The sequence below is a fragment of the Lotus japonicus genome, chromosome 5, assembly GCF_012489685.1.
Source record: "Lotus japonicus ecotype B-129 chromosome 5, LjGifu_v1.2".
In the NCBI taxonomy this organism is placed as follows: Eukaryota; Viridiplantae; Streptophyta; class Magnoliopsida; order Fabales; family Fabaceae; genus Lotus; species Lotus japonicus.
Genome location: NC_080045.1, coordinates 37,074,488 through 37,218,666, shown reverse-complemented (window position 1 = coordinate 37,218,666; position 144,179 = coordinate 37,074,488). Strand labels below are relative to the sequence as shown.

At 39.0% G+C, this 144,179-nt stretch overlaps 4 protein-coding genes, 3 long non-coding RNA genes and 1 pseudogene across 12 annotated transcripts; 5 read left to right on the top strand and 3 right to left on the bottom strand.

Moving 5' to 3' along the window:
* Positions 1-67,800: 67,800 nt before the first annotated feature.
* On the bottom strand, positions 67,801-70,563 carry LOC130718382 (uncharacterized). Of its 2 annotated transcripts, none has more exons than XR_009012616.1 (3): positions 70,315-70,563; positions 69,168-70,145; positions 67,801-68,336 (listed from the first exon to the last, which is right to left on the bottom strand). It is a non-coding gene; the product is annotated as an uncharacterized LOC130718382 (long non-coding RNA). The 2 variants fall into 2 exon arrangements; XR_009012615.1 differs by having other exon boundaries at positions 67,806-68,336; positions 69,168-69,262; positions 70,315-70,560.
* Positions 70,564-73,317: 2,754 nt separating this feature from the next.
* On the top strand, positions 73,318-75,751 carry LOC130717481 (pentatricopeptide repeat-containing protein At1g11290, chloroplastic-like). Of its 2 annotated transcripts, XM_057567717.1 has the most exons (2): positions 73,318-73,940; positions 74,022-75,751. In XM_057567717.1, exons 1-2 carry the CDS (start codon positions 73,566-73,568, stop codon positions 75,456-75,458), a joined length of 1,812 nt encoding a protein of 603 aa, XP_057423700.1. In that variant the 5' UTR covers positions 73,318-73,565; the 3' UTR covers positions 75,459-75,751. The 2 variants fall into 2 exon arrangements, with proteins under 2 accessions (XP_057423700.1, XP_057423699.1); XM_057567716.1 differs by having other exon boundaries at positions 73,318-75,751.
* Positions 75,752-82,847: 7,096 nt separating this feature from the next.
* LOC130717480 (putative pentatricopeptide repeat-containing protein At3g13770, mitochondrial) lies at positions 82,848-85,925 on the top strand. 2 transcript variants are annotated; one of them, XM_057567715.1, is made up of 3 exons: positions 82,848-83,422; positions 83,905-84,326; positions 84,411-85,925. In XM_057567715.1, the coding sequence occupies exons 1-3, from the start codon at positions 82,855-82,857 to the stop codon at positions 85,347-85,349; spliced, it is 1,929 nt and encodes a 642-aa protein (XP_057423698.1). In that variant the 5' UTR covers positions 82,848-82,854; the 3' UTR covers positions 85,350-85,925. The 2 variants fall into 2 exon arrangements, with proteins under 2 accessions (XP_057423698.1, XP_057423697.1); XM_057567714.1 differs by having other exon boundaries at positions 83,905-85,925.
* A 4,152-nt stretch (positions 85,926-90,077) lies between these two features.
* LOC130716593 (uncharacterized) lies at positions 90,078-99,146 on the bottom strand. The gene is made up of 3 exons (XR_009012089.1): positions 98,760-99,146; positions 98,499-98,651; positions 90,078-90,342 (listed from the first exon to the last, which is right to left on the bottom strand). It is a non-coding gene; the product is annotated as an uncharacterized LOC130716593 (long non-coding RNA).
* An 883-nt stretch (positions 99,147-100,029) lies between these two features.
* LOC130719504 (general transcription and DNA repair factor IIH subunit TFB1-1-like) lies at positions 100,030-107,278 on the top strand (annotated as a pseudogene).
* A 6,458-nt stretch (positions 107,279-113,736) lies between these two features.
* Positions 113,737-115,264, top strand: LOC130720238 (uncharacterized). Its single transcript, XR_009012991.1, has 3 exons — positions 113,737-114,053; positions 114,338-114,436; positions 115,107-115,264. It is a non-coding gene; the product is annotated as an uncharacterized LOC130720238 (long non-coding RNA).
* A 2,495-nt stretch (positions 115,265-117,759) lies between these two features.
* Positions 117,760-120,791, top strand: LOC130719503 (uncharacterized). The gene is made up of 11 exons (XM_057570126.1): positions 117,760-117,783; positions 117,934-118,524; positions 118,645-118,779; positions 118,883-119,349; positions 119,437-119,518; positions 119,630-119,719; positions 119,796-119,918; positions 119,998-120,135; positions 120,270-120,373; positions 120,469-120,559; positions 120,681-120,791. The coding sequence occupies exons 1-11, from the start codon at positions 117,760-117,762 to the stop codon at positions 120,789-120,791; spliced, it is 1,956 nt and encodes a 651-aa protein (XP_057426109.1).
* A 4,170-nt stretch (positions 120,792-124,961) lies between these two features.
* On the bottom strand, positions 124,962-129,888 carry LOC130721162 (uncharacterized). Of its 3 annotated transcripts, XM_057571905.1 has the most exons (8): positions 129,598-129,888; positions 129,215-129,313; positions 128,493-128,544; positions 126,919-127,007; positions 126,066-126,689; positions 125,821-125,955; positions 125,450-125,748; positions 124,962-125,359 (listed from the first exon to the last, which is right to left on the bottom strand). In XM_057571905.1, the coding sequence occupies exons 4-7, from the start codon at positions 126,937-126,939 to the stop codon at positions 125,662-125,664; spliced, it is 867 nt and encodes a 288-aa protein (XP_057427888.1). In that variant the 5' UTR covers positions 126,940-127,007; positions 128,493-128,544; positions 129,215-129,313; positions 129,598-129,888; the 3' UTR covers positions 124,962-125,359; positions 125,450-125,661. The 3 variants fall into 3 exon arrangements, with proteins under 3 accessions (XP_057427888.1, XP_057427887.1, XP_057427886.1); XM_057571904.1 differs by lacking the exon at positions 129,598-129,888 and having other exon boundaries at positions 129,215-129,438; XM_057571903.1 differs by lacking the exons at positions 128,493-128,544; positions 129,215-129,313; positions 129,598-129,888 and having other exon boundaries at positions 126,919-127,367.
* Positions 129,889-144,179: the final 14,291 nt, after the last annotated feature.

Here is a 144,179-nt window from a genome sequence, read left to right as displayed (position 1 = left end):
TCTCTGACGCGACGTCACTCACCTTCGCTGCACGCCGACCTCTCGTGCCACTCGCCATCTCTGACGCGGTGTTTCTCTGCCTCGCCTTTGGTCTCAGAACTCTCCTCCTGGGTTTACGGTTTACCCTTCCTCTCAGCCCTTGTCTCTCAGGTCAGAATCTAAACATGAACTGCAATTTGAAAACACTTTGCTATGTCAATGAACCACTTAAACTGTGTTCAAGGCCAATTAAGATTTGTTTTCTGGTAACTGTGATTAATTTCTTTTTAGGGTCTGAATTTTGTGACCTTGTGTTCTGCCCATGATTGTCATCAGTTCCATTTTGTTTCCACGATGCGAAATTCTGCTTCTAAATAATTGATTCTCAATCTTCCTTCTTATCCAATTGCATTCAAATGCTGTTATATAATTACTAATTGAAACCTACCTGACATGGGATAAGGAATGGATTCAATTTTCTTTCTTTTCGCTAGTCCTGCCACTGAACTTGTGACACATTGGTGAATTATAGGGGTAGCTAGTAATCCCTCTCCGGTCATTTTTATAAGAAATGCCTTGGAAAAATCACACAAATCAAGGAAACTAATATTTTTTATAAAAAATACTTAATTTCATCGATGTCTTTTCTTTTGACAAGAAGAAGAACAATCATAATCATGTTAATTACCATAAATTTTGACAATACCCATTGGGTGCTTGCAATTTCTCTCCAATTTTTTGCATGGAGAATATGTCTTAATGTATTTGAATGAATTATTTGACTTAATTTAATAAGAGTGTTTCTTATAAAAATGACTGGAGGGAGTATGTTAGAAGTCTCACATTTGCTAGAGATATGATCAATCAAGTGCTTATAAATGGTAGAGCAACCCTAAATTCTTGGTTTGTATGTTGGGTTGAGTTAGGTCTCCGTAATTCTGATATAGTGGATGTCTCATATGCTATGCTCCCCCATTTAAATAGGGGGATAATTTTTCTTTTTGCTAAATGTTAATTCTGTTGTTGCAAGAAATGAGTGAACTAGGAAGTAGTAATATTTTTACCGATTTCTATCTACTTCGGGGCTAACTCTATCTTTGACTCCAATTTTTGTGTTAGGATTTCAAGTTGCTAAAGCTCTCAATTCTATGTTTATCCTATGACATTATAGCTGGTTTCTATCTATTTCTAAATTTTGACAGTACTTTCACATAATAGAGATGCAAGAAATTGTCTAATCTAAGTAGCTTATAATGTAGTTTTTACCTTTTACAATAGTAAATTAGTGCATGCTCTGCAAATCTTCTGCAAATTTTGATTTACTAAATTAGTGTCATTTTACATGATGTGTATCAGATTATGGTTTTCAATAAAAGTATTCATACATTGTTCTTTTTTTTAAAGCATACATTTACTATGTTGTTACATTTTATTTGTTGTGACATTGATCTTTTTCTTTGTTTTGTATCTCACCCTATCCTTGAATTTTCTTTTTTTAGGCCATGGCACTTCCTCCCATAGACGTAATTCTTGAGGGAGTTGGGGTAGCTCCGGATTTGAATACCAATCCAACTTCGGATTCGAATACTAGTCCCATGGTTGTTTATGCACATATTTTATCCAATATTTTTGGTTGGTACCGACATATGAATGTTGATCCTGGCACGGAATTAACTAATGCTATTGTTGCTGCATTAGCTGCAGAGGCACCCCCACCAGCTCCACCTACCTCCCCCCCTCCAGTTCTCCATGTTGTCCATCCTGAGCCTGATCCACCTGTCCTTAGGAGGGGACTCCGCACTAGAGGTCAGGCACGAAGAGGTGCGTTTCACACAGCAAGGGATTATCGTGCGATGTAGACTCGACCTAGGAGAGATTTAGACTAGGAGGGATTCAGACTAGACTAGCTGTGAGGTGGGAGAGAATTGGTGGTAGGAAATATACCTATTAGCAAGAAAATTTACATATATGCCAATACTACTTATGGGAAGACCAATGTGAGAGGTTGAGGGTAGCCATGTAATAGCCCACCTATTTTGTTTATATTTTGACTTTTTTAATTCAGATTATTTAATGACTACTTAAAATTTGTGTCCCACTACTAATTTACTGACCAATCCTATTTTTTTTTGAAAAACAAATTCAACTATGATTTTACCTATAATAAAAATCACCTCAATCATGTCCAATCAGATTTAAATATCCTTAATTCCCATTTGAAAACATCTTTAATTCCTTTCAGTTTTCATGGAATTTCTTTATCTTTTGTCACTCTCTGCCTCCTAATTTCGTAATGTGAAAATAAATAAAAAATGGAAGCCTCCCAATCTAACTAGTAACAAATAGAGAATTGGAAATCTGGTCAAGAATATTCAATCACATGCTAAATATTTCCTTTTTTACTTGGGTGTATAAAGTTCTTCTCTTTTGTTGTTGTTTATATGTTTTTGCTTGAAATGAAAAAAATGATGCAGCAGCTCCGTTTTGAGAAGGGGAACACTCTTTCCTCACGTATGAGCTTTTTACTATATAATTAATTAGTATAGACTAAATATGTTTATTTTTCTCTAATTCCCGTGCGAGATAATAACAAGGTGATTAATGAAAACAGTAAGAAGAAATAAAGTTGCAGAAAAAACAAAAGATTGAATCCAACAAAAACTAACTACTGATTCCAGAACCCTTCCCTCACGGGAATGATAATAACAAGGTGATTAATGAAAACAGTAAGAAGAAATAAAGTTGCAGAAAAAACAAAAGATTGAATCCAACAAAAACTAACTACTGATTCCAGAACCCTTCCCTCACGGGAATAGGCTCTGATACCAGAGAGTGCGGAAGCTAAAAAACATGATGAAAAAGTACTTACAGAAAAGCTTTTATTCAAAGAACTGCAGGGATTACACACATAGAGAGAGAGAGAGGTAGGTAAGAGAGAGAGAGAGGTAGGTCAAAAAACCCGATGCCCCTTACTCTTACTAAGCTACCTATTTATACAAGTTTTGACCATGGTTAAGCCCTATATTCACAATCAAATTATAATGCTTATGTATATCTACCCTTAAATTATTTTAAAAGTATGGAAAGATTACTAAAATTATATTAAAACATATTCTGTTAGTTTCAACTTGAGAGTATTTTCATGCAAACTGTTCTTCATGTAGGAGTTTCTTACTATATAATTTATAAATATAGACTAAATATGTTTATTCTTCTCTAATTCCCCGTGTACTTTCAAGTTGAAACTAATAAAAAATGTTTTAGAGATTAATTTCAATGCACTACTATACTTATAACCCCTTCTAGTATCATAACCCCTACTAGCAGTATAACACCGGAGGGCCTGATAAATTTGTAATACTATACAACATTTGGTCAAACACGTATAATTTGGTGGCGACAGTGGTGGTGGTGGTAGTTCTGGTATTGGAAGGTGATGATGGTGGCAGTGGTGGTGGCAGAGGTTGGTATTCTTAGGCTTTGTGCCGGAGATATATTTTTGTTAAACATAAGCCTGGGCTAAACAAAAAATTTTGCATTTGAAATTAAATATTAAAAATTGGGGGATATCATCATCACTTTTCCCCGGGGAAATTAGGGTCTTTGAAAACTTTGCAAATGTTTACCTGATCATTTTTAGAAGTTCATATCTTTCTTGCCCTACAAAGAATACACGCATCCTGTAAGTGGTTCTCTTAACCTTGCAGTGATTGATGGTTCCTGATGGTTGTCTGAAGCCAGACATGGGGCCAAAAGCATACATTGCTTATGGATTTGCCCAGCTTGGGTGTGGTGATTCTGTGACTAAGCTCCATTGTGACATGTCTAATGCAGTATGCTTCAATTCTTGTTGTCTTTCATGAACTTTTTTTTTCTAGATTTTATTTGCAATTATTGTAAAAAAAAATGTTATTTTTTAATCAAATGATGTATTCTTATTTTTTTGTTGCAATCTAGTATTTTAAGGTAAATGTGTCGACTCATGTTGCTGAAGTGAAATGGGTTCTGAGGATGTTACTGCCATTGAGAAATTGATGCCAAAGAACCTTGAGCAAGACAAGAGGGAACTACAAGATATTCATCAGGATGGGGAGGCTAATGACATTATTTCTTCAGACACCGGCGCTAATGATAATGGCGCGTCTTCTGGGTCAAAGCTCAAAGAAGTTGAAAAAGGTATAGTGGAGCAAGGAGAGGGTTTTTCCACGTTAAAAATCTTGGTGTCTCTTTAATTGTGATTTTTAGTTGTTGCATTATTTGTTATTGCTCCTCACAGATTCAACAAGTTGGGGAAATTGATTATCCGCTGCGTGATCCACGGTGTTCTATGGTTAACTAAATTTTTGAGTAATCCACTTGGTTCTATGAAGTTCCACTTGGTTCTATGGTTTAAGGATTTATTCTTTTAAGTTAGCTGAATAGAGTTGGTGCCCTCTGCTGTAAAACTTCGGAGAAACCACTTCCTAAGATGTGAAGAAAAGCATTCAGGAACAAAACATGGATCTGGCCAAACATGATCTTCATCATCATGAATTAAATCAAAGACAACAATTTGAAGCTTAGGGCAATGATTGAGCATATCAAGCAGATCTGATTAATGGAAAGTTTTGGGAAGAGTTGACATGTGTCGCTCTACGGGAATTTCCACTACAATACAACAATTCGACATTACATGAACAGTACACAAACTATTCAAATTCAACAAAAATTCATCAAAGACCTAAAAATCCAAATCTTACAACACATTAGCCTCACCATCTATATATTGTTTGAAACAGAAATGCCTAGGAAACGAAAAGTTTCACGTGAACCTAAAGATGAACCAACGCGAGCAGGTCGTTACCCTCCTACAGCCTCAAATCGTTGTAGGGAAGGGAAACAACGTCGAGTTGTGCAACAAGTGAAAGCTGTAGTTTTGCAAATAGAGGAACCTTAAGTTGTGCCACCAGAGGAACCTGGAGTTATGCAATCAGAGGAACCTGAAGTTGTGCAACAAGAGAAAGCTGTAGCTGTGCAACTAGAGGAATCTAAAGTTGTGGAACCAGAGGAAGCTAGTTGTGGCCAAAATCACTCTATAGGGGTAAATAAAATTTTTTCTGCCTCATTTTAGTAATTCTTTTTTTTATTTGCATTATTAAGTCAAGCGAATCCTACTTGACTTTTTTTTATTTGCATTATTGGCTTAAATACTCTTAAGGTCCCGGAAATTGTAAAGGGAATCAAACCTGATCCCTGAAAAAATTTCGCATCAAATTGGATCCCTAAAAATATTTTTTTAATCAAATTGGATCTGAAGTGTGTGTGAGTCTGATGTGTCAAGATTTTGACACGGTCAGCTTTTCCACGTGGCTTATTTAATTTTTTTGTAAATTTAAGTAATGCCACTTGTTATGATTAATTGTACATTAATATTAAACCCTAATTAATCATCTCAGCCCCAATTAATCCCTAAATAATCCTAATTAATCATCTTCTACCATCTTATGTTCAAACTCACAAATCACAAACTCACCATAAATCCAGAAAAACTGCAATCTCAATCACTATCTTCCTCCCTCCACAACTCATTCCTCTCCAAAACCCCCAAATCTCATAAAAGAATCCCCTTTCTTCACCCCAGAACCCATAAAACCCACCAATTTTGCATCTCAATCAGCTTCTGTTGTTCCTCGTCTTTTTATTGTGCATTTGCTTGTTTTGCAGCTTTTGATTTGCTAGTGGATTGATGATACATATCCCCACCTAGCATACAAATCAAAAGCCCCACTGTACCCACCCATGTTGAATGCTTGTCCCATATTACCAAATTAATCACCACTGTCAACAACTTGTTCACGATACCAAGAATAGTAAACCCAGTAGCAGATTTTGTCCACCCCCATCTCCACCCTCACCTGCAACCCACCCCTACCCAGAACCCATCGTAACCCACCCCACCCCCACCCCCACCCCCACCCGCAACCCACTACAGAAACCCACCCCCGCTCAGAAACTGAAACCCACAAACCCCATCTAGAGCCAAGGAGAAGATGAAGAAGCAGAAAACAGGGGTGCGAGAAGGAGAGCAATTGAGCGAGAGAAGAAGATTCTGGGAAAAGGGAAGAGGACCATGGCTTTGGGGATTTGCTGGTTGTGGAGGCTGGTTTGAAGCTTGGTGAACCACTAAACCCATATCCCACCTCTTCTTTTTCCTGCCCTTCAAGATCCAGAAAACCCACCAATTTTGGAACACCAACACAGTTACTTTTTCTCGTGTGGGGGTGCGGTTAGGGATCGAGAGAGGAAACGACAGCTTGCTGGTGGTGTTGAATCGTTGTGGGGTGGGGAGTATGGCAGCGGTGCGTGCAGAACGGTGGTGAAGTAAAGATTAGGATTGGGTATAGGAAATGATTTGGAATAAATAAAAAAATCTATTAATTATATGACATGGAAAAATAAAAAAGCCATGTGGAAAAGCTGACCGGATAAAAAATATTACACATCAGACTCAAACACACTTCGGATCCAATTTGATTAAAAAAACAAATTCTAGGGACCCAATTTGATGCGAAATTTTTTTAAGGACCAGACTTGATTCCCTTTACAATTTCAGGGACCTAAAGGGTATTTAAGCCGTTTGCACATTTGGTAATCGAAACTTACATAATTTAAAATTTATATCTCAATCTCGGCCCGGGCGAAACCGAAAATTATAATTTAAATGTCAATCTCAGCCACGGGCGAAACTTAACCCATGCTTATGTTTAACAAAAATATATCTCCGGCACAAAGCCTAAGAATACCAACCCAAATTTTTCATAGGACCCTAATTTCCCTGAGGACAGTGAGGTACCAGAAAAAACAAGGCTCGATTTCCCCAAAAAATTGTTTATTTGGGTCAGAGGCTTATGTTTAACAAAAATATATTCACGACTCAAACCCTAACAATACCAACCCAAATTTTTCAAAGCCAAATTTTTCAAAAACCCTAATTTCTCCAGGGAAAGTGAGGTACCAGAAAAAACAAGGGTTTTCCCCTGACGAAATTGATATACCCGAATTTTTAATTTCAAATGGAAAAATGTTTTTTTAGCCCAGGCTTATGTTTAACAAAAATATATCTGCGGCCCAAACCCTAAGAATACCCAAATTTTTCAAAGGACACCCTAAGTTCCCCGGGGAAAGTGAGGTACCAGAATCTATATATTGTTTGAAACAGAAATGCCTAGGAAGAATCTTAAACGAAAAGTTTCACGTGAACCTAAAGATGAACCAACGCGAGCAGGTCGTTACCCTCCTACAGCCTCAAATCGTTGTAGGGAAGGGAAACAACGTCGAGTTGTGCAACAACTGAAAGCTGTAGTTTTGCAAATAGAGGAACCTTAAGTTGTGCCACCAGAGGAACCTGGAGTTATGCAATCAGAGGAACCTGAAGTTGTGCAACAAGAGAAAGCTGTAGCTGTGCAACTAGAGGAATCTAAAGTTGTGGAACCAGAGGAAGCTAGTTGTGGCCAAAATCACTCTATAGGGGTAAATAAAATTTTTTCTGCCTCATTTTAGTAATTCTTTTTTTTATTTGCATTATTAAGTCAAGCGAATCCTACTTGACTTTCTTTTATTTGCATTATTTGCACATTTGGTAATCGAAACTTACATAATTTAAAATTTATATCTCAATCTCGGCCCGGGCGAAACCGAAAATTATAATTTAAATGTCAATCTCAGCCACGGGCGAAACTTAACCCATGCTTATGTTTAACAAAAATATATCTCCGGCACAAAGCCTAAGAATACCAACCCAAATTTTTCATAGGACCCTAATTTCCCTGAGGACAGTGAGGTACCAGAAAAAACAAGGCTCGATTTCCCCAAAAAATTGTTTATTTGGGTCAGAGGCTTATGTTTAACAAAAATATATTCACGACTCAAACCCTAATAATACCAACCCAAATTTTTCAAAGCCAAATTTTTCAAAAACCCTAATTTCTCCAGGGAAAGTGAGGTACCAGAAAAAACAAGGGTTTTCCCCTGACGAAATTGATATACCCGAATTTTTAATTTCAAATGGAAAAATGTTTTTTTAGCCCAGGCTTATGTTTAACAAAAATATATCTGCGGCCCAAACCCTAAGAATACCCAAATTTTTCAAAGGACACCCTAAGTTCCCCGGGGAAAGTGAGGTACCAGAATCTATATATTGTTTGAAACAGAAATGCCTAGGAAGAATCTTAAACGAAAATTTCCACGTGAACCTAAAGATGAACCAACGCGAGCAGGTCGTTACCCTCCTACAGCCTCAAATCGTTGTAGGGAAGGGAAACAACGTCGAGTTGTGCAACAAGTGAAAGCTGTAGTTTTGCAAATAGAGGAACCTTAAGTTGTGCCACCAGAGGAACCTGGAGTTATGCAATCAGAGGAACCTGAAGTTGTGCAACAAGAGAAAGCTGTAGCTGTGCAACTAGAGGAATCTAAAGTTGTGGAACTAGAGGAAGCTAGTTGTGGCCAAAATCACTCTATAGGGGTAAATAAAATTTTTTCTGCCTCATTTTAGTAATTCTTTTTTTTATTTGCATTATTAAGTCAAGCGAATCCTACTTGACTTTTTTTTATTTGCATTATTTGCACATTTGGTAATCGAAACTTACATAATTTAAAATTTATATCTCAATCTCGGCCCGGGCGAAACCGAAAATTATAATTTAAATGTCAATCTCAGCCACGGGCGAAACTTAACCCATGCTTATGTTTAACAAAAATATATCTCCGGCATAAAGCCTAAGAATACCAACCCAAATTTTTCATAGGACCCTAATTTCCCTGAGGACAGTGAGGTACCAGAAAAAACAAGGCTCGATTTCCCCAAAAAATTGTTTATTTGGGTCAGAGGCTTATGTTTAACAAAAATATATTCACGACTCAAACCCTAATAATACCAACCCAAATTTTTCAAAGCCAAATTTTTCAAAAACCCTAATTTCTCCAGGGAAAGTGAGGTACCAGAAAAAACAAGGGTTTTCCCCTGACGAAATTGATATACCCGAATTTTTAATATTTAATTTCAAATGGAAAAATGTTTTTTTAGCCCATGCTTATGTTTAACAAAAATATATCTGCGGCCCAAACCCTAAGAATACCCAAATTTTTCAAAGGACACCCTAAGTTCCCCGGGGAAAGTGAGGTACCAGAATCTATATATTGTTTGAAACAGAAATGCCTAGGAAGAATCTTAAACGAAAAGTTTCACGTGAACCTAAAGATGAACCAACGCGAGCAGGTCGTTACCCTCCTACAGCCTCAAATCGTTGTAGGGAAGGGAAACCACGTCGAGTTGTGCAACAAGTGAAAGCTGTAGTTTTGCAAATAGAGAAACCTGAAGTTGTGCCACCAGAGGAACCTGGAGTTATGCAATCAGAGGAACATGAAGTTGTGCAACAAGAGAAAGCTGTAGCTGTGCAACTAGAGGAACCTAAAGTTGTGGAACCAGAGGAAGCTAGTTGTGGCCAAAATCACTCTATTGGGGTAAATAAATTTTTTTCTGCCTCATTTTAGTAATTCTTTTTTTATTTGCATTATTAAGTCAAGCGAATCCTACTTGACTCTTTTTTATTTGCATTATTTGCACATTTGGTAATCGAAACTTATATAATTTAAAATTTATATCTCAATCTTGGCCACGGGCGAAACCGAAAATTATAATTTAAATTTAAAAGTTTATATGTCAATCTCAGCCACGGGCGAAACTGAAGCTGCTATTGGTCGTGCATTCCAACCACAACCTGGTGAAACTAATTTCAGGCAGCATTAATAGAAAGGGCTTTGGTTGTGAAAATCAACAGCTATCAACCGATACACATAGAAATGTCAATCATTTATATATAAATGCAGTTGATATATTGCAATCATTTTCCATTCAAAACTCTTGTGCTTCAAAATTTGTACACTCATTAGTGTTTCATTTACTTGAGAAAGAAAAACAACTAAAATGCTACGATGGAGATGCTAAAATGCTCAACAACTAATTGCGGATGAACCGCTCCATGTGTGCATGAGGATCTTCCTAGCAGTATTTTGCAATCATTTTCCATTCAAACTCTTGTGCTTCAATATATTGGTTTTAGGGTCATTTACTTGAGTGTTTTTGAGTCTTTTTCTTTGTCTCATGTAGTGTTTCATGCATTCCCATGCATTTTTGTGTTTATTTGAGTTTGAGTTTAGTTTTCGTAATTTATTAGTTTTATGAGCGTTGTTTTTGCATTTTTAGAAAGTTTGGGGCTTGCATTTGTTTTGCCATGTTTTTATGAGGACTAAGGTGGTTAAAAGCCCTTTGAATTTCTTGATTTTACTCTTGGTCTTTTTCCTTAAGTGCTTCAGCAGGTTACACATTGAAGAAGGAAGGCCAAGGTGCAAAGGAATTGAAGAAAGCATTCAAAGAGGGGCTGCAAAAAGCTGAAAAGCCACCAAGAGCGTGCAGCTGGCGCTCAAGCGCCCTCACCTAGCGCTCAAGCGCCAGCACTCCAGAAGCTGGAGTTTTGCTTCTGCCTCATGGAAGCTCAAGCACCCCAGGGCAGCGCTTGAGCGCCCCAGCTCGACCATTTTTGCTTATAAATAAGGCTTAGGCCATTTTGTCAAGGACTTCTGATTTTCTTTGAGATTTTTACCAAGTATTGAAGCTTAGGGATTGCTTTTGGGGCTTGTGAGAGGCTTCCACCTTGTAATTTCCAGGTTTCATTCACATTTCTTGTATGGATTCACTAGCCATGAGTGGCTAGTACTCTCTTTTGCTTTGGGTACAATGTGAGTTCATGAATTTCTAGTCTTAATTCCTATCCTTATGCCCTTGTTCTTCAATCTACCTTATTTTTCAATTCTTTTATGCATGATAAGCTTGGGTGCACCTTTGCTTAAGGCTAAATTGCAATCATATTGGAAGATTGTTGTAATTTGGGGACTTGGGTTGGAATTGACCTCTCTTTGCTTGCTTTTAGGAATAGAGTGAGGGATTGGTTTTGTTGGCCTGAAAATTGCATGCTTATAAACCTCATATAAATGACTAAGTACACAAGGAATTGGGCTTAGCTTTTAGTATGGGAGAATTGCTCATGTGAGGAATCAATGAGTGAATATCTAGGCTATAGCAATAAGGTAGTGATTCAAGGTTTCAATTGCATAGGGTAGGTTGACTAGGAAGGATTGGATGAACATTAACCCAGAGCATTCTTAATCAATTGATTTTTTTCATCTTTTTACTACTGCTTATTTTGCAAACTCTTGTTACAAACAACACAACACCAAAATCTGAATTTTATTTGCTTTCAAACTCACAAGCTTTGAGCTTAAACCACAATTCTCACTCACGGTCCCCGTGGATTCGATATTAAAACCCGGAGATATTTGCGCACTTGCAGATTGACCCAACAGAGGCCAACCTTGGAAATCTTCGATCTGACCTGGCGAAGAAAGATGAGCTTTTATCTTCAGCGAAGACTCAAGCTCAACTTGACGCGAAGGCCTTAGAAGAAAAATTGAGGTCAGAGGCTGCTGTTGCTGCCGTTTTTGAACGCGGCCGAGGATTTTTCCTCGCCAAAGCCCAAGTCAAACATCTCCATCCTCTGATTGATCTCAGCCAGATGGGGGCATTCAAGAGGGTTACACCCACGGGATTGGTCGGGCACGACGATCCTTCAGGCTTCGTCGTCGAGCGTTTCCTAACAGAAGAACACGTAGAGCCAACTAAAAATGTTAGGATTCCTTAGATTAACTTTGTACCAAGGGTCTCTCCCCCTTTTTTTTTAACGAGAACCCCAAGTTTTTACTGCTTTTGCTATCAGTTTTAATTGTACGCCTCCCGCCGGGAGATAAACTATGCGGGACGTTCGTTTTAGGGAATTCCAAACGTATGCCCAAGTGCTTCTTTTCCACACTCCAACGGTTTACTGTTGACCATCGGCCACGAACGCTCAAGCCTTCATTGCAAGTCGCGTTCCTTTCCAACGACAACTCCTCGTGAAACTGCTTCCCTAATAATTCTCGAAACCCGTTTTGAGGCTATAAATAAAAATTAAGACATGGCAATCCTCACCCTTCACCTGTTATCCAAACCAACAATTGTCATGGCATCCTACACAACTGTCCTCAAAGAACTAAGAACAAAGGCTTTTGATGAAGATCTTTTTATCAACGTTAGGCACCCTGAGGGTCCCAGCGTTCATGAACTGACAATCGAATTGTTAGGGATGGATCTGAGTCCAGAAATGGAAAGAATTCTCAGAGAATTCCTCTGCTTCGTGGAGGAGATACGAGAGCTTTGTCGGCGGGAGCTGGACCTGTTGGAAGAGAAGGAAGCGGTGAAGGACGCTCTGGAGACGATAGGAGAGGGTCCTGAGAAGCAGGAACTGAGCCGGAGACTCTGCAACTTAGAGTACCGACAGTACCGCCTGGAGCATGAGAGAACCGACCAGCGTAGAGAATGTAGGAGAATGAGGAGAGATCCTCCTTTTTAAGTGTATGAAATCAAATATTTGAATGCCAATAGTTTCTTTCGTGTTTCCTATCGTTCGAGTAAACAAATATCGAATTAGTGAATCGTTTAAGAGCCAATAATCATCTGGACAAATAAAGGAGTAAATAAATGAATAATTAAATGAGCGAAAGGTAGATAGGCGGGCGAGGCGGACGGCCCGCTACTTATCTTCGCCCTTCGTTGCTCGCCGTTCAGCACGTGTTTTCAGTGCTGTATTCCATATTTCGCGTGAGTAATTTTTTGAGAGTGTGTCGTGCTTCACTAGGACTTCGGCTCGGTATTTGACCGAGGCTTTTATTTACACGCATATTTCCCGTAAGAGCAGGTGTGGCCATTCTAGCCTTATTAGGTGGGGTCTTACAGTTGCTCAGAGCCCAATGGCCATATGAGTTTATCCGAGACTTTTAGCCTAGTTAAAAATGCTCCCCCGTTTTGGGAAGACTCGACTCGCCCATATTTCTGGGAGGTTCTTTGGATAAAGAGCTTATTCGCGCACACCGCCAACGGGCGGCGGCGGTAAGCTCATCCGCACACGTCGCCTGCAGGGGCTACGGTTAGCGCCGGACTTTCTGGAGCGATCCCCAGACATCAAGGTCGTGTTGGGATCGCCACCTTCAGGGAATTTTTCCCACCAGGCTGCCGTCTCAGTTCATTATTTGGGAGTATTGCTGGGAATATCCTTTTGTATTTGATTTGTTTGAATTTTTACATCGAGGGATGCCTCGTTAAAAAACTCTCGTGTTGGAGAAAAAGAGTGCATCTTTATTTTTGGTCCTTACTTTTTGGTCTCCTTTTCAATCAGAGTACTACACCGAACATCCTATCTTCCTCGCCCTCTTTACCTTCCCTGTCGTGGCGAGGGCTCTGTCCCTGTCCTCCCTCGCGATTGGCGGGCCGAGCTGACTTCGTTAGTCTCATATTCCCATCCCTTAGTCGCTCGCCCTTCCTCTTGTTACCCCTTCCTTCCGCTCTTTTCTTTCCTTCATTCCCGGTCTGACGATGAGTTTCTCCCTTTCCTGCCTTCCGAGGGGGCCAGGCAAATGCAGGCAGCTCCCCGTAAGCAGTTCCTCTTTTTCCCCAATTGAAGAGGTCAACGTTGTCCTCTACCAGTTCACTCAAGCGTTGTTCTTGTTCCTTGGTGAGTCTGGGCTCGATTGCCAGTATTCCTCTACTGGTAGCGTTCATGTCCCAGTTCCCGTCATACCACTCATTATCTTTGAGCATAGAGCTTGCCTTCCCCCATCCTACGAGACTCTTCACCCTGACTCCTCCCTTTCCTTTCATCACCGTCGCTCTGGCTCTGTGTTCCCAAACGCTCTTGTTCGCCTTCACCACCTTTAGATGTCCCAATCTCGTGGCACCTGTGCCCGTCGCCAGCTCCTTTTCTATCATACAGGTTGAGGCAATGGCTATGGAACTTCCTCGCCCCCTTTTGGTCTACTGTTATTTTCCATATCCTTCCGCAAAGTAGGGGATACTTTACCGCAAGGTGGGCCGTAGATATCACCGCATGGAGGCGATTTAAGGTACCTCGTCCTATGATGACGTTATAAGCTACCGCGACCTGTAGGACCAGATATTTTATCCTCAAGAGCTCAGCGTCCTCGCCCACTCTGAAAATTGTATCCAACTCCACGTAGCCACGTACCTGAACTTGCTTCCCAGAGAAACCTACCAAACTTCCCATGTATGGCTTTAAATCTTTGTCTGTTAGCCCCATCTGTCTGAATGCGTCCTCATAGATTATATCCGCTGAGCTGCCCTACGCGGGGCGGGCTTGTACGGGGCGGGTCTACGCGGGGCGGTCCACCCGCGTACCCAGCTCTAGCCTTGATTCCCTTGAAATCCGCGGTCGACATCACTATGTCTGGGTGCGGGCACCCTAATGGAACTGGATACCCCTGTACCGATGTTGTTGCCACTAATGTTCCTCGGCCCACCGTCGATACGTCGCCGCAAACTTCGAAACCTCCAGCGATCATGTTAGCTGCTTCAACCGTTCCTTCGCCCTCGCTGCTATCAGTTTCTTCAAACTCCTTCCCCTTCGCCGCTCGCGGCCATCTCGCTCTGATCAGCTGCCTGATTTGACCCTTCAGCATGAAACAGTCGGTGGTGTTATGGCCCTCTAAGTTGTGGTACTCACACCACCTCAGCGGATTCTTCGGGGTCCATTCTGCGCTCGCCGTCTCTGTTCATGTCCTCAATTTCCGCCTCGAGAAGTAACTTTGCTAGCTCCTTGTTTGAGCATCCCTGCGACCTCATTCGTTGGCTTACCTTCGCTTTTCGGCGAGTGCACCTGTGCTCTCTGTCCCTCGTTCTCGGGCGGAGTAGTTTTCCTTTATTCCCCTTTATGAATCGGCCAGCTTCCCCAAACCTCTGCTCGCGACTCGCTTCCTTGTCCTGTATCCTTTTCCTTGCCAACGACACCTTTGCCGCTCGCTCGCCCTTTCTCTTGTTCGCTTCAATTTCCTCTCTCAAGATGTAGTCCTATGCTCGGGCGCGGACTTCCATCATTGAGCATGCCAGCTCCTTACTCAATTCGCAATAAAATTTTCCCCGGGACAGACCACCTTTGAAAGCGCACACGCACACGCGTGGCTGCATTTCCTCGAACCTCGTGGATATGGCACTGTATCGTTTCACATATTGTTTCAAGGTTTCACATTCCCCCTGCCGAATATCAAACAGATCCTCGATTGTTCTCGCAGAGAAATGGTTAAGGAATTTTGATGAGAAATCGCGAAACTTAGCTATGGATCCCGGAGGCAGATTCGTGAACCATTCCTTTGTCGCGCCTCGAAACGTTGATGGAAGCATCCTGCATTTCACAGCGTCAGAAACCGCGTACATCGCCATCTTCGCATCAAAACGAGACAGGTGATCCTTTGGATTGGTTTGTCTGTCGTACGCCTCCAACATGAGGTTCGTCATGTCGTCTAGTACAGTCACCTCTCGTACTGCCGCCGAGAAAGGCTTGGTTCCGGCCGTAGCCGCAGCCTCCTCCTCCTCTTGATTCCACTTCCGGAGGTGATAGTACCTCAACTGCTCCTGTAGACACTCATTTTGCATCTTTAAGTCGCCACTTTGCGCTCGACGTGCCTCTGCACAGCGATTTCTATCGTTCCTTGCGGTGCGCGGGGAAGAAACGTCGTTGCCACGTCGTTGGCGAGGCGTCTTCATCAGGCTTCGCTAATGAAAACGAAAATTCAGCCAAAAATCTTCGAATTACGGAGAATCTCTTAGAGGATCGAACTTCTCGAAATCAAATCGCAATAACCTGGGAACCAAGTCCGGATGAGGAAAATCGTACAGAAAAAGCATGTTGCACTCCACTGAATCACGATCCACGTAGTCCGGGAATAGAAATCTACCGTTCCCCACAGACGGCGCCAATGTTCCGTGCTAGAACATAGAATGGGAAGGTAGTACCCAAAGTGTGAGGAAAGTGATATGAATGCTTAGAGAGAGAAACTCTAACCGCTTAGAGAGAGAACATGTAACTGAATTTCAATGCTATTATTTCTCAAATGAGCTCAAAAGTCCCTTACAATTGGTATTCCCCTCCTATTTATCGAGGTGGAGTTGGGCTTTTGCGCCTTTAATCTATCCAGTTGGACCTCAGGAAGGGAGGCCCAAGGTCATGACGCGTCCCACGCCCAAGGTTGAGTCTCCTGGGCGAGGGACCCTGGGGTCTCGCCCAGTCCACGCATTAAAAGCATGACAAACACAGAACAAAACTCATATGTCTCGTTCCGTTCCCTTCCCCCTGTCTACCAAACGCCACCTAAATGTTATAATCATAATGGCACAATATATAGCTGAAGATTAACTAGAGAGTTATGATATTGGGAAATATCTCATCACAATGTCACAATAATTTAGTAAGTTATTTTTTTTAGGAAATAAGAGGATTGTTGATCAACCAATAATATTTCAATTATAATTGAAAAAAAATATTCCAAGTGTAAAATCCTTAATGATTAGACATCAATTTAAGGAAGGCAATAAGTATCATTTTGTCACTAATAGAGCGATAAATATTATTTTTCAACATAAATATCATTAAGACTCTTTACGGCAAAGAACGAGAAGAAAGCAAAAGGAGAAAATTGTCCATTAATAATAAACGTCGAGCCATTGACTCTGCCATGTTCTCACAAATTAATTGACAGGAACTTATTTAAGGTATAATAATCTCAAAATCCGTTAGATTTGAAATAGAATTAAAGAATCGCCAAACTTCTGGCCATTTAAATAAATGACTGTAAATTTCCCTCAAAAATTAAATGACAGTAAATAGAATTGATAGGAAACGACTCAAACTTGCTAATGAAAATGTATATATAAAAAAAAATGGATATCAAAATTCTCAACTAAAATTTTGATATCATGTGACACAAAAATGTATTTTAAATGATCAATTAATATATGCAAATTAGGCATTTCCGAACTGTAACCACCAATTTATGATCTAATTAATTAAATGGTTGTCATGCACCACCAAATCAAATCAGCGGATAACTTTTGAACGACATTAGTCATGATGAATAAAATCTTAAATCAAAACGAATTTGGCAAAAACAATTATCAGACGAGTGTTTATTCTCTTGGTTACAATAAGGAGATACTAGTCATTTTCACTCGTGCGTTGCACGGCGATTAAGTTTATTGTGTAAATATATCTGTAGAATATCAAATAACAGAGAATAGGTTCAAACATGTATGTGAATAGACCAACTTAAAAATGTTAAATAGATTTCGTTGTATGGCCTATCGATGTCAACACATGAACAATATTATGAATCCAAGTTTTTACGGAATGCGTTGCAAAAACAAAAAAATTAAAAAATCACAAAAATGTCAACAGCATTATCGCTTAATAGAACTTGTTGTCTATGTTCAGTGATAATGACTTCAGACTTGAAGTTGAAGTTTGCTACCAATTCAATATTTGAGCAACATAACCTACAATGGAAAAAGTAGATATTAGAGTAATAATTAGTAAGCAATACAAAGATGAACTTGATATATCATTTGTAAATTAAAAACAAACCTTATAGCAACGGAATTATCCTTCAAGTTAGATGACCAATAAGCTGCTTGATATTTATTTATACTGTCAACAATTAAAACAAAGACATATCAGATTTGGTATTTAAAAAAGGCTTAATTACAACTTTAGTCCCTGACGTTTACTAAAACCACGATTTTAGTCCCTCACCTAATTTAATTACAAAAATAGTCTTTCACGTTCCCTCCTGTTTGCAACGTTAGTCCTTCCGTCCAATTTTTAACAGAGAAGGCTTATGTGGCAACGCACATGCCTCTCATGTGACCAAGAAAAATGATTTAACTGCACTTTTAGTCCCCTACTTATACACATTGTGTAGTTTTGGTCCTTAAAGTTCAAAAATTGCATATAAATTAATAAAAAAACAATAAAGAAATAGAAAATGATAACTATTCATCTTCTTCAAAAATTCTACTCAAATTAAAATTTATTTTACTATGCCTGATTATGATTTTATAAAATACTTATTTAAATTCTTATTCAGTAATGTTTTGATAACAATCATAATTTTTTCTCTTTCTATCCAACTTAATTAAAATTGAAAGTATTTATATATAATCCTCCATGTTTTTTTCTGATATCTTTTACATTAAGTTAAATGTATTGATTAAATATATTTTTATTATTCTATAAAGTATAAACAAATCAATACATATGTTTTTAATTATTTAAAATTAAAATTTATAATATGATGTCTGATTATGATTTACTAAATATGTAATTAAATTTGAAGAATATGAATACTTATCATTTTCTGGTTTTTTTTTGTTTTTATATAAATTTGAATGCAATTTTTCAACTTTAAGGACCAAAACTACATAATGTGTATAAGTTAGGGACCAAAAGTGCAAATAAATCGTTTTTCTTGGTCACATGAGAGGCATGTGCGTTGCCACATAAGCCTTCTCCGTTAACAATTAGACGGAAGGACTAACGTTGCAAACAGGAGGGAACGTGAGGGACTATTCTTGTAATTAAATTAGGTGAGGGACTAAAATCGAGGTTTTGATAAACGTCAGGGACTAAAGTTGCAATTAAGCCTTTAAAAAAATATAAACCCAAGAAAGTTGTAGTAAAAAACAACACTTACATATCAAATATTTTCAAAGACTTCTTGATAGACAACGTTGCGGGTAGTGTTAGAAACTACTCATTGGTCATCTAGGATTAGTATCTTCAAACCTTTTCTAGATTTAACTCTTGATAGTGCAACATATAATTGCCCATGAGTAAAGACATGCCTTGGCAAATACAGTCCAACATGAGATAAAGATTGTCCCTGACTTGTATTTATAGTCATTGCAAAACATAATTGACAATATACCTTCTTGCTACACTTGCACACATGGTAATGCAAGACCATACCCTCTGCAATATACTTAACAGTACCAAGTACAACACAAAATGACTTCTGAAAAAAAAAATGCAGTAATAAATAACTGTAATATATGTTATTTGAAGGAGACATAATTACTATTGTGGAATTATAAAGTGAACAATATACTTCAGCAAGATCTTTGAGTTGCTCAATAGTTTTCCAATCACTCTTTTTCAGAAAATCTTCTTCAAGGGATGATTTTTTTGGAGAGTCTTGAAGCAGACTAATAATTTGTGCTGCAGGATCATTTGACTCCAAGAACCTTGGGATTAGCCGTTATCACGATTAATTCAAATCATTGAATTAAAGATTTTTTTAAAAAAAATATACAATTTTTGAGAAAAATCCTTAAGAATATATTTTACAGACCACGGAGAGGGGCAGCTTCTTGAATTAGAGGATTAAAAAGAACCCTAATAGCACCATAAACATTTTTTATGCTAGTCTTACCTGTAAAACACGTTAAAATAATTTCAATGTCAGCTTAAAAAAAATTAATTAATACCTTTAAATGACTTGATCTTACAACACTGCACAACCACGACAGCATTGGTTGCATCAACAGATGAAAGATAACCAACGACTTCAGAAGCATATTTTCCGAAAAAAGCACATTCAACCCGAACCCTAATCACAAAAATAGTTATTAAAATTAATTTTCGTATTCATAAAATTAGGATCGATCAATTGAATAAGCAAAGAACATGAGGTGTACCCATCTTGGTCAAGTTCAATAGTTATCCTCTTCTGTTTAGTACCATCTTTTTCGAACTCTTGTTCTCCACTTGCTCCAGTGAGAATTCCAATTACATCTGGTGAAATACAGAAAAAAAAAATGTAAGGAAAATTATTAACAATTTTTTAAAAAATCAAGAGGCTACAGAAGAGTTAATATTTATAAGGAATGATGTATCAAGGTCCTTATACATTATGTCACCAAGTGGAACGAAAGAGTACGGCGTTATGTTGATAGCCTTGTTAGGAAGCAATCGTACAGAAGTCTGAATATCAAAGTTGATCTTGAATGGATGCTCGGTTGGGCGAAAATTACGTCCGCTTTCGCCAACACCAAAGAATGATATCTGGTATACTTTTCCTTCAGTTAGCAAAGCCTGAAATCAATTAATCAAAGTCTTCCTAACAGTAGCATGAATCTTACCGCCCTGAAATTTTAAAAGTTTACAAACTAAGCAATTTATGAATGCATTCACAAAATTACATTAAAACTGACTGATTCAAAAAAAAAGTGCTATACCTTGTCATCCATAAGTATCATCTCCATTGAAAAGGGTAGTTTTGAGCCATATAAGCACGTTTTAGCCATAGACGATTGACTTTCGCAACAATTGTCCAGGTTTCTTTGGAGACATCAATTTTGGTCAGATCATCGATTCTTGAAGCCATCAGAAGAAAGGTTTTTTTTCAAATTTTTCAAGTGCTGGAAAATGCAAGGAATGATGGAGGAGAAATGTCACATAAGGGGGCATATATAGTTGAAATTAGGGTTAATGATGTCTAAAGTTGTCAAGAATATTCCATTCCCAAATAGAATCTGTATTTTTTATTATAAAACTGTTTTATTTGGCAACCAAAAAATCACAGGGTATTAATCCCGCTCACCATATTTATATATATTTTCCTTCAAACATACCATCAACTTTATTTTGTGATATTCCACACACGTAAATATTGTGTATTTATTTTGACTTTTTTGAAAATTCAGCGGTTTTGTAAGGAATGAAAACCCAATAAATCAGCGTTTTCTATTCAAGTAAGAATGCATCTTTGGTATACATTCCATGTTTTTTTCTTATGAAACAACACATTTTACATTAGTTGATTGTATTTTATTTGAAAATTAATTCCATCATTTCTTTTGCAAAGCCACAAAAATAACTCCTTAATTTATGCGTTATGAATCAGAAAAAGTCATAATTTACAAATAATTATCAAGTTCAACTTTGTGATTTTTTAAATGATTAACACTGGAATGAATACCAAAGATAGCGATTATAACCACTCTAAAAAACAAAACAAAAAACCATATACATTATCATCGTTTGAAAGGGGCTGACGTGCTTTAGCCATGGGTTTTTTTGCACTGCTATTGATAACTTGTTGGGACTGATTTTTCGAAGAGCTCTTTGCAGAGTTGAGAATGATTTTCTTGAAATTGTAGCAGGTGTGTGTAGAGCTTGAGTATTGATATCTAAGGTAGAACAATTGGGGTTGGATGAACTTGATGAGGTACCGCAATTTCTGCTATTTGATAATATTGCCTTTCTCTTTGCCCTGACATCACCAGAACCTCCCTTCTTGCTTGGTTCCATGGAGTAGGTGAATGGAGACTGATGCTTACCACCGTGCATTATATATATTTTTTGGGATGAAATTTCTAGGTCCTTACGTAATTGATTCCAAACGTATTAGTTTTTATTTGTTTCCATAAAAAAAACTAATAAAACATTAATTATGGAGTAAATTATGTCACACTAATTGTGGCTGTAACTTTTAAGGGTTTAAAATCTGAACTTATTATTTCCAAATTAAAATTAATAAAACGTTAATTATGGAGTAAATTATGTCACACGAATTGTGGCTGTAACTTTTAAAATTGTTTCCAAATTAAAATTATTAATGAAAGATTTGAAACAACAATATTATTTCCTATAGGTATTAATTTTTCCTTAAATATTGACCTTGATTATTTCATTTTTAGTTTTTATTAAAATATACAATTAAGGGCATTTATAATTTCCTGAGAACATATCTATTTTTAAAACACTCTCCCGTTTTTTTTTAAAAATTTGAAACAAATCAAGCAGAGATCAGATTTTGACAAAAAAAATGCTTTACTTCAATTTTTATAATAGATATTAAAAAAAACGAAAATTTCTGCCAAATCAATTTATTAAAACATAGAAATAAACATTAAATGTGTTTAACGTGACATTTTGTACCAATTAATTTTTTTTAACTTTAACACATTGATTTTCCTGATTGAAGCTATACTTTTAAGAATTTTTCCGTTCTTTTTTTTAATTTGAAACAAATAAAGCAGGGATCAGATTTTGAAATAAAAAATGCTTTAATTCAAGTTTTTTTATAAAATAGTAAAAAAAAAAAATTATGTCCACTGAATTTATTAAAACATAGAACTAAACACTACCTACAAAACTCATTTACTCTAATTTGCTTAATTAATTCCTTTCGTCGTGCATTTATTTGTTTCCATAAAAAAAACTAATAAAACGTTAATTATGGAATCAATTTTGTTAAACTTATTGTGGCTAAACTTGTAATGGTTTAAAATTTGAACTTAATGACTTTTAAAATTGTTTCCAAATTAATATTATTAATGAAAGATTTGAAACAACAATATTATTTCCTGGTCGTATTAATTTTTCCTTAAATATTGACCTTGATTATTTCATTTTTTATTTTTATTAAAATATACAATTAAGAGCATTTATAATTTCCTGAGTGAATATCTATTTTTAAAACGCCCTCCTGGTTATTTTTTTTAAATTTGAAACAAATCAAGCAGAGATTAGATTTTGACAAAAAAATGCTTTAATTCAATTTTTATATTAAATATTAAAAAAAATGAAAATCGGAGAAAAATCAATTTATTAAAACATAGAAATAAACACTAAATGTGTTTAATGTGATATTTTGTACCAATTTATTATTTTTAACACTAAATGAATTCTATTTTGGAGAGGCTCATGGCTCCTTTATACCTTTTGCATTTAATAGAGGACAAAGAATCAAAATTATAGGGAAACCAATATGTATCATTAATTTGTGAAAGTCTCTCTGGATGTGACACTTGTCAGCCAGAGAGAGGGGTGGGAGGAATCTCAATCTTGGAATGTCATGTGTTAATTTCTTGTGAATAATGATTTTCTTTTAATAAGTATATAGATATTTCATCTAGTGTTTCAATTTTAGATTCTAAAGTCAGGAATTTTAACAATTTGTTTCAAGCAAAACCCTCTACGCACATAAAGAGACCTGGAAATATTTAAAAATATTGAAGTATTTATTATTGGTGATGTGAAATGAAGTTTGAGCAGATTGCAACAATGTCACTTTGTAGCAATAGGGTGGGAAATTATAGCATTTGATGATTCATCAAGAAGATAAAATCTAGAGTGATTAATATTAAAATCATTCACATTCCTGGCCTTATAAAACGTTGATTCCTAACTAAAAATTTGTGACTGTATAAGGATAGGAATAAGCCAGCCAACCCCTTCTTGCAAATGCACAGAACCACTAGGGAAACCATATCTATCTCTCTATCTATCTTCTATCTATCTTCTATAAACTATATAAAGGGAGAGTTTTTACAACCTTGAGGGTAAAATTGTAATTTAATATTTTAATGCATATGGGTGGAAAACTTTTCATGGTCAAATAGGTAAATTTGTGAGTAATTCAATATGAAATCAATCTTGACCATTCATTTCTTCTAATCCTAACCGTTGATCCTTTTCTAATGAAATTCTTTGTACAACCCTTTCATATTCTTGACCATTTTATTTGTTGCTTTTGTAACTCATGATCATGGATTATGGTTACAAAATCACCAAGAGTCTCTTCCTTCTTCTCTCATGTATAAAACATCTTTCCATTCCTCTTTTAATTTATTTTTATCTCTCTCATTTTGATATTCAACATCTCCATTCATGTGCAGGAAATCTCTATAATTTGGACTCTCTAACAACATCATTTCAGCACAAGAATATCTTCCATCAGGTTAGAAAATTTTCTTTTGCATCTCTTTCCTCTCCACCGGTCACTTCTTCTTAATCACTTTTCATTCTCAAGCATTGAGTTTTACTTCATGATCATCTTCCATCCGGTAAGTGCCCTTCTTTCTTCGCCTTATTTATCCCTTTTGATTTATTTGTTCTGATTTCGCCATCATTTCTTCTTCAGGTTTTATTCTCATGCTACAGTTCTTCCCAAACGGTCTTAATTTTTTCTCATTCTTCATCCCCCACTCCTGTAAGATTTAGTCTTTATTCGCAATATGCATTTTGTTATCACTTATTCAATAGATGAAAGTTACACATATTATTTTACTTTTGTAATTTATGCATGTTTTTGTTCTTTGCTATTGATCATCAATATTATTATGATATGTTCATAACTTCTATTTCGTTTCAAAAATATTTTTTCTACATAAACCGTTAAAGTCATCTTCTTGGTTATTTCTCTAATTGTGTTTCATTATTTTTCTTGAACAATTTTATGATGTTTGCTTCCATTTTTTTGATAATTTAAGCTTCAACCAATGTAAGTTTCTTGCTTCTTTTTTTTTAATTTTGATTAATTTATTATGAACTTAGTTGACCAAATGACAATATTTTCTTCTAATGTGGTACAATGAAGCTTTTTTTCTCCTTTTACATTTCATTGATTTAGTTTCAATTTGTTTTTTCTTTCAGATTTTTTCAATGTTGTTTTCCGTTCTTCCAATGTTACATCTTGAAAACATGTAAGTTTCTTGCATTTTTCGTAATCTTTATTGTTTCATTATGAACTTAATCGACTAATTGAGAGTCACCTTTATTTTATTTTACAACTTGGTGTGGTGTTGTCATCTTCATCGTCTACTTTAAGTTTAACTCAATTTATATCATTTTATTTATTTCATATGAGTTATGAAATTCGAAAAGTTGTTTATATTTATATTTATATTTATATATAATATAAAGGAGAAGTTTAGCAACCTTGAGGGTAAAATAGTCTATCAATAAACAATGTTTCATATATTTATTTTTATCCATGAGCTTTTAAGTAATTATACATATTATTTCATATGTGATTTTTAAGAACCGTTCGATATTCAGCAGAATTTTAATCTCAACCGTTTGATATTCCTCTTGAATTTCCACCATCAATGTAAGTATATAACTTTCTACTATTAAGCTCAAAATTATGTTAAATAAATTTATTATTATTTAATTTATATGAGTTATGGAATGTCATAGGTCAAAATTAATTTAAAATATGAAATAAGTTATGAATTTCATAAGACACAAATGATTAGTTTAAGTTTGTTGAAGTATTAATCAATTAATAATTAATATTAACAATAAATCTTGAAAGTTAAAGGTCACTCAATAAAAAAAACTCCTATCTCTTCCTCTTGAACTTCATTCATCAATGTCATTTTATAGCTTCTACTATTAATTTTTTTAGAAAATAACTTCTACTATTAATTGAAAATTACTTAAAAATATTTATTATTATTTATTTTATATGAGTTATGAAATTCAAAAATTTATGCTTAATAAATAAGATCTTACCAAAAGAAAAAAAGACTATCTCTAACCTTTTTTTCTACAACTATATAAAGTAATAAGTGTCAATACTCATTTAACATATGCACTTCACATAAGCTTTGTTGAGGTCTTTGCCTTTTTCTTTTCAAAGGCTCACGCTTTAAGACATTTTTTAAGGTACATATATCCAACAACTAACTATTGATGGACTAGCCTATAATGTTTAAGTGTTGTAACACCCCGATTTCGGTGGCGTCACTTTAGTAACCAAAAGAAAATAAAGGCGGAAAAACGTGAATATTTTTTTTCGATCGATAATTGTTTTAAATAAATAAAGACTTGCCGAATCAATGAAACATCGACAGAATATAACCAAGACTAATGTACAATATATATACACACCCCACAGTAATCAGCAGCCACGTCACGAGTAACCTCCAGTGACGGGAAAGTAGTGCCTAACGGCAAATATGTACAACACAAAATATAGAGTCAGTATCCTGATATACAGTCCTCCAACCAGAAAGTAGGTCATCTCAAAACAGTCCGAAGACCTCCTAATCCGACCAACTCCCTGTGACTCCCGTCAAGAGAACCACACAAAAAGCTATAGGTCGGGGACCTACCCTGCCCCAAAATGAGAAAAACTGATGATCAGAGCCACGACGCTACTCCTACCCTAATCCCGACTAGAGGAGTACTACACACCACTCCCAACTACGCATCACCATGATCGTCGTCTGAATCTGAATCCAAGATGATCACATCGATGACGGCATCGGTCCTCGCAGCGGGTTCCACGGGTACTGTACCCGAACCCAAGACAGCAGCAGCCGCGACGGTGGGTGAGCTAGACTCAGACGAAGCGCCTCCTACAGGCAACTCCTCTGAAGGGTCCTCCTCGTCCTCAGATGAAGGTGGCGGTACCACAACTCCAGGGCCACAATGCACACCTGGTGGTAGGTTGAAGCTAACCGTGTGGCGTCTCAAGACTCCTTGCTTCAGGTTCCCCATTCGGTCCACTTGGTCCTCCATAATACGCCCCGTGTAAATGGCTCAGTGACCTGCAGGGTCGACCACCCAAGAGCCCGGGGTGTCTGTATCAAGCAGCTCAAATCTGGTCCCCCCCGTAGGGACGACCATCTCGAACCAGTCGGACATCGACATCATCTGACAAAAAGGGCATACATAGCCCCCCATACACAGGTAGCACGCGCAAGGGTCAACTCAAAGAATTACATAATAGTACATCCAATAGGCAAAAATTAATTAGTAGCCACATAGGCTTAATTACGGATGTCAACAATATAGTTGCAAAACCTGTCAAATAGAAATATATAACATTTGCTGGCGTATAACATATCTCAAAACATTAACAGGTAACAAACACAAACAGCAACTATAATCAGCATGAATGGTGCATGAAATGCATATGCAAAGGAACAAGATGCATTCCGGAGGGATGGGCACCAACGAGTCAGCCCTAACACCAGCCACGGTGGGACCATTTCTGCTCGGGTGTCTCTTATACCAAACAAAGTGTAGTCAGATCAGCAGTAAACCCGCAGGCCTGCCATTTCCGTCTGCTACCAAGAATCACCGCAGTGTTCTTACATGGAAATCCGGGTCTTATGACCATTTTTGGAATCCAACGAGGTCCGGCATCCCACCGTGTATTAACCTCAATGAGTGCATGAATGCAAGTGGTTAGCCAAACAACGTCTCCGACCTCACTCGTCACGTCGTCACGTGTTCTAGCTAACTAATTGTCTCTAAAAAGAATACCCTAAGGTAAATGTCGATTCTGCGACAAAAGACAATTAATTATAAAAAGTAACTCATGATGATTTCTCGAATCATCCGACTCATCTCCATCCGATGGTCAAAAACTGCTCAGCGAGCAAAAAGTACCAATGTACTTGGAAACTACCCGTTTCCCGGCTTATCCTTCAGATAGCCCAACAACAAACAGCTCATCGAGCGAAAGAGTATCAACATACTCGAAAACTTATTAATTTCTCGGCTTATCCTTTAGATAGCCCAAATAACAAATCAGCTCATCGAGCGAAAGAGTATTAACATACTCGGAAACTCATTAGTTTCCCCAAACTTGGACTCGGTGACACTTCTCGTTTTCCAAAAACTAATATTCACATCTTAAGCTCTTACTTGGATTTGTAATCATTAATTAAAGGTTTTGAGGTTGTTTAATGTCTTATGAATTTTCCTTGTAAAATAATTTCCATTTAGTTTTATCTCAAGTCTTATAAGTTTCAAAAGATCCCGTGATCCCAAATGATTCCCAGAGAAGGTCTCGCTCCATCAAACAATATCAAGGGTCCGAACCTCGGTCCGTCCCGTCAAACTTCCTCAAATCTCACAATAAAAGTTGGCGTAACAGCCCGTTATCCTCACTCTGCCGAATAACAGGTATATGTGTACTTGCATATTCAAACAGTACAATCCAACAGTCATGGCACATATGACAGCACATTGAGGAATAACCATTTAGCACTTAGCATATAGGGCAAATATCACACATCCTAGATTAACCAGGTAGCATTTAGCATGTGATTCAACTTCAACAGCAATCAAGCAATAAAAGATTATCAATTGTCAGCCGTAGCCTTAGAAAACGTTATCCCAATCAAACACAAACAAGTGCATGAACAATAAATCAAGTCGAATTTGTCGACACCTAATTCATTATCTAGTATTCAGTGAGAAACCCTCACCGGTTGGTTTTCCAGCTTGCTTCTCAAAGCTTTCTTCACAATCTCCCTCTTGAACTTCACAAAGTTCTTCAAACGAACCTTAGGACAAATCACAGAAATCAAGCACAAAGAGTCAGAAACTCAGCAAACAATACGCACTAGGGTTACACGACACATCACAAACTCCTACGTACAACAATCTAACGCGTTAAGACAAGTTTTCAAAAAACCGAAATTCCCTCCCCCCTTGATGGAGCTCTCGGCCACTTTCCCTAATTAGGGGGTCGATTTTTCTTCGATCAAACTTGGTTCCTAGGTTATCATTAGCCTTAACTAAGACGGTTCTAAGCTCAGAAAAATTTTCGGATGAAAAACTGTCGCAGGGGTATTTTGGTCATTACTTTCAGCTCAGAATTTCAAAACTGGATTTTCGAAAAACAAATTGGATGGGTACGTCAACAACGACGTTTATGACAACTAATCCTACTAGCACTAAGCTAAGTCGTGAATTTTCAGCTTAAAGAACGGAACTTTACCCAAAAATGGGTTTTTCCAACAGAAATTGATCCCGGCGGCATTTCGTCGACATTCGGCAAAATGTAATCCGCTAAACACGCTCAGGAGCATGCAGAGAATATGTTTAGACACTGAAATCAGCTTATTTGGACAGTTTTACAAAAAGTTCAAAACTTTGAGCACAGAAAGACATAGAAGAAGTCAACAGAAACGACGATCAGAAGAGAGATATGGTAATCCTACCTCGAGGCCTTCGATTAGCAACGATCGGTGCAGCAAACGGGCAAGAAACGGCGAAAATCAGAATCCTCTCTTTCTCTCTTGGAGCTCGCAGGTTTGGGGAAGAAAATGGGGAGTTTTTGAACTTTTTTTCATTTTCCCGCTATTTATAGGTTTTGGAAAATTTGGAAAAATGACAATTTCGCGATTCCGATTTTTCCTGCGTATTCCTCGGAGAATTCTAAGATAGGTTCTGGCGACAGAATTCCAGAACTCAAAACAGGTTTCTTGGAATTTAATCAAATGATCAAAAGTCGGTGTAAATCGGTTTTACCCGAAAACTACTTTTTTGCAGTTGATGTCGGATGAGAAAACTTCGTTCTGAAGAAAGATTAGAAATAACAAGAGAAATAGGCAAACGCAGGTGGAATCTTCATTTGAAGCTCCGAATAGAAAAATTCTTCATCGTCCGTAGATTTTAGGGTTTCCGAACTATCAGGGTTTCGGTTTCGGCAAACTTCCGAGTATTGGAATTTGGCGTTCGTACATTCCAGGGTTTCGCATCGAAATGCTTGTTTAGAGACGATCAAGAGAAATTCTAACATTTCTCTGAAGATTTTTGGAATTAATTTCCGTCGTGTCTAAAAACGTAAATTAGTTATTCTCTAGCGTTCTTGACCTAGGTTTAAGCGAATACTAATTGTGTTATAACTTTTATCGACTTTGATACAATCCTTAGCTTTTTCCTGAACTTTCTCCTTCACAAATTTACTCCATTCAATAAACACTTGTTCAGGTTTTCCTTCACGTTACATCAAATTAATCGTGAAAAGGAATTTTATTCGATTTATTCCAAACTTAAAAACTTGGGTCTCACAAGTGTGTTCTAACATGGTTTTTATTTCATGATGATCTTCAACTGGATTTCATCATGTTAAATTGAAACACCTAAAATTTATTTTCTTTTTAATTTTCTCAACTTTTTATTTTGTAGGATGACTCAAACAGCTTGTGTACTTCATGTGTGGAAAACAAGAGATTTCAAAAAATATCAAATTGTTAATAGTATTAAACTGCTCTTAATCGTTAAAAATGTATTAAATTTCTTTGTTTTCCCCACTTTCATGGTACCTAAACCAAACTATTTATTGTTACTATAACTAAGTGAATTTTTAAAATTGTAGTTTTTCAAATGCTACAATTTAGTGACACACTTTATGTATGACAAGTTTATGCAATTCAACATTTTATGGTTCAAGCATCTGCTATAAAATATAGAGTCACGAAGCACAAATATAAGATTACTTGAATGAGCATCTAAAAAACTGAAGAGGTTACAAGTGACACTACTCCTACTACAAAATATGATTTTGTACAATTTAATATAGTTGACATCATTTTCATGTAATCGATCATCTCTGAAGAAATCAAGGTTTATAGTGATAATTTAATATGGACTTATACTGTTACCTTCAAATTATTTTAAATAAATTAATTATTATTTATTTCGTATGAGTTATGAACCTCAAAAAGACAAACTTAATATTAAATATAAGATCTTACAAAAAAATACTACTTCTATCTATAAAGTACAATTGTTCTGTGCTAGAACATAGAGAGGGAAGGTAGTACACAAAGTGTGAGGAAGGTGATGAGAATGCTTAGAGAGAGAAGCTCTAACCACTTAGAGAGAGAAAGTGTAACTGAATTTCAATGCTATTATTATTCAAATGAGCTAAGAGTCCGTTAAAATTGGTATTTCCCCCTATTTATAGAAGTGAAGTTGGGCTTTGGCGCCTTTATCCTGCATAAATGGGCCAGTTGGGCCTCGGGAAGGGTAGCCCAATGTCATGGCGCGTTCCCTGCCTAAGGTCAGGTCCCCTGGGCTAGGGACCCTGGGGTCTCGCCCAGTCCACAAGACACCGAGCTCGAAGCATGAGAGCTAAGTGTGTCTTTAAGTAAGAAATAAGGCGAAATCCCTAAGGATACTGACTAAGACCTAAAAAACCTTAAAAATCTAGAAGTGAAAAATAATGGCCAACATGGCCTGATAAATAAAGCCTTTGCAATCAACACTTTGGATCTCAAGTCGTGCCCCTCCTCTTCCGGGCGATCCAAGTCCACAAGCAGGCTTGTGGCGACGGTTTTTAGTTCGCCCGCTTCTACATAGGCACGCACGTGCCTCGAAGTGACACCGGGGTCAGTGAATCCACAAAATCTCAATCACTATCTTTGACATGTCCTTTCCAGCCATGTCACAACTTTGACAATTTGAATTTCAACCAATCAGCAGCAACCGTTGCGGCTTTCATTTAATGCGGCACCCCTGTTTCCCCAAAATTCGTGCCACGTCTCCTGAGGTAATCATTCCACCTTTGCCATGATGAGGCACGATTTCCCAACCGTTTCTTATCCTAACCTTTAAATTCAACTTCTTTCTCTCACTTGCCACTTTTGAAACCCTCCACAGCCTTGCAAAGTTAACCAAGCTATTACCTCAGCATCTTCTCCTCTTCCGTCTCAGTTCCTTTCTGCAAAAAGATGACTCCTCAACGCCGCACCAAAAGATCCTCACGACTCCAAAGCCCCGCTCAAACATCCCGCGCCCCGACCATTCCTCCTCCTGCCGGGGGGCATCCCCTTCATGAAAATGAAAAGAATGCCTTCTGGCACAAAATTCTTTCTACCCTCCCTTCGTCCGCTACCAGAGAAACCGTTCTGAAAGCCATCTGCCAACCCTCCGAGTTGTCCACCGAAAAATCCATCGCCAAGCTAGCCCACCGAGTCGGAGGGTTATGCCATGAAAAATCTCTCGAAGATGTCCTTATCACCAGCCGGGGCTTGAGCAGTCGTCGCCCCTGGAAGTGCCGCACACTCGAGCAAGGCGTGGAAGAGTGTAAGGCCCAAGTTTTAAGCTTTGGATAAGTGAATAAAATATAAGGGTTTATTTGATTAAAATAAATTTGTGAAGGAAAAGGTTCAGGAAAAGTCCAAGAATTTTATCCAAAAACCGATAAGAGTTATAGCACGACTAACATACGCCTAATCCTAGGTCAAAGGTTTTAGTGAATCGTTAATTTACACATTAGGACACGATGGAAACTAGTTCCTAAAATCTTCAGAGAAATGTTAGAACTTCTCTTTTTCGTCTATAAACAATTATTTCGATGCGAAACCCTGGAAAGTACGAACGTCAAATTCCAATTCTCGGAAGTTTGCCGAAACGGAATCCCTGATAGTTCAAGAAACCTAAGATCGACAGACGATGAAGAATTTTTCTATTCGGAGCTTCAAATGAAGATTCCACCCGCCTTCTCCTATTTCTCTCGTTATTCCTAATCTTTCTTCAGAAGGAAGTTTTCTCTTCCGACGATCACTGCAAAAAGTAGTTTTTCGGGATAAACCGACTTACACCGACTCATACCGAATTTGGATCGTTTGGTTTAATTCCAAGAATCCTGTTTTGAGTTCTGGAATTCTGTCGCCAGAACCTATCTTAGAATTCGCAGAGGAACGCGCATGAAAAATCGGAATCGCAAAAAAATCATTTTTCCGCATTTTCCAAAACCTATAAATAGCTGGAAAATTAGATTTTTTGCAAAAACTCACCCATTTCTTCCCCCAAAACCGCGAGCTCCAAGAGAGAAAGAGAGGATCCTGATTTCGCCGATTCTTGCCCGTTTGCTTCACCGATCGTTGCTAATCGAAGACCTTGAGGTAGGTAAATCATATCTCTCTTCTGATCGTCGTTTCTGTCGACTTCTTCTATGTCTTTCTGTGCTCAAAGTTTTGAGCTTTTTGTAAAACTGTTCAAATAAGCTGATTTAAGTGTCTAAACTTATTCCCTGCATGCTCCTGAGCGTGTTCTGCGGATTAGATTTTGTCAGATGTCGACGAAACGCCGCCGGGATCAATTTTTGCATCAAATACCCATTTTTAGGCAAAGTCGCAACCTTTAAGCTGAAAACTATCGACTTGGCTTAGTGCTAGTAGGATTTGTAACACCCCGATTTCCAGGTGTCACTTTAGTAACCAAAAATAAACTTCACGCGGAAAACAGGTAATTTTTTTTTCGTTTGATTCCTTTTAAATCAAGCAATAGAGAAATAAAGACATAACCCCAACACTAACTAACCAATATACAAATATATACACATGTACAGCCTCAGCTGCACTCTCCCGTCACGCGCACTCGCAGTGACTCCAAAGTAGTTGTTCCTGTAGGCAAATAGTTACAGATCCAGATGTGTGAGTGAGAAAATTATAATTACAAACCACTAGGAGAAAGTCGGCCTCAAAATGGCCTAAGCAAAGACCTCTATGGTCCGACTGACTCACTGTGATCCCTCAGTAAGAGAACCACACAAAAAGTCATGCGTCGGGAACCTACCCTATCCCCAAAAGCAAAACGAATCAGAGCTATTACAGTAACAACCAACTCAAAAGACTCTAACCACCCATATCCCACACTACTATCATCGACCCTCCCTCGATCAGTCATGAAGTCCGGGTCCTCGTCGAAAGCTTCAGTAATTGTCGTTCCGCTCCGGGTCTTTCCCGCACAACGAATCATCACGAACCGGCTGACGGACGCCTGGCAGCAGGCCGACCGCCCAAACACAAACATACAAACAAAGCCAAGGCGCTAGGGTCAACTTACAGAATACAATAGATATACAATCAACATGCGATAAAAGGGGTATATATATATGTTGTATATATACATATAAGTTATGCACTGCCTACCCTAAGGTTTATACGTAGCATGTTATCAAATCTCTTACACAATTCAATCATAATAAGATGCATTGTGTGCCAGTGCAGAATATGCTGACACAAACCCGAATAACGTCACTCTGCTTGGCGACGGGACAAATCAACAACGTCACTCTGCTTGGCGACGGAACAAATCAACAACGTCACTCTGCTTGGCGACGGAACAAATCAACAACGTCACTCTGCTTGGCGACGGAACAAATCAACAACGTCACTCTGCTTGGCGACGGAACAAATCAACGACGTCACTCTGCTTGGCGACGGGACAAACCAACGGTATTGCCACTTATAGGCTGGGCACCTCGAGACGGTCGTAACACTGGCCTCGTGTTTAACCATTTCTGCTCGGGCCTCGCTTATCACCTTTGGCTATAGTCAAGACGGTACAAACTCTACATGGTTTGACCATTTCTGCTTGCTATGCCGGACATCAACAGGCACGATACAACTCTACATGGATGATCGTTACCTCCTGTTGTGCCAGATATAGTCAGGGCCGATTCAACTCTGCATGGCTGATCGTTACATCCTGCTATACCGAAGTACTCTGCTTGGCACTTCATCTCGTATATGCATGTGTGCAATATGATTATCAAAACCAGAGTCAGTGTCGGTCAATACAACACGACTCGGAGTTAGTGTCGGTCAATACAACACAACTCCCACAACAAAACCCAAAATCAAAGCCAGAGTCAGTGTCGGTCAATACAACACGACTCGGAGTTAGTGTCGGTCAATACAACACAACTCCCACCACAAAATCCACAAACAAAACCCAGAGTCTGTGCCGGTCAAAACAGCACGACTCGAACAACACTCTCAAGAGTACTAAAGTACTCGGTGACTTTCAATCATCACCATAGCTCACCTTAGTGGCTTTCCCCAATTCCAAACTCTCCAAACCCACAACAAAAGTCGACGTTTCCCCGCCTTTCGTAAATATTTTTCCCCTTCAGTTCTCCTATGCTTAAACGTTAATAAAAATGATTTCAATTCAAATTAGTCAAATTATGAGTTTATTTCTCAAAGTCTAAGTTTCCCAAGTCTTTATTTTTCGAAAGCTCTATCATTCTAAGTTTCCAAAGATCAACCACCCAAAATACATTTCCCGGGGAAAGTCTAGGAATTCCAACGAATCCCAACAAATGGCTAAGTCTCAAATCCCACTTTTGGACTTGCCTAGGGTTGATCATCCAACCCGAAACATCAACTTTAACCAGTTCAGAGGTTCCCCACTCTGAAATCGCGTCAAAACGCACAGTCCAACAATATCACAATATCACAAGTTATGGAAAAGCATCATAGCATCAACTCATCATCATAATCAACATCAGATACAGCATAAGTCGAATTTATCGACGCCTATCATGCAATCATAGCTAATTATAGTAAGTTGCCCTAACCTCGAGCTGCTCCAGCCTCGCAATCAAAGGTTCCTTCACTCAAGTGCTTTGAAGCTCCTAAAGTACCTTCAACTGAACCTCGGAGAAAAACAAAGCAGAATCCACACAAAATCGATTAGTTCGATCGCAATACAATACATAAACGATAGACAAAGCATTAAAGCTTCAGAATACGACATCCGGGTACGAAAAGACAAGTTTTCGAAAACGAAAACTCCCTCCCCAACACTACAAGGTCACGGCCACAAAGGAAAAAGGGCTTCGGCTCTTTTTCTTCGACCAAATCAATTCACAAGGTAGTTTTAGGGTAAAACTAAGGCAAAGAAACTGTCGGAACAATTTTCGGACAATCGGGTCGAAATACGACTATCCAGGGGCATTTTGGTCCAAAATAAAGGCTCAAAACTTCAAAGTTATCAGTTCTGAAAACAAATTTGACAGCAATGATCCTAACGACATTCGTGACAACAATTCCTAAAGGCACGAAGTCAGATTATGACTTTTCGACAATAAAGTTTCGAAATGTGAGACAAAAAGGTTTTGAAACAGTTTTTCAGATCCTGGACAACTGAATCACAATCAGAGTTTACTGACAGAGGTTTTAGGCTCTTGGGAGCCCAGAGAACATAACCCAACCAAGAAATCAGAGAAATCGGACAATTTTAGAAAAAGCTCAAAACTGTGAGCACAGAAACGACTTCAGAAACGCAACAGAAACAGTAATCAGAGGTAAGAATCAAGCTAGTTACCTCGATACCTCGAAGTAGGGATGAACTGCACGAAGATCGATCAAGTTTTCGCGAGAAAATCTTCTCCTCCTCTCCCCCTAAACTCGCGGCCCTTGAATGGAAAGAAAATGGGATATTTTGCTTTTTCGAGCTATTTATAGGCAGGTGAAATCGCGGGAAAATGAAAATTTCGCGATTCCGATTTTTGCAGCACGTTCACCGAGGAATTCTAAGAGAGATTCTGGCGTCAGAATTCCAGAACTCAAAACAAGTATCTATGATTTGGGAAAAACGATATCTAAGATCCCAGAGGCGGTGTAAGTTAATCTGTCCCGAAAAACTACTTTTTGCTGTGATGCTCAGACGACAAAACTTCCTACTGAAGAAAGATTGGAAATGTCGAAACAAATCTGGCATCGCGGACGGAAACTTCGTTAGAAGTCCCGAATAGAAAAAGTCTTCATCCATCGCTCGAATCTAGGGTTTCGAAGCAAAGAAATTAGCGTCGGCAGACTTCCGGAAAGTGAATACTATCGTGCGTACAGTTCAGAGTTCCGAAATGAAACGCTGGTCGAAGGAAAAATAAAGAGAATCTTTAAATTTTCCAAGGATTCGAAATCTCACTTAAAACGTTGCTCTAAAGCGAAATTAGCCCATTCTGGACACGCTCACCATAAGGCAGGTGTGCAGACAACTCGCACTAATTCCTACAGCGACTACGCAACATTCTTCAAGCAATTCCTGAACTTTCTTCTTCATTAATCTTTCTCAAACAGCAAACTCCTGTCACGCTTACCCTGATTCTACGCGTGAGTCGGAAATTAACTTGTTCTGCAAATCCAGGTCTTACAATACTCCCCTCCAAAAAGAAAGTTTCGTCCTCGAAACTCAGAGTTCTGCGAAAAGTCCGGAATACAGTTCCTCGATCTTATCTTCCAATTCTCATGTAGTATTGCCTGTGTCATTGTTCCTCATAACCTTTACTTAAGCAATCTGTTCTCCCCTTAATTGTTTCACTCTTCTATCCCCACTGCTAACTGTCGGCGTCTCACAAGACAACCCATCATTCAACTTCCTGTCGTCTGGCTCGACCACTTGCGTTGGATCTCTGCTTGAAATGATACCGGTCGGCACTCCGTGCAGTCGCACAACCTTAGCCACTTGCTTCTTTACTTTTGGTCGTCCGAAATTCTTCTTAAACTCAGTGCCTCTCTGTCATTTCAAAGTAAATACTCAACTTGTCCTCGTGATCTTCATCTTCAGTCCAAAACTCCACTTGTCCGTTCGATAACTCCTAGACGAATCATCCCCTTGGAAACCGCTAGTCCATTAACATACCTCCAACTTCGTAACTATCTTTACAAACACCAAGAAATCAAACTTCTACTTAGTCACTACTCGGATTAAACCTCGACTTATGTCCTTACTTCTTGTCCTTCACTAATCTTATCCCCTTCAACATCAATCTATCAACAACTTATAAGATAATCCTCCTCTTAATATCTAACAATCCATTATTATCGTCTTCTTCCTCAAAACTTCCCTCACTCAAACCTACTTACACTTACTGAAATCCCTAACACTTCGTACAAATCGAGACTTATCCTCTAGAAGATTAAATCATAACTATACCTCAAGGGACTTAACTAGTCATTTCATCTTCCGATCCTTCAACATTCTGAGATTTAACTGTTATCGTAACCGCTAACACCACTAAATCTCTCAAATGTACATAAATCTCAGCTCACTAGGTCAACCTTAGCCCTAGGATTCTCATTCAACTTTAGTAAAATTCACTTGATAACCGTAATATGCATCATCAAAATCCATAACAAAGTTCCATGGACTCCTAAACTCTACTAAACTCGTCCAAATATAACAACCTCAGGTATTCATCTTAATACTAACACTTTCCTTTTTGTCACTCAATCACCATCTCTTCAATCATCTTCTTAATCTCTCAGTCAAATTCTGACAAACTTCGAGTCCTACACACCTTAGACAGACATTCATAGATTTAAAACCTAAACCTTCACCAAGTTTGTCCTCTAATGACCTTTAATCCTTCAATACTTCTTAAATGAATATCCGTTTCTTAAAACTATAACTCCTTCACTTACCCAAACGACCTGACCAGTGTCGTCATGCTTTCACATTCACAACTTATTATGCTAACATCATTCAAATCTTATCACATGGCTCATTATGTCCGCAACCTCATAATCAACATCAATCGATCACCAACTTATAACCAACCTTAACACTCTACACAACCCAGAATTCCTTTACTTCAAGATCACTCTTATATTATACCTCAAGTATTCAACTTATGCTAAAACTTTCTTTCTCCAACTTAATCATTAATCCAATACTTTTCAAGTGACAATTCATCTCTTAAGACTGTAATGTCTCCACATATTAATCAAACGCTTAGCAAAACTTATTCCTCGAACTCGACTATAACAATCTAGTTCAGAGTTAATTCTTCTCACTCTTGCTACCATCAAGCTATCATCTAAAACCTGATTAAATCCAACTTATTTAGTCTCTAACAATTCCACTCAGTAATCACATAACTTATGACTTCATAACTTCCGAGAAACTACTTAATACTTTTCCAGCATTAAATCTCTTGACTTAGTCTACCTCTACTTGGAGTGATCACACGAACTAACCAATCGATGTCTATACGACACTCATCGACTTCCAAAGATTTAAATCTTAATCTTTTACAATCAAATGCTTAACACAAACTTTCCTCCCAAATCCGACTAATCCTCAATCAACTCAAATTCATCTTACACATCCTTCTATCAAAGTCCATAACCAGTTGTGATTCCGAATATCACCCCCTCAATATTAGGTTGATCAGGCCCAATACATCGAAGGTGGAAATTTAGAAAAACCCACTGGAACAGTCAATGAGTTCCTATCCTCCAGTAGTCACAAGTATCCTGATACTAAATCCTTTAATGATCCCGCTACGGAACTACACACCCTCAGCATGACACGTATACTACCCATACAGAACCTCTCTAAGATTCGTTCTTCAGCTACTAGCTTCCCCATAATCGCATCGGTGGAAGACTACTTTCTAGACTTAGTGTGCTATTCCCAACCTCGTGTAACTTCTATAGTTAAACACGAGCAGCAGTCAAATAAATTCTTAGTAGGTGTAATAACTATAAGGTCAAAGCTTAGCGGTAAAAACAAGTTCAGGCGTGTTGCACACGCTACGGGGGTAACGAAGAGCATACTATACTAGAATGAGAAAGAATAGTTAGAAGGTTACCATCGTTCTTGCGCTCTCCTCTGGTTAAGCCCTCAGCTTCTTCACCGTCCATGATATAAACCCTTCCTTTAGCAGCAGGGCGCTTTCCCCTTACGGTGTTAACAAATGACTCAACCTTGGGTGTCTTGCAGTTGTTGGCCAGATGTCCTGGTAGATCACACTTGAAACACCTCAGCTTCCCCTTTGGGCATTTCGTGGAGTAGTGCCCAATCTCCCCGCATTTGAAACATGTTATCTCACGGCTCCCAGCTTGGCTTCCTGCTCCTCCCGCAGCAGCAATCGTAGGCCTGTACGGTCCTGGGGTAAACCCTTCCCCCGTAGGATGCTGATAAGGCTTCTTCATCTGTAACTTTCCTTTTCCTTGATAGCTCCGGGGACTCGACCTCATTGGTCCCCCAGTTCCAGCCCGGTCCATCCTCCTATTCTTCAACAGCTCCACCTCGGTGGCCTTCTCAACCAAAGCTTGAAACCTCATAATCCCCAACGGTCTCACTGAGTCCTCAATGTCAGCTTTCAGTCCCCTCACAACGCGCTTGCACATATAGGGTTCATCAACCTGATCACGGAAAAATCGGAAGTGTTTGGCCAAAGATTCCAACTTAGCAGCATATTCCGGAATAGTCATGCTCCCTTGACGAAGAGTCAGAAACTGCGACTCACGCTCGTCACGAGCACTATCAGGAAAATACTTCTCCAGAAAAGCGGCACGAAAAGAATTCCAATTCACCACAACATGGTTTGCCTCCATCATCCCTCTGGCCCCCCTCCACCAGTACTCAGCATCGCCCAGCAGTAGATAAGTTTCCAGGCCCACCTTAGCCCCTTCACTAGTCTGTAGTACTTCGAAAATCTTCTCTCTCTCTTGGATCCAGAGATCCGCCTCGTCCGGGTCAGTCCCACCTGTGAACTTGGGTGGATCCTGCCTTCTAAAATCATTCAATCCCCTGTTCTGGTCCAGGGCTGCTTCTCTCTGAAGCCGGTGTAGCTCACGTGCATCCTCAGCAGCACGCCTATGTGCATTGTCATTCGTTTGTACAGTCATTGCTTGGACCAAAGTGGCCACCATCTCAGCAAGTTGGTTCGCGTTCACCATGTTATGTATTCGTTTAGCAAGCAGTCAGTACCAATCATAAGATAGTATTATGCATAGCTATACAATATGATTAGGTAGCAACTTCAATCAATTAAAGCGAAAATCGCTTGGCAGACAATCAAGGTTTTACTCTTTGCAGAGTCACACAACCTAGCACAGAAGACCTATTCCCCAAAGACTCCCAAAAGACTCGACAAGCTCTGATACCACAATGTAACACCCCGATTTCCAGGTGTCACTTTAGTAACCAAAAATAAACTTCACGCGGAAAACAGGTAATTTTTTTTTCGTTTGATTCCTTTTAAATCAAGCAATAGAGAAATAAAGACATAACCCCAACACTAACTAACCAATATACAAATTGTAATTCAGGTTCCCTCTGATACGATTGTCCTGCACGATGCTAAGACAAGAGGTTCGACAATCGCTTAACAATAAAACAGAACTTAACAACAAAACAATAACACTCAGAAGTTGTTCACCCAGTTCAGTGAAAACTTTCACCTACGTCTGGAGGGTTTGCACCCAAAGAAAGGAAATCCACTATCTCAAGATTCAGGAATTACAGACACTCATGAACGACTCAGTTCATAGTTCACTTCCTAATCTACCCAGTGTATTTCTACTTAGAATCCCAACCTAAGTATGAGAGCCCCTCTCACTTTCTCTCAATCACTGCCACAGTGATTGGTGAACACAATGAACAAGTAAAGTTTGAACGCAATCAAACAACACAGAACCTCTCTTTGCTTTATAGAATCAGTGAGCAAAGACAGATTCACAACTAACACAGGACGAAGCACAATAACAAATCCTAAAACTCTTAATCTCTCTTTCAGCTTCGGTTGTCTTCACGTTTTAGGTCTTCATCCTTTTATAGACTTCAGCAGCGGTAGCATGGGCTTTAGGGTTAGCACGGGCTGAAGAAACAGATTCCAATAACAGCAATTTGAAAACGCAATCTTGATAGATTCGGTTTCTTATTGCACAAGTAAAGATAGAAATCAATCTTTTAACAAAGATTGTTTCAACAAATAACAACCCAACAACTAAAACCCTTTTGGAATAGTTACTTGCTCCTCAAGTAACTCAAAAACATATCTTCAGCAAATCTTCAGAAGGCCCATAACAGAAACACAAGCTGAGGACTGATGTCCTAGCTTCACGAGGTCAGATGCCACGGCATCTGCTTCGACAATCAGTTGTTTTGACAAAATGCAAGGCAACATGTTCCAACAATCTCCCCCTTTGTCAAATTTTGTCTAAAACAACTCACAATCAGAGAGGATAAAAACTAGAGAAAAAACTCTCCCCCTTAGTCAGAACTCCCCCTCAAACAAACGCATCTACACAACCCACTATCATACTTCAGAAGGCATAGTCGGAACAAAACACTTTAGCAGCACAAACACACAACCAGAGGTACAATCAGCCTTAGCACATGATAACATCAAAATGGATCAGTTTGAACATCATCGTATCAGAAATACTACCATCAGAAGTACTGCTCATCAGAGGCAACATTTCAGAAACAAACATAGCCATCGTCTTGAACTTGTCTTCAGACCAGAGCTAACACTATCAGAACACACATAGCACAGTAGAAACAGAAGCAACTTCTCACAACTTCTGAGAACATGAACATCTGAACCAAAACAAACTTCTGATCTGCGAACATCTGAACAAAAACAACTTCTGATCTGCGAACATCTGAACAAAACAAACTTCTGAACAAAAACAAACTTCTGATCTAAAACATCTTCTGATCTAAAACATCTTCTGAACTAAAACATCTTCTGCACTAAAACATCTTCTGATCTGCGAACATCTGAACAGAACAAACTTCTGAACAAAAACAAACTTCTGATCTAAAACATCTTCTGAACTAAAACATCTTCTGAACCACAAAACTGCTCAAAAACAAATAAAACAAATTTCTTCTGATCTGAAACCTTAAAACTACTCCCCCTTTTTAGCACAAATTTGCAAAGGGTGCATCCAAAACAAAAGACAAGATCAAAATCAAAGCAAACTATGCTTCAGAACCGGACTTTTCCTTGGAACCTTCGGCACTTCTCTCTGTACTTGCTTCAGATCCTTCCTCCTCGTCGCTTTGTTCAACATCTTGACGTTCTTCTTCTTGTAACTTGAGTAGCAATGCATCAACTTTGAGCTTCCTGGCAGTACTCACCCGGATTGTTTCTTGTAAAGCCTTGGAGACTTCCAGTAATTCAGCAATTATGGCCTTAGTGTCAGATGCAGTCACAGTAGGCGCAGATGTTTTGCTAGTTGGTAAGGCAATGTCGAGAACATGTGGGTCCATAAACAAACGTTGATCCAAAGTGATTGGAACACCACAAGACATAGCCACATCATCAGCTCTGGGAATCTGAGGATGTTGCTTCAGAATGATCTCAGTAAGAAGTGATGGAAACGAAACAGGCAGCTTCACAGCACAAGTATCAGCATGCTTCAATGTCTGCTCAAACACAAAAGTTCCAAAATCAAAATCAATAGACTTGCCTATCCGATAGATTAATTTGGCAAGCGTTGCAGAAACTCCAGAAGTATGCTGAGTAGGAACCCAATTCACAGCACCAATCCTGTTAAGAATAGCATACTTCACACTCAGATTTCCAGTAGAGAGCAGCTTCTTGCTAGGCCACTTCTTCACATAACCAGCGCTAAGTTCCTTGGCCACAACATCCATGGACACTTCTTCATCAACAAAGGCAATAGCACTTCTGCCAAGTGCTTGATTGATCACAGCAGGTGAGAACACAACACATTCAGCTCTCACATAGACTTTCCTGAATTCTGCACTATCAGGACGTCCCATATCAACAGAGAGATTTACCAAGAACTCTCTCACAAGCCTCTCATAGCACCTACCAACATTCTGAATAGTCTGCATCAGACCTGCTTTCTCAATAAGTGCAATAACATCTCTACATTCAAGAACATCAGAGCCAACTTCCCTTTCCTTGGCCATTCTCCTCTTGCAAACAAACTTCCACTTCTGAACATTCTCTTCTAAGTGAAAAGACACTCTATCAATAGGAACGGCAGGAACATTCTGAGGAATACGCTTACCAGAAAACTTCTTTTTCTCAGAAGATCGAATGTTCTGAACACCGACTTCAACATCTGATTCAGAGTCTTCAACGTCAACTGGAGTCTTCCTCTTCTTCTTCTCAGTGGGAGTCTTGTCTTCCTTTTGCTTTCCCTTACTCTTCACACTAGCCTGTCGGGACTTGTAGGTTATAGGTGAAGACTTGGATTTCTTTGATGGAGTAGGAGTGACTTCAGGAGAAGAAACCCTTCTTTTCTTCTTCATCCTCGCAGCAACACTATCAGCAAAGGACTCAGTCAGAGGAACATCATCAGAAGCATCATCAGAGATGTTCTGAACAGAGGCTGGAGCCTGGTTTGGCTCTTCAGAATTGGTACCCTCAGAGTTACCATTCTTTGGATCAGCATCCTTTGAAGAGGATGACACAGAGATGTCTGGCTGGGCAGCATTGCCTGAATCTTCATGAGAAGTGGAATCCTTTCCAGAATTTTCTTGAGCAGAACTTTCCTTAGACCTGGATGTCTCAACATTAGGTACAACATCAGGCACAGTAGAATCTTCATCATTGATCTCCTCTTCGTTAGGAACAATTGGGGCTTTGCTGTTCTTGACCTGTGATTCGTAGACCTTACACGTTGGGTTTTTTGATCGCATCTTCTTGAAGACTTTCTTGGACACAGAAGATGGTTGAGAAGTATCACTCTTCAAACCCATACACTTGACTCCTTTTGCAGTTCTCTCAATCTTAGCCTTGACAGATTCCTTCCTTCCTGAGCTTTGAGACATGATGAATCGAGAGTAAATACAAACAGAGTACAGAACAATGAGCACAACTTTCAGATGAACGATGATAAGTCTTGAAAAAGATAGATGCACAAGCGGTTGAGAGAACACAATTTGACCGTTGAAGGTAGTTATAGGATAAGCGAACCATGAAGTAACCTTCTCTCTGCTGATGTCACAACGGCAGTTAATGATGAACAAAAATAAACTAGCCGTTGACACATATGGACACGCTAATTGCTATGCATCAAAAAGGAAAATCCCTAGATTTCCTCTTAATTTTTCAAATGTAAGTGCATCAAGGGGTTTTGTGAAAATATCAGCCAATTGCTTGTCAGTTGTAACATGTTCCAAGTTGACAATTTTATCCTCCACCAAGTCTCTAATGAAATGATGTCTAATGTCAATATGCTTGGTCCTGCTATGCTGTATGGGATTCTTGGAAATATTGATTGCACTGAGATTGTCGCAGTACAATGTCATGACATCCTGCTCAACATCATACTCTTTCAACATTTGCTTCATCCACATGAGTTGAGTACAACTACTTCCGGCTGCAATATATTCTGCTTCAACTGTAGACAATGAGACACAATTCTGCTTCTTGCTAAACCATGAAATCAGATTATTCCCTAGAAAGAAACATCCACCAGATGTGCTTTTTCTATCATCTGCACTGCCTGCCCAATCGGCATCACAGAAACCAACTAACGAAGAATTTGTATCATGAGTATAGAGAATACCATATTCACTCGTGCCATTGATGTACTTGATAATTCTCTTGACTTGTAGCAGATGACTAGCCTTAGGAGCTGCTTGATATCTTGCACATACACCTACTGCAAAGGTGATATCTGGTCTGCTGGCAGTGAGATACAACAAGCTTCCAATCATGCTTCTATAGAGACTTTGATCAACATCTTCTCCTTGCTCATCTTTGGACATCTTGATGTGTGTAGCAGCAGGGGTTCTCTTGTGACCAGCCTTTTCAAGACCAAATTTCTTGACTAGGCCTTTAGCATACTTACTCTGAGATATGAACATGGAATCCTCCATTTGCTTGACTTGTAGTCCTAGAAAATAATTCAGTTCACCAACTAAGCTCATCTCAAATTCAGATTTCATTTGTTGAACGAAATGTGCCACCATTGAGTTAGACATTCCTCCAAAAACAATGTCATCCACATAAATCTGTGCTATCATGAGCTTTCCTTTGTCATTCTTTACAAACAGAGTTTTATCAATTCCTCCCTTGCAGTAACCATTGCTTACGAGAAACTCAGTTAATCTTTCATACCAAGCCCTAGGTGCTTGCTTCAAACCATACAAGGCCTTCCTCAACTTGTACACATGATCTGGATGATGTGGATCTGTAAATCCTTTAGGCTGTTCAACGTAAACTTCTTCATTCAAATAGCCATTCAGAAAAGCACTCTTCACATCCATCTGATAAAGTCTGAACTTCAAGAGACAAGCAACACCTAACAAGAGTCTTATAGATTCCAGTCTAGCTACTGGAGCAAAGGTCTCATCAAAATCTACTCCTTCTATCTGAGTATATCCTTGAGCAACAAGCCTTGCTTTATTCCTTGTGACTGTTCCAGCTTCATCTGATTTGTTCTTGAAGATCCACTTGGTGCCAATGATGTTTACTTCTTCAGGTCTGGGCACTAACTCCCACACTTCATTTCTTCTGAACTGCTCTAGCTCTTCTTGCATAGCATTTATCCAGTATTCATCAGTGAGAGCTTCATTAACATTCTTGGGTTCTATTTTAGAGATGAAACAACTGTGAGCAATAATACTTCTGGATCTGGTAGTCACCCCTTCTTGAAGATTACCAATAATGTTTTCTTGAGGATGATTCTTCTGAACCCTGATTGATGGAGCTTTGTTTGATGTGATATCTTTGTCTTCCTTTTCATCAGCACTTGTTTCTGACTCATTGTCTAGGGCGGTTGCTGGAGCATTGGCTGGAACATCAGTACCATCATCATCTTCATTCAGAACTGCTTCTTCCTTCTTGCTTGGTTCATCATCCACAGTCACATTCACAGATTCCATCATGGTCCTCGTGCGAGAGTTAAAAACTCTATAAGCTTTGCTGTTCATAGAATACCCCATGAAAATTCCTTCATCACTTCTAGGATCAAGCTTCCTCTTAGGATCACGATCTGCAAGAATATAACATTTACTTCCAAAGATGTGAAAGTATTTTACAGATGGCTTTCTACCTTTCCATAGCTCATATTGTGTAGAGGATGTCTCTGCCCTGATGGTGACTCTATTATGTATGTAACAAGCAGTACTCATAGCTTCAGCCCAGAACTGGTGTGGAATCTTCTTAGCATGTAACATTACTCTGGCTGATTCCTGGAGAGTTCTATTTTTCCGTTCAACAATTCCATTCTGCTGTGGAGTGATGGGGGCAGAAAATTCATGGCTAATACCTTCTGTTCCACAGAACTCCAAGAATTTTGAATTCTCAAACTCCCTTCCATGATCACTTCTGATTCTTACAATCACACAGTCCTTCTCATTCTGAAGTCTCAAACATAGGTTCTTGAATATTTCAAATGTCTCTGATTTTTCTCTCATAAATTCAACCCATGTATACCTTGAAAAGTCATCTACACAGACAAACACATACCTCTTTCCTCCCAAGCTTTCAACTTGCATGGGACCCATGAGATCCATGTGAAGCAATTCCAGAACCTTCGTTGTGGTCTGATGCTGGATCATCTTGTGAGACACCTTGGTTTGCTTACCAATCTGACATTCTCCACATAGCTTCCCTTCTCCCAAGCTCAGATTGGGCAATCCCCTTATTGCTTCATCAGCTATAACTTTTTGCATGCTCCTGTAGTTGAGATGCCCTAGTCTTTGATGCCATACATTCACCTCACCTTCTTTAGTTAACATACATCTGGAAACATGAACTTTTTCTTCTGATGTCCACATGTAACAGTTGTCTTTTGATCTGACTCCTCTCATCACAACTTTTTCATCATCAGTGGTCACAACACATTCTATCTTATTGAACTTCACATCATACCCTTGATCGCACAGTTGACTTATGCTGATTAGGTTGGCAGTTAAGCCATTTACAAGCAACACATTGTTCAAGTTAGGAGATTCTGTGCTAACAAGCTTTCCTACCCCCTTGATCTTTCCTTTAGCTCCATCTCCAAAAGTAACATAGTTAGTGGAGTGACTTCTGATATCTTGCAAGAAGCTCTTGTTTCCTGTCATGTGCTTTGAGCAGCCACTATCAAAATACCAATCTTCTTCTGATGATGCTCTGAAGGACGTGTAGGCTACCTGACATCTGACTTCACCCTTGGGCTTCCATTCCTTCTTCATCTTAACAGGCCTTTTATCGTGCATCTGAGGATAGCCATATAACCTGTAACAGTAAGGCTTTATGTGACCATTCTTACCACAGTAGTGACACTTCCAAAGTACAATTTTCTCAAGCTTGAGCTGGGATTTCCCATGTTGAGGTACATGTCGAGGCAATGGATCTGACAACTGATAATTTCTGGGCTTCTTGAATTCAGTTTGTTTTGCAGCAGACACAAACTTCTTTGATCCTTTTTGACCTTCTTTGTTCGTTGTTCTGTAGTCAAAACCAATTCCCTTCAGACTCCCTCCTTGCTTGCTAGTTTCTTTCAGAATCTCATCAAGCATGTCAGAACCACTGTTTAGCATTCTAACAGATTTATGAGTGGCTTCAAGTTTTCTTGTCAGAATTGTTACTTCCTCTTGAAGTCCTGCATTAATCAATATTAGGTTAGCTTTTTCCATAACATCAGCATTATTAAACTTACTTTGCCATTCCTCCAGATCCTCCTTCAGTTTTGTGCTGAGCTCTTTCAACCTTTCATTCTGAGACACAAGTTGCTCTATCTCACTTTGCTTTTCTCTCACAAGTTTACATGCTTCTTCCCACTTGTTGTGTAGCAGCTTGTAAGTTTCAGCCAATTCCTCATCAGAGATGTCTTCATCACTTGTCTCAGACTCACAGATAGTTCCAGAGAAAGCATTGACTTTGTTTGCAGATATCTCCTCCTCATCTTCAGTGTCTTCATCTGACCAAGTTACCATCATACCTTTCTTTTGCTTCTTCAGATAAGTGGCACATTCAGACCTGATGTGACCATATCCTTCACATTCATGACATTGAACTCCTTTGTTCTGAACAGGTCTTTCTTCTTCCTTGGTCTTCCTCTGAGAGTTTGAAAACTTGGGTTTGTTATCGAACTTCATGTCCTGGGCATTAGGTCTGGTTCTTTTGTCAATCTTCCTCAAAGCCCTGTTGAATTTTTTTGCTAGCATGGCCAGAGCCTCAGAAAAATTTTCACCCTCACAGTCTTCATCATCACCTTCATCAGTGTTAGACACAAAAGCAATACTCTTATTCTTCTTCTCAGATTTTCCACTCAGTTTCAACTCAAATGTCTGCAAGGAGCCAATAAGTTCATCAACCTTCATGTTCTCAATGTCTTGAGCCTCCTCAATTGCAGTGACTTTCATAGCAAACTTCTGAGGAAGAGATCTCAGAATTTTCCTTACAAGCTTCTCATCTGACATAGGTTCTCCCAAAGCAAATGAAGCATTAGACAAGTCACGGACACGCATGTGGAATTCTGAAATAGTCTCTTCTTCAGTCATCATCAGATTTTCAAATTGAGTAGTAAGCATCTGAAGTCTTGACATCCTTACTCGAGTAGTTCCTTCATGTGCAGTTTTCAGAATTTCCCAAGCATCCTTTGCCACAGTACATGTATTGATCAGCCTAAACATATTCTTGTCAACTCCATTAAAAATAGCATTTAGAGCCTTTGAATTTCCAAGTGCAGCTTCATCTTCAACACTGGTCCATTCTTCTTCAGGTTTTTCCACAACAGTAGTAGAGGTGCCTTCAACCTCAGCCTTAGTGGGGTGCTTCCAACCCTTGACAATAGCTTTCCAAGTCTTGTTGTCAATCGATTTGAGAAAGGCTGTCATGCGAACCTTCCAGTAGTCATAGTTAGTACCATCCAGAATGGGTGGCCTGTTGACTGATCCTCCCTCCTTGTTATCCATGAGAACTTGAATAAAACTCCCTGGAGCTCACCCAACCAGAACAGGGTGCCTGCTCTGATGCCAATTGTAATTCAGGTTCCCTCTGATACGATTGTCCTGCACGATGCTAAGACAAGAGGTTCGACAATCGCTTAACAATAAAACAGAACTTAACAACAAAACAATAACACTCAGAAGTTGTTCACCCAGTTCAGTGAAAACTTTCACCTACGTCTGGAGGGTTTGCACCCAAAGAAAGGAAATCCACTATCTCAAGATTCAGGAATTACAGACACTCATGAACGACTCAGTTCATAGTTCACTTCCTAATCTACCCAGTGTATTTCTACTTAGAATCCCAACCTAAGTATGAGAGCCCCTCTCACTTTCTCTCAATCACTGCCACAGTGATTGGTGAACACAATGAACAAGTAAAGTTTGAACGCAATCAAACAACACAGAACCTCTCTTTGCTTTATAGAATCAGTGAGCAAAGACAGATTCACAACTAACACAGGACGAAGCACAATAACAAATCCTAAAACTCTTAATCTCTCTTTCAGCTTCGGTTGTCTTCACGTTTTAGGTCTTCATCCTTTTATAGACTTCAGCAGCGGTAGCATGGGCTTTAGGGTTAGCACGGGCTGAAGAAACAGATTCCAATAACAGCAATTTGAAAACGCAATCTTGATAGATTCGGTTTCTTATTGCACAAGTAAAGATAGAAATCAATCTTTTAACAAAGATTGTTTCAACAAATAACAACCCAACAACTAAAACCCTTTTGGAATAGTTACTTGCTCCTCAAGTAACTCAAAAACATATCTTCAGCAAATCTTCAGAAGGCCCATAACAGAAACACAAGCTGAGGACTGATGTCCTAGCTTCACGAGGTCAGATGCCACGGCATCTGCTTCGACAATCAGTTGTTTTGACAAAATGCAAGGCAACATGTTCCAACACAAATATATACACATGTACAGCCTCAGCTGCACTCTCCCGTCACGCGCACTCGCAGTGACTCCAAAGTAGTGTGCCCGTAGGCAAATAGTTACAGATCCAGATGTGTGAGTGAGAAAATTATAATTACAAACCACTAGGAGAAAGTCGGCCTCAAAATGGCCTAAGCAAAGACCCCTATGGTCCGACTGACTCACTGTGATCCCTCAGTAAGAGAACCACACAAAAAGTCATGCGTCGGGAACCTACCCTATCCCCAAAAGCAAAACGAATCAGAGCTATTACAGTAACAACCAACTCAAAAGACTCTAACCACCCATATCCCACACTACTATCATCGACCCTCCCTCGATCAGTCATGAAGTCCGGGTCCTCGTCGAAAGCTTCAGTAATTGTCGTTCCGCTCCGGGTCTTTCCCGCACAACGAATCATCACGAACCGGCTGACGGACGCCTGGCAGCAGGCCGACCGCCCAAACACAAACATACAAACAAAGCCAAGGCGCTAGGGTCAACTTACAGAATACAATAGATATACAATCAACATGCGATAAAAGGGGTATATATATATGTTGTATATATACATATAAGTTATGCACTGCCTACCCTAAGGTTTATACGTAGCATGTTATCAAATCTCTTACACAATTCAATCATAATAAGATGCATTGTGTGCCAGTGCAGAATATGCTGACACAAACCCGAATAACGTCACTCTGCTTGGCGACGGGACAAATCAACAACGTCACTCTGCTTGGCGACGGAACAAATCAACAACGTCACTCTGCTTGGCGACGGAACAAATCAACAACGTCACTCTGCTTGGCGACGGAACAAATCAACGACGTCACTCTGCTTGGCGACGGGACAAACCAACGGTATTGCCACTTATAGGCTGGGCACCTCGAGACGGTCGTAACACTGGCCTCGTGTTTAACCATTTCTGCTCGGGCCTCGCTTATCACCTTTGGCTATAGTCAAGACGGTACAAACTCTACATGGTTTGACCATTTCTGCTTGCTATGCCGGACATCAACAGGCACGATACAACTCTACATGGATGATCGTTACCTCCTGTTGTGCCAGATATAGTCAGGGCCGATTCAACTCTGCATGGCTGATCGTTACATCCTGCTATACCGAAGTACTCTGCTTGGCACTTCATCTCGTATATGCATGTGTGCAATATGATTATCAAAACCAGAGTCAGTGTCGGTCAATACAACACGACTCGGAGTTAGTGTCGGTCAATACAACACAACTCCCACAACAAAACCCAAAATCAAAGCCAGAGTTAGTGTCGGTCAATACAAGACGACTCGGAGTTAGTGTCGGTCAATACAACACAACTCCCACCACAAAATCCACAAACAAAACCCAGAGTCTGTGCCGGTCAATACAGCACGACTCGAACAACACTCCCAAGAGTACTAAAGTACTCGGTGACTTTCAATCATCACCATAGCTCACCTTAGTGGCTTTCCCCAATTCCAAACTCTCCAAACCCACAACAAAAGTCGACGTTTCCCCGCCTTTCGTAAATATTTTTCCCCTTCAGTTCTCCTATGCTTAAACGTTAATAAAAATGATTTCAATTCAAATTAGTCAAATTATGAGTTTATTTCTCAAAGTCTAAGTTTCCCAAGTCTTTATTTTTCGAAAGCTCTATCATTCTAAGTTTCCAAAGATCAACCACCCAAAATACATTTCCCGGGGAAAGTCTAGGAATTCCAACGAATCCCAACAAATGGCTAAGTCTCAAATCCCACTTTTGGACTTGCCCTAGGGTTGATCATCCAACCCGAAACATCAACTTTAACCAGTTCAGAGGTTCCACACTCTGAAATCGCGTCAAAACGCACAGTCCAACAATATCACAAGTTATGGAAAAGCATCATAGCATCAACTCATCATCATAATCAACATCAGATAAAGCATAAGCCGAATTTATCGACGCCTATCATGCAATCATAGCTAATTATAGTAAGTTGCCCTAACCTCGAGCTGCTCCAGCCTCGCAATCAAAGGTTCCTTCACTCAAGTGCTTTGAAGCTCCTAAAGTTCCTTCAACTGAACCTCGGAGAAAAACAAAGCAGAATCCACACAAAATCGATTAGTTCGATCGCAATACAATACATAAACGATAGACAAAGCATTAAAGCTTCAGAATACGACATCCGGGTACGAAAAGACAAGTTTTCGAAAACGAAAACTCCCTCCCCAACACTACAAGGTCACGACCACAAAGGAAAAAGGGCTTTGGCTCTTTTTCTTCGACCAAATCAATTCACAAGGTAGTTTTAGAGTAAAACTACGGCAAAGAAACTGTCGGAACAATTTTCGGACAATCGGGTCGAAATACGACTATCCAGGGGCATTTTGGTCCAAAATAAAGGCTCAAAACTTCAAAGTTATCAGTTCTGAAAACAAATTTGACAGCAATGATCCTAACGACATTCGTGACAACAATTCCTAAAGGCACGAAGTCAGATTATGACTTTTCGACAATAAAGTTTCGAAATGTGAGACAAAAAGGTTTTGAAACAGTTTTTCAGATCCTGGACAACTGAATCACAATCAGAGTTTACTGACAGAGGTTTTAGGCTCTTGGGAGCCCAGAGAACATAACCCAACCAAGAAATCAGAGAAATCGGACAATTTTAGAAAAAGCTCAAAACTGTGAGCACAGAAACGACTTCAGAAACGCAACAGAAACAGTAATCATAGGTAAGAATCAAGCTAGTTACCTCGATACCTCGAAGTAGGGACGAACTGCACGAAGATCGGTCAAGTTTTCGCGAGAAAATCTTCTCCTCCTCTCCCCCTAAACTCGCGGCCCTTGAATGGAAAGAAAATGGGATATTTTGCTTTTTCGAGCTATTTATAGGCAGGTGAAATCGCGGGAAAATGAAAATTTCGCGATTCCGATTTTTGCAGCACGTTCACCGAGGAATTCTAAGAGAGATTCTGGCGTCAGAATTCCAGAACTCAAAACAAGTATCTATGATTTGGGAAAAACGATATCTAAGATCCCAGAGGCGGTGTAAGTTAATCTGTCCCGAAAAACTACTTTTTGCTGTGATGCTCAGACGACAAAACTTCCTACTGAAGAAAGATTGGAAATGTCGAAACAAATCTGGCATTGCGGACAGAAACTTTGTTAGAAGTCCCGAATAGAAAAAGTCTTCATCCATCGCTCGAATCTAGGGTTTCGAAGCAAAGAAATTAGCGTCGGAAGACTTCCGGAAAGTGAATACTATCGCGCGTACAGTCCAGAGTTCCGAAATGAAACGCTGGTCGAAGGAAAAATAAAGAGAATCTTTAAATTTTCCAAGGATTCGAAATCTCACTTAAAACGTTGCTCTAAAGCGAAATTAGCCCATTCTGGACACGCTCACCATAAGGCAGGTGTGCAGACAACTCGCACTAATTCCTACAGCGACTACGCAACATTCTTCAAGCAATTCCTGAACTTTCTTCTTCATTAATCTTTCTCAAACAGCAAACTCCTGTCACGCTTACCCTGATTCTACGTGTGAGTCGGAAATTAACTTGTTCTGCAAATCCAGGTCTTACAGGATTAGTCGTCATAAACGTCGTTGTTGACGTCCCCATCCAATTTGTTTTTCAAAAATCCAGTTTTGAAATTCTGAGCTGAAAATAATGACCAAACTACCCTTATATCAGTTTTCGATCCGAAAATTTTTCCGAGCTTAGAACCGTCTTAGTTACGGCTTATGTTAACCTAGGAACCAAGTTTGATCGAAGAAAAATCGACCCTCCCAATTAAGGAAAGTGGCCGAGAGCTATATCAAGGGGGGAGGAAAATCCGACTTTTTCGAAAACTTGTCTTAACGCGTTAGATTGCCGTACCACAGAGTTTGTAATGTACCGTGTGACCCTAGGACTTATTGTTTGCTGAGTTTTTGACTGATTGTGTTGATTTCTGTGATTTTTGCTAATGGTTCTTTTGAGGAGTTTCCTGGAAATCAAGGAGAGGAGCGTGAAGGAACTTGCGAGGAGGAAGCTGGAAGACCCACCGGTGAGGGCTACTCTCTGAATTACTAGATAATGCTTTAGGTGTCGACGAATTCGACTTGATTTATGTGTTATGCACTTAATTGCTAAATGTCTGAAATGATTTCTGAGGCTTCGGCCGATCTTGTTGAGTACTTGATGCCATGATATTGTGTGCTAAATGATTCACATGTTATGTGCTAAATGGTTAATCTAGGATGTGTTGGAATATGCTGTTTATGGTTATTGATTGAGATGTTTTATGTTATTCCACTCATAACTGTGATTCTGAGGAGTGAGGATTGCGGGCAAGTCATGCCGAATTTTTATGAGATTTTGAGAGAGTTTGAAAGGACGAACGGAGTTTGGACCTTGTTATGTTTTGATGGACCGAGACCTTCTCATAAATTATTTGGGATTATGGGATCCCTGAAACTCATAGGAACGTTATAAGACTAAAAGAAACCTATTTTCTCAAGGAAAATTCATAAGACATTAATTAATCTCTAAAACCCTTGAACAATGATAACAACCTTAGATAAGAGCGTAGAGCTTGAGTATTAGTTTTGAAAATGTGAGAAGTGTCGTCGAGTCCAAGCTTTGAGGAATTTACAAGTTTCTGAGTATGTTGATACTCTTTTGCTCGATGAGCAGGTTATTGTTTGGCTATCTAAAGTTTAGCCGGAGACTATAAGTTTCCAAGTACATTCGTACTCTTTTGCTCGATGAGCAGTTTAAAGTTTGGCTATCTAAAGTTTAACCGGAGACTATAAGTTTCCAAGTACTTCGGTACCTTTTCGCTCGATGAGCAGTTTATTGATTGGCTATCTAAAGTTTAGCCGGGAACCATGAGTTCCAAGGTACATTCTTTCTTCTCTTGATTAATTCATTTTGTCGCAGAATCGACATTTACCTTAGGGTATTCTTTTAGAGACCTTAAGTTATTTAGAACACGTGGCGACGTGTCGAGTGAGGTCGGAGACGTTGTTTGGCTAATCACTTGCATTCATGCACTCATTTTGAGGTTAATACACGGTGGGATGCCGGACCTCGGTGGATTCCAAAATGGTCATAAGACCCGGATTTCCATATTTAGAACACTACGGTGGTTCTTAGTAGCAGATGGAATGGCAGACCTACGGGTTCACTGCTGATCTGACTACTTTTGTGTGGTGTAAGAGACACGCGAGCAGGAAGGTACCCACCGTGGCTGGTGTTAGGGCCGTCTCGTTGATGTCCATCCTTTCTTCCGGAATGCATCTTGTCAACCAGCATTGCATTTCATGCAACATACATTCTGACTTAGTTGCTGAGTGTGATTGGTACCTGTTTATCCTATTTGAGGCATGCTAATTGTTATTATGATTCTTTATATTCCTTGTGATACATGCAACCCTAGGATGTTATCCCTAAACTTCTAGGCCTGAGAGGCTAATAATTATTATCCTATATATATCTGGTTTTATTATTTATATAATTCTTTGGAGTTGACCCTCGCGTCTTCTGTGTGTGTTTGGGCGGACTACGCCATTGTCAGATGAGTATGGCGGATTGGTTTACGATGGTCAGCCCTTCGGGGGGGACCAGGTTCGAGATGCTTGACCAGGTCGACCCAGGTGCATGGGTGGTCGACCCCATAGGCCACCGTGCGACCTACACCGGTCGGGTCATGGAGGACCGTGTTGACCGATTCGGACGCTTGACGGAGGGGGTATTGAGGAGACATATATTGAGCTTCAACTTGTCGCCCGGCGTGCATTGTGGACCCGGCTTGGGAGGACCACCACCACCACCATCATCTTCGGATGATGAGGACCCCTCTGAGGAGGTGCTAGTCGGTGGGACTTCGACGGAGTCCAGTTCGTCTACTGCTTCTGTCATCGAGGATCATGGTCCGGGCCCCGAGCCCGAGAGACCAGTGCAGGAGCGCATCCGGGTGGATAGAGAGGGTAGTGTTGTGTATGTCGACTTAGTCGTCCTGGATGTAGATTCGGACGACGACTGCGCTAGCGTGTAGGATCGAGTGCTAGTGTAGGCTCCTCAAGTTGGGATTAGTGTAGGAGTAGTGTCGTTGCTCTGACCGTCATGCTTTCAGATTTGGGACAGGGTAGTTTCCTGCCGGTAGCTTTTTGTGTGGTTTTCTTATGGAGATCACAGAGAGCTGGTTGGACTTAGGAGGTCTTTTCTTAGGCCGCTGGGCCAATTTGTTCTCAGTTTTTGAGGTAGGGTGTTGCGGACACAGGTTTTACCTTGGTTTGTACATATTGCCTTCGGGCGTTACTTTCTTTCTGTCACCCGTTGCTGGAGGTTACTCGCGGTGTGGTTGGTATTAGCTGGGCATGTATATATATATATATGTATATTAGTTTCTTCTATCCTTCGTTGAGATGTTTAATGTTTCTGTCTTTATTTATATTAACAAAAAAAAAATATTCACGTCTTTCCGCTTAAGTATTTCTTTTTGGTTACTAAAGTGACACCACCGAAATCGGGGTGTTACATTGTGGTATCAGAGCTTAGTCGAGTCTTTCGGGAGTCTTTGGGGAATAGGTCTTCTGTGCTAGATTGTGTGACTCTGCAAAGAGTGAAAAATTGATTGTCTGCCAAGCGATTGCTCGCTTAGAATTGCTTGAAGTTATTGCTTAATCATATTGTATAGTTATATTAGATGCTATCTTATGATGAGTACTAACTGGTTGTTTGACTTAGCAGAACATGGTGAACGCTAACCAATTAGCTGAGATGATGGCCACTATGGCCCAAACTGTGACTGCACAGGCAAACGATAATGCTATGAGGCGTGCTGCTGAGGAGGCACGTGATCAGCATCAACGCCAGAGGGAAGTGACACTGGACCAGAACAAAGGCCTGAATGACTTCAGGAGACAGGATCCACCTAAGTTCTCGGGGGGTACTGACCCGGACAAAGCGGATCTCTGGATCCAGGAGATTGAGAAGATCTTCGGTGTATTGCAAACTGCTGAGGGAGCCAAGGTGGGAATGGAAACCTTTCTACTGTTGGGTGATGCTGAGTACTGGTGGAGAGGCGCCAGAGGAATGATGGAAGCAAACAATTTGGAAGTGAACTGGGCTTCGTTTCGTGCTGCTTTCCTGGAAAAGTATTTTCCAGATAGTGCTCGTGACGAACGTGAGTCACAATTTTTGACTCTTCGTCAGGGTAGCATGACCATTCCGGAATATGCTGCGAAGCTGGAATCGTTGGCCAAGCACTTTCGATTCTTCCGCAACGGGGTTGATGAACCCTACATGTGCAAACGCTTTGTGCATGGGCTGAGGCCCGATATTGAAGACTCGGTGAAACCGTTGGGAATCACTCGTTTCAAGACTTTGGTTGAGAAAGCCACGGAAGTGGAGATAATGAAGAACAAGAGACTGAACCGTGTTGGAACAAGAGGGCCGATGAGGTCGGGCTCTCAAAATTTTCAAGGCAGAGGGAGATTTCAGAGCAGGAGGCCGTATCAACGTCCTGCTGGTAGAGGAATTGCTTCAGGATCTTATAGGCCCATGGTGGGTACTGCTGGTGGTTCTGGAGGTCAGACTGTGAACAGGGAGATGACCTGTTACAGATGTGGGCAGCCTGGGCACTACGCCAATGCCTGTACTGACATGAGGCCCAAATGCTTTAACTGTAACAAGTTGGGGCATACTGCCGGTCAATGCAGAGCACCCAAAACAGAACCAGCTGTCAACACTGCTCGTGGGAAGCGTCCTGCTGCTAAGGCAAGAGTTTACACCATGGATGGTGAAGAAGCTGAAGGAGTTGATGGTCTGATCAGGGGAGACTGCGAGATTGACGGTAATCTCCTAACCGTACTTTTTGATTCCGGAGCAACGCACTCTTTTATCTCTAGGGATTGTGCTACTAGATTAAAACTTCCTGTTACTGCTTTGAGCTTCGATCTTATAGTTACCACACCTACCAAAACTTTGCTTGCTAATACTGCATGCATGTATTGTCCAGTAACCTATAGAGATAAAGTTTACCATGCTAACCTAGTGTGCCTAACTCTCAAGAACCTAGATGTTATCCTAGGAATGGACTGGTTGTCCCACTATCATTGTCTACTGGACTGCAACCGAAAGAGAGTGGTATTTCTTGACTCGGATCTTTCCGAGTATCTATCCGCCAATCACATTAGCGTCTCTTTGAATGAAGGATCTCAAGAGTATTCCGTATTGCTAAGCTTGGAGAGTAAAGGGAATCCTGAAGTGAGCAACATTCCAGTTGTGAGAGACTTCGCGGATGTTTTTCCTGGCGATGTACCGGGATTGCCGCTTGTACGCGATATTGAGTTTGCTATTGACATCGTACCGGGAACAGGACCGATTTCGATTGCACCATATCGGATGGCACCTGCAGAATTAGTGGAGTTGAAGTCGCAACTAGAGGATCTTCTGTCGAAGGGATTTATCCGACCAAGCGTTTCACCTTGGGGAGCACCTGTCCTATTGGTAAAGAAGAAGGATGGGAAATCTAGACTTTGTGTCGACTATCGACAACTAAACAAAGTGACCGTCAAGAATAGGTATCCGTTAACTAGAATTGATGATTTGATGGATCAACTACGAGGAGCTGCGATATTCTCAAAGATAGACCTGAAGTCGGGTTACCATCAGATCAGAGTAAAGACTGAGGATATCCAGAAGACGGCATTCAGAACTCGTTATGGACACTATGAGTATCTAGTGATGCCATTTGGGGTGACAAACGCACCTGCCATTTTCATGGATTACATGAACAGGACCTTCCATCCGTTCTTAGACCGATTCGTCGTGGTGTTTATCGACGACATTCTGATTTACTCAAAGAATGCTGAGGATCATGAAGGGCACTTGCGTCAGGTTTTACAAGTGTTGAGAGAGACAAAGTTGTATGCCAACCCTTCCAAGTGCGAATTTTGGCTCGAAGAGGTAAAATTCTTGGGCCATGTGATCTCTAAAGAAGGTATAGTTGTGGACCCAGCAAAGGTAGAGACTGTGTTGTCATGGGAACGGCCAAGGACTGTGACTGAGATCAGGAGTTTTGTCGGTTTGGCGGGATATTATCGTCGCTTCATCGAGAATTTCGCCAAGATTGTTGGACCTTTGACTCAACTTACGAGGAAGGATCAACCTTTTGCATGGACCGAAGCGTGCGAAACTAGCCTTCAAACGATGAAGGAGCGTTTGACGACGTCACCTGTACTCGTCTTACCGCAACCAGAGGAACCGTATGAAGTGTATTGTGACGCTTCGCATCAAGGTTTGGGATGTGTGCTGATGCAACATCGGAAGGTAGTTGCTTATGCTTCAAGACAACTGAAGGTTCATGAGAAGAACTATCCAACTCATGACTTAGAGTTAGCTGCCATCGTATTTGCGCTGAAGATCTGGAGACATCACTTATATGGATGCAATTTCACCATATTCAGTGATCACAAGAGCTTGAAGTACTTGTTCGATCAGAAGGAGTTGAACATGAGACAACGACGCTGGATGGAATTTCTTAAGGATTACGATTTCACCCTACAATACCATCCTGGAAAGGCTAATGTTGTTGCTGATGCATTGAGCAGGAAGATGCATATCTCGTCAATGATGGTTAAGGAGCTGCAACTGCTGGAACAATTTCGGGATTTGAGTTTAGATGTGAGAGTATCCGAGGGAGAACTGAGGTTTGGAATGATCAGGATTACCAATGGATTGATGGAAGAAATCCGAGACCAACAGTTACAAGATGAATTTTTACTCGGAAAAAGGAATTTGGTAATTCAGGGTAAGGACCCGGAATTCAAGGTAGGAAGTGACAATATCCTACGGTGTAAGGATAGAGTTTGCGTACCTAACAACCCCGACTTAAGGAGGTTGATTATGGACGAAGGTCACAAAAGCAAGTTGAGCATTCACCCGGGGATGAAAAAGATGTATCAGGACTTGAAGGTGAATTTTTGGTGGCCAGGAATGAAGAGACAAGTAGCGTAGTATGTAGCTGCTTGTTTGACATGTCAGAAGGCGAAGGTGGAACATCAGAAATCTTCAGGTATGCTACAAAGCTTGGATGTACCTCAATGGAAATGGGATAGCATATCGATGGATTTTGTCGTGACGTTGCCAAGGACTCAGAAAGGACATGATTCGATTTGGGTAATCGTGGATCGATTAACTAAGTCGGCTCATTTCATACCTGTGAGAACTACGTACAACGTGGAGAAACTATCAGAGATATATATAGCTGAGATTGTGCGATTTCATGGAGTGCCAACAAGTATTGTTTCCGATAGAGACCCGAAGTTTACTTCACATTTGTGGAGAGCTCATCATGAGGCTTTGGGAACGAGGCTGAGATTAAGTTCTGCTTATCATCCACAGACTGATGGACAGACTGAGAGAACTATCCAATCATTGGAGGATTTGCTACGAGCTTGCGTGTTAGACAACAAGGGCAATTGGGATACCCTATTGCCACTGATTGAGTTCACATACAACAACAGTTTTCATACGACCATAGGCATGGCACCGTATGAGGCTTTGTATGGCCGCAAGTGTAGAACACCTTTGTGTTGGCATCAAGATGGAGAAAATTTGTTAGTAGGACCAGAACTTCTCCAACAGACGACTGAGAAGATCAAACAGATCAGAGAGAAGATGAAGGCTTCTCAGAGTAGACAGAAGAGCTATGCAGATCAAAGGCGCAGAACCCTAGAATTCGAAGAAGGAGATCATGTGTTTCTGCGAGTTACCCAGACTACAGGAGTTGGTCGAGCAATCAAGTCAAGAAAACTTACGCCAAAGTTCATTGGACCTTATCAGATTACTCGTCGTGTAGGACCGGTAGCTTATCAGATCGCACTACCGCCTTTTCTATCAAACATTCATGATGTATTCCATGTGTCACAACTGAGGAAGTATATTGCTGATCCGACACATGTTATCGAGCTGGATGACATTGAGTTGAAGGATAACTTGTCTATCGAGACACCGCCAATCAGCATTGGTGACACAAGGATAAAGCAGTTGAGGGGGAAAGAGATCGAGTTAGTGAAGGTCATTTGGGACAAAAACACCGGTGATGCGACGTGGGAGCTGAAGGAAAAGATCAAGGAACAATATCCAGAACTTTTTACTGAACTTTAAGTTTCGAGGTCGAAACTTTCTTTTTGGAGGGTAGTAATGTAAGACCCAAGTTTTAAGCTTTGGATAAGTGAATAAAATATAAGGGTTTATTTGATTAAAATAAATTTGTGAAGGAAAAGGTTCAGGAAAAGTCCAAGAATTTTATCGAAAAACCGATAAGAGTTATAGCACGACTAACATACGCCTAATCCTAGGTCAAAGGTTTTAGTGAATCGTTAATTTACACATTAGGACACGATGGAAACTAGTTCCTAAAATCTTCAGAGAAATGTTAGAACTTCTATTTTTCGTCTATAAACAATTATTTCGATGCGAAACCCTGGAAAGTACGAACGTCAAATTCCAATTCTCGGAAGTTTGCCGAAACGGAATCCCTGATAGTTCAAGAAACCTAAGATCGACAGACGATGAAGACTTTTTCTATTCAGAGCTTCAAATGAAGATTCCACCCGCGTTCTCCTATTTCTCTCGTTATTCCTAATCTTTCTTCAGAAGGAAGTTTTCTCTTCCGACGATCACTGCAAAAAGTAGTTTTTCGGGATAAACCGACTTACACCGACTCATACCGACTTTGGATCGTTTGGTTTAATTCCAAGAATCCTGTTTTGAGTTTTGGAATTCTGTCGCCAGAACCTATCTTAGAATTCGCAGAGGAACGCGCAAGAAAAATCGGAATCGCAAAAAAATCATTTTTCCGCATTTTCCAAAACCTATAAATAGCTGGAAAATTAGATTTTTTGCAAAAACTCACCCATTTCTTCCCCCAAAACCGCGAGCTCCAAGAGAGAAAGAGAGGGTCCTGATTTCGCCGATTCTTGCCCGTTTGCTTCACCGATCGTTGCTAATCGAAGACCTTGAGGTAGGTAAATCATATCTCTCTTCTGATCGTCGTTTCTGTCGACTTCTTCTATGTCTTTCTGTGCTCAAAGTTTTGAGCTTTTTGTAAAACTGTTCAAATAAGCTGATTTCAGTGTCTAAACTTATTCCCTGCATGCTCCTGAGCGTGTTCTGCGGATTAGATTTTGTCAGATGTCGACGAAACGCCGCCGGGATCAATTTTTGCATCAAATACCCATTTTTAGGCAAAGTCGCAACCTTTAAGCTGAAAACTATCGACTTGGCTTAGTGCTAGTAGGATTAGTCTTCATAAACGTCGTTGTTGACGTCCCCATCCAATTTGTTTTTCAAAAATCCAGTTTTGAAATTCTGAGCTGAAAATAATGACCAAACTACCCTTATATCAGTTTTCGATCCGAAAATTTTTCCGAGCTTAGAACCGTCTTAGTTACGGCTTATGTTAACCTAGGAACCAAGTTTGGTCGAAGAAAAATCGACCCTCCCAATTAAGGAAAGTGGCCGAGAGCTATATCAAGGGGGGAGGAAAATCCGACTTTTTCGAAAACTTGTCTTAACGCGTTAGATTGCCGTACCACAGAGTTTGTAATGTACCGTGTGACCCTAGGACTTATTGTTTGCTGAGTTTTTGACTCATTGTGTTGATTTCTGTGATTTTTGCTTAAGGTTCTTTTGAGGAGTTTCCTGGAAATCAAGGAGAGGAGCGTGAAGGAACATGCGAGGAGGAAGCTGGAAGACCCACCGGTGAGGGCTACTAATGCTTTAGGTGTCGACGAATTCGACTTGATTTATGTGTTATGCACTTAATTGCTAAATGTCTGAAATGATTTCTGAGGCTTCGGCCGATCTTGTTGAGTACTTGATGCCATGATATTGTGTGCTAAATGATTCACATGTTATGTGCTAAATGGTTAATCTAGGATGTGTTGGAATATGCTGTTTATGGTTATTGATTGAGATGTTTTATGTTATTCCACTCATAACTGTGATTCTGAGGAGTGAGGATTGCGGGCAAGTCATGCCGAATTTTTATGAGATTTTGAGAGAGTTTGAAAGGACGAACGGAGTTCGGACCTTGTTATGTATTGATGGACCGAGACCTTCTCAGAAATTATTTGGGATTATGGGATCCCTGAAACTCATAGGAACGTTATAAGACTAAAAGAAACCTATTTTCTCAAGGAAAATTCATAAGACATTAATTAATCTCTAAAACCCTTGAACAATGATAACAACCTTAGATAAGAACGTAGAGCTTGAGTATTAGTTTTGAAAATGTGAGAAGTGTCGTCGAGTCCAAGCTTTGAGGAATTTACAAGTTTCTGAGTATGTTGATACTCTTTTGCTCGATGAGCAGGTTATTGTTTGGCTATCTAAAGTTTAGCCGGAGACTATAAGTTTCCAAGTACATTCGTACTCTTTTGCTCGATGAGCAGTTTAAAGTTTGGCTATCTAAAGTTTAGCCGGAGACTATAAGTTTCCAAGTACTTCGGTACCTTTTCGCTCGATGAGCAGTTTATTGATTGGCTATCTAAAGTTTAGCCGGGAACCATGAGTTCCAAGGTACATTCTTTCTTCTCTTGATTAATTCATTTTGTCGCAGAATCGACATTTACCTTAGGGTATTCTTTTAGAGACCTTAAGTTATTTAGAACACGTGGCGACGTGTCGAGTGAGGTCGGAGACGTTGTTTGGCTAATCACTTGCATTCATGCACTCATTTTGAGGTTAATACACGGTGGGATGCCGGACCTCGGTGGATTCCAAAATGGTCATAAGACCCGGATTTCCATATTTAGAACACTACGGTGGTTCTTAGTAGCAGACGGAATGGCAGACCTACGGGTTCACTGCTGATCTGACTACTTTTGTGTGGTGTAAGAGACACGCGAGCAGGAAGGTACCCACCGTGGCTGGTGTTAGGGCCGTTTCGTTGATGTCCATCCTTTCTTCCGGAATGCATCTTGTCAACCAGCATTGCATTTCATGCAACATACATTCTGACTTAGTTGCTGAGTGTGATTGGTACCTGTTTATCCTATTTCAGGCATGCTAATTGTTATTATGATTCTTTATATTCATTGTGATACATGCAACCCTAGGATGTTATCCCTAAACTTCTAGGCCTGAGAGGCTAATAATTATTATCCTATATATATCTGGTTTTATTATTTATATAATTCTTTGGAGTTGACCCTCGCGTCTTCTGTGTGTGTTTGGGCGGACTACGCCATTGTCAGATGAGTATGGCGGATTGGTTTACGATGGTCAGCCCTTCGGGGGGGACCAGGTTCGAGATGCTTGACCAGGACGACCCAGGTGCATGGGTGGTCGACCCCATAGGCCACCGTGCGACCTACACCGGTCGGGTCATGGAGGACCGTGTTGACCGATTCGGACGCTTGACGGAGGGGGTATTGAGGAGACATATATTGAGCTTCAACTTGTCGCCCGGCGTGCATTGTGGACCCGGCTTGGGAGGACCACCACCACCACCATCATCTTCGGATGATGAGGACCCCTCTGAGGAGGTGCCAGTGGGTGGAACTTCGACGGAGTCCAGTTCGTCTACTGCTGCTGTCATCGAGGATCATGGTCCGGGCCCCGAGCCCGAGAGACCAGTGCAGGAGCGCATCCGGGTGGATAAAGAGGGTAGTGTTGTGTATGTCGACTTAGTCGTCCTGGATGTAGATTCGGACGACGACTGCGCTAGCGTGTAGGATCGAGTGCTAGTGTAGGCTCCTCGAGTTGGGATTAGTGTAGGAGTAGTGTCGTTGCTCTGACCGTCATGCTTTCAGATTTGGGACAGGGTAGTTTCCTGCCGGTAGCTTTTTGTGTGGTTTTCTTATGGAGATCACAGAGAGCTGGTTGGACTTAGGAGGTCTTTTCTTAGGCCGCTGGGCCAATTTGTTCTCAGTTTTTGAGGTAGGGTGTTGCGGACACAGGTTTTACCTTGGTTTGTACATATTGCCTTCGGGCGTTACTTTCTTTCTGTCACCCCTCGCTGGAGGTTACTCGCGGTGTGGTTGGTATTAGCTGGGCATGTATATATATATAGATGTATATTAGTTTCTTCTATCCTTCGTTGAGATGTTTAATGTTTCTGTCTTTATTTATATTAACAAAAAAAATAAAATATTCACGTCTTTCCGCTTAAGTATTTCTTTTTGGTTACTAAAGTGACACCACCGAAATCGGGGTGTTACAAAGAGCCCCACTTCTTCTACGTTTATGAGTACTTCTTTCTTGACATGGGGATCAAACTACCCTTCTCCCCCTTTCTTTGCCAGGTTTTGAGAGAAATCAATGTAGCCCCAAGCCAACTTCATTTGAACGCCTGGGCCTTCGCCCAATGCTACGAGATCCTGTGTGATGCCATCAACCTTGAAGCCAAAACCTCCCATTTCTTTTACTTCTATGGCGTGGAGCCAAGATCCTTGAAAGCTGAGACTCCCGGGTGGGTATCCCTGAAGTCCTGAACGGGTCGACAACGTCTCCAACCTTATAAGAGTAATATCAAGATGGGGCCCGGGCGCCGATATTTTCGCGTAATCGTGCACCCCTTCTATCCTGAAGCTTTCACACGCCGGGATGGGACTGCTTCATTTCCTCTTTACTGGACCGAGGATCCCTGCAACGTTCCTCCGCCACCCGACACATTACTGAATAATGAAGACAAAGCCATTCTCGGCTTCCTCGCTGGGTTCCCCATCCTGGAATGCTCCCAGTTGCTCGAAGCCGCTCACGAAAACACACTCCACACCCTCCTAGAAGGGATTGACTTTACTACGGCCGCACTACAGCGCGCCTTAACTGCCGATCCACTCGAGTTTCCTCCTATTTTCAATACCCAGGTGAGCAAGAGGAAACGTGTCGCCGCCGATTCTGACGTCGAGACTGCCGCTCTTCCGTCGAAGAAGGTCAAAGGATCTTCCTCAGCTGACCCCGTTCCCGGCGCAACTGGGACTGATGAGGCTACACCGGGTGTCGCCCCATTGCAGCCTACTGACGACCTAGCTCCCAGATTCCATGGTGATGCCGCTCCGCCTTCCCCCCCGAAGAGGTCCCAGAAATCCAAAAAAGTTAACCCTGGTTCAGAGGGGAAATCCGGGGTCGAGACTTCCTCGCCCCGAAAATTGAAAAAGAAGAAAAAGAAAGGCGAGAAACCTCCAGCTGACGAAGCGTCCGCCCCACACCTGGCGGGCGAAGAGACTCCGAAGCACTTGGGCGGTCCTGAGTCCTCACCTTGTCCGGAGGGGGTTTCCGCTGGTCAACAACCTTCTGAAAATTCTCCTCAAACAACTTCTTCTCCTGATCCAATCGAGGCGGACCCAGCTGGAGCATCTCTCGCTCGACCGGCGAGCCCTCAGGACGAAGGTGCAAACTCCCAAGGGTCGCCAGTCTTTTGCTCCCCCAGTGCTGAAACTAACCATGCTACTTCCGGCGACCAAACGGGACCTTCAGCAAGCCAACAGCCTTCCCTCATCGACCTTATGTTGTCTAACGCCTTTCTTGGCAATATGAGAGCAGCCGAGATTCCTGACCTTGAAAATTGTTATATCAAAAGTATCAATTACATAAACAAGGACAAACAACACAAATTAAAAAATAAATACACTCATAAAAAACCTACGACAAAAAAAAATTAACACTTCGACAAAAAAACTTATTTATCAAAAAAATATTATTTTTTCACCTTTTCATACAAATAAATAATTTAAAAAAAACCATAAAAAAACACAATACAAAATAAAATAGAAGGCCCCGTGCAACGCACGGGTAAAAAATACTAGTGAAAATAAAAAATTGGAGAAGCACTAAGGGCTTGTTTGGTTTAAGGCCGGAAGTGCAATTTATTTCTAAGTGGCGTTAGAAATAGGAGAAGCACTAATAGTAGTGGCGTTATATATCTACGATTCTATATAAGACAAACTAGCTAGGATGAACACTGTTAGTTGTGGAAATGCTAGTATCTCAGATATGGTTTAATTTAAGCTTTCCAACAAAATAATTAATACACATGGGTGATGGGTGGGAGCAAATTGCCAGTTATATATTAGTCGTGATCAATTTCCTGCAATGCGTACAATTTTTCCTAAGACCCAAAAGAGGGAAGAATATTTATTCTTTTTCCTCAACGTACTTATTTTTAAACTTGAACAGAGAGAGAAACGTATCAATTGGGATGATGTGATGCAAAATTAAAAAAAAAAAAAAAGAAAAAGAAGTCGAATTGAGTAGAAGAGAAAGTGTGAATGTATTAAAGTTAAGTCCAAATAAAAGTAAGATGTCCAATATATTCCTAAATATGACTGTGCTTCTAGAAACTATAAGTTTATTTTGGAGAAAAAATAAAAAAGCTTGTGACTGATTTTATCTATCTTGCCAGTGAGCAATTAAGCTTGTTGCTCTAAATGAATCTGTACTGGTTAAGTTCAAAACTTTTGGAGTGCATAATTTTTGACGTAAGAGTCCGACTGGAATGATTCTTGTGGCCACAGAAAGTTTGAGTGATGTAGCTTCTGAAAAACACAACCTTTAGACTTATTTTCCTTTTAAATATAATTCCTGAACCTGAAGCGATCAAAGCTCCAGTACATTTCCCTACAATTTGGTATTCTAGAAAATTTTCAAAACTACTAATGCAAAATGAATTTCTCTTGCAATTTAAACTTGAAGAGATCTATTTCAACACAAAGATGGAAATTATTACAATCATGATAGGAGAAGTAATCCTCGATACTAATCTGCTTAACAACTCATTTGTGCCTCAAAAGCTATTTGGTTGCTTGATATCAAAGAAAACTAGCTATTTGAGATAAACCTATGAATTGTCAAATCTATTCATGCTATTCTGAATCTGAATCCTATAATTATGAATTACTCCTATAACTATTAATGCAATCTCTTTGTTCTCAAAAAAAAAAATTATGAATTACTCAGCCTTACTCTATTAACTTGAAAAGTCATTACAAGAATGTACTTGCCTTTTTGACCTATAATTCTTGATAATTTTATTTTTGCTTGTTGGAATTCAACGAATGTTATTCAATGTTTTGATTTATAGCTGTATTATCTTTGACAACTAGAACTATAATTTAAATATTTGTTTATGTGGTATTACATTCTGATACAGAAGTCTTGAATTACCAGAGAAACTACCGTCTTCTTGTTCTTCTAACAGAATCTCTCCTAATGTTGGCCCTAGCACCACTTCCTCCTGTCATCAACCAATTTCCCTACAACCACATTCGAAAATCCAGACCTGAGCCGAGGCGGTGGCCACCACCACAAAATGTGGTTGTGGCTCCCTATGGTTAGCATCACCCTAGCAGTAGCCTTGTTACTAATTCTGATGGGGGCGTTGTGGTTGTACTACAGGTATAGGTCACTACTGCCTCACCACGCACCTGTTGTTGCTGGAGGAGGAGGAGCACCACCTGCTGAAGGAGGAGGAGCACCTAGCTGCTGCTGGATGAGACTGCATGTGGTTGAAGATGCGTAAATGCTTTATATGAATAATTCAACACAAATTAAGCATAACTGTCAAAAGTCCAAAACTTTTCAATAGTTTGATGATTTGTAAGAAGTACATTATTAGTTTTGTGAGTGTAATCCTATGTGAGTGTACTCTATTCTTCTATATATTTTTAGAGAAAGAGAATTTCGTGATATGATATATTTGAAGTGCACGTTCGTTTTCTTTTCTCTATTCTCATTTTCCTCTTTTCTTTATATTTCTTTTCTCTGCATGGTGTCAGAGCTTTTACACTTAGCTTTGACCAAAGTTTGTACAAAAAATACTATAATTACTAAAAAAAATTGTAATGGTCTATCAAGCTTAATTAATACTTCTTTCTCTTTTTCTCTTATTGATATTTTAAAATAACATTGTTCGGTTTACATTTTATTAAATATATTAGAAAAAATGTTTTGGAAAAAAAATGTGAGTTTACTTTCATATAGTGGTCAATATGAATATCTAACTTTTTCCAAATTATTTAAAATAAAACTAAAATACATAAATATTTAAAAGTAAAAAAACGACCATTATTTATTTTCCAATTACGAGAGAAATAATAAGAAAATTAAAATCTATCCATTTTGTGATGTCTAAACTTGTGATGCAAATAAAGTTCTAATGATGCATGCTAGAAATTTTAAAAAATTCTCTATTAATCAAAATGTTAGGACTTAATAATTCTCTAAGTTACAATTTAAATTAGAAGCTTTTTGTAAAACATATCAGGCACATTCAAAGACCAACTCCTAGTGAATATAAAATGCAGGATCTTGAGTCGTAAACTCTTACCCACTGATAGCTTCCACGACTTAATAGCTTTGGCACACAAAATTCAATCTACACCTAAAGTCATGCCCCACGTCTCTCAGCAGCACAATCTCCATCTTCATAGTATGCCCGACATCGATAGAAGAGGAGAAAACAACAAAACAAACAACAAAGGGGTGAGAAGCAATTCAACACAATCCCTTTAGGGAATAACATAACATAAATGAGCTACACATAAGAAGACATATCATGATCAGTTCCACCAAAATATCCATGGTAATCAATCATAAGAACCAATGACTTTGCTCACGGGGCCAAAGCAAATCTTGTCCACAGGACCAAGACAATTCATTAGAATCATCTTTGCTCACAGAGCCAAGAGGAAATAAATTGTGCATATCCTTGCTCACAGACCCAGGGAACATTTATCAAAAAACGTCTCTGTTCATAGAGTCAGAAAGACACATTGCATGTAAGCTTGCTCATGGAGCCAATGCTTATCCATAAACATTACCTTACTCATGAAGCCAAGGTAAATCCATAAGACATTAAGATAATCCAAATCATAAACCACATAAACATACATATATACATTTGAAAAATCTCAGAATTCACATGACTCATCAACGTCACATATCCTCGATCAGACATCATCAAGATCATATATCTTCTTAAGATTTCTCCACCACAACATAAACTTACGTTATTATTTTCATGAGAATATCATAGTTCAAGGTTGTCAAACCATAATAATCCAAGTTCTCATTATAAAAACCATAGCTTGGTTTCCCCTACCCTTACCCTTAAACTTTAGTCACTTATAAGCTTCACACAATCTGTGAACCACATGCTCAGAGTCAGGGGAAGAAAACTACACACCATGAAGGTTGTAGTCACGGTGGTCGAGAAGAGAAAGACCATGTTCCCTCCTCTCTAGCTTGAATCTTTCTTTCTGGACCTCACCATCAAGATCCAGACATCCAACAAGAGTCACAGAGACTGAAAATCATGTTTAAACTGATTAATTTGGCCTTGGAATTACTAGATTTAACTATAAGGTGAAATTATATTTTAATTCAAAAATCAATGATTAAGACTTTAAAATTATGTTTTCTATGCATTAAATCATTAAATGAAGCTCAAGAATGGATTCTGGAAGTGTGTGTACCTCTAAAAAAGCAATTTTGAATACTTTCCAGAACAGGACCGGCTGTGAAGATGAAGATGCGGCAGTGCACGCGGTGGCGATTCTCGTGAGAGAAGAATTGGGTACGGTGGCTGGTTCGTCTCTCTTCCATGAGCATGTTGGTGGTCTCAGCTTGGCAAACGGGGGTCGGACGAGAGAGAAAAACATGTTGGAAAATGGGTGTGCCACCAGGACTGAAGAGAAGGTTTAGATTTATATAGGAGGTCGAAAATACTAATTGTAAAGAAGGACCTTCTCATGTGATGCTTAGCATGGGTTATCACTGCCCAGGGATCCTTAAAATGCAATTTAAGAATTCTTGGACACCCAGAAGTTAATTATTCTATTTTTAGAGGTTATGAAAATAAATACACTAATTAAGAGATTATTCAATTGGTTTAAAATTCTAATTTCACATAATAACTTTTTGTGAAGATTCGCACACTAACTCCCTTGATTAATTTTTTATAATCACTCACAAAGGTATTTTTATACTATAATCTTCATGTATTGGTTGTTAATTTCTTAAATAGAATTTTATCTTCTAATATTTAATTTATTAAATATTTTCACACAACTATAACACACAATAATAATAATAATAATAATTTTATCATTTTAGTAGGAGAAAAATAGAATATTACATTTTTATTCTATTAGCTAAAGTCCTTTTTTATGTGATGAGGGTGAAACCCAAAATAGAATAAATTAAAATAGCTGGACAAGCCTACTACATAAACCCCGTACAAGAGATGATTATATCCCTGTGAGAGCTTGTGGTGCGGATACCAGAATTAAGGCTTTTGTGCATAGTTGGCGAAGAAGTCAACAATTTGATTTGCCTCCCTTGTGTAAGAAAAAAACGGACCTCCTAGTCCTCTGAAGACCATGTTTTGGATCACATCCACGATTAATAAGTTTGATGGTTGTTGCTGAGTTACTTTCCAATATTAGTTTCTTAATCATCAAGTCCCAAGTAATGTGTAGATACACCAAATGATTCTTTGGATTGTGGTGCACACCATATATGTGAATTTTCCATAGATGTGTCGATCGAAGAGTACTGGGATAAAAAATGAGATTGCTTTTGTTCTTCCAAATTCTCCATAACATATATGCTTCTAAACAGCTAAGGCCAAGAAGACAATTGGTTTGAAGGTTACTCCATAACCAAGATTTGATAACTCTGTTAAAGAAAAGAAACTTAGACCATTCAGGCCTTAACTGAAGCCAAACATTGTTAATGAATCTGTTGGGTTTAGTGCGTATAGGGCCCAAAACGATGTTGTTAGTCTAGGGAGAGCTCTCTCTCTCTCTCTCTCTCTCTCTCTCTCTCTCTCTCTCTCTTGCCTATGATGGATTCGGTTAGGGTCTCCTTAGCCTTTTTTTTCAAGGCAGCTGCAGCCAGCCTTCGCGGCAGTGGTCAATTTCCCCCTTTCCAGTTCGTGATCTGACACCCTTGTTGTTTCCAATTTCCTGTGCTTATGTTTCATTCAAATATCGTTGTCCCTTCTTCTTTTGTGGGTTTTTTGTGATGTGGTGTTGCTCCCTAGACGCGGTGCTGCTCGGTTGAGGGCACCCTCAAGGGGGAGGCTTATATGTGGTACTGAGCAGAACGAATCTGATGTTTCGAGGAGGCTTAAATATGGCTTTGTAAGGGATAATGTCACTCTGTTCATCAATGGAATCTCTAAATTGGTGAGATGTAAACAAATAAAGGGCTTCTTTTCACAACATGGGAGTCTAGAAAAGGTCTTTGTCATATGCGAGAAGAATAAGGGACGCTAGTAGCATTTTGGCTTCGTCAAATTTTCATCCATGGCTTGTGCAGAGATGGATATTAAATTCTTGGATGGTATCAAGGTGGTTTGTGCCTTTCAGTAAGTGAAATGCGCAAGGTTCCCCTTGTTGGTGAAGGGGTCTGGTGTGAAGAAGATGGGCGGCAACTACAACACAAGTGGGGCATTTGAAGGAGGAGGAGTTTGTTTCGGACCTGTATCATCGCGAGATGTTTTGATGGGGGAGCCAATGAAGCACATGAAGGTTTTTTTTATCCTGCGGCTGAGGTATACGTGTTGGTTTTAATTATCTTTACGATATGGGGCAGAGGATTACAGATGAACCTTTGTTTCTAAATATTGATATGCATGGGTGTTGGAGGGAAGTTGTGTCTTTTCAGGTGGATGGTGGTGATGGAAAGGGGTTACATGTGTTGGTGGTCCAGCCTTGACCTTCCCTTCATGTAGGCTCACGATATTTTGGTCGAGCAATTCCATTAGGTGTCTTGGTTGTATTAGGTGAAGGGGCTTGGAAAGTTTAAGTCACGAAGGAATCTTTTAATGAAGACACCTCTAAAGGAAGATGCTAGAGTGTGCTTTAACTGCAATAAGCCAGGACACATGGTAAGGGACTGCAAGACACCAAGGGTTGAAGCAGGAGCAACATTGAATGTTGCGAGAGGAAAACGTTTGGTAACAGCAAGACGAGTGTACACCTTGAACGGTGACGGAGCTGCTAGCACCGAGGAGCTAGCTCGGGAGTAGGTAGTGTCGTCAGTGACCTTGTCAGTTGTCACTGTGTTGTTTTCAGCTTGATGTTTTGTTTGCTTTAGTGGAATTGTATTTCCACCTATCTATGTTGTAGTAGTTACTACCCTTGTTTTTCAATTTCTAAATCACAAATGTAACCTCTTGATGAACCCGCCCCAACCAACTCACATCCCGTTAAATTGTGAGCCAAAATGGGATGGGTTTAACAGGTTGTTGGGTTGCATTTTCCAGCCCAACCTGCCCCAAACTGCAGCGGGGTGGGATAGCCCAACGGGCTAGAGCCATATTGCCACCCGTATTAGGACCTTAGATTATATTCTTTTTTCAATTTACATTTGTCCCAAGAGTTGGACTACCCCTTAGGCCCTTATACTTTACTTTCTATTATTAATAACGCTTTGGTTTATAAAAAAAAAAAGCATATTCAATTGAGCGTAACAAGTAACAAAGCACACACTCAACCAGCACTGACCAAGCGTGAACTTGACAATAATCATACATATTCCATTGACAAAATCATTCAAAATTCTCATATTTCGTCGTCATCATCATGTTCTTCAACGTTTTCATCTTCTTTTCCCACATTGCCTTCTTCACACCCATCACTTGAAACATCCACTTCACAATGTCCCTGCTCTGCTTAATTCATGTCATGATAGTGCCCTTGGATTGTTCAGATCAACGATGGAGGAGGAGCCCAACAACACAATGGCGTGGAACTTGACCATCAGGACCCATGTTGATTTGGGACAGTTCCATTCAGCTTTGTCAACGTTCAAAAAAATGAGACAAATGGGTGTTCCCCATGATACTTTTACTTTTCCAGTAGTGAACCGAGCTTTATCATCCATGAGGGCTGATGCTGTGTATGGAAAGATGACCCATTGTGTAGCAATTCAAATGGGTTTGGATTTGGATTTATATTTTTGTAACACAATGATTGATTTTTATGTGAAATGTTGGTGCATTGGTTGTGCTCGCCGCGTGTTTGATCTAATGCTGCACAGAGATGTGGTTTCCTGGACGTCGATGATTGCTGGATATATTTCTGAGAGACATGTTAGTGTGGCTTGTGATTTGTTCAACAAGATGAGGGTGGAATTGGAACCAAATTCAGTTACTCTTATTGTAATGTTGCAGGCATGTTGTGCTTCCACGCCATTAAATGTGGGAACTCAAATTCATGGGTATGCAGTGAAGAGTGGAGTGCTAATGGATTGGTCGGTGAAAAATTCAGTTTTGAGAATGTATGCTGATAAAGGGAGTACTGAAGAAGTGGAACTTTTATTTAGTGAAATCAACAAAAGGGATGTGGCTTCCTGGAATATTTTGATTTCCTTTTATTCCATGGTAGGAGACATGATGAGAGTGGCTGGTTTGGTCAATGAAATGCAGAGCCTAGAAGGGCATTCATGGAACATTGAGACTTTAACACTAGTTATATCAGCATTTGCAAAGTGTGGTAATCTTTCTAAGGGTGAAGGCGTGCATTGCTTAGTCATAAAAACAGGTTTTTCTGATGATGTTTTGCAAACTTCTCTGCTTGACTTTTATGCCAAATGTGGGAAATTGGACATATCAGTTCAACTATTTAGAGAGATTCATTTTAAAAGTTACATCACTTTGGGTGCTATGATGTCAGGTTTCATTCAAAATGGTTCTTTTATGGAGGCCATAGCTTTGTTCCAGCAAATGCAAGCTGAAGATCTTGTTATTGTCCCTGAGATTTGGAGAAATCTACTTGATGCATGTGCAAACCTGGGAGCTTTGAAGTTGGGAAGAGTTGTCCATGGTTATCTTATGAAGAACTTGTTTAATGGACCTGTTGAGGGTAATCTGCACATGGAAACCTCTATCTTAAACATGTACATTAGAGGTGGTAATATATCTTCAGCTAGAGCAGTTTTTGACAGGATGCCTGTCAAAGATGTTATAGCATGGACATCAATGATTGAGGGATTTGGATCCCATGGTTTTGGTTTTGAAGCCCTTAAGTATTTTAATTTAATGATGGAGCATAGAATGCAGCCGAACTCCGTTACCTTCTTGAGCTTATTATCTGCTTGCAGCCACTCTGGCCTTGTCAGTGAAGGCTGCAAAATTTACTATTCTATGAAATGGGGTTTTGGTATTGAACCAGCTTTGGATCACCATACTTGCATGGTGGATCTTTTCGGTCGATGTGGGATGGTTAAAGAGGCCTTATCCATAATATTGAAAATGGTAATTTTACCAGATAGCAGGATTTGGGGTGCTCTTCTAGCAGCTTCAGGAGTTTATGGAAATAAAACATTGGGAGAATATACAGCACAAAGACTGTTGGAACTTGAACCTGATAATGCTGGATACCATACGTTGTTGAGTAATGTAAAAGCAAGTGCCGGAAGGTGGAATGAGGTTGAAGAATTAAGGAGAGAGATGAGTGAAAAAGATCTCAAGAAGAAACCAGGGTGGAGCTGCATTGAGGTAAAAGGGGTCAGTTACGGATTTCTTTCTGGAGATATAACACACCCTGAAGCAGAAGAGATTTATGCGGCATTGTGTACATTGAGTCGAGTGACACAGGATTTTGGGTAAGATATTTAAAGCGGTTCAAAAGGGTATTGAAAATATGTCTTGGCTAATATCAGCTACTTCAAACCAATGCTTGGCAAAGCACTGTCTAACCTAATCCCAAGTTCTTCAGTGAAGAAAATGGGCTAATTTGTGATTTTATATCGGCTCCGTAAAGGGAAGAAAATGAATGTGTAGAATGATTATTGCACTGAGTTTAGGATTAATAATTTGTTGCAGGAAATCATATATGATTTCTTCATTTGAGAACCAGTCTGCCCTCGTAAGCACTCAAACAAATGTCGAGTTCTGGTTAAGTACTTTTGACATGTTTAAATTACGATTATATACAACCAAGGTGTAGGTGATGTTTGATCCGTCAAGATGATATAATAATTCCAGCGACTATCCCAACCATTTTAGGACAAATTCTTGTTTTTCTCAGGACTCTTGCTTAGTTCATTCGTAGACTATATAATAGTTCATTTTAGTGCTGCACAAACCCAAGCCCAATAAGAGACAACAGCTTTTAACTACACTCAATTCTAAAGTTACATTTAGCACCATCAGGAATTAATGTGGAGTAACGTTATTCGTCTTCTGATCAATACGAGACCCTCAAGATAGTCGGATCTAGACTTGGGTTTTTCCACCAAAGTTGTAGCCCTTAAAGTTAGCTTTGTAGTGCTTCCAAGTTCCAACCACATCCAATTCCAAGTTCCGTAGCTTAAGATATCATTGTTTTAGCCCAGACTACTCAAACTGACAAGGTTCAGTATCAACATCAGACGTCCTAGTTTTGTGATTCGGAAACAATCATCATTGGATTATCAAAATGTGCTGAACAAGGTGCTTCAGAATGTGCCATCAGAATTTGACATCAGCATTTAATTGCATTGCGATTTTGACCAAGCTAGAGATACATTCAGAACTTGAGTTCAACATTAAAATTGACACATAGGAGCCAAATAAAGAATATGTACACTAATAAAAATGATTAAAGAACATCCTACTAGCTTAACTAATAGTAACAAAAGAAAAATCCCTGCAACAACGCCAAAAACTTGATGCCCTTAACGAGTTTCGGAGGTTCTAATACCATCTTACAAGAGATGAGAAAAGAAGAAGCGAAATGAAATGAAATTGAATACATTGTAATTGAGCTAATGATATTCAAAATGAATTTTAAAACTATTTTTTTTTTTTGAAAATAACAATATAATTAACTATTAACTCAACACCTGATAGTCATGTGCCTCTCTAATGAACTATATCTACCAGCTCTAGTTGCATCAGCATGTGCCAAGTTCTTTTCAATATTTGACAAAAAGTGAGAATTGTTAAGAAATCAGTAAAAGGGAGAGAAGAGAAGTGCTGCGGAGCAACTAGAGCTACAGTATCTCCAAAAGTTGGAGCACCCGAAGAAATCTCGTTGATTGACTTCAGCTTTACGTTTATTTATTTTAATTTCATATCTTAGGGCTATTTTGATTTTATTAATTTCAGGTCTCAGTGCTATTGACGATTTTAGAATTTACTATTTAGTTAGGATTTAAGATTTCCTATTTAATTAGGATTTGTTATTTAAATTTAGGATTTAGTATTTAATTAGAATTTACTATTTAAACAGTTGTTGTTTTCTTTTATGAGACAGTTTGAAGTTTTAGAATTTTTGGAATTAGTAGAGAAGTGTTCTCTTTGTCTGTCAACCTTCGGTATTTTCCGGTATTCTCCATGAAAATCAATGAATCTTGATCTCCAACCTTCGGTATTTTTCGGTAGTCTCCGTGAAAATCAACAAATCTTGGCATTTGAATTCTCGGTATTCTGCGGGTATCAACGAGAGTTTGAATTTATCCTTCTACCCCCACGCACGCTGCATCAGAGTGGTATCAGCCTTTGATCCAGTTCTGCCCTATTTCAAAAAAAAAACCAAAAAAAAACACAAACCCAGTACCTCGGGAAATCCCACCTCACGTTGCTCCTTGCCTATGCCATGCACCCCCGCTTCTCCGCCTCAGGTTTCCGTTCACGCCGTCGACATCCTTCCTCTCTCGTGTGCCACCATCGTCTCCCACCGACCCCACAAAATGCCGCCCCGACGACCTCGTACGCCTCCCGTTGCGCCACCGAACGTGTTCAATGTGACGCATCTTATTCCTTTTGTTGGTGACTCTTCTTCTGACGACGACACCACCTCGGATTCGAGGGCGAATCTTTTCGACCCTGAGGGAATGATACGGAGCAATTAGAGCCACAGTATCTCCAAAAGTTGGAGCACCCGAAGAAATCCCGCTGATTGACTTCAGTTTTACGTTTATTTATTTTAATTTCATATCTTAGGGCTATTTTGATTTTATTAATTTCAAGTCTCAGTGTTATTTAGGATTTTAGGATTTACTATTTAATTAGGATTTAGGATTTCCTATTTAATTAGGATTTGCTATTTAAATTTAGGATTTAGTATTTAATTAGAATTTACTATTTAATCAGTTGTTGTTTTCTTTTATGAGACAGTTTGAAGTTTTAGAATTTTTGGAATTAATAGAGAAGTCTTCTCTTTGTCTGTCAACCTTCGGTATTTTCCGGTATTCTCCGTGAAAATCAAGAATCTTGATCTCCAACCTTCGGTATTTTTCGGTATTCTCTATGAAAATCAACGAATCTTGGCCTTTGAATTCTTGGTATACTGCGGGTATCAACGAGAGTTTGAATTTATCATTCTACCCCCCACGCATGCTGCTTCAAGAAGAGAGGAGCAAGAGAATAATAGTGTGAATCAGGAGTCAGAGAATACTGTGAATGGGGGTAAGTTGCTTGATGCAACCTCCCCTATATTTATAACATTAGTCAATGGGCCAAGTATAAGAAGATCAGAGTACATGGGCTTGGTACAATGGTCATCCTATTTATAACACTCCCCCTGGATGACCATCCCGTTAGAATGTGCCTCATTAAAACCTTCATAGGAAAAACTCAGTGGGATAAAAACCTAGTGAAAGAAAAAAAGTACAACATTCTATAGTTCGTGTCTGTAAATTGCCTCATTCAAAACCTTACCATGAAAAACCCAATGGGAAAAAAACTCGGTTAAGGAAAAAAGAGTACAATGCATATTAATTAAGATCTTTCAACCGACGAACTTCAATATTTCGCACAAACTTTTCAAAAGTTGCTGTTGAAAGAGCCTTCATAAATAAGTCTGCCAAATTATCACTTGAACAAATTTGTTGGATGTCTATGTCACCATTCTTTTGTAGACCATGAGTGAAGAAGAGCTTCGGTAAAGTGTGCTTTGTCCTACCTCCCATGATGTATCCTTCCTTTGCCTTGTATTGTTTCAAAGATGATTTATGAATCATCTATGTAGATTTTCCTATATTCATATTTGGGCATGCAATGGGACCGTAAGTGGTTTAAATGCATTCTCCATGTTATCAAACAAAAATCTGTTATCCCATACAACATGTTTCAAATAGAACTCGCTCTTAGCCAACTAGGAAATGTATTTCATATTTTCATATTCCGCTGAGTAACACACAATTTGTTTATTCTCTCCCCCTAAGATGGGGAAGTCTAATGTATCAAAATGACAATCACCAAACAAGGTTGTAAAAAAAGATCTCATGTATTGGTTAAGATCTTTTATATAAAGTGAGATTCATACATTCAAAAACTCAGTTTCTAAATCATAACCATGTTTTATGGCATGAACAAAATTGGCAGCACACTAACTCCAAAGCCAAATGTGAATGAAATAGATTTCAGTCCAGCTTTATACATTTGAACAAACAGTGTCCACTTTGTGCAAAATCATATATCAATGAGTTCCATGATATATTATCTTTTGCAAATATTTTATCAAAAGAAAAGTATGATTCTTGTACTTTTCCACTAACAGGTGCATTGTCATCCTTGTCAAGTGCTTGAATACCCTCACATGCACTTATTTCACTTCAAAATCTCAATTTTATCATATTGTATCCCTTGATTTTGCATTTCTTAAAGAGTTTAAGATCTTCAGGAACTTACCATGTTGTGCATACCCAACAATCATGGCTGTCCACAAAACAACACCATTCTCTTTCATCATTGTCAATATTCTATTTTTCTCTTCTAGGCAACAATATTTTGGCTCTTCGGGAGCCTTATATCTTTCTGTCGTACTCAAATATAATAAGAACATGGTTAGTTTTGCTATTGAGGTAAGTACATAGTCCTCCAAGTACTAACTTTTTTAGCTTAAATGGACTTGAGTAATGAGTTAAGAGCACTACAAACATGATTGGTAACATGTAGATCAGAAGGCCTGAAATTGTAAAGGGAATCAGTTCCAGAGTCTGTAAAATTTTCACATCAAATTGGGTCCCTAAGAAATTTTTTTTAATTCAATTAAGGTCAAATGCTGCCAGTCATCAATTTTATCCTACTGAGCAATTCCACGTGGCTTTTTTAATTTTATTTAAATAAAAAAATTAATTTTTTTTAATTCCAACACACATATTAAAGCATAAAAAAAACTTAATAAAATACCTAATCTAAATAAAAACCTAATCTAAATACTAATCCCTAATCAGAGTAATGCCCCTAATTTGATTAATTGTTTCAATATTTTTTTGGAGAAACTAACAATCAATGATAAAGAAAAAACAGGGAAAGGAACTAAATCAGATACAGCTTTAGTTCCACCACTAAAAAACCTTGGACAAAATCAACCCTATCATTTTAACGTAGCAATGAACCCGCTGAATACACATCCCCCAAATTAAAGCAATGCAAAAATGTTTCAAACCCAGAAATAATCACTTTCTTCAACACCTTCATCTTCCTCTTCCTCTTCACATCACCCAAAACCCAGAAAACAGTGGAGAGGCTAAAACTAGCCAAAACAAAACCAAAACAGGGGAACACAGAACAGACCATCTATCCTAGCAAAGTTCAAGCCAGCAAAAACCATCCTTCCAACTTGTCAACTTTTCACCATACTTATCTATTATGCAGCAAACCAAATCTGCCTCAGATGGGTTAACAAAGTGAAGAGAACACAGTGGCAGAAACAGGTGAGTCGCGAGTGTTGTCGCGCGCCACCGCCCTAACCCTCTTGCTCCGCTCCTCCACCTTCGTCATCTGAACTACCCCTAACATTCGCTCCAGTTCCCTCACCTTCGTCTCCTTCTCCGTGTTCCCCTGCCTCGGGTCCTTCACTTCTCTCTCCAGATCCTCAATCCTTGCCTCTCTCTCCTCTGCGACGTTCCTCAGCTCCGCCTCGCCGTCACGCAACCGCTCGATCTCCGCCTTCAAGGTCTTGATCTGGTCATCCTTGTGTCGCAGAGATTCTCGCGGCGCGTCGGTCTCCTTGTCGACAACCCAGATCACGAAATCAGGGGTACCATGGTAGCTGCAGTTGAGATTGGCGTGACAAACAGGGCTCTGGATCTTTGAGATGGCTGGTGACGGAGGAGTAGACGAAGGTGGGGAACGTTTGGAGGATTTCAGGGCGAACACCACCATTCTCTCTTCCCCTCTCCAGCTCTCTATCTTCTTCCACACAACTAGGGTCCAAATTAGGAATTTGGGCTTAATTGGGGCTCATATGAGTTAATTAGGGCTGACATTAGTTAATTAGGACTTAATTAGGAATTAATGTTGATTTTCATTTAATCATATCATGTGGCATAGGTTGTTATTTAAAAAAAATTATAAAAGCCACGTGGATAATGTGACAGTGAAAAAATTGAGACACATCAGTGACTGACACACTTTGTACTTAATTGAATTAAAAAAATTCTTAGGGACCCAATTTGATGCGAAAATTTTACAGACCCTGGAACTGATTCCCTTTACAATTTCACGGGTCTTGTGATATATTAAGCAAAAAAGAATACCTTAATCATAAGAAAAAGTGAGTGGAAAGTGGAAAGAAATAGAATGAGCTAAGAGCAACTCCAACGGGAGTTGCTTAGCATGGTTGCTTAAATTAAGGAACGTTCCTTATTTTTCTGCTCCATTGGAGCTTGCTGAGGTGGCGTTGCTTATAGCTCAAAGCTAAGCAATGTTGCTTAAATAAGCAACGCTCCTTAGCTTGCTGCAGGTAGTAAAAAATTGTTTTTTCTCTTTTCATTCAGCAACAGAAAATCGTTAAAAGGGGAGGGAAGAACCGATCAATGGATAAGCAGAAGCAACAAACAGAGATAAAATACACAGATCAATGAACAAGCAGAGATCCAACAATACAAAGCAACCCAGAAAAGAGATGAACACAGATTAAACAATTAAAATACACTTTTTTGAAACAAATCAAAAAAATTACACAAGGATCTCTAATCTGATGGCTGGAGTCTTGCATGCCCTCTGAACCTTTGAGCCATTGAGCCTCTGATATCGGATCTGTAACCTTGCATGTCCTCTGAACCTCTGAAACTTGCATGTCCTCCGACTGAGTGATCTAGGCTTCGATTGAGTGAGAGGGAGCAAGTGGGTCTGAGACGGTTGAGAGGGTTGAGTGTGTGAGGAAGCTTCGAGAAAGTGGGTCTGAGACGGCAGTGAGGGAGTGAGCTTCGAGAAAGAGGGTCTGAGACGGCGGTGAGAGAGTGAGCTTCGAGAAAGAGGGTCTGAGACGAGGGTCTGAGACGGCGGTGAGAGAGTGAGAGAGAGAAAGAGGGTCTGAGACGGCGGTGAGAGAGTGAGAGAGAGAAAGAGGGTTTCAGAGAATTTGGGTTTCATGGTCTGAGAGTGGCTTCAGAGAAAGAGGGTTTCAGAGGGTGGAGAAGCTTCGAGAATGAGAGGGTGATGTCGTTTTGGCCTTTTGGGTGAGTGAGAATGATAGAGTGCTGTCGTTTTGGTCCTTTTTTTTATGGGTCGTCGTTTTGGTCCATAAAATGTGACCGTTGGGGCCCAAATGTAAGTATTTTTTAATTAAATGTCAATTCTTTTTTAATTAATTCATTCTTAATTAAATGCCAATATATCTTGGTATAAATAAGATGTTTGTACCAGTTTTTTTTACTTGCATTTTTTCACTTTCACACAATTTCATTCTTCCCACATACACAATTTAATTTTTGAGTGAGTTTTCATTATTATTTATTTTGCAATGAATTGTATCTTATTTCGAATTTAATTATATAATATAATGTAATGCATTTTGTTTGAATTTTGTTTTAAATACCATGTCCAATTTTAAATATTTTCACCACTGTTATAAATATTAATTAATATTTAAATTTAAGTCATGTTTAGTTGGAAATAAAAAATATAAACATATGAGATACAGTGGGGTCCAACTAAAAGTAAAATAAACAGTCATGCACTGGAGTGAATTCTGCATGAGTTGCTTATGAGTTGCTTAAATCCTATGTGGCAGTCTGGGCCCACCAGAATAGCATTTAAGCGACCCAAGTAAAGCATTGGAGATGCTCTAATGTGCCTTGTTCGGACGGTTGTCACCTTTCCATGCAAGTTTGAATTGAAACCTTCTACCTCGTCAATCGTCATCTTCCACACTAACTATTCCCTACGCATGCTTCGCGCAAGACATGTCCATATCCATGTCTCACCTTCCACACACAAGAACTTCATCCAACAACTACCTCTACTATCGTTCCTTTCATACTCTCGACTCCTTCTCAGCACTCTCAGTTTCTCCCCTCATCTTCAACAACCACTTCTACAAATGGCCCTTTGCGGCCACGACATGAAGTTCAAAGGCTACAACGCACTCTTGAACGAGTGCGTGAGCAAGAGGGCCTTAAGAGAAGGCCAGAGAGTCCATGCCCACATGATCAAAACTCGTTATCTTCCTTCTGTGTTCCTCAGGACGAGGTTGATCGTGTTGTATACGAAATGTGACTCTTTAAGAGATGCTCGGCACGTGTTCGATGAAATGCCTGAACGGAATGTGGTGTCGTGGACGGCTATGATTTCAGCTTATTCTCAGAGAGGGTATGCCTCTCAAGCCTTGAATCTTTTTGTCCAGATGTTAAGATCAGGTATTCTTGGTTTGCACGAGCTCATGAGAGTGGGTATACCTTTTTCATAATGCAATTTGAATGCTTGATTTTGTTTTTTAAGTATTGGTTATACGTGGGAGGGGATGTAAGGTTACTTGTTACGCCCAAGTTGATAATTTAGACTTTTTTAGTATGTATAATAATGGTGAAGATTGAAAATGTAATCTCATGTGAACTATCTAAACTCCCATTACTGGCACAATCCTAGTGGCTTGACAATTTAGAATTCAAATGTTAAGATTCTTGATTACCAATAACTAATGTTGATAGAATCTTCATTGAATTTGAAGAACCTATCGAGCCTGTAATAATCATGTTGTGAGGAGAAACTAAAAGATGCAGATTGTATTTTCTTTTCTGAATGTATTGGCTTCAGGATTTCTATTTTGATATTTTTGGGTTCCTTTTGAGTTTTGTCCCACTGGTTTCTGTGTGCTGATGATATGTATGCCTTTCTGCAGGGACAGAACCTAATGAGTTCACTTTTGCTACAGTGCTTACGTCATGTACAAGTTCTCTGGATTCCATGCTAGGGAGGCAAATCCACTCTCTTATCATAAAATCAAATTATGATGCCCATGTTTATGTAGGAAGCTCACTCCTTGACATGTATGCCAAAGATGGTAAAATTCATGAAGCTCGAGGCATTTTTGAATGTTTGCCAGAAAGAGATGTTGTTTCCTGTACTGCTATAATCTCTGGATATGCTCAACTGGGTCTGGATGAAGAGGCATTGGATCTTTTTCGCCAGTTGCGAGGAGAAGGAATGCAATCAAATTATGTTACTTATGCTAGTGTTTTAACTGCCCTTTCTGGGCTTGCTTCTCTAGATCATGGCAAGCAAGTGCACAACCATGTTCTTCGCTCTGAAGTTCCCTCATATGTAGTTCTTCAAAACTCTTTGATTGACATGTACTCAAAATGTGGAAACCTCACTTACTCAAGAAGGATATTTGATACCATGCAGGAGAGAACTGTTATGTCTTGGAATGCAATGCTGGTCGGGTATGGAAAACATGGAGAGGGAAGAGAAGTGCTTGAGCTGTTTACTTTAATGAGAGAAGAAAACGAAGTAAAACCTGACGGTGTCACAATGTTGGCTGTGTTATCTGGCTGCAGTCATGGAGGATTGGAAGACAGAGGACTTGATATTTTTTACGATATGACCAGTGGAAAAATTGGAGTTGAGCCAAAGAAGGAGCACTATGGGTGTGTTGTTGATTTGCTTGGCCGTGCCGGTCGAGTAGAAGAAGCGTTTGAATTCATAAAAAAGATGCCTTTTGAACCAACAGCTGCAATATGGGGTTCCCTTTTAGGTGCTTGTAGTGTTCATTCAAATGTTGACATTGGTGTATTTGTGGGTCATCGGCTTCTAGAAATTGAGCCTGGAAATGCTGGAAATTATGTTATTCTGTCTAACTTATATGCTTCAGCAGGAAGATGGGAAGATGTAAGATCACTAAGGGACATGATGTTGAAGAAGGCAGTGATGAAAGAGCCTGGAAGAAGCAGGATTGAGCTTGATCAAGTACTTCATACTTTCCATGCTAGTGATCGTTCTCATCCAAGAAGAGAAGAGGTCTATATTAAAGTGAAGGAATTATCAGTTAGATTTAAAGAAGCTGGTTATGTTCCTGATTTGAGTTGTGTTTTACACGATGTGGATGAGGAGCAGAAGGAGAAGATACTTCTCGGCCATAGTGAAAAGTTGGCCTTGTCTTTTGGACTAATTTCTACTCCAGAAGGTGTGCCAATCCGTGTCATTAAAAATCTCCGTATTTGTGTTGACTGCCATAATTTTGCTAAATATATCTCAAAGATTTATGGTAGAGAAGTGTCTTTGAGAGATAAAAACCGGTTTCATCAAATTGTTGGAGGAAAATGTTCCTGTGGAGATTACTGGTGAGAAGATTTTGATAGATAGCACTTAATTAACATCTAAGGCGCATGAAAAAAAGGCTCTTGATCTTCGGTCTTTGATTTGTGTTAGGACTGAAATTTGGCTTGCAATTAAGTAGTAGTGTAGTATGAAATTCCTCCAAGAAAAATGGACACAGAGAAATTAATGAACAAGGAAGTGTCAACTGACCAATAGTGCAATGTAATTTGAGAGGATCCAAAACAGCATGTATTAAAATGCTTCACAATGCTCCTTTGTCTTCTCTGCTGTGGATTTTCATGTTATTCTCTTCACAATGCTCATGGCTTCACAGCCTGTAGCTCTTTCATCTCTGCCAGGGCTTCGCCTATTGTTCTCTTTTGCTCTTGGGGAACTCATCTAAGATGTACTCTAGGTATTCATATATATTCTCGAGTTTGTCCATTTTGATCTTTGATTTTCTTAATGTGTTACATTTGAAAGCTTCCTCGGTAAGCGATGTTGTGATAGCGAAGACTTGGGTTCTTTTATTGAATGTTCTACATAGGATTTTTTGTCACGAGTATATTGTCAATGAAGTTGTTGAACTTGAAATGTTGCTTATTTTGCTGCTTTTTGTCATAAATTAGAGTATTTTAATTTTTTTCAATTAAGGTTCTATTGGGTTCTGTAATTCATTTGCATGCTTCATTTTTTATACACATTGTGCATAGAACCAGAAGCTTTGGGAAAATATTGTGCATCCTTTGATGTTTGAGTATTTAGTCTTTGGGATATGGATATTAGACTTTGCTGCGGACGCATCCAATAAAAGTTGCCACTAAGGTTCTGGCATTAAACCCTTATTAGATATCTCAATATTTTTTCCCTCTTGTTCTCATTTGCTATTAAGACACAAAAGAAAGCTATAGGCCAAACCATGCATGAGATAACTTAGAGTTAAATGGTGTATAGGCTTTGGTGGTGGTTGTTGTTCAGTTTTGTTATTCTTCATTTCAAGTTTGACAAGTACTTCATATGTTTTGCTGAGAATTGATGTATTACAAAATGTAGAGGTTTCAATTATGCTGTAAACGGATTCAATGATGATGGGTAGTCTGTGCTGAGCTGTGGTAATGCTTAGGCAGTATTGATTGCAATTAATTCTGCCATGAATTTGGGTGCAATTTCTAGTCTTGAAAGTGGAATGTGTACTTACATTCCTTGGAGGCATTCTCAATGCAAAATGTTCTATGTTGCATCAAGTGAATCTGAGACCGCAATTGCATGATAGTTTATAGTGTTGTTTTTCGGACACTAACTTTAGATAAACTGTAAGATGAGGACAGGTCATGTAGAAATTAGAATACCTTTGTAAAATCTGCTTTCCCTTTTAACTTTCACTTAAATTAGTGTTGTTTGCATCACATGTTGTCTTTTAACTAGTAAAACTGGCTTTTGATAGGTTTGATCTCCAAAAAGTTTGAGAAAAGAATCTTCTTTAATATGTTCATGAATATCGAAATAGATCGTGGCCTCAAGTGGATAAATGGTTACTTAACTTCATATTACTGATGGCCATCTTTGAAACGTTATATGGTTAGTTCTGGCACCTATGCCATGCTAGGATGCGGCCTACAAGATTCACTGGCAGTGAATTAATCATTCCTCTTGGCCATACAATTGAAAATGAGTAGTTCTGTTTGCTTTCCCTTCCTTGTCCATCCATATGCTATTGAAGTATTAAGTGTGTGGTTAAATTAGTTAGCTTTAAGTTAGTAAGTTAGTTTGGGGCTCACATCCAAGTTCAATTCCCGATACAAGTAAGTAAATTAGGCCCAGATCCAGCGTATGGGCGGAAAACTCTCTCTTTCTGGACTAGGCCGTCCTATGCTGGCGGCCATGGTCCTGTAAAGAGCCCGCCCATGTCAGTTCAGGAGCCTTTATCTTGAATCTCGTTTGCTTCTGTGGCGGGTCCTTGGTGAATGACTCGCCCAGCCCACAAGACATTGTGCTTGAGTGATCTGAGAGCTAAAATGTCTTAAGTTTCTTCGTCTTCTTGAAGGAGAACTTTCTGTCCATAATTTAAGGGCGCTCGCCCAACCCACAAGACATCATCCCCGAGATGGCGAGGGTAATATTACGAGATGGAAAGGTACACGAGAATCAAGAAGTGTCGTGTAAGTTGACTTGTGTTTGAGGATAGGCGTATAGGATTGGAAATGACAATGCATGTTTGACTTGAGGAAGTGATTATAAGAGTGGTATTCGAGGCATTATGTTGTTATACGTGATTTGATGAGTAAGTAATGAGGATAAAGAAAATTGTGATGGTGATCTTGGAGAATCTTAGATTTGTTGCTTATTGGATGGAATTTTAGAGAAATGGTTGTGGTAAATAATAGAAGAATTCTATTGCGAGATGATGTGTTACTTGCTTTACTGAAAAGCTTTGTATGCGTGTTATTGTTAAAAGCCTCAATGAGTATCCTAAGATTATGTTGTTGTGATAATGAAGTGTTATCAGGATTAGTAAGTAGGTTCTGACGAGAGGTCTAAACTATTATTGTTGTTGAGGATCGAAGCTTTCTCGGGTTAGATTACTTGGGGTTAATAGGGATCTTTGATTTTAGAGGTTTTGAAACAAATGAACAAATACGACTTTGATTTTATAAATAAATGTCATAATGAATTAACTCAAGGTAGAACACTTTGAATGATAAGGAGAACCCTTTTGAAAGAAATCTAGGATGTGAAAATGAGTTTGAAAACGGAAATAACCGACGATCCGGATTTGAGTCATGAGAACTTGAGTTGCGGACATCAAGAGAATGTGTCATGGTGACGAGAGAAGTCACTGGGGTGAAGGTGGCACTCCTGGCTTGTTTAGCATTTTGTTCGGACATCAAGAGGATGAGCCGTTGTGACTAGATAAGTCACTAAGTGCAGATGACACTTCTTGCTCGTTGAAGCATTTGGTCGGTGGACTGGAATTTCCCCTAGGGCAAACTGAAATTCTGGTTCTCGCAGGACAAATGTCAAACGCAATGTTCAGAACAAAGCGTATAACATGCAAGAGTTAAGCCACCAAGATCAACACAGTAAAAAGTAAAAACAATAACAAAGAACGCAAAAAATCGGTAACCCAGTTCGATGCAACGTCACCTACATGTGGGGGGCTTCTACCTAAGAAAGAAAATCCATTATTAGTAGTATTGATACACCCGGTCTTAGTTGAACAAACCTTGTTCAATGTCTTCCTACCTAATGCCACAATGATTGAACCATTACAATAACAATATGAGATTGAAAATATTACAACTCAGCTAAAACAGACAAGTGCTATGCCATATGATGATCAATGGTGACAGTAGAGTTGTGTACAAATAACACAACAAGGAAACACAAACACAGCCTTACAAATACAATGATATTATGATTAACGCACACACTGAGCAGCTAAGGTTGAGCCTTAATAAATAGTTGTTCTTCTGCAACTTTGATCTTCAATGGGCTTGAACCAAACCAGAGTCCATAACCTTAAATATGGAACAAATCTTGTTGTCAAAGATTCGATCTTAAACATATTTTCTCCACAAACTAAAATCAGCAACAAAACTCTCTTCAGAAGATTTGTTCACAAAATAAAACAATCACCCTAGACAAAATCTGGAACAAATCTTTTAAACAAGTAACAAATCATATCAAATAAGATTTGGACACAAAAGGATATAATCTTCTATAATTTAAACCAAATCAAATCTTCTCCAGCAGATTTGACTACACTTGATATATTTCCATATATACACGCGGAAGTTTCGTCAACAATCATAGCTTGTTGATCACGTCAATCAATCCAAAGCTTCTAGAAAACACGTGCAACACACAGTAGTTACGCAGGGACATATGTTGCACACAGATGCTCCACCATCATGTCCCACATCTTGACAGACAAAACATCTTAGCTAAAATATAGACAACTACGAACATAGGAACAACAATCTCCCCCTTTGTCAAATTTAAGCTAATACAACATATAACCACATCAACCACATATGAGATTGCACAGGCCACAAAATTCCTTTGGATTAAGAACACTGACAGAAAAAAGTTGCTAAAGCATCTTGTCGCACAACTGGACATAACATGTTGTTTTAGCAAAATGCAGCCAATCAACAACCAAAGAACAACACAAACGATAGAGACAATGAACTTTAGCTAGACACGTATCCTTGTGGGGACGAATCATTGTTTGGCTAACCATATTGCAGTCATGCATACATTGTGATGAAGTGCCAGGCAGAGTACTTCTGGTATAGCGGGAAATGACGGTCAACCAAGAAGAGTTGTATCGTTCTTGCATATGTCCGGCATAGCAAGCAGAAATGGCTAAATCCTGAGGATTAGGACCCTCTTGACTATGGCCAAAGGGGTAAGCGACACCCGAATAGAAATGATGAAACACGAGGCCCATGTTAGAACCGTCTCGAGGTGCCTAGCCTTTAAGTGGCAATACCGTTGGTTTGTCCCGTCACTAGGAAGAGTGACGTTATCTAGAGTTTATGTGCATGCATTACATTGCACACCATGGATCTAACTATATTTGGTGATGTGTTGAAGATATAATTGTTAGTTATGAATTGGTAATGTAACGCCCAAATTTCTCAACTGAGGAATCACATTAAGTAACCTAACAAAGTCTAAGGATTATTCTGCAATCCCTAAAATTCAAGGGTATTTTTTTTTTTAAATGACTAAATACCATAGGGTTGGAAACACATCATAACTTTATTTAAGTAACCTGTTTCCCGATATACAGTAATAATAGTTTACAATACCATAAGTAAGGTTCAAAATAAACATGCACACTTTAACAGTGGCGGAAGCAAGGCTTTAATAACAGAGTTCTTATATAGAAAAGGAGACTCAAACATAGTCAACAATAAGAGAAATAAAGCTGCTTCTTACACCTCTACTCCACCGCCTACAACCCCGATCTCCAACTCGAGCAGCTAAGCTTCGGCGGAAGGATCTCCATCGCCTAATAGCGTTAAGCGCCCAAACAACAAGTAGCAAATAGAAAGGGTTAACTCCATGTCATTACCACATATGAAAGAGAAAACATGTTATTCGAACTTAATCATATAACGTGATAATTAAACTAACAGCATATATCAAGTTAAATGACGATTCATTGAACAATATAGCATCAAATCAAACATCTGTACCATCGAATGTTAGTGTCCTATAAAGCGACTATATGCTTCTACCAAAATGGATCGATCAATATCGTCTCCCAAGACGGGACAATCACGCGGGACCACACTCACCTCATCGCCACTTAGCGCCACTACGGACGGGACAATCGCGTGGGATCACACCCACCTCATCGTCACTTTAGAACATCTCGAAAGATCGCGGGACCACACCCACCTCATTGCCACTTTATAACGCCTCGAAAGACGAGACAATCATGCGGGACCACACCCACCTCATTGCCACTTAAGGACCAAAGCCTATATGCCAAGTCAGTCAACAACAATGCCCAACAAATGATCAATTCAGAGTAACCACATGTTATTCCTATTATCAACAAACATAAATCAACTCAATTGCATACCAACCCAGTAAACGGTCGAAGCCTCTCAGAAATTGGAGACACACGTCTCAATAAGTTCACTCGGCCGAAGCCTCCAGAAAACATTTTCCCAGTTCAGCATAATAATCATAATCCAATGCCAATCAATATAAGCATCTTCATCTCAAACGCAGGCGGTGCGATAAAAGCAGGTAAGACTCAAAGACGCTCTAAAACTGAGTTACCCTTACCTTCGTGAGTAGAAGTTGTGCATGGAAATTGTGAACCTAGAACAAGGAAACATAATCGTCAACACAAGCCCCACTAGAAACAACATTATCTAATAACACTAATCGAAACCGGAAAGAAAACTTTTAAAGCTTCAGAGTTCCTATTTAGGCACGAATTGACAACATAATTTCATTTGCTAAAACGCGCATAACTTAAGCTACAGAACTCGGAATGACACGAAACCAACGCCAAAATTTCTACAATCGAAAGAGCTACGCTATAGCTCAGGTCATAGAGACCCAAAAATTATTTTTGGACAAGGTACCATAACACTAAGTTTCGGCCACTTCTCAAAATAGGGTTTCCCAAACTTTTTCTTCGATCTAAATTATTTCCTAGGTATTCTTAGGCGATATCTAGGCCAGGGAAACTCTCAGAAAAATTATCGGATCGAAAACTAGAACAGGGGTATTTTGATCAAGATTTTTAGCTCGGAAACTCAAAATCGGAATTTCGAAAAATAAATTGGATGAGGTCGATACCCACGACGTTTATGACAACTAATCCTACCGACGCTAAGCTCAGTCGAGAGTTTTTGATTCAAAAAGCGGAACCTCAGCATAAAAATGGGTATTTGAGCAGAATTGAAGTTCTGCGGCGATTCGACGATATTCGGCGAAATGTAATCCGCTAAACATGTTCTTGGGCATGCAGGGAATAAGTTTAGACAGAGAAATCATGTTATTTGGACAGTTTTACAAAAAGCTCAAAACTTTGAGCACAAAAAGACATAGAGAAAAGCGATAGAATTTACGATCAGAGGTAAGGAAAAGCATCAGTACCTCGAGGCCTACGCGTAGCAACAAACAGAGCGACGATCAGACAAGAATCGGCGAAAAGCTCTCCTCCCTTTCTCTCCTTGAAGCTCGGGTGTTTGGTGGGTGAATGGTGAGGATTTTTGAGTTTTTTTCTCTTATTTATAGGAGATGGAAAACGCGGGAAAATGAAAATTTCGCGATTCCAATTTTTCCTGTGCATTCCTCTGTGAATTATAAGATAGAATTCGGCGCCAGAATACCAGAACTCGAAACAGGTTTCTCAGAATTTAAGCAAACGACTCACTAACGGTGTTAATCGATTTAACTCGAAAAGTTACTTTTTGCAGTTGATGTCGGATGAGAAAACTTCCTTCTGAAGAAAGATTGGAAACATCGAAAGAAATGGGTGTACGCGTGTGGAATCTTCGTTTGAAGCTCCGAATAGAAAAAGTTTTCATCAACAGTTTACTTTAAGGTTCTTGAGCTATCAGGGATTCAGTTTCGGCAAACTTCCGAGGATTGAAATCGATCGTTCGTACATTCTAGGGTTTCGTGTCGAAACACTCGTCATGGAAAAGAATAAGAGAAATTCTTATATTCCTCTAATTATTTTTGAATTCGTTTCTACAGTGCTTTAAGAGCAAATTAGCCATTTACTAACGTTTTAACCCTAAGGCGGAAGTGAATGAAACTCGTGCTATAACCTATAGTGACTATAGAACTATTCTTAACCATTTCCTGAACTTTCTTCTTCATAACGCTAATCCAAACATTAAACACAAGTCAAGTACCCCTCACGCTTACACAGAATCCTATGCGTGAGTTGGAAATTAATTATTTATTTAATTCTAAAATCCTGGGTCTTACAGGGAAGGTTCTGGTGCATTTCTTTTCTGCGATTCTTCAGTGTGGAAGTCGTAGGGAGTATATCAGATCTATAAAGTCATTGCATAATGGATTCCTTGGTGAATCTAATTCTATTTTGTTATATTTTACATTTTATATATTATGGGAATCCTTAGTTACCTTCGGGTACTTGCCTTGGTCAAGGCTGTACGTGTAATTATTTATTTTGGGGAGTATGCATGACATGTTTTAGAAATTCTTTGAAGTTTCAAAAAAATATACCAGCATTTATGAACCCTTTATGAAAATCATTTCATATTTACTTGAGTAGGCTACTACCGTGACCCTTGAAAAGTGGGGGCGCTACACAATCATCCGTAACAAAATCACCTTGGTATGCTATCATGAAGGGCACCAGATCGAGAACCTGTGAGGCTATGACATCGTTTTAGGGTGAACACGCCTGAACCGCAAAACCACCAGTATTGACCGGTTATCCGGTTTTTGACCGGTTTATACGATTTTTGACTGGTTTTTCAGACTATTTTAGACCGGTCAATGGTCTGATTTCCAGCCTAGCCGGTCCGAGTTTAATAACCATGATATAAATTGTTTTCCCGCACGCTACTATCAAATAGAGAGCAGTTCTAGTCTCTCACGCTTCTCCTGTGGAATCAAGAATAGTACACGAACCCCTCAACCATTTCAGGTGCACAATTACTTTTACACTATTGAATCACAACATGCCATAATCTATATCTATGTGATCTGTTTGGGTTATTTATTTTTAGCAATTGGTATCAGAGTTGCTGGAAAAGTGTTATAAATATAACTTCTTTTGAGATAGTTGGCTTACGATATGTTACAGGAGTCTATGTCATAGTCATGGAAATGAAGTCAAGTTGAACAAATTTAAAATATTAGTTTTGATATATGTTTTCATGACAACCAAAAGTAACATATTTGAGAATAAATTTGCTTCATTTAATTTGAAGAATTAATCTTTTCAAAGCATTCATGAAAATACAAATCCCATCAGTTTTATCATGTCTATTTATCTAAGCCACATAATTTTTTTGTTTAATTTCTATCAATGTCCATTGCAATCATCTTTTCTACACGGAGTTTGTTGTTACATACCATAACAGAACATTAATGGAGGTGTCACATAAGAGAATTGAGATGGCATGATATTTACCACCTATAGCAACCGTTGTAAAGGAGGCACTAGAGAAATTTGGTTATGTAAGTACATATCCAAATGTATAGTAATGTTTTCCATTTTGCATTCACAATTCAAAAATAGTTGTCAGTTCCCCCTTAAAATCAACATCAACATCAAAGCCTGATTTTAAAGAAAAAAAATTATTGCATCGAAGCCTCAAGCAACTGGATGGCGTACCAAAAAATAGAGAAAGGCATTTAATTAACAAAGTAATACATCTAAAAACATTTAACATAAAAATAAAAAGTATTAAAATGACAGTTACATGCAACACTCATTTTAACATTATTTGTTAATTAAAATTCAGGCAGATCTTGACAAGTTGGGAGTAACATCATATCATTTAGTGGATTCCACAAGGATTTTGGAATGGAATGGAATGGGTGATCCAGGTTTAATGGTCACTCCATTCGGCTTAAATGGTTGTGGGCGCGTTAGAGTGTGATTAGGCCCAGATTCACATAGGCGCGACAACCAAGACTTATGGGTGAGCTGCTTCTAAATCTATCAATCAAATTAATCAGTCTTTATGTATCTACATTATGGTGCCCACTAGGGTGGGGAAGTTTCAAAATGTTCAATGGATGGACCAGTCCTCCCAGTCGTTGATATATTATATTTTAAGTTGGTGGTCTGGATTTTGCACCTTTTACTTTGGCAACAGGTCAAGTGGTTGTCACTAACATGATTTTTATATTTTGCTACGACACCCCCTCAATGACCCGTCTCTCTCATGTACTGTGTGCCTTGTTCTGTATTTTGTCTTATGTGTAGGTCCCAGGTCCCTAGACAAAAAAAATCACCATTTTTGAAGTGTAAGGTCTGAGTTTTAACTCGTCTGAGTTTTATCTGCAAACTTCTATTTTAACTCACCTATTTCGTCTAACTAGCATGGAAGAAGAAATGTGAGAAGGACTACACATGATCTGTTCAGGTTAGAAAGGGACTTCACACTGATAATATTGGGGAGGATCAAACAAAGATTAGCATAAAAAGGGTCTTCTTCTCCTCTTTCAAACACCAGCTACAGCTACTTGAACCTCACTTCTGAAACCATAAACAACTATGTTCATGGCAGCACCCTCAATTTCCAATCCATCTTCTCCTCCACCATTTCCCAATTCCATAGCTACCCTCTTCCTTCCTTCAATATTCAGACCATGGTCATTGTTATTAAGTCAAAGGGACCCAAGACAAAAGAAGAAGGGATTAATGTGAGGGACAAAGTTGTCATTGAAACAAGTCACATGACACATAACACTGGCACTCAAGAATTGAGAAGAAGCATTAGAGAAAAAATACCCAATTCCAAATTGAAGGATTACGTGTGTGCCTGAAGAGTATATTAGGCAAGGGTGAGAGAGTGAGAAGGGTGTGGAATATTGTGGAATCATCCCTCTTCTCTAATCTCAGTTTTCTTTCTACTCTGTTTTTTTTTTCCCTTACGCATACCATTCATAGGAATTACTAAATTCCTTCATTGTAAGAAGAATTTCACACAGAGAATTACAGATAAATATCTCTTACATTCTATATTGTTGTTGTTACTCATTAATTGCTTGGAATTTGTTCTTGTTGCTGTATTGTTCCTTACAACCACCTTCTCCCATGTTCGTCACTGGAAAGCCTCCATCCCCAAACAACCTGTTTCTTTTGCCCAAAACTTTGCAACAACCAGAACCACCACCGTATGCCCTGCAACTGCCTCTGACCATCGTTCACCACCGCACACCGCCATCGGAGTACGACCACGGAAGTTGGTTGTAAAAAACACCCAAGCATGAAACGCAGCTCCGCTCCAACACAAACACCGTACAAAAGACAACAACCGAGATTGCCTACAAGTTACGAAGATTCGCCAAGTTACAGACCAGGTTCTTCCCAGATGCGCCACAATGGAGAGCGAACAGTGGAGAGTACTCGGAAGTGAGGACTCGATTTAGGGTTATTGTTCTTGGGTCTTATTCCCTCAGTATGTATTGAGTGTATTGGGTTTGGTTTTGCATCTGGGGGCATTATTATTTTGGAAATTACAAAGCCCTTATTTGCAAATACAGGAAAAAGTACACCTAAACCCACAAACCTGGAAGAGCAAGTCAGAATGGCTGGTCCATCGGTGGACCAGTTTGTTACTTCCCCACCCTAGTGGGCACCCTACATTATAAAGCAGACGTGTGAAATATATTTGGATACTCAATTTTAGATCGTTTCCCTTTGTGTTGTCTGCTTGTTCTAGTTACTTTAAAAGACAATTTTGTTGTCTATCATACTCTACCTCACTCCAACAACAAACCTCACATGAACAACAATACTGCAATGGAGAATATACATGCTTTAGGTCAAAACAGCTCAAGTTGTGTTAAGAGGGAAGATCCTTCGAAAAGAATTGAAGGGTAGTCGTTTGGGTGGGCATAAAAATTCCCAAGAACATGTGACACTGAAGAAAGAACAGATTTTCAGCATGGTTAAAATTAATATGTTGAATTCTTATTCCTATTCTTCAAAGTTCAAACCCACCTCATACCGTAAAGTTTAATCTTAATATGTTGAATTCTACAAAGTTCATGGCCAATACTCAATTTCGGTTCATTCGCTCGATCATCATTATTAAATCCGCCAATGGATCAACCATAGCGAAGCTTGATTTGAGTCTAAGTTTAGGTAGTCAGAGGAGAAGTAAAATCAAAGAGGAGCTTAAGTTGTCAATTTTTCATCTTACAAAATTTTAGTAGAAAATGGAATTCAAGTCATTGTAACAAAGTAGAATTCATTGATTTGACTCTCAAGCTTTGAAATCGTACTTTAAAATTCATGAGTGTGAAATTCATGTTATTTTCACACTCATGAATTTTAAAGTAGATTTCAAAGCTTCAGAGTCAAATCAATGAATTCTACTTTGTCACAATAACTTGAATTCCATTTTCGAATTAAAATTTTCATCATTTGATGAAAACTTGCCAATCAAATCAAGTTCATCTTTAATTCTACTTCCGCTCTAACCACCTAAACATAGACTCAAATCAAGCTCGGTTGACGATCGAAGTGAATGTACCGAAATTGAGTACTGACCATGAATTTTGTGGAATTGTGGAAAATGTGAGAAGATGAAACTTTACGGTATGAAGTGGGAATAAGAATCCAGCATATTAGGATTAAAAGTAACCATGCTAAAAAATATGTTTTCTTTTCAGCGCCGCACGTTCTTTCTTGTGGGAATTTTGATGTCTACTCTATGTTTGGCCGCTACTAAACGATAACGCAAAACTTGCACACGAATACTCTAAGAGGATCTTCCCTCTTAACACGACTTGAGCTATTTTTAGCTAAAGCTCGTTCACCATTGGAGTATTGTTGTTCAAGTTATCCCTCCAATGGTTCAACACTTTTTTTTAGGTAACTATGGTTCCACACTTAACTCATACATCAATAACACTAATAAGTAATAACAATGGTTCCATATATAGCACTAAACATCATGCCATATTTTTCTTTGACTTATGTTCGTGGGCTTTACCTCATTGTGATCTATTTGACTAGTACCATTACTAATTTACTAAAACATTACAAATTATATATAATATTGGGAAAATATATTAAAATTATCAATCTCAAACATATTGGTGTTATATATATACACTCTTATGATCATTGGAAAATACTAGGTCCATAAATAAATTGTTCATAATAAAAACAAGTTATAATACACTGCTGCGAAGGAACTGTGACGAAGGAACACTCAACAGTGTGATTTAACTTGTTTTGATTCACACTGTTGCGAAGCGCTATAACGCGCCAAACAATCAGCCGACCCATTAGCTTCACGGAAAATGTGACGAAGCCTAATATTCAACTAAAGCTATCTTAAACAAAATAAGTAACTACTAACCTAATTCATAGAGTTCAAAAAAAAACCTAATTCAAAACTGAATAAAAGATAAAATAAATATTCACCCACAGATCAAACCTGAATCACATTACGCAATCTTCGTGTATATTGGCCTCCATACAATTATTTTAATGCTGAATGTTTTATGAATTTTTTTAAGATATTATCACATATTAACGTTAAAGCATATTTCTGATTTTAAAAAAGAGAATTAAAGAATTTGAAGATATTTTTTCTATTTGTAAATATTTAATAACAAAGAAATTTTATTTATCTGATTCTGATGGAATCTGCATACATCTTACTCAGATACCAAGGAACACTTTTAACTGATAAAATCATAAACTGTCATAGAATATCATCTCAATAACCTCCATAAACCAGCGATGGTTTACTCTCCCTCCAGGCTGCACATGCTTTCCATTCTGGGTTATTAATTAATATGTAAAGGAAGGCATATCTTTTGAGAATTTTATATTACTACAGGTTGAACCAATTTTTTAAAACATTCTTTCTAATTTTACACAAAAATCAAGAACTATACTAAAATCATCCAATGAAATCAAACAATAATATCAAATCATATAAAAACATAAAACTAACAAAATCATACCTTAAAAGATGCATCAACACTCATCCTGTTGTATTCTTTGAAGCAGCATCAGAAGCTTTCTTTAGACGAAACGGACCTTGTCATTGTCTCTGGACATTTCAATAAAGCATGCACCCCCCATGTTAGCACAAAACATCACGTTCCATACCACCTCTTCAAGAGATTTTTGGAAACCATGTCAAGATCTATTTTGATTAGTTATTGATGTTGGGGATAAGAGTGAAACTAACAAAATCAAATGTCAAATGAGATAAACGGTACCTTAAAAGATGCATCAACACTCATCATGTTGTATTCTTTGAAGCAGCATCAGAAGCTTTCTTTGAATAAAGCACCCTCCATGTTAGCACAAATAATCACATTCCATAGCACCTCTTCAAGAGATTTTTGGAAACCATGTCAAGATCTATTTTGATTAGTTTGTTGTTGGGGATAAGAGTGAAACGCAGTTGTGAGGCACTGCTTTATTGAAGGAAAGGTGTTTAGAAGAGTTATTTTGTTTAGTTTGAAGAAGGTGTTGGCTGTGATGTAGTGATGTTGGACGGTGAAGTTTGCTTTGGAGGAAAAGAAAAGGGTAGATGGATGAATAGAGAAGTGGAGTTGTGGGTTGTGCCGTCAAGGTGGATGAAGAGATAGTTGGTGGTTAGGAGGTGATGGAGGCTTAATTCCCTTTTACCACAAATACTCCTCTATTTATAATTATTCTCTTAGGGTAGTTGTTAAAAATATTTGAATTTTTTGTAAGAGATTTGATAAAGATTTAGAGTTTTGTGTCTTCAATTTGCTTGTTTCCTAATCTTAAATAATATCTTTCTGGATTTAGTTTACAACTTTCCTAATTTTTAGTTGATACTAAACCTCTAAAATATTCCTTGAAATTATTCTCTAATTATCTTCTAGAGCTTTCTTTTAGAATTTTAAATTTATTTTCTATTGTTTATTTTTTACTGTTATTCAATTTTAGTATTTTTTAATTATTCTATTCTTTTCCAATTTTCACTTTTATTATTGCACTAATTGCCTATTATCTGTATACGGCTAAATTTAAAATACGATATCATGGTGGGAATTTGATATTTTAAATTTTTTTTTTTAAAGTAAACTGCAATTCTATTAAATGTCAATTGGCTCCAGAAGAGTTACATCGGAAATAACGAAAGGAAGAGCGGCATCAGGAACCTCTTCAACCCATACAAAACCAGCATAGGTTGCAGCGTTCCTAGCCAAAAAGTCAGCAACAGTGTTACCCGTACGTCTAACAAAACTAAGATTAAGATAATCAAAAGCAGAAACAAATAAACGACAATCTGAAATAATAGAACTAAGATATGATCTGCCGGCCTCCTTCGCTCTCCAAGCCTTGAAAAGTTGTAGACAATCAGTTTCCAGTAAGATCCAGCGAAATCCTAAATCAATAGCCAATTGCATAGTCCACCTCATGCTCACGGCCTCCGCCAGCAAGGGAGAAATAATAGAGAGAGGATAGGAGCAAGCTGCTGCCATAACTTCTCCCTCGCTATTCCTCGCCACCATGCCCATTCTAGCTGGACCATCAACAAGGAAAGATGCATCAAAATTGCATTTTATAATACCTGGACCAGGTCTCCTCCAACGCACAGGGAAAGCCACTGCTGGTGCACTAGCTTGGTCTCGAACCTGGACCTCCTCCATGAGATCACGCGCACGTCCAAGGACAGCTTCCGTGATCACCTCTCGCTGCTGAAAGCATTTCTGATTTCGTGCTTTCCAAAGAGCGTAGACAATCGATATTTTAAATTGAGATACGAATCATTAGATATTATTTAAATCATTTAAAAATAAAGATAACTAGTATCTCGAATAGATATTTCATGTAATAAATGGACAAATATATATTTTTATAAAATTAAAATAAAGAATATAAGATAAATTTTTATTTTAAACTTGTATGAAGAAGCATTTGTTGGGAGAGACTTACCCACTTAGTGTGATCTCCTAGTCTCGAAGGATTAGTCTCATGGTTGTCATCCGTGGGATACCTTAGAAATAAAATTAAAAAAAAAATTGAAATCAATTAATTCTTTTGAGGTTCTCGCTCTCGCATACACGATTAGGATTTTCGATTTTGGGAAAGACTACAAGCGTAAAGTAATTTGACACTCAGGTTTAAGCTATTGCGAGAAGATAGTAAGTTGCTGAAACTTCATATGGAACTTGTGGGTACTAGTAAGCTTACATAATCTGAATTTTGGGCAACAAAGAAGAAAATGCTGGATAAAGATGAAAAACAACGGATTGGTTTAAGAAATTCTTTCATCTTTGACACAAAGCCAACTACTACTAGTGATGGTCAGATTAAATTTCAATTGACACCAGAGATAAAAGATCAGAATTTTGCCCTTAAACCAGCTGTTCATCAGGCTTTTCTCAATTTTGTTCCTAAAAATACTTTCAAGCTCAATACCTCCTCCACAGTACCAAAAATACTATTGCACCAGCTGCTGAGGATGATGAGGATATTGCTCTTTTTTTGAAAGATGATGAGATACTACACGATGAAGCCCGAAAGAAGGTTCGACGGGTTGATCCAACTTTAGACATGGAAGCAGACCACGGAGATGATTACACTCATCTTCCTTGTTAACAGAAACAGAGAAAAGGGAAAAACTGAATGACTTTGATTGATAATTGGTAAACAGTACATAGAGATGTTCTCCTTATATAGAGAAGAGAGTAGCTTACTAAGCAAGCTTTCTAGACTCAACTAAATCATAACTGACTCATAACAGAATGACAGCTCAGCAACTAACTAACTGACTACTCTAACAAACTGTTATCCAGCTGGCATACCAGCTGGCACAGCACATGCGATATTCATATATCACTATATATTCATATACACTTATACACCCCCTCAAACTGAAGTAGGTGACACTAGTTGTAACTTGTCAACTACATTCAGTTTGTCTCTCAATTCCAGAAACCTAGTAGGGAGAAGTGCCTTGGTAAGAATGTCAGCCCTCTGATGTTCAGCTGAGATGTGTTGCACTAAAAGACTCTTGTTCTGAACCTTCTCTCTCACAAAAAAAATGTCCATTTCCATGTGCTTTGTTCTCGTATGCAAAATAGGATTATGAGTCAGAAGAACTGTACTCATGTTATCACAAAGAACAGTGGGAGTAGTGAAAGATATCTTCAGCTCTGTCAAGAGAGATTGAACCCACAAGAGTTCTGCAGTAGTGTTAGCCAAGCTACGGTACTCTGCCTCTGTGCTGGACCTAGCTACTAAGGTTTGTTTCTTAGCCACCCAAGAGATAAGGTTAGGACCTAGAAAGACACAAGAACCCGAGGTAGACCTTCTGTCATCAGGGTCAGAACCCCAATCAACATCACAATATGCTACCAAAGGTAAAGGCTGCTGCAGAGAACATGACTGAAGCAAGAGACCATGAGTCATAGTGCCTTTGAGATACCTTAAGATCCTTTTTACTGCCTTCCAATGTTCTTCATGAGGTTCAGCTAAGAACTGACAAACCTTATTTACTGCATAAGAAATCTCAGGTCTGGTTATGGTTGCATATTGGAGAGCTCCCACGACACTTCTGTAGAGAGTAGGATCAGTAAGCACAGTGCCTCCATGCTTGGAAAGCTTGGCACCACCTTGCATAGGTGTGGAGATACCAACAGCATCTGACATGTTTGCTTTAACCAAGAGATCAGCAATGTATTTAGTCTGATTTAGAAGAAGTTTACCTCCAGGAAGATGTGTCACTTGCACACCTAGAAAATAGTCCAGCTGACCCAATTGCTTGAGAGCAAAGGCTGAGTGTAACTTGTCCACAAGAGTTTGAATGAGAGTGGCTGAAGCACCTGTGATGATTATATCATCAACATAGATCAACATATAAATGCACCCTTGTGTGGAGTAATAAGTGAACAAGGAAGGGTCACACTTGCTGGCCTGGAAACCAAATTGAATTAGAGCATCTTTAAGCCTATGGAACCAAGCCCTTGGGGCTTGCTTAAGGCCATAGAGAGCCTTTTGGAGTTTGCACACCATTGTCTTGTCTTCTCTCTCAAAACCTGGAGGTTGTGACATATAAACCTCCTCCTCTAGAACTCCATTGAGAAAAGCATTGTTAACATCAAGTTGTTGGATGGCCCAACCCCTGGAAATGGCTAAGGACAGAATCAACCTCACTGTGATAGGCTTCACCACTGGAGAAAATGTCTCTGAATAGTCAAAACCTTGTACTTGACTATACCCTTTTGCCACAAGTCTAGCTTTGTACTTGTTCAAAGTACCATCAGGATTTTCTTTAACTCGAAAAATCCATTTACACCCCACTGGCTTCCTTCCAGGAGGGAGAGGAACTAGGGTCCAGGTCGCATTATGCATGAGAGCATTATACTCATCTTTCATGGCTTGCAGCCAATTAGCATCTTTAAGAGCTTGTTTGACTGTTGTTGGTTCAACATGTGCAAGAAGAAGAGTTGGATGAAGTCTTGGCTTGACAATACCTGACTTGGCCCTGGTAGTCATGGCATGAGTGTTAAGAGGAGCAATAGAGGCAGCTGCAGGGAGGGGAGGTACTGAAGTTGTGTTGTCATCTGAGTTGTCTGCTGCAGATGAACCTGAAACAGCTGCAGTGGCAGGTGGTGCTGATTCTGATGTGAAACTTGAGGCCTCAGCAGTAGCACCTGAGGCAGAAGCAAGGGGCATTGAGTTGCCTATGTCAGCCTGAGCATCCACCAATGGACTAGGAACCTGTGAAGCATGTTCTGATGAAGATGAGGTCTGAGCAGCCTGGGGTGGTGAAGAAGCTGACTGAGAAGAAGCTAAAGAAGAACTAATCAAGGGAATTTTGCAAGAAACACTAGGACTGAAATCAGTAGAGGTAGAAGAGGAATCAGTAGGAAAAAGTTCAGCATAGGGAAACCTGTGCTCATGGAACAAAACATCCTTAGAAATATAAATCCTACCACTTTGATCTAGACACTTGTACCCTCTATGATTTGAAGAATATCCTAGAAACACACAGACCTTGGAGTGAAGTGACAATTTATTGGAATTGTAGGGTTTGAGAAAGGGAAAGCAAGCAGACCCAAATATTTTAAGACTCTTGTAATCAGGAAGCTTACCATACAGCTTTGAGTAAGGACTTTGACCTTGTAAGGTAGTAGTAGGCATCCTATTTATGAGATATGTGGCAGTAAGGAAAGCATGATCCCAAAAATGTAAAGGAATAGAAGCATGTGAAAGTAATGTAAGACCTGTTTCTACTATGTGTCTATGTTTCCTTTCCACACTCCCATTTTGGTGATGTGTGTGAGGACAAGTAATCCTATGTATGATCCCTAGAGAGGTGAAGTGTGAAGTAAGAGGTCTAAATTCCCCTCCTCCATCTGTTTGCACACTCTTGATCTTATGACTAAATTGCAATTCAACCATGGTCTGAAAATTAAGAAAAGTGGAATAAGTATCTGATTTTTTCTTAAGGGGAAAAATCCAAGTAAACTTGGTGAAAGCATCTACACAAGTGAGAAAGTAAAGAAATCCACAAGAGGATTCAATGGCTGCAGGACCCCACAAATCAGCAAAAACTAATTCAAAAGGTGTTGTATAAACAGTAGTGGAAATAGAAGAGGGAAGTCTATGAGACTTGCCCAAACAACAAGCTTGACAAAATGAAAACACACTTTTATTCACTGGCACAGGAACATTACACAAAACAAGAGCTTGTTTTAGAACATCATGATGTGGATGGCCTAACCTATAGTGCCACAAATCATAAAGGGGACTACTACTACTACCATTACATTGATCATTTACTAAAGAAGTAGACTTAGCAGACATAGTGCTAGACTTATCAACAACTGAAGATGGCAAACTTGGAGCAGAAACTGCTGCTTTATTGGACTTGAACTGGGACTGAGAAGCAAGATCAGTCGGAGACACTTGAAACACAGAAGCTGGAACACCTTGGACTGATGAAGAACTAGAGAAAGCTGAAGTGAATGGACTGTCAAAGTAGTATAGACCATCCTCTCCAACTCTTCCAGTGAGAAGAAGCTCAAATGTGTCCTGATTTCGAACACAACAATAGGTTGAGTGAAAGGTAAAAAACACATTGTTGTCTCTTGCAAATCTACTTACACTAACAAGGATTTTAGTAATAGAGGGAACTAGAAGCAATTGTTTCAGCACTAACATAGCCTTAGAATTGAAAAGAGAGGGAATAGAGGCAGAACCTATGGACTGGATTGGCATGCCCTGACCATTCCCCATCAGAACTTGCTGTGTAGTTGAAGCAGGAACATGATCCACAAAGATGGAGGGATTGTTGGTGACATGGTGTGTGGCCCCTGAATCAGGACACCAAGACACAAGAGGATTGTGTTGAGGAGCAGCAGTGGTGAGCATGGCTTGAGGAGTGGCCTGTGGAGCCTGTGGCTGAGAGGAAGGCCGTGGTGTGAAGCCAGGAAATGAATTAGACATTGCTGCTGTTGGATTCCAGGGTGAAGGAAACTGAGGCATAGTAGGAGCTTGAGGAGTCCAAGCATATGGAGACATTGCTGGTGCAGTTGAAGGCCATTGAGGCCACTGATTGAGACCTGGTGCTCCAATCATAGCAGGAAAATAAGGACTGGCCCCAAAATTAGGTGTGTTGAACCCTAAATTAGCAAAGGGAGCAAAACCCCCAAATTGAGAGGCGGCAAACCCTAAATTCACTGGATTTGGATTCATCCCAGTAGGAGCAGCATTAGGTGTGGAAGATGGTGCACCAGCAGGCCTGGACCAACAAGCAGAGGTCTCATGACCCCATTTGTTGCAGTATTGACACTGAACATTGCGTCCTCGACGACCACGTCCCCTTCCATAGCCACTGCGACCTTCGTTGTCCTCGCGAGAGTCCTCGCGATCGCGAGATGCAGAATTGGAATCAGAGGTCGCGGATGATGACGAAGCATTGGGAACAGATGGCGACGGTGATGGAAGCCACTGCGGTGGCTGTTGCACCGGATGAGGCTGTGACGCATGCAACCACGGCGTTTGAGACGACGCCGGTGGCGAAGGTTGTTGCGGTGCTTGCATCCACGGGGATGGCGTCGATGCTTGCAGCGAAGCCTGTGGCGGTGGTTGCGACACAGGTAGCCACATCGATTGAGGCGGCGGCGGCGCCGGAGCTTGCTGCGACGGAGGCACATGAGTGAGAAGTGCAGAAGCGGTGGAATCAGCAAGTTGCTTCTTCTTCATGCGTTCAAAACGTGCCTCGTGTGCAATCACCATAGCCTCAACTTCAGAGATAGTGAAAGACGTGGTGCGACTGTAAATCACAGTCATGAGAGCACTATATTCATCTGGTAAACCATCAAAAATCGCCTCAAGATGATCACGGAAAGCTACAGGCTCACCAATCGTTGTGAGAGTGTTGACGATAGTCTTGATTCTCTGCAAGAATTCAGAAGCTGTCTTGGTTCCTTTGGTAATCGTCTTCAGTTCACTGCGCAATTGTGCAGATTGTGCGCGTGACTTTGCATTGCAAAAACTATGAATCTCTTCCCACACTTGCCAAGATTGCTCACACCGAAGCACATTTGGAAGAACAGAAGCAGATAAAGTCGAGAGAAGCCATGTGAAGAGGCTTGAATCTTGTTGTTCCCACTCTGTGAACGCTGGATTCACAGTTTCTGAGATGCGATCTTCATCAGTGAGAAATTTTGGTGGAATTTGAGGACTATTCACAAATTTCTGAAGATGATGAGCACGAATCACTCCTTCAACTTGTTGCTTCCAGGAGTAGAAATTTGTATCATCTAGTTTGATGCTGATCTTGTGATTCAGAGAACGTTCAGCAGAAGAAGAAGAAAGTAAAAGAGAGGAAGAAGATGAACTCTCCATGGATCTAAGCTCTTGATACCATGTTAACAGAAACAGAGAAAAGGGAAAAACTGAATGACTTTGATTGATAATTGGTAAACAGTACATAGAGATGTTCTCCTTATATAGAGAAGAGAGTAGCTTACTAAGCAAGCTTTCTAGGCTCAACTGAATCATAACTGACTCATAACAGAATGACAGCTCAGCAACTAACTAACTGACTACTCTAACAAACTGTTATCCAGCTGGCATACCAGCTGGCACAGCACATGCGATATTCATATATCACTATATATTCATATACACTTATATTCCTGATCACGGGATCTTCCGCGTAGGTAGCAAGGAAATACCTGAAGCTCAACATCCCTTGTATAGGAGAACATTGTTACAGGATCTTAACAGACAAGGTGCAGTTGTTCTCGAAGGAAAAACTTTAGATATTATGGAAACGGAACACATACATGAATCTGATGGGGTTAGAGAGGAGGTGAGACGAAACAGAATTTCTACGATGACCCAGATTGAGGATCTTCAGGCACAAGATGATCATCCTTTTGCACCACTCTGTATCAAGGATCCTCGTGACTACTTTGGATCCCAGCAAGCTAATACAGTAAAAACTTTGGATGCCCTAGCTGGAATGGAACAAACAGGATGTAGTTTGGGTTCTGATGAGGAAGCCTATGGCTCTTTAAGGGCATCCATATCTAAGATCAAAGCTAAAGGATTAAAGGATCCGCTACTTAGTCCTGAGATTGCTCTTAATGGATTGATGACCAAATATATTTCAAGCACCAAATCTCAACTTGGAAAAAATTCTGGTAGTGTAAACCTGCGTCGCATTGGAAAAGTAATTCAGGTGACTACAAACTCGAAGTCAATTTGTAGCAGACTAGTAGAGATAAAATGCACCTGAAGTATATTTTGACGGATTGAATGCAGTGATAAGCCATGATGAACAGTTATGAACATAGAAGCTGGACACCAGTTTCATCAATTTTCTTTGTAATCTCACAAGGTATGGATTTCTGTTACCTTTTTAGTGTTTTCAAATATTTGCCGTTGTGATTTTGTATGAGTATTGCGTTCGTGGGCAGATACCATGAATCACAAACCTAAATCAAGATTCAAATGCCATTGTGCACATATATCAAGAAAAGAAAAACGATGTGATTTATTGGATTGTATATTTTTCTTTAATGTCTATTTGCATCCTATAAGAGAAAGAAACAGAAACAAGTTGAGGGTGGTGAAACAAGTTTAATAGGCTCTATATATGATAATTAAGATGAGTGTGCTTTTTGTATGAGTGCTGCATATGTATTGATATTGATCATGGAACAAGTTGTCTTAAACATCTAAAGATCGTTTATAGTTTGAGAATTCTTTTCAAATTTTCAGTTCCCTGTCTTTTGCTCTCAACTAACTATATACCTGTCATCAAACTTCAAGAATGATGTAGAGAAGCAAAGACAGACACTTTACCCCAGCTTCCAGTTCTGCTATGCCACTCAAGAAGACCCTGCAAAAAAGGTAGATGCATCAATATACAAAGGCATAGCTTCACAATACTTAACATTGAAGGAACAAAGATGCTAAATAAATAGCTAGGCGCAAGAATTAACTACATGATAGGTTTCGCAGAATTTACGGTTAGAATGACCATAAAAGTTATGAATTTAACAATAGTAGGCTAATGATCAATGTTACTAATTAAATTCATAAAACAGGGTAGTTTGATTTGTGGTAACTCTAAGGAATAGTAGACTGATGACCATAAAACAGGCTAATGATCAATGTTACTAATTAAATTCTAAGGAATTTAACAATAGTAGGCTAATGAATTTAACAATAGTAGGCTAATAGTAGACTGTGAACTAGGATACTGATCTTTTGAGGCCCTAGTGTTTCTCTATATTGTGGTACTTTTTCAAAAACAGGGTAGTTTGATTTGTGGTAAGTGGTAACTCTAAGGAATGCTAGGAATTTTCTGTCTTGACGAGGTCTTTGTACCGAATCTGTGTATTATTTTGATGAGAAGGTTGTTCTCATGGCTTTCAAGCAGTCAATAAAACTCAGTTTGAAAAAAATTTAAACAATTTCTACTTATGTTTGAAAGCAAGTTACTTCATACTTGACAATTAAAAAAATAAATAAAGATCTAAATGACCTGGTCTAGAAGGAGGTCTTTGATAGCTGTAGAGTTCCAGGTAAAAGATGATAAATTGCTTTCCTAACAAGGGAGAACTTTCCATATTGCAAGTCTCCAAGCCAAAGCATGCTAGACGAAAGCGGAAGAGTCAGCTCAAGGTTTATGGTAACCGAGTTCAGCAAGCAAAACCAAAGAGTCTGATTTCATTACCAGCTTGCCTTTTTATAGGCACTTTAATTTTTTCACTTCATTCAAAGCTCAAACCATAAATCTAATTTGAGGGTGTAAAATGATGCATATTCAATAAATGACTGCTCAAGGTGGAATCCTTACTTGGACAAAGTTATGTAGACTATGTACAATGATTAAAAATCAAAATGATGGATTGAGATTTATCCCGTCTAGTATCAACAGAACCTGAGGAAATGTTGGTAGTGGCAGGCCAAGTTATGACACACTCAACTTGTACAGGAATTCAAGAGAATATAGTATCAAACTAACAAATACAATGAGAGAAAAAAAATTCTGCAATGAGACAGAAATGAAGGGGGTAAAAGATGAATGCATTAAAGAGGAAAGAAAAATAATACTCCATGTCAAATGAAATTATAGATGCATCAACGCACAAGTCAAATGGTTAGGAAAGCAAATAAAGAAGATTTACAATAAAGTTTGAAAAACTATACGGTGATCTATGAGAAGGAGAGGCAGGACTAATTTATTATAATTTGGAAAAGGGTCCACCATCCAGAAAACACAATCCTTTTGAAGAGCTTACATCCTCCAATGTCATAGTTATCAACTTCCATAATCTGCAAGCCCCATGAAATAGCAGGATGAGATGCCATTTAGTGGTAAATAGTAGACATGCATAAAGGTTTTACAAAAAATGAATATAGAACTCAAATATCAACTCACCTAGAACCAAAAACGCTTCTCTCACAGCAGCAAAGACTGCCTCCTCCTGCTTGGAAGCCATGGCCACTATAAAATGTAAAGGTCACTCATGGGAATTGCTATAACCTAGAAACCTGATATGGGCTACATATTAGATAGCCTTTAATTAAGAAGTGGAGTGAACAAAAGTACTTAACAAAGAAACTTGGTCAGATTTTTTTAAAAGAAACTTGCATAGTTCTATTTAGTGTATGTTTGGGAAACTTTCTCCGGTTAGTTCCGACTTCCGAAGCCAAAACCAACTTTTAAAACTCTTGGGTCTCAGAGTTGGTTCAGATAAAAGAAAAATTGATGCAAACATGCAATTAATTTTGTAACGTACCCATATGTTGTCTTAAAAGCCATCCAGTTTCCATACCTTATTCTTGTTTGTTATACTTACAAAATACAAAATAAAAGCCATATGTTTTATTCTATCCTATCATAACATGTCTCAACATGTTTTACAGAAGACCCTCCATTCTCAGCAGCAATGAATTTGCACAGTTAAGAGGTGTGCAACCATGAAAGGAACAATTTCCTTTCCTTGATATTAAAGTATATATGTTCTCTGCCACGGCATGTGTGTGATTAATCCAAAGACACTATAAGGCTTCTCGCTTTTAATGAATTAACAACCATACCCTTCTCGTTTCAACGGATCACACATCATTTTGATGATGTCCAAGGCCAAAAGAATGGAGAAGGAATAGGAAGGGAATAGGAAGGGAATTAGGGAATAATGCAAAAATCCCAAAATGGAAGAGCAATAAATCATGCTCGCTCGCCAACAGGTATACTATTACTACCATATCACCAACATACATAAAAAGCATAAACATGAGCAGATTATGTGCTAGGTGCATATTTAGAAACTCTTCTATAATTGATTTTAAAGTCAGAATCAATTCTGGGAAGTGAACAGCTCTAAACATCACTCTTAATAAGATGAGAAGCAAACTCTAGATCATCACAAAACCATGACACCAATGAACATTGATCAAATTATCAGCTACAACAAGCTCAACACTGTCTCAGATTCTGGAGCAATGTTCTCCATCTTGGTGTCAGTTCAATCTTCCTAACCCTCTCCACACATCAATAGGAAACCCTTGTTCATCATTTCATCATGCAAATGAGAAGCCTCTCTCATCCACGCACAACCCCTGAATAACTGCATCGAATGATTCTGATTATTGCTTTCAACAACCCACCTTCTCCTTGCAACTCGCCGCCGCTACCATTTCCGGTTCTGATTCAAAGTTCCCAGCGGCGGCGAAGCCGCGGATCGTGTAAATGTTCCACGGCGACACGCCATATCGGAGCTTCATTGGGTTTGGGATTTCGGCAACGATGATATACGAATTAATTATTTTAGGTTTCATTTTACTAACAATTATTTGTACAAATTATTTCTTATTTTTTCTATTTATTTTAACTGTTTAGAGGAAAAAAAAAAAACATATTTTAAGAAGTGCAATTAATTTATTGCTCCGCACTATTAGGAAAAATATCATTAAATTCTCTCTCGAAATGCTAACTGGGCAAATATATAGGAATAGATATGTTTCTTTTAAGTTCACAAGTAATAAGGAAAGGAGGTAGTACTTTAGTTTATCCCGGTCCTTGTAGAGCGGGTGGAGAAGTTCTATTTCTCAAAGGATGTTGGTGAAGGTTCGGCGTTCGAAGCTGAGGTCAAAGCCATTTTACTTGCCCTGTTGTTTTACAATCAATTCAGTCTTGTAACGGTCTCAATCAAAAGTGATTCTACTGTAGCTGTGGGGTGAGTAAACTTCAGAATTAATAGACCAGCAAAATTACGCAATGAGCTCAATCATATTGACTTCCTTAGAGAACAGGTTAATTGTGTAGACGTTCACCATACTCTTTGAGAAGCCAATGATTTTACATACCACTTAGCTAAGGAAGGCGTAAACTGAGATTCTACTCTTTGGTTTTGCAATGAAACTTGACTGGTCTTTTCCCAAATTAGCATCGGTTCCCTCTTGTCTTGGCCTTTTGTGGGTGCAAAGTTTGGCAGTGGTCTCCTTGGTTTTCTATTGCATGTTGTTGTTGTTGTAGCTGTTCTAAGTTGTTCCGGGAACCCAAGAAAGGTGGTTACCACTAAACTCATGCCCCACTGAATTAGTGTGCCAGAGCTGGGGGACTACTGTTCTGGGAACCCCAAACTAGGCCAATCGCCTCCGGGTACGGACGGTCACCCGATAGGACGACCGGAGGACAACAAGTTTTGGCCCCACAACCCAGTGTAAGACAACGACTGGCCCTACAACCTAGGAGTTGACTTTGGCCAACCACCTTAGGGGACTAGGGGGTAGGCACACATCACGAGGAACCCTGGACCGTGAGATCACTGTACCACCGCAGGAATAACAGAGGATCCAACGAATGGGAAAGATTAAGGTACAAGCCATGCATGACGTCGCCTGACTAAACCCTAGCTCCAAGGCAAGTATATAAGGGGGGCTACCCTTCCTTGTAAAGTTAAGTTATCTATCCATATTTCACTACTCACCCTTTTCAACCTCTAACTTTGGCATTTGAGTCCCTTGCAGGAGCCCCTTTCGAGATCGCCCAGCTGCAGCGCGTCACCGCTCCATCTCTCCTTTCACCTACCCCCTGTCTCCGGGTAGTTTGGTCGCTCCCCGATCAATTGGCGCCGTTTGTGGGGATCGAACCCACGACCACGCTCCGGGTACGGACGGTCAACCTCTAACTTTGGCATTGGAGTCCCTTGTAGAAGCCCCTTCCGGGATCGCCCAGCTGCAGCGCGTCACCGCCCCACCTCTCCTTTCACCTACCCCCTGTCTCCGGGTAGTTTGGTCGCTCCCTGATCAATTGGCGTCGTCTGTGGGGATCAAACCCACGACCACGCTCCAAGTACGGACGGTCAACCTCTAACTTTGGCATTGGAGTCCCTTGCAGGAGCCCCTTCCGCGATCGCCCAGCTGCAGCGCGTCACCGCCCCACCTCTCCTTTCACCTACCCCTGTCTCCGGGTAGTTTGGTCGCCCCCGATCAATTGGCGCCGTCTGTGGGAACCGGTAAAACTTCTCCTTCACCACGTTTTGGAAAAAGCTCACCACAACTCTGTCAGCGAGCAGTAGCAACAATTTCACAACCATCAGAACCACTCAGAAGACGATGTAGATCATGTGAACAGAAGAAGATGGAGCATAAAATCTGTAGATTTTTAACAACAGAGACATTACCAACCGAAGAAGCACCAAAGAAGTAAGGAAGAAGGAAAGAACGAAAGATAGGAGTAGATCGGTGAAGAAAAAGAAGGTCCAGAAGAACTTGGAGATGGAAGAAGCAACGACAGAAGGAGCCGCCACCGCCGCCGTGTCGTAATTCAGCTACCTAAACCACTCACCCACCACGAGCCACCAAGGAACTCCTCTTTGGTAGCAACCTCTCATTCCTTGTTTTTCCAACTCCCTCACCTCGTGCTCTATTTTGCCCTCAGGAGGGAGAAAGAAACCGTGAGCGGATTTGATTTGAGGATTGGGGGAAGTGAGAAGAAACCACAAGGCTTGAAGTGAACAGATCAGAGAAGTTCACGACCTCGATCTCCTCCTCTATCGGAACACCGTCGTTATGCCACTGAAAAGCTCCCGCCGCCACCGGAATATCGCCAGAAAGAAGAAAGAGTCAATCCTGGATGAACGAAGAAATAAAGTTGGACAGTAATTTCCCTCAAAAGTCAGGGGCAGCAGCGTCATCACACCAGAGGAACGGGGGCATTCCAGGAATTCGACAGGGAAAATCAGGGGCAGCAGCGTCATCACATCAGAGGAACGGGGGCATTCCAGTAATTCGACAGGGAAAAGCAGGGGCAGCAGCGTCACAACGGGAGAAAGACGAGGGTGTTTTAGTAAGATGCAAAACCCACTGGGTTTGGAGGAGAAACAACGGTCCACATGCTAAACTGTAGGTCACCAATCACTATCTATCTTTTCCATCATTATTTTATTCTATAGAGGCACTACCTAATCTAATGATACGCTGAAGTCTAAAACTTGTGAATATCACTTTGCCCCCTTTTTTATTGTATACACTTGCCCAACGTCTGCATCAGTTTGGGGTTTTGAAAAAGTAGTTCTTATTACTATATTGAACTACAATAATGATTCATAAACATATGTACAGTAAAAACACCCCAAACACCGTTCACATGTGGCCAAGTGTGCTGAGTCAGCTTCTGAGTGGAGGGGCCGGAAATGAATTGCAATATTTGAGGGACTGAATGTATAATTTGGAGAAAGGTTAGAATTTTGGGGATTTTGAGCGGGATATGAAAGTGAAAATCCCTAAATTAGGGATTTCAATTTTCACCGTTCTCCTCTCTCGCGATCTCTGTTCGCCAGTTCCTCTTCTCCGCCCGCCACTCGCCGGCGCCGACCCCTCCACCACTCGCTGGAAGGCTCACTTCTTCGCCTGGGTTATGCTTCCTCCTCCTCCTCTGGCTTCCTTTTCTTCTCTCTCGCGAATCCTTCCCTACGCCTCGCTCACACCGGCTTCCTCTCCTCGGCCACTGGTTCTGACAGTCACTCCCCCAGCCCCTTTTTGAATCTCTCTCGGTAACGATTTCCATCAATCTCGTTTTCTCATTCTTATGATAGATTCGGTCACACCGCGTTATTCTTATTCTGCATTTTCTCCTTTCTGTTTTCTTCTCGTTCGTTCTGTTACATTGCGATTTGCATGCTTTCAATTTCAATTTCAATTTGGTACTGATGTTTCACTCACTCTACCAGTTTGATTACCAATGCTTGATTGATTCTTTTATGTTTTCAATTTTGTTTACATTTTTAATTCTTGTTGGATGGTGATTTTCTGAAAGGAATTTTCCTAAACTTGACAGATTCGTCTGTAAAGGGAAACATGGAAAGACTATTCTTGATCAAACAGCTGCAAGCACTGTCTCACTCATTTTACTCTTGCTGATGATATCATTTCCAAGGTCCCCTGCTGCTCCCATTTTTCCTCTGATTTTCATTTCTTGATGCTGAATGTACTGTGATTTTGGGTTTCTTGCTGAATAATTATTTGATATATATGCTATTTTTGAGTCTTATTATTGTTCAATGATCATGATGTAATGATGGGAGTAATAGAAGATAGGAATTAGAGAAAAATAAATTAATATGTTAACATTCTTATACAATAAGCAGTTAGGAAAACCAAATTAGCTATCAGCTCTAATTCTTGTACGATGCCTAAGTAAATTAAAACGTTCTTGCTACTATCATTGTGCTTTACACCTTCTTTTACATATTTGCTTTACTGTAACATTCCATGGGTGATTCTTACTATAATTTTTGCTCATATGTGAGAAACAATACTCTTCCAGAATCCAGATACAGCTTCTGCATTGGAAGTTCTTTAATAATATTACTGACTTCTTACTAGTATACATATTTTTCTCAATGCTTGATTTGAATGAGAGCTTCCTAAACTTAAATGCTCTTCACTTGCCCTTCAATTGAACAAATACTTGATTTCAAGGGTACAGTCTGCAGTTCTAATTGTTTGATATAGCAATTCAATTGTTGCTGTCAAGTATAAAACTTGGTCAAAATGACTTACTTCTTGTAGATATATAATGAATCTTTCTTTTTCTAATAATTCAGATATGCAGCAATGTTGGGTGCATCACCTACAAGTAGAATCAGTTTGAAACCGGTAATCTTTAATCCTTCAGTTGATCTTCTTCTGAGTAATAAGAAAAGCTTTGAGATTGAAATCTAAAATGTTGACAAGTAGATATCATGGACTAATTACACATAGCAAAATTGCAGAAAGCGGGCAGTCATACAACTTGTGGTGGATAGCTACCATCATTAACGGAGTAGGAAAAAAAAGATAACATTTTCAAATATCACTGTTATGAGAGACCTAATAGCTATTATTAGGCTCCTCGGTTTCTTAGAATGTTCATTAGTAACAATCCTGTAATTTGGGTTTTAAATCTCTCTTTTGAGTTCTTTAATACATGCTTGTGTTCTATACCTTCGTTACCTTCAATTCTGATTACCAATATTTAAAGCGAAAAATCTATTATAAAAAATCTTAATATACCTTCTAGTGAGGGGGGGCATCTGTATTTTACTTTTATTAGTCCGTTCAATGATCATGATGTAGTCTTATTATGTTTCTTCTCTTTTCTTTCCAAATTGTTGATCTTGTCTTTTTATCTATTTTCACTTACTCTGTCTTCAGTTGATCGCTTACAAATCTGCTGACTTCACCCATGTGGTTTACAATGTAAGTCATAATATTAATCTTTCATTTTATTTTTACAGGTTACAAAGAATTAATTAACTCTGCGGCTCACAACCATATAAGAGCAAAGGATACAAGGAAGAACATGGTAACTATTTAAAAACTGGCTAGACAATAATTGCTAATACTGTTGTTGTTAATCTAAAACAAATCTTAAAATGTTTTTTTTATGTTCTTGGTTTTATTAATGAGCTGATAATAATATTTATTAGTGTTGATACTATGTTAACTATGTTCAATTACTTATGTTTTTGTAAACCAAATTACACTCCACTTAAATAGAAATTGTTGGGGCATGCTGACTAGTGACTATAACTTTCATGGATAGAAAAACTTATATTTGTAGTTAATTTCTCACCTCCTCTATTACATATATTCTAATTTATACTATAATCCAAAACGATATGTATTGGACAAAGAGTCAAAGGAAATATAACATTTGATTTTAGCTAGCTGGTTGGTTGGGTGAAATCAATACAAGGTATAAAACATTATTATTTTGGCTTAATTGCACTTTTCATCCCTGATCTATGCCTCTTGCGCAATTTTGGTCCCCTTTGTTTAAAAGGAGCAATTTTGGTACACCAATGATCGGGATGTGACAATTAGGTCCTTCCGTCTATTCTCCATCTAAATTGGCATACATGGCGTTTATTAATGATGTGCCACTGACACTACTGCCAGTAAGATTCCAGATAGGCATCCACGTAATTAAAAAAAAGTTGGAATTTAAAAAAAAAAAGATTACAATGGTCGTTCTTCATCTTCGATATCACCACCACCCCTTCTTCTTCTTCTCCTCCTCTCTCCACCGCACCACCTCCACTCAGTCATCTCACCGCCACACTCTCTTTTTCTTCCGACTCACCACTCCCTTTTCAACCCCACCGAAAACACTTACCCCACCGACCCAACATCCAAATCAGCCATGGAAGGAGATGAATAGAACCATCCAGATTTTCATTCACTATCATCGATCCCTCCTTCCCACCTTCACCTTCTTCTTCTTTCAACCCACACAGGAACCCTGAATTTAAAAAACCCATTATCTTTCCCAGAAACCCAAAATTGCAAATCTTTCCAGAAACCCCAGATCTGAAACAATCAAAAGAAAGGGGAAAGTAGGAAGCTCAAACCCATTATCTTTCCAGAAACCCAAAATTGCTTCTTGGTTGCATGAGAAGATGGCGCCGTGAACAACATGATTTGGGTGGGGTTGTCCAACATGCTTTCCCTTTGCTTAAAAAATTCGATCCCAAACAGTGTTTGAATTGAAATTGGGGGTTTGAAGGTAGGGTTTTGTTATTTGAAGATGGGGTTTTGTTCTTGTTTAATCAACCAGATAGTGTTCGATTTGTGGTTTTTGATGGATTGGGAATGGTTCTTCTATATATGGGTATTGTTTGTTTGTTGATTTATGGGTACTAACCAATGGTTATGAAGAATAACAAGAAGCGGGGTTGAGAAGAGAATGGTAGTGGTGGTGGTAAGATGATGGGGATGGTGGGCATGGAAATAATGAAGATGACGATGAGGAACAAATGAGAGGACGGTACCTGATGAAGAAAAAGATGAAAATTATGTTTTTATTATTTTAATTTTCTCTTTGGGTGCAAATTGTAATTCCAGGTCACTTATTTTGTCCAGCTGAGCTAACGACGTTAACAATTTAACGGAAAATTGACGGAAAGGACTCAATTGCCACAATTTGATATTTTGTGTACTAAAATTGCTCCTTTTAAACAAAGAGGACCAAAATTGCACAAGGGGTATAGATCAGGGATGAAAAGTGAAATTAAGCCTATTATTTTAATCTCTTAAATGAATTAATTTAGTAAAACTAAGCAATTTCTTCAAGAATATTAACTATGGAGTGAGTGGTGTCTTACCGTTTAAGAGTTGGGCAACACCTATACTTAAATATTTTTCCTTGAATTTGATGTTCATCAAGCATGTTCTTTATGAGATTCTAAGTTTCTGGTTTGATATTCATGTTTAAAAATGGATTCTCTAGGCATTGACATGGTTCGGATACTATATTATTAATTAATGTGTAGGTTTTTGGGCGATGCATTACGTAACATTATAACGTAAAAGTGATTATCAAGTTGAGTTGATATATTACTAAGCACTAACAATAAGGCCTTTATGGGTTTGGACATATTTTTTTCGCAGGTTCAATTGAGGCATAAGTGTAGAACTAATTTATTGGTTGAAGTTAATAGTCATCTCACTGCAGCACAAAAGGCTCGGATTCAGTCCACCCCATTTAGATGGACCATCCAAATGGGAGAAACATTAAAACTCTCTTGCCCTTTGCTACTTGAATTGTTGTATCGGTGGGATGAGCACCTCAAAGGTTTTAGAGTAGGAAGTCGTCTGGTTAAATTTACTCTTCTACATGTATGTTTTGCTCTGGGGTTGCGTATAGTTGGTGAACGAGTATTGATGCATGACCCAGAAGAAAGTCATACAAGATCCTTGTTTGAAGGAAAAGATATAACCATCCCCACCATAGTTGAACAACTAAAACTGTTTCAGCGTGATGAACAAGTTGATGATTTTTGTAGGCTATATTTATTTCTTGCCTTTTCTGTATTCTATTTCCCAAAGACAACATCCCCTGTGAATGGTGCTTTGTTAAGTATGTTAGATAACCTAGATGCTCTTGACCAGTACAATTGGGGTGCTGCTATATATGATTCCTTATCTGCCAGCTTAACTCGATCAGCAAGGTCTGTTAGTGAGGGTATGAATTCTGACCAAGTTACTATTACAGGTATATCAATCTTGTGTTTATGTTGTTTTGTGTAATACACCAACAACATAATTTGTTATTTTGTTCAATCAATCAATTTTATCTACAACTCATGGTCAATGTTATAGATATGGGCGTTGGTGCATGTGTGTCTACGGAAAAAAGATCAGCAACCAACAAGCGTTTCATTTCCACGCTTTTTACAGTGGCAAAAACTTAATATGGGGAGCACAACTATTGCAACAGCTTTTGAAAAGAATCCTGTAATATCCCTAAAAAGTCCTATAATTAGTTACATGTTTTGGAAACTTTGAATATTGTTGATGGGTATTTTATGATTTTACTCTTCAAATGGTGATATTCCAGGTTCTTGAAGACTTGGTTTGCTCTAAAGAGGAGATTGATCAGCATGAGGTCCTCAGGCAAGCGATGACTGAAGCAAATGAGGGTTTTTGTCATTGGAAATGTCTCACTAGTGACAATGAGGATATGGACAGTAAACATGAGCGACTGAGTGGACAGTTTAACGAACTTGAACATAAGGTATTGATACTTCAGCAAGAGGTGGATAGAATCAAAAAGTTCATAGGTTTGCAATCAACGCCTACTCCCACTAAAGATGAAGGACATGACATGGAGCCTGTATACCCCGGTGAAGGTCATGAGGATGGGCCTCCATGGCCCGATGAAGTTCATGAGGATGAGCCTGCATGCCATGATGGGTCACCTCAACCATTAAGACCGAATCCTCCTCCATGTACAAAAGAGAAACTTTTGAAGAAATTGTATAGCTTTTGTACTCGTAAGAAAACCAGTGATGGTGGAAGATTAGAGTATGTTCCAAATATAAATTTTTTGACTTACACGTCATTCTTGTTGGTCGATGTGTTAATTACATGCTAGTGATGCTCAATGTGCAGGATCATTGCTGATATGTTTGGTCAGTACCTTAGCCTTCAAGACATGTTGTGCATGAGACCAAGACATTGCGTCAACACTCTGGTAATTATTAACTTGACAATCATACGTTAACTATGTTTGTATGATGGCCCAAATAACCACTAGTGCATTACTAATATAATGCAAATTATTTTATTTCATATGTAATGTCAGATTTTCTTACTAGCAGCCAAGGTCTTCATGCGTGATGAAGTAGAACACACGGGAGCTGTTACCCGTTACATGTTTAGCCATGTCTTAGTCGTGAGTAATCTTCAGAGTAAATGTTGTCATTTAAGTTATGTTATGTAGATACTAATTGTATATTTTTTGTTGGTAGGATAAGGTGAAAAATGAGTTGGGTTTGATTCGATCCGGATTACGTCCAATTTGGAGTGAGAGAACCATTACAGAAGTTGCTCATGATAATAATGCAATGCATAGTCTGATGCATTGTAATTTGGTAAGTATCCAATATAACTTTTAACAAAGCATATACAAAAATTGAGCAATGTAAAGTTGATGTCGTTTATCTATTGTAGATATTTGCACCTGCATTATTTGAGGGTCATTGGTTCTGCTACGTGGTGGACAAGAATCACAAGGTTTTGTATGTGTTAGATTCACTTGGAAAACACCATGACTCAAGTGCTGATTTGATGATGCTCACTAATACATTGGTATGACAACTACTAAAATTCATATATCATCTAATTAAGATATGTTGGTCTGATTATATGTGCTTAATATTTATAATGCTACTGATGAATACCAATTTCGTTGAATTTTTAGGTTAAAACTTAATATTTATTAGAAGGGTCGATTTGAAGAGTTGTTGTGCATGCTGGACAATACGTTGGATAAACGTAACTTCACTTTGCAAATTTTATATGATGACTTGCCCCAGCAGCACAATGGGTGAGTTTTTTAAAGTGTCAACACTTACGTACTTATGTTGTCATATGTTGATTCAATACATACATAAAGTAATTAACACATATGTTCTCTTATAGACATGATTGCGGTATCTATGTATTAAAATACATGGATATTTGGGACTGTGTCCCGAGATGGGGTGGTATGACAATGCCAAATTACTCTGAGGTTAGGTTATTACTATTATTTTGTTTATAATTAGCCTTTTTTATTCTACATTCAAATTTAGTTATAAGCCTTACTTTTATTCTACATTTAAACATATATTAAGTAATAATTGCATATTCAGGTTGACATCAATCAAATTCGTCGTGAATTTGTTTGTAAATGGGTGTTGCATCCCATGAATAGTCGTCGGACCAAAGTGTTGGAAGATGCACATCTTCCATTAGATTTATAAAGACAGATAATTCAACGGGTAATTTTAGATGAACTGTGGATTTTATATATATGTACAACGTCTGACCATGTACTTATTTATCCTTCATGCAGGATTGCATAATGTTGGCGATGTTTACTTTGATCGTGTCTAATGTTTGATTAGGACTAACTGCAACAAATTTGTTGATCTTTTTGTATAGTGGTATATATTACCTGGTTTTTATTTGTTAGTGTGACTACACTTATGCCACTATGATGTGTAAGAATACATCCTTTCTCCATATCCTTTCTCCTTCAATGATGGAAACACCGGCATAACACAAATTTTGTTCCTGATGAACTAGTATTTGTTTCCTGTCAATCTCAATTGTCTCAATTTCAAATGTCTATGTCTGATGGTACTTTCTTTGCAATAGTTGACAAACACTACCTTTTGCTTACTCTTACAAATATTGGCAGACAATACGAATTGTCGTTACAACCTATGTACTATGTATCGATGATTATTAATTAGTTGATATCTATCTATTGCAACATAATTTTTACAAAATTGATTGGTGAACACTCCAATAGTGGCAAGCACTCAAACACTCATGCTTTGTGGGGGTTACAAACTGTTGAAAGGTTTTTACCACAACTACTTTCAAATCCCTTTCAAGATTCAATCGTAGTATAGTAAAGGGTTTTTATCGTCCTCAGGGAATTGGAAATACAACGCCGTTCTTTAGTGAAAATACTTAAGCAATGAATTCAAGGAGTGTTTTGGTTGGTTGTTTTAAACTAAGTTGCAAAACTAAAAAAAAGCTGTAATAAAATGAGTTGTGAACAAGTTGAGAAAACAGTTGGATACATTCAAGATAAAAGACTACATCCAATCCCAATACAAAGAGGTTTAGCTATCCATTTTCATGGAAGCTTAAAGCTTACAAGAGAATAGAGAAGATGGAGATGATCCGTGCCGTCGTCGGCGTGTCCCCAGCTTGACGGAGGGTGCGAAAGTTCTCAATCTCCCTTTTCTTTCTTTCTTCCTTTGTGGGTTTTCTCCTTTTTCAAGTTCTGGTTCTCCCTTTCTCCTTTCTGATGGAATTTTTGGCCTTTTTATATGAAATTTGAGACACAGGGCGCTCAGCTCTTTTTCCCGTGCGCTGAGCTGAATTTTTTTTACCTTCACTCATGGGTTTTGTCTCCAAACCGCCTCAAATCAGCTGAGCACCTTCAAAATCAGCTCAGCTCTTTTAGGACAAAACCATTCCACTAAAAATCAGCTGAGCACCTTCAAAATCAGCTCAGCTCTTTTGACACAAAATCTTCAAAATCCTTGGTCTCTTGCATTTGTTCCTTAAATCATCATTCCTACAACAAAAGTTGAGATTGGACTTGTAATGAACTTTTCAACTGATTTTACACCCCCTGATGTGATTTTAATAGGATACAAGGATAAACATGGACCTTGTGCTTTATGGTTAGTCATGTGTATGCAAGTGGTTAGTTCAGTGCAGTATTTGGCCAATTTAACAGGAACATGCTACTTTCGATATTTTGAATAAAAATGACATGTAAATAATACTTCTAATGAACTTTTCAACTGATTTTACACCCCCTGATGTGATTTTAATAGGATACAAGGATAAACATGGACCTTGTGCTTTATGGTTAGTCATGTGTATGCAAGTGGTTAGTTCAGTGCAGTATTTGGCCAATTTAACAGGAACATGCTACTTTCGATATTTTGAATCAAAATGGCATGTAAATAATACTTCTAATGAACTTTTCAACTGATTTTACACCCCTGATGTGATTTTAATAGGATACAAGGATAAACATGGATCTTGTGCTTTATGGTTAGTCATGTGTATGCAAGTGGTTAGTTCAGTGCAGTATTTGGCCAATTTAACAGGAACATGCTACTTTCGATATTTTGAATCAAAATGGCATGTAAATAATACTTCTAATGAACTTTTCAACTGATTTTACACCCCCTGATGTGATTTTAATAGGATACAAGGATAAACAGGGACCTTGTGCTTTATGGTTAGTCATGTGTATGCAAGTGGTTAGTTCAGTGCAGTATTTGGCCAATTTAACAGGAACATGCTACTTTCGATATTTTGAATCAAAATGGCATGTAAATAATACTTCTAATGAACTTTTCAACAGATTTTACACCCCCCTGATGTGATTTTAATAGGATACAAGGATAAACATGGACCTTGTGCTTTATGGTTAGGCATGTGTATGCAAGTGGTTAGTTCAGTGCAGTATTTGGCCAATTTAACAGGAACATGCTACTTTCGATATTTTGAATCAAAATGGCATGTAAATAATACTTCTAATGAACTTTTCAACTGATTTTACACCCCCTGATGTGATTTTAATAGGATACAAGGATAAACATGGACCTTGTGCTTTATGGTTAGTCATGTGTATGCAAGTGGTTAGTTCAGTGCAGAATTTGGCCAATTTAACAGGAACATGCTACTTTCGATATTTTGAATCAAAATGGCATGTAAATAATACTTGTAATGAACTTTTCAACTGATTTTACACCCCCTGATGTGATTTTAATAGGATACAAGGGTAAACATGGACCTTGTGCTTTATGGTTAGTCATGTGTATGCAAGTGGTTACTTCAGTGCAGCATTTGGTCAATTTAACAGGAACATGCTACTTTCGATATTTTGAATCAAAATGGCATGTAAATAATACTTGTAATGAACTTTTCAACTGATTTTACACCCCCTGATGTGATTTTAATAGGATACAAGGATAAACATGGACCTCGTGCTTTATGGTTAGTCATGTGTATGCAAGTGGTTAGTTCAGTGCAGTATTTGGCCAATTAAACAGGAACATGCTATTTTCGATATTTTAAATCAAAATGGCATGTAAATAATACTTCTAATGAACTTTTCAACTGATTTTACACCCCCTGATGTGATTTTAATAGGATACAAGGATAAACATGGACCTTGTGCTTTATGGTTAGTCATGTGTATGCAAGTGGTTAGTTCAGTGCAGTATTTGGCCAATTTAACAGGAACATGCTACTTTCGATATTTTGAATCAAAATGGCATGTTAAATTGGCCAAATGCTACACTGAACTAACCACTTGCATACACATGACTAACCATAAAGCACAAGGTCCATGTTTATCCTTGTATCCTATTAAAATCACATCAGGGTGTAAAATCAGTTGAAAAGTTCATTAGAAGGACTATTTACATGACATTATGATTCAAAATATCGAAAGTAACATGTTTCTGTTAAATTGCCCAAATACTGAACTGAACTAACCATTTGCATAGACTAACCATAAAGCACAAGGTCCTTGTATCCTATTAAAATCACTATAAGGGGTGTAAAATTTGAAACTATTTACATGACATTATGATTCAAAATATCGAAAGTAACATGTTCCTGTTAAATTGGCCAAATACTGCACTGAACTAACCACTTGCATACACATGACTAACCATAAAGCACAAGATCCATATTTATCCTTGTATCCTATTAAAATTACATCAGGGTGTAAAATCAGTTGAAAAGTTCATTAGAAGGACTATTTACATGACATTATGATTCAAAATATCGAAAGTAACATGTTCCTGTTAAATTGGCCAAATACTGCACTGAACTAACCACTTGCATACACATGACTAACCATAAAGCACAAGGTCCATATTTATCCTAGTATCCTATTAAAATCACATCAGGGTGTAAAATCAGTTGAAAAATTCATTAGAATGACTATTTACATGACATTATGATTCAAAATATCGAAAGTAACATGTTCCTGTTAAATTGGCCAAATATTGTACTGAATTAACCACTTGCATACACTTGACTAACCATAAAGCACAAGGTCCATATTTATCCTTGTATCCTATTAAAATCACATCAGGGGGTGTAAAATCAGTTGAAAAGTTCATTAGAAGGACTATTTACATGACATTATGATTCAAAATATCGAAAGTAACATGTTCCTGTTAAGTTGACCAAACTTGCATACACATGACTAACCATAAAGCACAAGGTTCATTCTTATCCCTGTATCCAATTAAAATCACATTAGGGGGTGTAAAATCAGTTCAAAAGTTCATTTAGAAGTATTATTTACATGCCATTCACATGACTGACCACAATGTTTAAGGTTCATATTTATGTAAGGGATGTAAAAGAAGTTAAAATATTCATTACAAGTACATGTCATTATACTTCAAAATATTGAAAGTAACATTTTCCTATTCGATTGGCCGATTACTACATTGATTAAACCACAAAGTTTCACATGACTGTCCTCAAAGTTTAAGGTGTTTATGCTTCGGGTTGAATTACCCAATTACTACACATGACTACCCATAGCTATAAAAGCACTACATATTGAAATAAGAACTTCAAAAACATCCTAAAGGTCAGATCTATTGAATCTTCTTCTTTTTCCTTTGATATGTTGTCCACGGAGTCCGGCAGACCAAGCTGCCCACACGTTTCCTAGGTTGGTCTTTCCGCCTTGTGTACATATTTGATCGTTGTTGCTCAGGTGGATCGGTATCATGGGGTATATTATGACCTTCACCTGCATCAACTGCAATAAAAAAAAGCAATATATATAAATTAGTAAATCTATAAGAGTCACTTATGAGTCATTTGTTATGTAGTCACATGCCCAACTTACATATGGAAACGCCAAGCACAGATGGGACAGATGGGGATCCACCGTTCATATTTTCAAACAATATGGTTTCTTCACCCAAAGAACGAGTAATAGTGGTTGGATCAATAAACTGAGGTGATGTTGGTAGATTCAGATCTATCATTCTCAATTCTTCCTCAAGGATGAATATCTTCTGTTGTAGATCCTTAACCTTTGCATCTAAAACATCAATATCATGTGCGGCATATCTTGATTGGCAAACGGGCTGATGCCACTGGAGAAAACCACGAGGTGCCATTTGCAGCTATTTGTTGACATATCTATAGACAAGGCAACCTATTACAAATCAGCAGAATACAACAAAGATTTGCAATAAAGGTTCATTTTCTTACCGAAGTGTTTTCAAACATTGTGGAGAGTTTCTTCCTCCCTAAGGTAAGATGAGGCCAATGTAAAAACCGAGGAAATGTAGTTCCATAGCTAAATTTGACACTATGGTGCAATGACATATGCTCCAAAGCCCAAATCTGTATGTGCATCATAAACTTCATGATCATATCATAGAAACATAAACAAAAACATAAGCAAGAATGACCATAAAGTACCATTGAAATATATTTCACTTAAAATCTTGTACCTGTAAAACTGCTGCACAACCTATTAGAGACACTTTGTGTGAATTTTTTGCTTCACGAAAGTGTTTGACTGCTCGAATCAATCCACCAACCAAAACATCATATACAAAAACACCCCAACTATATTTATCAAGTGAACTTAGGTCGTCTAAAGTCCTCAACAAACCACTATGCACAGTGGATTTGGTATTAGGGCAATAAAATTCTGCTAAGCCAAGAAGTATATACAACCGACAAAAGTCTTCAACATCTTCAGCACAATTAAACTTTTTTAGTTGTTCAACTATTATCGGGATCGTAATTTTTTTCCCATTGAACAAACTTGTAGTATGACATTCTTCATCTTGATCAAAAATCACGCTTTCCCCTACAATGCGCAACCCAGTTGCAAAGCAAACATCTAAAGGGGTAAAAGGAACTACTGCACTTCGTATTGTAAAACCCAAACGACGCCCTACCCACCGAGTAACTAATTCATACAGTAAATTCCCATTGATTGGTATTTTTTCCGGAATATTCATTAACCATTTGAACGGGGTAGCATTTATTTGAGCTTTTTGAAGATCAGAGAGACTCTTATTGACCTCAAGAAGAAAATTTGGTTGACAATTGTGTCTAACACGTAACTGAAAAATGACAAATAAATGAATCAACAGAATTGCTTCTAAATATACGTATGTTCATCGAATAAACCACTAGAATGTTATTTGAAATATAAAAATAGCTCAAAAAAATATCATTTTACAATATATGAAGACGCTAGTTCTATAATGGGAAAACACTAAACAAACTTGCAAACCGTATAACTTTAAAAAGAAAGGTGAGAAGTTTCAATATTAAAAGGTTTATACAAACCTGTCCCCCACTTTCCTCCATGGTTGGGAGCTTAGAAATTGGTTTCAGTTTCACCCCCCTCAGCCGAGATTCTAATACTAAAAGGCCAACTAAAACAAAAACAAAAAAATGTATTAGCTTCAACATAAATATTCAGTTTGTGAGCACCTTGCAATGAACCTTGCTACTTAAACAATGTTAGGTTAAGTTTGGCTCTATGGGCATAATTAGCTATCTAATGTTTGGTTCCAAGGTTGAATCATAGGTAACATTAAACCTGCCACAGAACAACATAAGCTAAAAAATAGCAATATATACTACCTTGGTCAATCCCATAACCAAGTATGTTTTCATGACAACACCAATCACCAATGCTTTGAAAGATCTACTGAATATTATATTCAAGATAGGTCAATGACCACAATAAAGAGTAGCTTAGAGATCCCAAATGAGCATTACAAACCAGAGGTGTAAGTTTTTTACTTAATAGCCCCATCTGTAACAAAAGGGACCGTTCCATACTAACTACCCAAGGACTTAGAAAAAAAAAGACATTGATTCAACAGCAAATGCCCTTTGTAATTCACAGCCATTAAATGACACCCAGTCAAGACTTCTGCAGGGACAACTTTCTCGTTTTGCAGATGACAATTCACAGCACCCCAAAGTAGTACTTATGCCAGCCTCCTTTACAGGTTTCCAACAACAGCAAATGAATTCATCATATAGAAGTGCAGAGACAATTCCTACACAGTAGAACAAACTCCTAAAGGCTAAAGGCTCAAGTCCACAGACAATTCCTACATTCTTATCTTTAATACTCCATCCCTATGATGATAGATCAATGAGTTATCAGCTAAACTTGCATGAAACTAACGAAAATATTTATCAATAACCAAGATGAAGAATAATCCCTAATTCTCAGCATGCAATGTTATCAGCTACAATTGGTGGAACAAAGCTGCAATTTCCAAGATTTTGCTCAAAGATATGTCCCACTCTTAGCAGCTCTCCCTCCAATTAAATTCCCAGCCATAGAATTCAGTGTAAAAAATAAAGTCCTACACATTATCTCATGCAAAACTAGTAAGAAAATGCATACCACATTTTATTTTTTGTTTCAGTTAAAACACAGTAGAACAAACTCCTAAAGGCTAAAGGCTCAAGTCCAGAGACAATTCCTACATTCTTATCTTTAATACTCCATCCCAATGATGATAGATCAATGATCAAACTCCACACGGTCGGAAGACTACGAAAGCACGACAGTTTCAGCAAACAGAAAAGCAGATTAGTAGTATACCGAAAGAGCTTAATAAAACTCCAAACACCATAGTTACTCACTAAACTTCTAAACAACAAAAATGGTACCTTTGCCTTTCTTATAAATCCAAATTTCTACTAGATTTTTTTTCTCTCTAAATAACCCAATAAAAAAAGACTTGAGTTCTTTGTATGAAATATCTCAATGATAAAGCCAGTAAATTCTGCTATGTGTAATTAGTCCATGATATCTACTTGTCAACATTTTAGATTTCAATCTCAAAGCTTTTCTTATTACTCAGAAGAAGATCAACTGAAGGATTAAAGATTACCGGTTTCAAACTGATTCTACTTGTAGGTGATGCACCCAACATTGCTGCATATCTGAATTATTTGAAAAAGAAAGATTCATTATATATCTACAAGAAGTAAGTCATTTTGACCAAGTTTTATACTTGACAGCAACAATTGAATTGCTATATCAAACAATTAGAACTGCAGACTGTACCCTTGAAATCAAGTATTTGTTCAATTGAAGGGCAAGTGAAGAGCATTTAAGTTTAGGAAGCTCTCATTCAAATCAAGCATTGAGAAAAATATGTATACTAGTAAGAAGTCAGTAATATTATTAAAGAACTTCCAATGCAGAAGCTGTATCTGGATTCTGGAAGAGTATTGTTTCTCACATATGAGCAAAAATTATAGTAAGAATCACCCATGGAATGTTACAGTAAAGCAAATATGTAAAAGAAGGTGTAAAGCACAATGATAGTAGCAAGAACGTTTTAATTTACTTAGGCATCGTACAAGAATTAGAGCTGATAGCTAATTTGGTTTTCCTAACTGCTTATTGTATAAGAATGTTAACATATTAATTTATTTTTCTCTAATTCCTATCTTCTATTACTCCCATCATTACATCATGATCATTGAACAATAATAAGACTCAAAAATAGCACATATATCAAATAATTATTCAGCAAGAAACCCAAAATCACAGTACATTCAGCATCAAGAAATGAAAATCAGAGGAAAAATGGGAGCAGCAGGGGACCTTGGAAATGATATCATCAGCAAGAGCAAAATGAGTGAGACAGTGCTTGCAGCTGTTTGATCAAGAATAGTCTTTCCATGTTTCCCTTTACAGACGAATCTGTCAAGTTTAGGAAAATTCCTTTCAGAAAATCACCACCCAACAAGAATTGAAAATGTAAACAAAATTGAAAACATAAAAGAATCAATCAAGCATTGGTAATCAAACTGGTAGAGTGAGTGAAACATCAGTACCAAATTGGAATTGAAATTGAAAGCATGCAAATCGCAATGTAACAGAACGAACGAGAAGAAAACAGAAAGGAGAAAATGCAGAATAAGAATAACGCGGTGTGACCGAATCTATCATAAGAATGAGAAAACGAGATTGATGGAAATCGTTACCGAGAGAGATTCAAAAAAGGGCTGGGGGAGTGACCGTCAGAACCAGTGGCGGAGGAGAGGAAGCCGGTGTGAGCGAGGCGTAGGGAGTGATTCGCGAGAGAGAAGAAAAGGAAGCCAAAGGAGGAGGAGGAAGCATAACCCAGGCGAAGAAGTGAGCCTTCCAGCGAGTGGTGGAGGGGTCGGCGCCGGCGAGTGGCGGGCGGAGAAGAGGAACTGGCGAACAGAGATCGCGAGAGAGGAGAACGGTGAAAATTGAAATCCCTAATTTAGGGATTTTCACTTTCATATCCCGCTCAAAATCCCCAAAATTCTAACCTTTCTCCAAATTATACATTCAGTCCCTCAAATATTGCAATTCATTTCCGGCCCCTCCACTCAGAAGCTGACTCAGCACACTTGGCCACATGTGAACGGTGTTTGGGGTGTTTTTACTGTACATATGTTTATGAATCATTATTAATTTAACTAAGGTCTGGTCCAAGTATCTGATGATCGTCCACCTTTTTGTCTTAATTGTTTTTGCACGAGTTTTAAAATGTGAGACCAAGCAAACAATGTAAACATTGCTCCCTATTCTATCCCTTTTGTATTATCTAACCTATTGCATAACATTTACACTGTTAAGAGCAGGGCCGGCCCTGGGCCTGTGCAAGCAAGCCCACAGCCCAGGACCTCCGAAAAGAAGGGGTCCCAAAAAAAATTCCCAAAGGCTACGGTTTTTAAGGTGTTGCTAAAATATTTAGGCAACAGCTTAAAAACCGTAGCTTTTTATGAGACCTGGGTTCTATCCACACTAAGAGGAAACCGTTGCCTTTTCAGACTTTTTAGCCACGGTTTTTTGACTGTGGCACGTGCCCGTGGCATTTTCTCCAAAAACTACCGCACTTTGCTAAATAAATTTTTTTCACCCCTTTTTGCTAAATAAATATTTTTTTTTCATTATTCAGAAAAAAAAATCTTAAACTTTCCCAAAAAAAAAAATTAAGATTGCCCAAGGCCTCTAAAATGTTGGGACCGGCTCTGGTTAAGAGGTTTGAATAGTTATGATGTGGCTAAACAATAATACATGCAGTTATAATTATAAAGCATGAGAATACCATCTCTCATTCTCTTTTCCAAATATTTTGTCTTATGTAAACAACTATATCAACGCATACAACCTTTGAAAATATGACACTATATAGAGGCTTTTTAACCATGATAGCCCATGTGACCCTATGGCATGACTTAAATCTAACTCCTTGGAGCTCACCCAACCAGAACAGGGTGCCTGCTCTGATGCCAATTGTAATTCAGGTTCCCTGTGGTACGATTGTCCTGCACGATACTGGGACAAGAGGTACGACAATCGCTTAACAGTAAAACAGAACTTAAAAAACAGAAACAATAACACACAGTAATTATTAATCCAGTTCAGTGAAAAACTTTCACCTACGTCTGGAGGGTTTGCACCCAAAGAAAGGAAGTCCACTATCTGAAGATTCAGGAATTACAGACACTCATGAACACCTCAGTTCATGGTTCACTTCCTAATCTACCCAGTGTATTTCTACTTAGATACTCAACCTAAGTATGAGAGCCCCTCTCACTTTCTCTCAATCACTGCCACAGTGATTGGTAAGCACAATGAACAATCAGAGTTTGAACGGAATCAAACACACAGAACCCTTCTTTGCTTTATAGAATCAGTGAGCAAAGAGGATTCACAACTAACAAAGGACAAAGCACAAAACACAAATCCTAAAACACTTAATCTCTCTCAATAGCTTCAGTAGTCTTCATGTTTTAGGTCTTCATCCTTTTATAGACTTCAGCAGCGGTAGCATGGGCTGAAGTAACAGATTGCATCAACAATAAATCAAAACGCAATCTTGCAATATTTTGTTTACTTATCGCACAAGTAAAGATAGAAATCAATCTTTTAACAAAGATTGTTTCAACAAATAACAACCCACAATTAAAATCCTTCTGGAATAATTACTTGCTCCTCAAGTAACGTGAAAACATATCTTCAAAGAATCTTCAGAGGGCCCACAACATAAAACACAAGCTGAGGACTGATGCCCTAGCCTCGCAGGATCACATGCCATGGCATCTGCTTCGACAATCGCTTGTTTTGACAAAATGCAAGACAACATGTTCCAAAAGGGACTATGCCTCAGTTTCGTCGAATTCGCGCGCATAAATTTTGTTTTATAAAAGTTTCGCGCGAATTGCTCGCAGAGTTGCTCAACGGAAACAAAACTCGAAAAAATGTGCAGTCGCGAAATGTTCCAGTTTTTTTTTCCACAGTTTAAGGGACTAAAATTAGAGACTGTGCCCCAGTTTCCTCGAATTCGCGCGCAGGAATTTTTGTTTTATGAACGTTTCGCGCAAATTGTTTGTAGAGCTGCTCACGGAACCAAAACTCGAAAAATGTGCAGTCGCGAAATGGTTCAAATTTTTTCCACAGTTTAAGGGACTAAAATTAGGGACTATGCCTCAGTTTCGTCGAATTCGTGCGTAGGAATTTTGTTTTATGAATGTTTCGCCCAAATTGTTCGCAGAGCTGCTCGACGGAAACAGAACTCGAAAAAAATGTGCCGTCGCGAAATGTTCCAATTTTTTTTTCCACAATTTAAGGGACTAAAATTAGGGACTATGCCCCAGTTTTGTCGAATTCGCGCGTAGGAATTTTGTTTTATGAACGTTTCGCCCAAATTGTTCGCAGAACTGCTCGACGGAAACATAACTCGACATTCTGATGAAGTTGGTTGGGGGATACGTTGATTTCTCTCATGACTTGACAGAAGAACGGGGAGAAGGGTAGTTTGATTCCCAAGTCGTGGTACAGGTATTCATAAACGTAAAAGAAATGTGGCTGATTTGCGCCTTGCTGGACTCTTCGACACCTCCAGGGGCGGCGGGAATCTAGGCCCGGGCCTATGATGAGGGCATCCTCTAAAGGTTTCTCGTGGCAGAGCCCTCCGGCTTGGCGAATGGACTCGGCGATAGACCCATCGGTAGATAGCTCGGAGGATTGGCAAATGGACCCGTGAGTTGGCTCGTCCACCGTGGATCGGGGAAGAGTGGCGAAGATTTGTAGCCAAAAGGCATTCTTCTCCTCTTCTTTAAGGGGAAGACCCCCAGCAGGAGGTGGAACCGTCGGGACGGGGGATGCTTGGGCAGCGCTGCGAGATCGGGAAGACCTTTGGGTGCGGCGTTTGGGAAACATTGTTGCAGAAAGGGGTTTAGAAGGCGGAGAGGAAAATACTGAGTTAATAGCTTAAATAAACTTTCTCTGTTTGGTATAATTTTCAGACATTGTTACTCTGAGTATTATGTTCTGATGAGAATGTCATATTCTCCTTTTTATTCAATTTGTATTTTGTTTTTGGTCAATTATTGAATTAGTATGGATTATGTGGTTATGTGCAGAATTGATCCAAATTGGCCGGCCCAAACTTTATGATGAGGGCTTTTTTTATTGGCCTTTTGTCCTGGGCTTGGTTGTTTGGGGCTTTTTTTGTCTTAGTAGAAAAAATGGACCTCTTTTACTTGATACAGGAAAAAAAAAATTGAGGCCTAAAGCGGTTGCTTGGTTGACTTTACCTTTGGTCCGGCTCCAAAATTAAATTCTTTCAACATTTACTTACATTTTTCAACTTAAGTACTTAATTAATACATAATATTAAACAAATGGAGATTTTTCATATATTAAATACTTGTCTCTCAACAATATTGAGAAGCTAGAAAGGATGACAAGTTTAGTTTCTAACTTGAAAAAGTTTAGTTTCTAACTTGAAACCATTATATACATGCAGAGTTCAATTTTCATCTCCAAACCCTTGAATTTATTTGTGGTTTTTCCCGTAGCCATATATTTGCCATCCGATGGCTAGATCATCAAACTGCATTTGCTTACGTATCAGCCCTTTTTCTTTGTCGCTTCATGTTGAAATTGGCCATGGGTGCCTTGTCGTTGGCTATGATAGGTTGACCAGCATGATTAAGCTGACCACCATGAATAGGTTGTCTAGCAGTTAGATTCTGTGATTAATTAACTTATCAATAATGCCACAACCACAAGTGAAGAAAATTTTACAAACACTGTAGAACTTATACAAAACCTGACAGTTTTGGGGCAATATCGGAACGAGTCCATAATAGGGACGGGCATTCATTTGTTGACCATAACAATATTGTATGTTGGGGTCTGACATCCATGCACCATAAACTGGGCTTGCATACCCGTAACTAAGTTAGGTGGTTGTGTTCCGTACTGAGGGACCGTGTAAACAAATCCCGGATTACCTCTGCTGCAAAAACCAGTTGGTTGGGATGGCTGTATACAAAAAATGTAATATCTTGCATTAAGCTTCGAGAAAAAGAAATACAAATTCAACCTATATGTGGACTGCATACATCTCTAAACTAGACAGTGATACACCGATTCACTGTCAGAAACTCACCGGTGGCATTGTTGATTGTTGTGTGGATAAAGCACATGAGCCCGTCTTACCTTCATATTTAACAGATGCGGCGGTTGGGTTTTCCTGAATCTACAAGTAGAACAACACCATTTTTCACTTCACTAAAACGATTATACAAGTATAAAAAAAGAATGAGAAATTAATCATGATTTATATGGACCAACCTTCTCATTAACTGAATCGAGTTGCGAGCCATTTGTCTTTTGTTTCTTGGCTTTACCTCGTCGGCGATCAACCTGTTCAACAACAACAATATCACAAGTAACAGCAAAAAAAAAAAAAAACAAACAAAAAATGATCTATGTACCACCGAATGATTTACTACATTAGCATTGGAGCTACTAGGCTTGGTCTCGGCACCGGACGGCTTTTCCGTGCTCTCGTCAATTCCATTGCCCTCATCCTGCCGCGTTGATCCCGCGTCCCCCTCCAAACCATTCTCTTCACCACCAATAATGGTAGAACAAGTCCTTGCGTTGTGCCCAATTTTATGACACTTTGAACACCTTACTGGTTTCTTACCCTTCTTAGGCTTCTTTGGCTTCGGGATTGCAGGAGTGCGACCTTTAGCCTTGATGACATTGGGATCCCGAATGTCGTTGCTCCCGCTGACTTGACCGCCTTGTTTCTGTACCTTATTCTTATACTTCATCGTCAGCTTCAAAATATCATTCATCAAATCAGTGAAGATCTCAGGATTCTCATAACCTAAGACGGAAAGTCCGTTGCAGGCAGTAGCTATGGCCCCAAAACGTGTTGACTTCATTACACTACTGTCTGCCTCATCTGACGTAGTGACCGACAAGTGTTCACTTTTGGCATACCGTCTCCACCTGCTAAGTACAAGTGTGTTAGGAATGGTTTCCCCGCCCTTATATTTCATACTGTTGAAAATATGTGAACATGGTATTCCACGGGATTCAAATAGCCGGCATGGACAGAAAAACTGATTAGTTTTCTTGTTGTAAACTACTTCAATGACTCTATCTGGCCTCCTATAATGGAACATCTTGTACCTCACCTCATCTCCATCTGTTGTCATTCCACCATGATTCAATGGAGCTACACGATCAATTTGATATCGGACTTCTCTAAATATTTCACGAGTGTACACTTTTGCAGCTTCACTTTCAAATTTGTACAGAGAGGAAGCCAAAACAGGTTCTGTGTAAATACTATAGTAATCAACTCGCAACTCATTAAATTTGTACCCTCTTAAAGCATGCTCCATGGTTTGCATGAAGTCTATAAGACTATTTCTTTTATTAATGTAAACCTTAATACGAGAATTGATAGCTTCACATACTGATGTTGTCCGTATTCCAGCAAAAAACTGATCACGGAGATAGGCGGAGGCCCACGCTTCCTTCTTCTCATACACACTTAAAACCCACTTTTCTTGCTGAAGGCTGTGCTTAGCAAGCATGGTCTGCCAGTGTTCCTCAAATTCATCAACAATGAAGTGCCAATAAAGTGCTTTCCTAAAGTCCTCCAAAAACTCCTTGTCCTTCACGTGATCGGCTGCGTTCTTGTGCAAATGCCAGGCACATAGTCGGTGTGTTGCCTTCGGGAATACTTGTCTGATGGCATCCCTCATAGAATTATCTATGTCGGTGATAACCGACTTAGGTTGTTTGCCGCTCATTGCTTCCAAGAAAGTTTCCAACAACCACACATACGTTTCAATAGTCTCATCAGTCAATAGAGCGCATCCAAATATAACCGTCTGGGCATGATGGTTAGTTCCACAAAATACAACCAGCGGATGTTTATACTTGGTGGAGCCGTATGTAGAGTCAAAGGCAAGAACATAACCGAAGCATTGGTAATCTGACTGACTAACACCATCTGCCCAAAACATATTCATCAATCTATTGTCTTCTGAGGTGGTGTACTTTGAATAGAACAAGGGATTTGCATCAGCCTTTGCTGTAAGGTAAGTTAGAGCAGCTCGAGCATCCCCACCTTTGATTCTCTCGTGTCTCTGGCGACTGAAGTAGTTGTAAAGATCTTCTTTCAAGAATCCTAATTTACAATATCCTCCTTTTTGTGCCGTCAAATAACCCATGATATGGCAGGTTCTTAAACCATATGCGTGAAGACTATCTGCCTGAGCTTTGTCTCCTTCACTAATTGTACGGTAAGCATTAATCAAAGGGACATATATCGACGGGGTGAGTTCGTGGTTGTGTTCCTCAATAAACGACGCCACACGCCATTCGCATGCCCTGTAATCGTACCGTATCCGCAACCATGCTAAACAGTTAGTGCGAGTTAGTCCTCTGGGTTCTCTTTGCCTCGGCATTGTGAAGTACTTTGGATCCCTTAACCCCTCCTTATTGCATACAAATTTTCGCATTATAATCTTTCCATTATCATCCTGTTCACATGCATCTTTCCTCATCGCAAATCCTTTTCCTTCGCATAAGCACAGTAAAATATGTATGCATTATGCTCAGAGCAAAACTTCAAAGCTCGTATTTCATCAGTTGATAAGCTAAGCACATTCCTGAACTCACCATCTGAACTATCTGAATCAACATCATCATCATCATCACTGCATCCCGATTCATTGTCTTCCTCATCCTCATCCTCATCCTCTTCCTCTTCCTCTTCCTCTTCCTCTTCCTCGAAAATTGACTCAGGCCACTTTTGTTTCATCCAAATCAGACTCTGAACCAGCCATATGATAGCCTTAAAGGACAGTACACAATCGCCCAAATGAAATTAGCACCCAATTTAGTGACAATCCTACATAGCACACACAAACAAAATAATCACAGATCTATTAAGACGAATTGACAAATCCATTGTGGTGACGCAAACCTATACATAACTAGAAACGAAATCTTCACCAGATAGCCAAAAAACATCTAAAAATGGTTCAGTGCATTTGCCAAACTCTGCGTGTAGAAACCAACTCGACCAAGTTTCAAAAAAAAAATTCTTACTGCCTTGCTTGAAACGGGGGGTCTTAGGGTTGCAACGATTTTCGAACTTTGGTCATGCTCTGAATCTCCGAATCTCAATAACAACTAGGGCTCACTTATCTTTTGGGGTAGTCTGAGGTGCTTGTGTAAACCTAAAATCAGTAGAAGGACCTGCTTGCAGACAATCAAATAGGGTTCGCGTGTTCTCATTGTAGATGAAGAAGGGGAATGAATGGCTTGCTTTAGTAAGATACGTTCAGTGTGAATCAGCGAAGGCTGATGGTTGATGGCTCGGCGAGGAAGAAAGGAAGCACGGTGGCCTCTCAAGCTTCAATGGTGAAACGGAGTTAGGGAGAACTGGGGAAGGTAAATGATGAACATAAAGGCTGAAAGATGGAGGGAGAAGACAATAGATAAATTATTTGATTTATAAGAGTTTTTACAATTGTTGTAATATCTGATTTGTTTTTCTGTAAATACAAAATTCCCTTTATATAAATACATGAAATAATAGGGACTGAAATTGGGATTTTAGAAAACTGATTAAGGACTGAAATTGGGATCCTCGGAAACTTGTTGGTTTGACTCATGGCACACGCTTACACGGATTTCTACTGGGCCACGTCCGTGTGGCATCACTGCCTCCTCTTTTGCTGTGGCTCCTTAAAATTCGCCTTCCTTATATATATGTTTGTGCATTCCCTTGTCTGGTGGTGTTCAGTGAATGGGGCTTGGAAAATATATTAACATGTGGTGGGGCAAAGCTGGAGGGACGTGGAGTTATAAGGTTGGATAGATATTTTGAATAGATATTTTAAAAACTGGTATGAATTGATTTAGACATCGAATGATTTAGCTTATAGAGTTAAGGGAAACATATAAATGTGATATATTATTGTAAAAAAATTATGGGAAGTTTAGTGAAATGATAAAATATAAATTAGGATCACTTAGAGCAAATTAAAATGATCCATAAACAAAGAAATTAGTAAGAATTAAGCTATAGAATAATTGTTAGACAATTAAAACAAAAATGACGTTGTCATATTATGCAATTAAGCTAAGTATCATTCCATAAAAGGTCGATACATGCTCCGGGTTCATTTTAAATGACAAAATGGCTTGAATGCAGTCTGCTTCAAAATTAACCGCAGAACTACTTTTTGTCATTGACGTCGGATGAGAAAGTTTTCTTCGGAAGAAAGATTGGAAACATTGAAAAAAATCGGTACACATGCGTGAAATCTTCGTTTGAAACTCCGAATAGAAAAAGTCTTCACTGATAGTTTATTCTAAGGTTCTTGAAGTATCTCAGTTTCAGTTTCGGCAAACTTCCGGCAATTGGAACCGGACGTTCGTACATTCCAGGGTTTCGTGTCGAAATACTTGTCATGGAAAGGAATAATAATCAAGATAAATTGAAACAACTACGTAGATTAATAAATAGAATTCATATGAAGCAAATGTTCGTATCAAAACATAATTCTAAAAAGGACCACATCCCAAGTACTAAAAGAAGTTTAGCCAAGCATTGCCATAATCAAGAATTCAAGAGATAAGAAAAATAGCACCTAAAGTCGGAGGAGTTTATTATGGTCTTCTAAAAACTTGTGCATGGTTGCACATCTGCTTTTTGACCTGAAATAGGAAGTTTAGCAGGTAATTTATATTTTATAAAAATAAAAGTATTTAATATATTATGATATAATTAGGGAAATAATTATTAATAATCCACATTTTAACATGGTTTTTCATCATCATCTTCCACAATTCATCAGGTCCTCTCTCCTCCTGCAGATTTATTTTCTGAGATACCAAACAAACATGTTCTTCCTCCTCAGATCCATAATCTTCCCAGCAGCCACTGTTATACAAATGGATAAAAGAAGCATAAAACCACTTAATCTTCCCAGCAGCCACGTTATACAAATTGAATCTGGATCTGGAACACACCAAGCCAACCCACCCTAAAACCACCAACAAACCCAGAAAATTCCAAAACCCGCAAACCCAAACCACCAGATCTGAGGAGAAATCGCGGTGGAGAGTGGTGAGGGAAGAGGAGAAATCGCGGTTGAAGTCGATTTGAGAAGAGAAGAGATGACTGAGGTGTGGATTGAGATGAGATGAGATGATTGTCGTGTAGATTGGGAAGGTGTAGATTGGGAAGAGTGGCGGCGGAGATGGCGGCGGCGACTGGATTGGGCAGAGGTGTTAGGGTCTTTTTGGAGAAGAAGAGAGGGGAAGAGGATGAGAAAAGTAAGGCTTTACAGATCTGTTGTTTTGGTTGCTATTGGTACTGGGTTTGTTGTTTGGTAGATTCAAGCTTTCTATGGATTCTATGAAGGAGAAAGGTTTCTGGAACAACATCTTTGAATTTCAGATTAGATATGACTTCCTTTAATTTTGTCCTCTGAATTCTTGTTTTTCTTCTCAAACTTCCCATATGGGTTTTCTTTTCTTTTTTCCTCTGTGTCGTGTGTTGCACCTGAATTTTTTTTCTTTCGGTTGAGGAAGAACAAAGCATGATGATTGGCTTTGCAGAGATGGTGGGATGGGTTTTGGGTTTAGATCTGGTGTTGAAGAGAGAAGAGATGAAGAAAGGAGAGAGAAGAGGAAAAGATTAAGGATAAATTATTACCTTAATTATTTACCACATGGGTTAATCTTAAATGAACCCTAATCATTCTCTAACTATTTACTTAATAATTGTAGGGTTAAATATGTTTTCCGTCCCTGGACTTTTAGCGAGTGCTGGTTTTCGTCCCTCGCCGGAGTAAAAGCTGACTTTAGCCCTTAAACATAAGGAAAATAGCTGGTTTTCGTCCCCGCCGGAGTGGTGGCGCTGACCACCGCCTCCACATGTACCGGCCATCCTACGTGGCACATCCACGTCAACTAATGAGTTCTAATTGGATTTTTTTAATTCCACATTAAATTAATTAATTATTAAATTATGAAAAATATTAAATAAAAATAAAAATAACAAAATAATTAAAACATAAAACCCTTCAACATCTTAAAATAAATCTTAATTTCAACGCTTAACATCTTCCTAATCTTCATAATCACCATCAACATCTTCATCACCCATCACCATCATCATCTTCCTCACCATCAACATCTACCTCATCCAACATCATCAACATCTTCATCTTTAACAACACACCAAATTCTAACCTCAGTTTATTTTCCTTTCAGATCTGAAGGCCAACATACAAGAAGTTTGGGAGATGATGATTGTTTCTGTAAAAAGGAAGGAACTTTAGGTGGATTTGGGTTTCGAATCTGGGTAAAGGTGGCACCGATCTGATGGTATATGAGTTGCGTTTTGGGCGGTGGTGGTTGCGTTTTTGAGCGGTGGGGGCTCGGTTTCTGGTGGAGGGCGGTGGTTGTTGGTTCTGGGTGGGGGTGTTACAGCCGGGCTTATGGCTCATCTTCTTCTCCTTTTCTTCTTCTCCAATTACCCATCATCAAGATCTGATTTTTGATTTTCCATCTCTTCTTCCCCTTTTGCTGGATTCTGGGATTTTTGGGTTTCCTAACTTTTGTCTGGGTTAGGGATTGGGGTTGCTATTGGGCGAGGATTGGGGTTATGGGGAATGAGGGTGGGGGTTGCAGTGCACGTTGGGGTTGGGTGGTAGTTTTTGGTTGTTCCATCATCCATGGCAGAGATAGTGTTTTCTGGGTTTTGGGGTGTTATGGGTTAAGGTTGTTTTTGGGTTTTGTGATTTTGGATTGATGGTTTTCAATTTATGGAAGGGAAAAGGATTAGGGCTGGTGACAGAGAGTGTGGGAGATGGGGGATGGTGGGAAGAAGAAGAATAAAAAAGAAGAAGAAGAAAAAAAAAGAAGATGATGAAGAAGATGCAGGAGGTTGAAGAGGAGATAAAAAAAATTTATGTAAAAGTTCATCATTACAAAAAACAATAAGATTAAATAATTTAAGATAAGATTAAATAATTTAAGAATTAGATTAGATAAGATTTTTTTTTTGAAACTCAGATTAGATAAGATTTAGTTATTGTTATTAAGAAAATTGAGTTCAAAAAAAAAAGAGATTAAGAAAAGAAAAAAAAAAGAATAAAAAATGTGTTCATTAATTGATGTGGCAATGCCACGTAGGCTTCCCGTGACATGTGGCCACGGTGGTCAGCGCCACCACTCCGGCAGGGATGAAAACCAGCTATTTTCCTTATGTTCAAGGGCTAAAGTCAGTTTTTACTCCGGCGAGGGACGAAAACCAGCACTCACTGAAAGTTCAGGGACGGAAAACATATTTAACCCATAATTGTATAATATATTAACTATTTTAATTTTTAAAAATATAAAAAATACAAAAAACCTGAAGTGGCAGGTCAAAAGGTAGAGGTGTAACTTTACACAAATTTTTAGAAGACCATAATAAATTTTTCCCCTAAAGTCTCCAGGAGAAACCTTGAAAAAGCTCTCAAAACCCTAAGAAGTTTGTGCTCCCGTTCCAATCACCAATAGTCTCCCCAAAAATAAAATAACGTTCAATATACATATATATGATCCTCCCTCTTATCTCCCTTCTGTTTCTTTTAATTATTTCCGTCTGCAACCACGTGACTCTTGATTTAAACCAATCACAAAAGGAATCTGCCACGTGTCAAGTTCTGGTTGGACCAAGGTTTAAGTGGTGGAATCTACTGCTTCTCGCACCACAGTCTTACAGTGGACCTGTGCCACCATCGCGCCACATGGCAGGGGACAAAGTAACAGCCGTTTGAGATCTCCTGCGGGTGCACAATAGTTCCGTGGACCTGCAGCTCCGGATCAGATCTCTTTTCCTAATTTTCTCTTTTCTTTTTATTCCGAAAATCCTAAATAAAATAAAATAAAAATCACAAAATAAATCAAAATAAAATACTGGGAAGATAATAACCCAAAAATAAACAACATAAATCCTAACTAAATCTTTAATTTAAAAAGTACTAATTAATGATAAGATAAAAACTACTAAAATCTACCAAATCATAATAAAAACTCCTAAAATCCTAAAATAATTAAAAATACGAAAATTACTTAAGAATACCATAAAAACTAATTAAAACTCAGAATATAAATTAAAAATAAAATAAAAGGCCCACAAAAATACCCTTATATACCCGAGTCAACATGTTTCTAAGGAAGATGCTGAAAGAATTATGTTTGAAGTACAAGAAGGTGTTTGTGCAAGCCATGTGGACAGAAGGTATTTGGTAGAAAATATTCTGAGAGTTGGATTTTATTGACCAACGTTGAGGGAAGATTGTATGGAATATGTCAAGAGATGTGAAAAATGTCAGGTTTATGCTGATTTACACAGGGCACCTCCAGAAGTGTTGAGTTCCATGAGTTCGTCTTGGCCCTTTGAAATGTGGTGCGTTGACATTCTGGGACCATTCACTCTAGCAGGTTCATAAGTTAGATTCGTTTTGGTGGCGGTGGATTACTTTACTAAATGGATTGAAGCAGAATCGATGGCGAAAATAGCTGTTGAGAAAGTAAAAAGGTTTTATTGGATAAAGTTGATCTGCAGATTTGGCGTACCAACCACGATTGTTTCTAATAATGGTACACAATTTACAAGCAGGACAACAGCAATTTTTGTGTTGAAATGGGGACTGAAATGAGGTTCGCCTCTGTTGAGCACCAACAATCAAATGGACAGGTAGAGGCTGCTAATAAGGTAATTCTGAAAGGTATCATGAAGCGATTCGGCGAAGCAAGGGGACTATGGGCTGATGAGTTAATTATAGTGATTTGGGCTTACTATACTACCCCGTAGTCCTCTACTGGAGAATCACTCTTCAAGCTTACTTACGGGGTGGATGCAATGAACCAAGTAGAAATTCAGGATATGACTTTCACAGTTGCGAGTTACAATGAAGATCAGAACGATGAGAATAGGATAATAGATTTGAATTTGGCTGAGGAAGTGAAGGGAGAAGTTCGTTTGAGACAAGAAGTTGTAAAGCAAAGGTCTGAGAGGCGCTACAATTCCAGAGTGGTCCCCAGGCATATGCTAGTTGGCGATCTAGTTTTGCGCAGAAAGGCGAAAGGACTTGAAGATTCACAGCTTTCACCAAATTGAGAAGGACCTTACATGATTTTGCGTGACTTGGGTGACGAACGCACTGTCGTGGGTGCGTGTCAAAGTATTCTGCTTTGAATGCAGCACAAGGTGTTGAACACCAGGATCAATCTCACAAGGACTCAGTGAAGTATTAATTGATATTAGAGTACAACAAAGCAAATAAAAGGGGGGTTTTGATTGATATGGTTGCATGTAAAGCAATAAATATATATTAGATTCAGAAGAAAGAAAACGTTAGTCATCGGATTATAACATTCAAGTGCAACAAACCTTCATTGGTTATAAAAAATTAATTCTTCCTTATTGTTTCCCTAATTCGTGAGAGTTGATTAACTAAGCGAAAATCAATTCACAGTTTCCTAAACTAAGCGATTAAGAAACAGTTACGAACTAACATGAACTAAGCGAACATGCATCAACTCTTATTTCTAAAACTACGGAATTAAGCAAACCCTAGATTAGAAATAGAGATGAAGAGAATTAATAAAGAAGAAATTTGCATTAAGAACAGAACCTCAAGTTTGCAAACACAAGAATATTAAAAATCTTAAGACTAACTAGGGAGTTTAGCAACTCATACTAGAAAAGAGGGAGAGATAGGAGGAGGAGAAGGTGAGGTGGTGTGATGGTGGTTAGGTCTAACAAAAGCCTAAATCTCACTTATTTATACTAATAAATAAACTTCTTTTCCAAGTAACAATCCTTGTTATCTAAATCTTTTCTAAATCTTCACAAAATCCGGCCCACATAAAGGAGTAAGCTGCTTAACACTTAGGTGTTCGTGGGTCCCACAACAAGTCTGAATCTTCAATCGAGGTAAACATGAGAGTTGTAGCTCTTTAAGTCAGCTTCGCGGCCCTTTAATCGAATCATAATTCGAAGGTATATAGCACAAGATATGATCGTTTTAGTGCAGACTATTCCAGACTCGCAGGATTAGCGACAGAAACTTTGCAAGGCAATTATGACCATGTTAGAAGCTGATTCTCGAATTGCTCTGAAAATGAAAGTTGTAGGGCTTTGAGTTATCATTCCAAAGACATATTATGCGCCTTTTTTGGATATATGTAGCTCCAG

Excerpts from the sequence above, each read along its gene's own strand:
- LOC130717481 (XM_057567716.1), top strand. The coding sequence starts at position 73,566 with ATGGAGGAGGAGCCCAACAACACAATGGCGTGGAACTTGACCATCAGG.
- LOC130717480 (XM_057567714.1), top strand. The coding sequence starts at position 82,855 with ATGTGCCTTGTTCGGACGGTTGTCACCTTTCCATGCAAGTTTGAATTG. Across the intron at positions 83,423-83,904 it reads TGTCCAGATGTTAAGATCAG|GGACAGAACCTAATGAGTTC; the intron begins GTATTCTTGGTT and ends GCCTTTCTGCAG.
- LOC130719503 (XM_057570126.1), top strand. The coding sequence starts at position 117,760 with ATGGATTCTCTAGGCATTGACATG. Across the intron at positions 118,780-118,882 it reads CAGCTTTTGAAAAGAATCCT|GTTCTTGAAGACTTGGTTTG; the intron begins GTAATATCCCTA and ends GTGATATTCCAG. Across the intron at positions 120,136-120,269 it reads TGATGCTCACTAATACATTG|AAGGGTCGATTTGAAGAGTT; the intron begins GTATGACAACTA and ends AATATTTATTAG.
- LOC130721162 (XM_057571903.1), bottom strand. The coding sequence starts at position 127,044 with ATGTTGAAGCTAATACATTTTTTTGTTTTTGTTTTAGTTGGCCTTTTA. Across the intron at positions 126,690-126,918 it reads TGGAGGAAAGTGGGGGACAG|TTACGTGTTAGACACAATTG; the intron begins GTTTGTATAAAC and ends GTCATTTTTCAG. Across the intron at positions 125,956-126,065 it reads GTTGTGCAGCAGTTTTACAG|ATTTGGGCTTTGGAGCATAT; the intron begins GTACAAGATTTT and ends ATGCACATACAG.